Source organism: Camellia sinensis, chromosome 11, assembly GCF_055761805.1.
Source record: "Camellia sinensis isolate YWXY chromosome 11, ASM5576180v1, whole genome shotgun sequence".
Lineage (NCBI taxonomy): Eukaryota > Viridiplantae > Streptophyta > Magnoliopsida > Ericales > Theaceae > Camellia > Camellia sinensis.
Genome location: NC_138971.1, coordinates 9,082,290 through 9,226,468, shown reverse-complemented (window position 1 = coordinate 9,226,468; position 144,179 = coordinate 9,082,290). Strand labels below are relative to the sequence as shown.

At 36.0% G+C, this 144,179-nt stretch overlaps 5 protein-coding genes and 1 pseudogene across 15 annotated transcripts; 5 read left to right on the top strand and 1 right to left on the bottom strand.

The window, feature by feature from the left end:
* The first annotated feature begins 24,570 nt into the window (after positions 1 to 24,570).
* Positions 24,571 to 88,778, top strand: LOC114268310 (lysine-specific demethylase JMJ27). 10 transcript variants are annotated; one of them, XM_082893557.1, is made up of 16 exons: positions 24,571 to 24,910; positions 25,030 to 25,145; positions 32,872 to 32,971; positions 33,076 to 33,217; positions 33,765 to 33,828; positions 33,910 to 34,010; positions 37,200 to 37,408; positions 37,605 to 38,162; positions 58,127 to 58,456; positions 59,280 to 59,592; positions 59,677 to 60,185; positions 79,508 to 79,580; positions 79,668 to 79,753; positions 80,663 to 80,782; positions 85,844 to 86,410; positions 87,580 to 88,778. In XM_082893557.1, the coding sequence occupies exons 1-16, from the start codon at positions 24,749 to 24,751 to the stop codon at positions 88,591 to 88,593; spliced, it is 4,464 nt and encodes a 1,487-aa protein (XP_082749683.1). In that variant the 5' UTR covers positions 24,571 to 24,748; the 3' UTR covers positions 88,594 to 88,778. The 10 variants fall into 10 exon arrangements, with proteins under 10 accessions (XP_082749683.1, XP_028065259.2, XP_082749686.1 ...); XM_028209458.2 differs by adding an exon at positions 27,012 to 27,252 and having other exon boundaries at positions 32,865 to 32,971; positions 59,280 to 60,185; XM_082893556.1 differs by having other exon boundaries at positions 24,572 to 24,910; positions 59,674 to 60,185.
* Positions 75,309 to 76,435, top strand: LOC145803247 (ribosomal RNA small subunit methyltransferase, mitochondrial pseudogene; annotated as a pseudogene). Its single transcript, XR_014345373.1, has one exon. The product of XR_014345373.1 is annotated as a ribosomal RNA small subunit methyltransferase, mitochondrial pseudogene (transcript).
* A 7,897-nt stretch (positions 88,779 to 96,675) lies between the features above and the next one.
* LOC114268330 (uncharacterized) lies at positions 96,676 to 99,287 on the top strand. The gene is made up of 4 exons (XM_028209490.2): positions 96,676 to 96,886; positions 97,528 to 97,590; positions 97,678 to 97,778; positions 98,464 to 99,287. Exons 1-4 carry the CDS (start codon positions 96,781 to 96,783, stop codon positions 99,031 to 99,033), a joined length of 840 nt encoding a protein of 279 aa, XP_028065291.2. The 5' UTR covers positions 96,676 to 96,780; the 3' UTR covers positions 99,034 to 99,287.
* Positions 99,288 to 116,036: 16,749 nt separating this feature from the next.
* LOC145802140 (uncharacterized) lies at positions 116,037 to 122,807 on the top strand. Its single transcript, XM_082894806.1, has 4 exons — positions 116,037 to 116,625; positions 116,708 to 117,702; positions 118,093 to 118,427; positions 122,711 to 122,807. The coding sequence occupies exons 1-4, from the start codon at positions 116,091 to 116,093 to the stop codon at positions 122,805 to 122,807; spliced, it is 1,962 nt and encodes a 653-aa protein (XP_082750932.1). The 5' UTR covers positions 116,037 to 116,090.
* Positions 122,808 to 127,028: 4,221 nt separating this feature from the next.
* On the bottom strand, positions 127,029 to 127,944 carry LOC145803340 (uncharacterized). Its single transcript, XM_082896609.1, has 3 exons — positions 127,785 to 127,944; positions 127,630 to 127,686; positions 127,029 to 127,522 (listed from the first exon to the last, which is right to left on the bottom strand). The coding sequence occupies exons 1-3, from the start codon at positions 127,942 to 127,944 to the stop codon at positions 127,029 to 127,031; spliced, it is 711 nt and encodes a 236-aa protein (XP_082752735.1).
* A 5,020-nt stretch (positions 127,945 to 132,964) lies between these two features.
* On the top strand, positions 132,965 to 138,394 carry LOC145803337 (uncharacterized). Its single transcript, XM_082896608.1, has 2 exons — positions 132,965 to 133,136; positions 137,571 to 138,394. The coding sequence occupies exons 1-2, from the start codon at positions 132,965 to 132,967 to the stop codon at positions 138,392 to 138,394; spliced, it is 996 nt and encodes a 331-aa protein (XP_082752734.1).
* Positions 138,395 to 144,179: the final 5,785 nt, after the last annotated feature.

The window sequence follows — 144,179 nt, the reverse complement described above, 5'->3', positions numbered from 1 at the left end:
ATCAAACACAAAAGACTAGTAATAGTTTCGACCAACAAGATTTAACTGATGATGAACCAAGATGAAGTAAGAGAGCGAGAACATCAAAATCCTTTGGTCCAGATTTTTTGACACACCTGTTAGAAAATGAACCTCAAAGCTTTAAGGCAGCAATGACAGGTCTTGAAGCACCTTTGTGGAAAGAGGCTGTTAATAATGAAATTGAATCCATTATGCAAAATCATACTTGGGAATTGGTGGATCTTCCACCAGGTTCTAAACCTCTTGGATATAAATGGATATTCAAGAGAAAAATGAAAGCAGATGGTTCAATTGACAAGTATAAAGCAAGACTTGTAGTTAAAGGTTACAGACAAAAGGAAGGTCTGGACTATTTTGACACATATTCCCCTGTGACAAGAATAACATCCATTTGCATGCTTATTTCTATAACAGCGTTGTTTAATTTAGAAATACATCAAATGGATGTTAAGACAACTTTCTTAAACGGTGATCTAAATGAAGAGATCTATATGGAGCAACCCGAAGGGTTTGTAGTATCAGGACAAGAAAAGAAAGTTTGTCGACTTGTAAAATCCCTTTATGGATTAAAACAAGCACCTAAGCAATGGCATGAAAAATTTGATCATGCAATGCTTACTAATAGGTTTAAGATAAACGAATGTGACAAATGCGTCTATGTTAAAAACACTGACCAAGGATATGTCATAGTTTGTCTTTATGTGGATGACATGCTTATCATTGGAAGCAGTCAAAACATGATCAAATCAACTAAGCAAATGCTTAACAAAAGATTTGATATGAAAGATATGGGGGTCGCAGATGTTATATTAGGAATGAAAATTACTGAAATATCTGACGGATATGCATTATCTCAATCACATTATATTGAGAAAATTCTTGTTAAATTTATCAAGGATAATATGAATTTAGCTAGAACACCTGTAGACGTCAACCTTTATTTATCGAAAAATAAAGGTGATGCAGTGTCTTAGTTAAAATACTCCCAAATCATTGGAAGCCAAATGTACCTAATGAATTGTACTCGTCCTGATATAGCTTATGCTATCAGTAAATTGAGTAGGTACACTAGTAACCCCGGAGAAGACCATTGGAAAGCGATCATTCGGGTTCTTAGATATCTAAGATTTACCCGTGATCATGGTTTGAACTTTACTCGATATCCAGCAGTACTTGAAGGTTATTGTGATGCTAATTGGATATCAGATACTAAAGATTCAAGATCCACTAGTGGATATGTCTTTACTCTAGGAGGCGCTGCTGTTTCTTGGAAATCCACGAAACAAACTTGCATCGCACGATCCACAATGGAATCCGAGTTTATTGTTTTGGACAAAGCAAGAGAAGAAGCAGAATGGTTTCGTCACTTCTTAGAAGACATTCCAATGTGGACAAAACCTGTGCCAGCTATTTGCATTCATTGTGATAGTCAATCTGCAATAGGAAGGGCACAAAATCATATGTATAACGGTAAGTCACGACATATTCGTCGTCGACATAATACCGTAAGGTAATTGTTGTCAAACGGAATAATCTCAATAGATTATATAAAATCTAAAGAGAATATTGCGGATCCGTTAACAAAATGTTTGACAAAAGAGCTAGTGTATAGTTCATCGAAGAGGATGGGATTAAAGCCTACTACATAAGAGTCGTCATAATGGTAACCCTACTTATATGACTGGAGATCCCAAGAACTAAGTTCAAAGGGACAACTAAATTATGTATGGCTCGCCAGAAATCACCAAGGGATTAAAAAATTCCCTACCTATTCCTATGGTGAGAGTGATATCTGCAACATATGTTGTATGCAGGGGTATAAGGATAAGCTTTGCTTTTAATGATTACTTATATCTTGATTGAGACATAAATCAAGACGAGTATAAGGAGATACTCACAATAAGAATCACCTATATGAGTGTTGAACTGGGGCCGGTTCTATGAGAATGAAGAGGCTAAATTCTCTAGAAACACTTATGAAAACCAGGCGTGTTCAAGGCCAAAATGAACACAACAGTGAGAACCACGATGTGTTAGAAGATATCTTGTGTGAAATCTATTGTCTTGGCTTATACAAACGGCTGAACAATTCAAGGCATCGCGTCCATTGGTTAGCCAGTAAGTCCGATAGGTTATCACTAGGGAAGGTTCAAGGCCGAAAACTACCTATGCTGATGCAAGATATTTTCGACTTATACTCTTTCGATAAATCTGCATATTGTTGCATTTCCGTTGTCATCAAATTCCATTCATGTGGGGGATTGTTGGAAATGGTTATAAATTCTGGGTAAAATCAGAATTTTTTTCTAAGTTCGGTCTATTTTTTAGGTGGGCCTCGTGCGTCGATTTTCACGGGTCAAAGTGGTAACGCGTTCTATGCCGCGTTGTGATTCACGTGGTATATTTGGTTGCTTAAAACCATTACCGAGTGAATGGAAAATTGAAGCCAAAGTGTGTTCCATGGAAATGGAGTTGTGGTGGAAATTCCTTAAAGTTGTAAAATGGCTTGTCCCATATTGATTTGGTGGGAGGTTTTGAATGGGTTTATAAGGCTTGGGTTTGGTACTTGGGGTGTGCCCCAAGGGGTACCCAAGTGTTTTAGAGGGAGAGGTTATGGGCAAAATGGGCTAGATCCATTGGACCCAAAAATCACCACACACGCGTGCGCGCGCCGCCGCCACCGTCCGTCCGGTCGGTCTGGCGGGCTGGGCTGGGCTTGGGCGCGAGTGTGTGGTGTGAGGTTGGGTTGGGCTTGTTCGGCCCAATACTAATCTTTTTGGACCAAAAACATTTGAATTTAATTTTATTTTTTGGTAAAATAAAATCCATAATTCAAAATTAAACTGGTTTGGTTTTACTGTACATCCAAACAGGGTCCTTCCCGAAATAAACCAGTCTAGTATTATTGCACACCCAAACAGGGCCCTTTCCGTTTTGTTATCTGTTTGAAATATAACCCAACAGATTCAAATCTGTTTGAATTCAAAACCAACAGGTTTCATACCTGTTCAATTCAAAACCAATAGCCACCTTTACATCTATAAATAGACTAGCCTCCCATTTGGATTTTACTCCAATTTTCGTACTCCATCCTCTGATATAAATCTCTGTATTTTGCTGCATTTATTTTCTGAAAGAAAGAGTGTAAACACTTAGTGTGTTCGTAAGGCAAACAATTTGTAGTGCTGCTATTGTTTGTAGTAGATCATTTCATCCTGGGAGATAGACGTCCAATTTCTGAAAGCACCGTGGAGAGGACGAATCTGTCTTAAGGACACAGTGTTAAACACTGGACTTAATCAGATTATAATTCGAAGAAATTAAATCAAGTAAGTTATTTAATTTATTTTCAGTGTTTTATTATTTATTTAAAACAGATTTTAATTTTGTTTTTGTAACAAAATAAAATCTATTTTTTATTTATTTATTTTTATTTTTATTTCGAGTTTGATTTTTGTAATCAAACAAATTCTCTCATTTCCTTTATTTCTTTTTATTCTGGTTGTTGTTTAGTACACAACAGAATTTAATTAATTTAAATACAGTGAAGATTGTCCAACAGGTATTTGGCAACTTGGTAAAGTCCTGGGGGGTTAAGACCCTAGATCTCAAGTTCAAAACTTCTTGGGCCAATCTCTTACACGTAGTACAGTTAGTTAAGAGGTTAGCCTCAAGTTGTTGCTGCCACAGTATTTGGTGTGGGCCCAATACTCTCCCGTTGCGCGAGTCTTGACTTAAGCGGAACTTATATTGGTTAAGGGGTTAGCCTCAAGTTGTTTCTGCCACAGCATTTGGTGTGGGCCCAATACTCCCCCGCTGCGCGAGTTCTGACTTAATCGGAACTTATCTTGGAAAGTCGAGGCAAGTTCCCAGGTTATAGTTTCTTTACTTGGAATGAATAACATGACACTTTGGTGATCTCTATAAGAGACGTTTGTAGACGTCCCTGAACGCCCCGGGAGGGAGAGTCCCGTTCTGTTCATTTGGGGTCACTACAGCTCAAGACTCTCAAATTGTCACGGTTCTAAATCTGAACCAAAGAGTCCAAATCCGGCAAATCGTTTTTGAGAAAATAGATTTTGAAAGAAGTGCCAAACATGGACTGCTTTGCCAGATACAGAGTCACCACCTAAATATTTTATTTTTGGGAAATTTAGGAAACCCTGACTCGTTGCCTAAGGCCACGTGTCCGTCATCACCAAAGTTGCCTCGGCTCGGGAACTTGGGTACGATTGGGGAAGGTTACTTCGTGAGTACCCCCGCTCGCCCGATCAAAGATCGGCCTCTACTAACCATGATATCTATTTTTGAAAACATTATGTGTTCTTATTCTGGTTATTAGCCTAGATTACTATGTGATGCGCACAACATACAAGTATAGACTGAGTCGCCTAAATTGGAACGAAACATTTCATGTTTGTTCGTTTGAAAATGGTTTGATGGTGCTACCCGCAAGTAGGCTAAGACGTGGATTTGCCACCCTCGGGTGGGCTTAGAAAAACATGATTTTGCCACTATCTAGTGGGCTTAAAACAAACATTTGATGAATTGTTCCAATCCAAATAACCCAACCTTCACCCACAGGCATTCAGGCAGTTATATCACATAAGCAATTAGCCTCATGGTAAGCATGCTATCATGGCAGTTACTCACACGCATGCAAGGATGTTAAAGCATAAAACTTACCGAGTACTCCAAGCCAAAACAAAAGCTAATTAGAAATCCATGTATGATCCTAATTATGCAGAAATGCCTAATGCAACACATGCAAAATGCAACTATAGCAGGCTCGGCTATTCTAAATATGGCATACGAGATGCAATAGCTAACAAGTATTCAACTTTGAAATTGAAATACAAATGCAGTTAGTATGATGCGCCAAGCCCGGTGCATGCAAAACAGATGAATGATGCAAACATGCTGTCATACTGTATGCTAATTGAAACATGCCCTAATCTAACCATCATAAGTGGGTAAATAAAAGGGAGAAAGACGTGGGGTTGGAAGACATACAACACACACACGCACACTTATTACAGTTGTGCCCTCGTGCAGAGGGTCCGAAAGAATAATAAACAGTCCCAAATGAATAAATAATACAGTCCCAATAAATACAAAAATCCTAATTAATTTACAAATTAATCTAGGAAAGTTATAAACTTGCATGCAAGCCAGGGACTGCCTTGACTCTTCTGAATGATGTATGTTTGGGCTGCCTAGCACGGAAATCCACTGGGATGCCCCAATTAGCCTCTGTTTTGCAATTATTCTTGGAAAGCGCGCCAAGCTCCAGAAGGTTGCTAATTCTTGATTTGCTGCAACAGAGAGCAGGAAAGGGGCATAGCAGTGTATTTTCACAAATGTATGCATGCCTCGATCCTCGTGCCACCAATCACGCATCTCGATGCATGATGGCCGAGGAGTCGATTTGCACAATTTAATATGAAATGAATGCACATGAAAACGCAACAAGACCTAACTCCATCATGGATGATCCAAAGTGTCGGTGACTAGGGAATTGAGACACGTTCTGTCACTCGGAGTACGAAACGCCCCTCGTTTCCCATGCTCGGGCTAACTCCTATCCCAAGCACAATGCAATATGCATGATATGCATGAAATGCAACTAATATACAACCTAGCATGCACAATGCTATGAAATGGCATACACGATGCACGAGGTAACATGGCATACACAATGCACTAATATACAACCTAGCATACACAATGCTATGAAATGGAATGGCATACACAATGCAATATGAACTTACACCAACACAGTGGACCTCAGCCACACTCATATAGGAGGCCATCAGATGAAACAAGACAACTCGAAATACGTGCACGCGTGCACGCAAACCGAGGATTGACCCTCAGGCACCGAAATGCCACTCTAATGAGACATGGCAAAGACATGGAATATGATATGCAAACATGCAAAAATCAGTAGCAAAATTAGGGGAAAAACAGCCTCGAAACATGGCGAAATGACACCCGATGCATGGAATTTCTTCCGAAATGCAAAACTAGGTACATGAAATGGCTTACAGCTATACAAAGCATGCATAATTGGTACATGGAATGAAAAGACAGAAGCAAGGCAGCCCCAAAATAAGAATTTTTACAGTTCAAAGCACGGCCAAACAGCAAACACAAATAGGGCGAAACTAGCATGCAAAAATGGCCCTAAATGTGAGGTAATGAAGCAAGTGGTAGATTCAAAGCCCAAAAAGAAAAAGACTCTTCTAAAACACTGAAGAAGGACCAAAAATATGACTACTTCCAGTTTATGGTAACCCCCAAAACAATATACAAGTATGCTCAAAATGCCATGCAATGTAGGGCCCAAAAGAGGTCAAAACACAAAGTATACAAAACATTCACCAAACAGCCAAAGACCCTTAATGAAACATGACAAGGGGGTCAAAATATGGCCACTTTCAGTTCGGACCAAGGTCCAAAAACAGAGACACAATAGGCTAATAAATCATGCAAAAATGGGGACCAAAGAGGGGTATAATGACAAGTGGCACATGGAGGTCCCAAACAGTAATGAGCCCTTCTTCAATGTTGAATAAGGGCTCAAAATAAGCTCACTTAGAGTTTATAACATGCCCCAAAACAGATTACATATAGGCCAAAAATAACATGCAAGATTAGGGCCTAAAGAAGAGATAAAGAAGGAAGTGCAAGATGGGGACCTCAAATGCCAAAATTCCCTTAATGAAACATGAAATAGAGCTCAAATAAAGGGTACTTTTAGTTTTGGTCGGAGCTCAAAACAACAATAAAAATAGCTAGAAAAATGTTGCAAAATTAAGCTCAAAAAGAGGGAATTGACACTTACCCTTGGAGACCAACCCTTGGTTGCTTCTTGGCTTGAGAAGTGATGCCTCCTAGCTGCTGGAAATCTCCCCAAGCTGCTGGAAATGGAGTGGTGGTGGTGATGCTAGGTAGTGGTGTGAAAATGGGATAGGATTTGGGTGTTTTTTTTTAAGGAAATGAGAGAGATGGAGGGATATAATGCAAGAGGCTCTTAGGGAAATTTTTCCAACCTCCAAACCTGCAGCTGGAGCTGCTGTTATAAAGGCAAAAAGGGGGGGAAAAGAGGGGAAAAAATGGAGGGAAAACCAACCAAGTTTCCCTCCAAAAAGGCAACCCCCTCTTGGATACCAAATCCGGGGAAAATGAATACATATTTGTAATGTACCAACGCTGAGGATCATGGCCGGCCAATTATCCAAGCTGCAAGTGGCCGGCCGGCCACCTCTTATGGCCGGCCGGCCAAGGGTCAAAAAGGTCAATGAGAATTAGTAGCCGACCATATGATATTAGTGGCCTCCTATGTGTGTACAACACAACCATGTGGTCAAACACTGGAAAAAGTGACCCAGGAGAGAGAACAACCCACTTTTAGGAGGGGTTCAAAAGGGTCAAGCAACATTAGTGGCCGGCCATATGATATTGGTGGCCTCCCAGGTGTGTACATCACAAATATGTGGTTTTGGGTGCAAGAAAGTGGCCCTAGGGTGGTCAACATTGGCTTGGAAGTGAGAAAAACAGGCGTCGGAGGGCGCCGGAGGAATATAACTGGTTGCTGAAACAATTGCTGGCCTCCCACCCTTCTACGGCCTTCCTGGTGATGAAACAGAGGTACCTGCCAAAAATGAATGAAAACCGATGCAAAACGAATGTTCGGGGGCCAGAACACGCAATTTCGGGGCCCCGAAAACTGCCTGTTAACCACCGAAAGTGGCATTCGACCACGAAGTGGGTCTCTCAGACCTCAGTGTCCCTCGAAAGGGAGCAAATAAGAAGTATGCCAAAAATCGAAGCAAATGGAGGTGGTTAAGCGGTCCCGAACCGAGGCACACGGCCAACGGCTCCGAAAAACCGGAAACCGGACTCCAAACGGGCAAAATGGCCTACGACCACAAAACGTAGCCTACGGCCACTGAGAGATGATATACAAGACCTCTCCCTCCCTTCGCGAAGAGAAAACAGAGAAAACCGAGCCTGGTTCGCAAACCGAGGCAAAGCACAGAAAAGGGTTCGGAAATCCGGAGGCAGGGCTCACGGCCGCGACTCTGAGACTTCTAAATGAGCACAATATGCAGTATCACCGAGCGCTCAACTAGTGACGTTTGAGTCTCAAGGTCGGTCAAAAATGGGATGTCTACAACGTTGTTCTAGACATGCGGGAGAGTGGAAGGATTTTCTTTTAACAAAAAAAAAAAGAACAAGTTTCAATAAGTTTGCTTATATGGGGATCAAAGTTAAGTTATGGAAATTCGTGACATTTAATTATTAGAGATTGCAAAAGCTTGCGTACTTGGACATGTTTGGTATAATTTACTTTTTAAGTTAAAAGTTAATCTAAAAGCATATGTTGAAAACATTAATATCTTTGTTTTAAAATAATAAGCTTTTCTCAATATTTTTAAATTATTTTTATCCAGAAAAATAATTGATCCATTGAATTTGAGCTCTTTTGAATTGTTCAAATTACATAAATTGGGCGTTCGGTTGAACGACCACCCGAACGACTGGCGTTATCCTTGTTAACCATGGTTGTCACCCTTATCAACTATGGTTGTCACCCTTGTCTACCGGTGTGTTAACTGTCATCCGCTCAAATGACTGGTCGTATAACCGGCATGCACAAATTCAGGCAATTCGGCAGAGCCCAAATTTGGTGGATGTATCAATGCTCTTTTATCTAATAATCTGTAAACAGAAATTACATTAAAAAATTACCACAAACTCTTAAATTAAAATAATTTTTTTAATTTATTTAATTTTAAGTTTTAAAAATAGTTTTTAAATTTAATATTTTATTTTAGTAAAATTTTAATATTTTAAATTTTTGTTAATTTTAAATACATCTAATCCAAATGTATTTTAAAAGTAAAATATTTTTCCTATGACGCCCCAAAATTTGAGGACATCATAATAATGTTTATAACTAAAAATCAAATTTTCTTAATTAAGAACTTCTAATCATTGTTGCCACCAAGTTTGCCATCATCCATTAACTAACAAAACAGAAATTAAAAGTTCTTAAATTACAACTCCAAATTCATTCTTATAGCTTGGTCTTAGTACATTCATGACAGAAAAACACAAATATTAAAACAAAAAAAACAAAAAACTAGAGAAAACGTGATAACTCTGGGAAGGGATTCATGCGATTTGGGTACACTTCAAGCTAACCAATGTTAAACATCGCCTTCCAAGACCTCGGTATTTCTTTCGGTTTCTTTGGTACCTAGCATAAAAAGCCAGGGCAACGGGAATGTCAATGAGCGACGAGCTCAATAAGGTACTACAATCTGAAAATACCCATCCCGATAATAACACTCACAAATAATGAATACTGTGTACTAACAGAGTAACAAGCAGTGTTTAATAAAATAGCATAACAAGAATGCTAGTAGTTGAAATGATAGCAATAGATAATAACAACAATGGCAAGCGGAATCAATAGTTCATCATAAGGAAAACGTCAAACTTTTTTTTTGAATTCTCGTAGGTTTAGTTTATCAAGGAAGTCTAAGTAACTCCCCGCGGAGCACCATTTCTACTTAACCGCTAAGCAATGGCCACAGGCAATTCTGACTCCCCCTTGGTCAAATATTCGAATGTTACTTGTTGTAACTACCAATGATGTCCACGCACCAAGGTTACGTACTCGAGTCGTGACATCACGGTCTGCCCCAAGGGAATGGTCTATGTTGTGACGCCCACACCACCAACTTTATATCGCATATACTAAGAGCCAAAATACCTTTCTATGCCATGTTAGGGTTCACAACTCATTCGCCAAGACTCTAAACCGGGCTCACTCTGTCACTTTTAACTTTTAATGCATCAGTTCAAATTCGTGTTTTTTTTTTTACTTCGTCAATTTCACATGCACAAATTTTAGTTTGAAAACCATAGTGACATAAGGTTTATATAGCACGACACAACCATGTATAGAAACCAAAAAGAATATTACAGTAATGTTTTAGGAGTCATCACAAAATATCTTAGAATTTCCACACTTCTTATTTTCAGTACGGAATTATTGGACTAAAATTAATGAAACCCATACCAAACGAAGTTCAATTACTACAATATTTTAATTGGTTCTAGTTCATTGAGTTAGGAAAATATTTCAAGAAGAATGCTAGGGCTAATAACGATTTTAAGATGGAGAGATAAAATTTGGAAGAAAACTGGTTTCTGGGACAGTGAACTACATCAACTTCCAGCACAGGTAATCTGTATTTGAAAAATAAAAAGGGGCCTCAAACGATGTCAAAAAGAGGTAAGGTGAGAATTTTTTGCTATATATTTGAGTTGATAACACATTTACAGAAGAGCTTGAAGACTGAAAACCAATGGAAGATAGTCAAATAATTTTGCTAAGAAAATTAGACAGAATCTGTCCATTTTAGTAAAACTGTAATTTCTCTCTCTTAAACTTATCCATTTTCTATGAAATCGGCGACAAATGAAAAATAACTCATATATCTAACTATCCCAAGTGGTTTTGCATAAAAACAAATTCTATAAAAAAAAATGACATATATTTGAAATGGTTGTTTGAGAAGAACAATTTATTCCACATATAAAATTCTCTCTAATGACTTTGTAAAAATTTGACAATGCAAGGAACATGTTTGGGAGGTCTCAGTAGCTTCAAACTTTCAAAATAAGCTTTGTAGAATTTATTTTAGTGTCTCTAATCGTCTGAGAAATTTTAACAGTGCTGGAAGACAATTCTCTGAACAAGGATATGATAGCTTAAAACAATTCTAACATGCTTCTACATTCTTGTAATCTGATAATAATACATTCTCAGTGTTAAATGATATATCTAAAGATGAGTATAGTTGAAGTATTCTTACCTCTCTAAAGATGAAGACTTCACTTCCTCTCTTCCTCTCCTCCTTTCCTTTCTCCTCTTTCTTTTTCCCTTACTCAGTCGTGTATATCCGAAGGTGGTTGAAGATAGAGTCCATATGTAGGCATTGTGGAAGAGAAATTAGTGTTTAAACTGTATTTATTTATTTTATCTGTAGCAAAATTTCTTATTGGTTTGAATTGCCATCCTATAGGCATGTTTGTTCATCTTTGATGAAGTGTGTGTGTTGTTGGAGAAGCATGCTCTTACATATACAAGCAGAACAAAGCCCAAGGAAAGACCTTGGGAAGAGGTAACTGGTCATTCTCTCAATTTCCTTTATATATATATATATATATATATATGATTTTGAGTCACTTTAATATTATAATATGTAACTAAAAGACTTGAGATTGAACCAATTAATCTCCATGGGTTAATTTTCTTGTGCACAAATTATTAATGCAAAATTTTATACAAAAATAATATATATTAAGAATTAGATTTGTGCGGTCATAAAAGTGACTGATTTTGCCCTTTTTTGTTATGGAAGTTTCCATATGAAACTGTGGAATTGTGGAGTATGAAAGATCTTTTCTGCATGAATATTTGAGTGTGAGAGATATTCTTCGACGAATTGTAGATTCTGATAGATTGTCAAGATTGATAAATTGTTGATTCTGATAGATTGTTGATTTTGAGAGATTGTTAAGACTAAGAGATATTGTTCGACGAATAGTTGATCTTCTTCGAAGAGTTCAATATTTTTCTGTAAGTACTGGTTTTTGTGATTATATTTTCTATAAGTATTGATTCGAATTGTTTGAATAGTTCGAACAGACATGTCATTATTTGTATAGTTGAGCTATAGTATTTGTCATTGTGATTAAACAGAAAGGTTGAAGTTATATGTTCGAAGTTGTGTTACTTTTTTGATTATTCAGATTTGATTTGTTTTGGCAAAGAGATTTGTGTTGTTGATGTGTGTTTAAAGTCTTAGATCTATTTGTTTTTCGTTTTTTTTTTTAATTTTTTTCTAAGATTTGTGTTATATGTATTTGCAGGATTAAACAGATAAATATCTTTTTAAAAGCATATATTTTGTTGTAGCTGTATTGTTGTATTCTTTGAACAAATAGGTTTTTAATATATATTATGTATATTTGTTTTTGTTTGAAATTTGTGTTATAGATAGGTTGTTATTGGAGATTCTTATTATTTCACACAAATAGTTTTTTTTTTTTTTTTTATAGAGTTGTAGTTGTACTTATATTTAAACAAATAGATGTATTTTTAAGAGCATACATTGTTTATATGTTCAAAAAACTGATTATTGATTTTTACCTATCTATTGAAATAAGACATTAGTTTTATGTTTAGATGTGAAAATGTCTCTTTGCGATGTTTTATCTGTTGAAATCAGTTATATGTGTTGTATTATTTTTGTATGTGGGCAATACAAATGAATTTATTGAGTTTAATGATTCTTTGGTAGGCAATGCACATGTGTTTATCTGTTGAAACAAATAGGTTTTTGTAAGAAGATGTGATTCTTGTTCTATTTGAACTGATAGGTTTCTTATTTATGTTCTCTTTTTGTTTTGTTTTGTTTTGGTGTAAGAGAATTATAATGGACAGTGCAGTAATGTTGTTGTGCAAATATCGTGATGAAACATGTGTGATTAATTTGGTTGGTGATCGGTCTCTAAATCATTTGTTTGTAAATATTTGTGGTAGGTGGAATGATTTAAATTTAGATTCTGTTTATGTTTCATATTTTATTTCAGGCCAAAGTTGTTGTTCACTTAAAAGTGATGTTGATGTGAATAATATGTACCATTTGGTTAGTGAGAGGGGAGTTTCGACCGTGCAAATGTCGAGCTGTTAACATGATAGGCCTAGCTCAGCCCATCGTCTTGTGGTTAGCTGGGCCAGATGATTTGATTAACCTCGCCACAGGGTGATCGAGCTCCATCATCTCAGCCGTAATTTTCTATTGGTGCACTAAGCAGATCTGACCGAGCTGTGGTGGTTCAAGTAAAGTGGGACCATGATATAAAACTAAGGTGAGTCTGGCTGGTCTGGCCGAGCTGTGGTCGGTCAGCTGGGCATTTTGGGGACATGATGGTTAGTGGAGGCCAGTCTTAGAATAGACAGCCATGCACTGGATTGTGGATAGCTCTGCAGGAGCTGCCATGTGACTCAATTGGAGTCTAGAGAAAAGAATCCACTATTCATGTGCGTCAATACCAGTTGGTTGTTTTGTCAATGCTGTTTGGCAGTATTGTCGCATGCACACGTGTAAGATGAAAAGAGGATAGTACATCCACATGCCCAGGAGAGGGTAAGCAAATGAACATGCACAGAAACTATATAAGCCTTGTGGTGCCTCCATGCAACAGTTTTGAAATTTTTTAACAGAGTTATCTTCTCTTTTGTCTTTTTCTCTCTCTAAGTACTAACTTGATCGTCGGAAGGGATTTTCCAGCAACACACCCACCAGAGAGCTCATTGTCACTGTGTTTTCAGGTTCGACGAAGTTGTTCGGAGAAACGTGGAGTTTAGGCGTAAGGAGTATGGAAGCACAAAATATTTGCTCTCCGTACAGTTGGGATATTGGGTTTGTGAATTGTGGAAATTACTGTTGAAGTGTCTAATAATTGTACTAGGTCTTCAGTTGCAATTGTTAATTGTCAAAGGAATGACATTACAGATGAAGAGTGTGATGTTTGGAAAGATATTGTTCTCATAATAACATGTGTATTTGTCATCTGGTTGGGTTGATTGTATTAAATAGACATGACAGATGTTTGAGGGTAGTGCAGATGAATTTAGGTCTCTATTATGTAAATATTGTATTGAGGTGGGTTTTGATTTTAAATATTTGAAGAATGATACAGACAGGGTAACTGCTAGGTGCAAATGGAAAGAGGAAACTGGTTATGAGTGGTTTATTCATGGTGTGAAAGAAAAGGCAAATGGATTTTTTGTTATAAAAAAGTTTTTGCACTCATGTGGGGCAGCTTATCGTACTAACAATAACAATAGAATTTCATCAGACTTGATTGCAGGGGAGATTGTTGATATAGTACATTTGAATCCCTTGGAATGACTTGTAGAAGTTGTTCGTGATTTCAAGGACAATTACGGGTTAACAATAACGTATAATCATGCATGGGTTGCTGTTGACAAAGCCAAGTCTTTAGCATTTGGAGATCACATACTGTCTTTTGATTAGTTGGATTGGTATGGTAATGAGTTGTTGAATAGAAATCCAGGTAGTAAGTTTGTGGTGGATTATTGCAGAGAGACATGACATTTCATTGGCTATTTATGGCATTCAATGTTTGTATTCAAGGTTTTAATTTTGTAGGCCAATTCTTTTTCTTGATGGGACAACCTATTTCCCTATCGCCATCGCGATTCGTCTCTCCACTCCCTCTATCGCAACCCAATCCTTGTCCACTGCATGAAGAGAGAGAGAGAGAGAGAGAGAGAGAGAGAGAGAGAGAGAGAGAGGTGCTGTTTGGTACAACTTATTGTAAGCTTAAAGCTGATAATCAGAAAACAAAAATCAAAAACACTCCTTCCCAAGCTTCTAAATAATCATCTTTTCTCAACTTCTTTAAGCTCTTTTTGCCTAAAAAGCTATAAACATAAGCTGTACCAAACAGTCTGGCACAGAATCTCAAATTAAAATAAGCCATAATCACCCCTTATAATCCATACCAAACACCCTCAGAGAGACAGAGAGAAAAGCTTAGGGTTTTCAGATCTCAAACAAATGTGCGAGTTACAGTAGTAATGGCGAAGAAGAAAAACGCGAGTTGCAGAGACAGAAAGGCAACAAAGATAAAGGCTGGAAGAAGAAGAAGAAGAAGAAGAGAGAGAGAGAGAGAGGAGATTGAGAGTTGCTGGAGAAGGAGGAGTTAGAGCAACGAGACTGGGAAAGGTGCCAGCAATAGTTGGTTGATGGTGTGGTCGGAAGGGGGGTCTGCTGGTGGATTTGATTTTAGGATTTTTGTCCAAAATGGTAATTTCATTAAAGGACGCAATGGTAATTTTAAAAAAATTGGGCAATGGTGTACTGAGAATAATGATGGTGTGTAAATAGAGCTACCTTTCTTTTTATCTTAATTGTCAATTAAACAAATTAAATATAAAATAAAAATATTTTTGACTTGAATAGCCAAGAAGTGATTTTTGCTAAAATCAAATAGAAATAAACATTATTTGTCTGGTAAAAGTGATGGTTGGTGAACTTAATTTTTTTTATAATAAAAATAAGGGTTATACGTGATAATTTATTGTTCATTAGACTTTTTTAGTATTTCCCAAACATGGTGGATCTTTTTTTTTTTTTTAATCTCAATTGTCATTTAAACAAATTAAGATAAAAAATAAAAATATTTTTGGCTCAAATTACTAAAAAGTGACTTTTGCTGAAACAAAATAGAAAGGAATGTTATTTTTCTATGAAAAGTGATAGGTGGTGAAATGAGGGTTATAGGTGATAATTTGTTGTTCATCTTGAATTATTTTCGGATCAAATGAAAATATCATATCAAATTTTTTTCTTACCCCCCTCTTTTTTTATTCAGTTACTTTTATCTTGTAAGAAATTTATTTTTATTCTATTTAAATATTTTATTGAAATTTTTAAATTAAAATAATTTTTGAAAAATCATATTTAAATTATTTTATCCCATTATAAAAAGTAATTTTTTTTGTAATATCAACTTATTCAAATATTTTCAAAAAAAATTCTACTAAAAAACCTTAAGTATATTGCTTTTGCTTTTGGGAGATTTATTAGAAAATCCTTTTTCAAGTGTGTATATCCTAATTAGTCCATAAGATATTCTTGTATTCCAATAAGTCTTGTTATTTGAATATTTAATCTACCAAATCCTAATTCTCATATTTAAAGTATTTTATGGACATTTCTACCTTTACAAATATTTTTTGAACGGTTAGTAATTTGGTGATGTGAACATTCATATTTTACAATGTAAATATTCACATTGACATGTGAAAATTTACATTGACAGTGTGAACATTCACATCGCGGAACATTCACATTGTAAATGTGAATATTATTAAAAGTATTTTGATAATTGTGTCACTCATAGGACTTATTGAAATATAAAAAAATAATGTGGACTAAATAGAATATAAGTAGGTGAAAAGGGATTTATAAACAAGTGCCCCTTTGCTTTTGTTCATTAATGTTAAATTTTTAATTATTATTTTAAAAATAAATTAGCAAATAATTTATATACTTGTATATACAATTTTTTTTTGGTTGCTCATGTTATTTAGTGTCTCTGCTCAACTCCACTCAAATTTAATTTGATTTTTTAAATTTCTGTATAGGTCTTCACTTAATTAATAATTATGTTGCCCAATCTTTAAAATTTTTTAAGTTTGACTAGAGTAGGTGGAATTGAACTCATCTAAATTTGTAACTCTAACATGGGGATTGAAAATTACATGATTGAATTTGTGAGAAATTAAAAATTAACAAATAAATTGTGATAAAATTATAAAACTTAAATTGTAAGTTTTAATTTTTTAATTTTCTTAATTTACATATAAAAAATTAATTATTTATAATTTTAATGAAGAAGGTTGTTTTGCAGGATAAAATTCGCTTGTCTTTTTTTTTTTTTTAAATGTTGGGTAACCCAGAGAGAGAGAGAGAGAGAGAGAAAATCTGGCCAATTTCCCTGACTATGGCATTCTCAAAATTTTAGTCCCAGTCTGGGGTGTGTTTTTTACTTTATTCTCATTATAGGGTGAAACGGTCTTCCTAAAGCCGTTTTCTGTAAAACGGTTTTGCCAATGCATTTTTGGAGAATAAAAAAATAATAAAATTTTCCTTCACAAAAACGGTTTTTGAAAAACCGGTTTTACTTAACGTTTAATTAATTTCGAGTTTATAGAAAATGGTTTTTCTAAAACCGTTTTTTAGTAATTTTATTTTCCAATATTTTTCAACATAAATATAAATTGCCATAAATAATGTAATTCAAAAAACGAGTTTCCTAAAACTACTTTCTAATACGGCTTTAGTAAAGTCATTTTTATTATATTTTTTTTATTTTTATTTTTATTTTTTTTTGGTCTTCATTTTGGGTTGGAAGGTGATATATATTCTCCATAGTTCGAAGGACACCCACACACTCTGCACTTCGACAAACAACGACGAAGGATGAGACGCGAAGAGCACCGCAGAGGAGGCCAGGAAGACGAAGGCCATCGCGAGAGCTGTAGCAAGAAGGAAGAAGAGAAAGACCTCAAAACATCGTCGCACCTCTCCCTTCCATCATCAACATTGAGGTTTGTTTTGGACAAATTAGCGTTTACATTTTTGAGTGGGGAATTTAAAGTTCAAAATTAGTTTTTTAATGAAACTTCAGACATTGACAGTAGATTGTTTAGGCTGTCATATCTGAGATTGTAGTTGTACCCTGGCCCTCATCCTCTGAACCCCAAGCAACGGTTGTCTTGGACTGCAATAGGTGTTATTTTTGTTGTGGTCTAGTAGAGAGATTATCATGTTTCTGTGCTGCATTGGCCCCCCTACCGGACCGCCGAATTTCATTTTATTTCAGCCCCCAATTTCTGATTTTTGTGAAGCACCCATTCCTTTCCAGAACTGAGGTGTCACCGAACCATCCACTTGCCTTTGAGATTGTTTTTTCAGCCCCCAAATTTTGGTTTTTGTGAACCCCCCATTAGTTGACTTCCTGTCGCTGTGGTCCTCATTCTGACTGGACTTCGAGGAATTGAATGGTGACTGTTAATGCTGTCCTGATGGAGAGGCCCAGTGAAGGGAGGTTTTTGACAGAGCTGCCTATTCTATTTGGTTTGCCTTTATTGTGGGCACTTCGTCTGTCTGAAATTTATTAGTCCCCTACCTGGACCAACCACTTGGCTTTGAGCTTGTTTCTCCAGCCCCCAAGTTTAGTTTTTTGTCAACCCCCCATTCCGTAATAAAGTCGTCATCCTCATTGTACTTGCCAGAATTCAATGGTGAGTCTATCTTCTTCAGTTTCAGAGAATGAAATTTTGTACCCAAACCATCACTATTTGAAGAAGCCTAGTTAAGGGAAGCTCTTGACTAAGCTACCTGTTCTGTTTTCTGTGTCGTTGAAGAGGGCACGTCACCTGTTTGAACTGTATTACCCTCCCCAACTGGACCAACCACTTGGCTTTGAGATTGTTTCTCCAGGCCCGAAATTGAACTTTGCTCTGGCCCTCTTCACTCGAACAACCCCAACCTCCTCTACTGGACCCCCAACCATTTGCCTTCGATGTCGTGTCGCCTCCCAAATTCTGTTTTTTGTCAACAGCCCACTCCTTGCTACCATTGGACTCACTGTTTTTATTAGAACTCCATATATTAGCAAGTGACTCATTCTCATGCCCGGTTTGAGATTGTATTTAAACTTTACTCCCCTCAGTATTGGAAGAACCCAAAGCAACATAAGTTTGTAACTGTTACCTATTCTATATATTCTGACTGGACTATATGAGCCCCCCAATTGGACCAATAACTTGGTTTGGACACCGTAGGCCCTGATCCCCAATTATCTGTTCTATCCACATGTCAACTGGGTTACGAGCTTGCAGAACAGGTTCATTTGTCACAGTTGTGAAGGAGTAATATGTGATTGAAGTTGCATAAGTTTTTATAAAGTTTATGTGTTAATGTAATTCTCAACGTCTTTTGATTTGTTTAAGCAATTGTGGCAGTTTGAATGAAGGTCCTTTTTGAGATTTGTAATGGTATATGTTTCACAATTGTAATGGTGTATGTTTCACAATTGTAATGGTGTATGCTTTACAATTGTAATGGTGTATGTTTGACAATTGTAATGGTGTACACAAGTAGATTGAATTGTGAAATTTGTTGTGGTGGGCTTACTTTCATTCCCTATAAGGTGTTTATATTCTTATATTTAATTCTTCTAACCTACTATTGAGGAACTTTAATAAAATGTAAACTACATGACGTAGATATTGGCCGAAGTGTGTTTGTTTTGGTTGAATCTCGTATCACTGGATATTTTTTGCTATATTTTTGCCAACAAGTAGTCAACTGTCACTCCATAGTTTGTAGTGTTGCGTTAAAACCCTGAAAAATAATAATTTATTCTTATTTGAACCTTTTTATTTTTTGGTTGGCAATGAGTAGCACTTGGGTTCTTAAAGGATAGGCTGATTGTTGTCGGTTTGGACTAATGTCATTTTTAGGTTGTTCATGTTGCTAGGGAAGTACACAAGTGAGGGAGCTGCATGAAATTACGAACTCTTCTGAAAAGTGTAAATGACACTGAAATACTGTAAGATTTAGAAATAATACGCACTCAATTATCAATTAGATCGTAAGTAAAGTGCATTATTTCGATTACAACACTTACCCTCTTTATATCAACAATTTGTTAGTCATAAATAACGAAAATGATTACATTGAAATACGTAGCTTGTGTTTGGTTTAGTGGTGGACTTTTGAAATGTGTTTTGAAATTTATTTTGAAAAGAGTATTTGAACTTGTTATCTCCAATAGTGGCTTCAGTTTTGAAAAGAGTTGTGAGTTGTATTTTGAGTTGTCAGTTGTTCAATTTGGAGTTGTAGTTGAAAGTATTGGGATTTACTTTTTTGAAATATGACAACATGTTTCAAATGGAAATTTCAAAATTTTCAGTTTGGTAATATTTTTAAAAAAATAGGAAAAAGATGGTCATAAAAATATATAGTGATTTTGATATTTTGGAAGATAAATTTTTAAAAAAAAATTTGAGAAAAGAGTTTAGAAATTTTTTCGGTTTGTTTGGTTGCATATTTTGGAAATAGTTTTGGAGTGTGAGAGTTTGGAATGATTTCATATTTTGTTGTAGATGAGTACATGCGTGTGAGGGAAAAAGTATTTGTAGTTGAGTATTTATATTTAAAAAATTAGTAAATTTTACAAATATGTGCATTGATTTTTTACAAACAGCAACTTTAATTAATTTTTTACAAACAAATTTTGGAACCCAAGGGAACACATGACAGACGGTGACAGTGTCCTCACAACCACGTGGACATCAACTTATGTATTTTATAAATATCTGTATGGACAGTTTGGTAAATTTACATTCCACCATCATTTGGAGAGATTTGATTAAAAAAAATTTAATTAAAAATTTACAGTAAAGGATAGCTGAAAAAAAAATTAATTAAAAATTCCATTTGAAGAGATTTGCCACATTTGGCCAAATCAATGTCATCATTAATTGACATTTTCTAATTCAAGTGGTAAATATATTATCAAATTACTAAATACTACTTTATTGAATAATACATTAACTGCAAGTCAAAGAATGAAGCAAGTTGTGTGGCACTAATATGTAAACTAGACAAAAAACTAATGTTGAATTGATCGGATTCTCGCTGGACATTTTCTCTTATCATGACCTCTCTGCAAACACAAATTGCAATGGTGCATTCCACTTTGTCTGGTGGTATCCATTTCATTGTGGATGCGGCTATGTTGAGAACGACCCGTTTTAAGCTCACGTTGTCGGTCTGGGATAGCGGGCAAAGTTAGGTAATCAATGTTAGACCAATATTGCTCGTGCGGCATGGGCCTAAACTTCTGCGCGAATATATGCTTGTGGACTTCCAACCTATACTCCGGTGCAACGAAAGAAAAAGGGTCCTCGCCCAAGTCTGCTGTCACAACAAGCATGTGGAAACATGGAAAGTGAAATAATATGTACTTTCCACATGAACAATGCGGTGGTCGAAGACTGATTATTTGATGAGCACCACCTCCTATCCTATGCGATGCTGTCCTGACCTCATATTCCCCTGTTCCCCTACAGATAAAATGCATGTACGTGGATTAATATTGAGGGTATGTTCAAATATAGACTGACATGAATGACCGATGAGTGCGAAATGATAATGTGTTGTGAATTCCGTGCATCCAATGAAATTTACCTATAAATCGGTACCAACATATGGACATTCGCTTTAGCTTGGAACTCGTCAATCCATCGTTGAACGTTAGTCGTGTACAAGTGACCCCGATTACTCGCATTTTCAGCAATGGTCCTACCCTCGCCAAAATATTTGACGAGCCAATAAAAAGTTATCTCAACAGATGCTGTAATCGGGACACTACGTGCACCTTTGAGTACACCATTGAAGCCCTTTATATGGTTTGTCGTCAATATGCCACAACGAAAACCACCATCATGGCACAATGTCCAATGAATAGGGTTCATCCGACTAAACCATCGTTCAGCATTCTTCTCTAGCTTATAGATATCTACCATAATCTTGTTAAACTTCCGCACTTGCTGTGCAGAACCAGCTCTCCACACAAGATCCTTGGCTACTGTATTGCCGAATCTTTCATTGAAATTGCTACATACGTGTCGCAAGCAATACTTATGGTAGCCTCTTGGTTGCACTGCTGGATTGTCCCAAATTCTGGACACGACACTAAGCAAAGTCGTGTATCGATCGGATATCAATGTCACCCCCTCTTGGTCACAGCACACATGTCGCCGACGGAGAGTAATGAACCAACCCCAATTGTCGATTATCTCATTGTCAACAACGGCAAAGGCAAAAGGTATAATCTTGTCTGCAACAGTCACTACAGTGGCTGCAACAATCTTGCCTTCGTATTTCCCGTACAAGTGTGTGCCGTTAATGCATATCACTGGACGACAGCACTTGAAGCCTTCCATTGCTGGTTTAAATGCCTAGAACACATAGTTCATGTACATTTCAATATCGATTGAGGTAGATTGCAATTTCGGGATCATGTCCCACATGACAACTGTGCCTGGATTGAATGCCTGCAATGCAGCCATATATCTAGGCAACCTTCGGTACGACTCATCCCAGTCCCTAAACACCATTGTAATAGCTTTCGTCCTAGCAAGCCACGTTTTCTTATATGATATCGTGAACTGAAACTTCTCTTTCACGACCTCAATTATGGTAGCAAGAGGTAATTCTGGTGATATCTACAAATATATATTACATTTCAATATAGTAAACGCATACTTAAATCCTTAACAAATTATATCATGTTACTTACCGCAATTTGTCCCTTGATGAAATGAGCAATGAGATCGGACTTGAGGTTGCAATTGTCCTTATTCATTCTTAGGTACACACACTGATGCGGCACTTCAAACATTCTGATTTGAAAGAAATCTTTATCTTTCAACTTCGTTGCCCGAACCCTCCAGTTACAATCGTGCTTGCACTCAGACACCAAAATCTTTCTTTTGGATTCTATGACCTTGCATTCTCGATTGCGTTTCAGGTTATACAATTGAACAACGTGCACTAAGCTTTTCTTATCACTAAAGATCATTCATTTCTTCAAATCAGCAGTTTCGGAGTCCCACAATGGCCAACGTTCGACAACATCGCGACTAATGATGGAACCATCATTGTCGAAATGCACATTATTATAGAAATGGATAATTGGCTGTACGTCCTGCATTTCATCATGCCCTTCAACTCCGCCATGGCTGGATTCATTGTCTTCACCTTCCTTTGCGCCATCGAAATCTTCCACGAAATCTTCATCACTTACTCCAGGCTCGTCATAAAATGGCACTGTATCATCGGAGGTTACGTACAATTGGGTTGCTGTCTCCGTTGTACGTTCACCATTAAAAACTATTGGACATTCTTCAGTCCAGTGGGTAGATGGGGTTGTACGAACCAGCGGATTAGACATTATCGGAGCACTTGGACTTGCTCCGGCACTGTAACAACCATGAACATGCTCTGATGCATTGAAATGAGTGTAACTCTGAGAATAATTGAATGAAGGGTAATCTTGAGGGTACATGCGTGCAGCCTGTATAAGTGTATTGTCGGGGGATTGCGATTGTGTCAACATTTGAGTGAATGTCCCTCCCACCGGAATTGGCATGTGTGTGCCACCAACATTGCTCTCCTTCTCCACATAGATTTCCAAATAAAATTCAGGACCATATTTCTATGGGAGATCTAAGACATTAGTTAATGTCTCATTATCATTGATTGACAACAACCTATACTTCCCCCGACATGGGAGTCTACATTTAAACTTTACTCGCGTTCCCCGTACGTGCCGACCTTGGGCACCATCATAGCCTCAAACTCGGCCAATGTTATCCCCCTATGTACATTGTACAACCCTTGCGCTTCTGTGTCATATGACACACCTTCCTCGCGATTTCGCAAAATCTTTCCCCTCCCCAATAGAACATAATGCTAACAACTTCCATACGTAAACTGTGCATATAAACATTGTCAATTTTTGCAAAAGAAAAACGTAAGCACATTTGGGAATTTGATTTTCATGGTTGAACTGTTACTATATGACATTTGATTATAATGCCTGATAGAAAGCCAAAATTATAAAAGTCTTTATAATCGTCAACATACATATTGAACCCTATACATACACATGATAGGTTTCTGACACTATACAGACTCTATATATTCAAACCTATATTTATGCAAACTCTAAATAATAAATGCTCACAAATTCGTTTTACAATTCCCTTATAAAAATGCAAAAATATGTGACACGTCAAAGAAAACTGAACATAATGGCCAGATAAATCAGTTTATAGATGAAACATACAATATGAAGACATCTATTTTCGGACTACTACTCTTAATGAAAATGGAAATAAAATCATTTGCAAAGAAAACCAAATGCTGCCCACATTTCAAATAAAATAAAAAATATTTCCAAATATAAAGCCTATACATTTAAAATACATAACTTGTACATTTTAAATAATGGCCACATTTGAAATAAAAAAATATTGTAAAATTATTTGCAAACAAAAAACCTCAACATCTTTCACAAAAGTTTATATAATCAAAATGGAAAAAATTTCATTTTGACATACAATAAGATAATTACAACCATTTAAAATAAAATACAACAGATGACCAAATAATTTGTCAAATTTTGTGGCCAGAACATTTTGTTCTACATTGAACAACTTAGATTCAGCAATCCCTAATTTATAAATTACAACATTTGTACCTTTTCAAAACCCTAGTTTCAGCAATCCCTAATTTATAAACTGAAACTCCAAAATTTGAAATGAAAACCATCATTTATGCAATACAAACCTTAATATGGATGTTTGCTGAAGGCCTTCCTCCTTTTGGCGGTGGTGTCACATTGCCCGTTCTTCGTTTTTCGTACAGCTCTCGCAGTGACCTTCGTCTTCTTCGCCTCCTCCGCAGTGCTCTTCGCGTGTCTCTCTTCTTGGCTTCCTTCGCGGTGCTATTTGACAATTTTGAATGCAGAGTGTTTGTGTGTTTCGGACTGTCGTTGGACCAACTGAGTTTTATGCTAAAACAAAACGAAAAAAAAAAAAATTAAACTGAAAACGGTTTTACAAAAATCGTATTATAAAACGGTTTTCCAAACACCATTTTATTTTTTAAAATTAATATTAGCAATCAATATTTATGTTGAAAATATAAATGACAAATTTTTTTTTTTACTAAAAACGTTTTTAGTAAAATTATTTTTAATTAACTCAAATTTAATTATACCTTAAGTAAAAATGAGCCGTTTTCATTGAGCTATTTATTTTTAATTTTTTATTGACTAAAAACGGCATTGGTGAAGCCGTGTTCTGGAAAACGGCTTTGATGGCAATAAAAGAAAAAACACGCCTTAGAGTGGGACTGAAGTTTTGAAAATGGCGTAATCAGGGAAATTGGCCAGAAAATCTGGGCTTGTTTGTTAACTGAGAAAGAAGGGCAAGAAAGGGGGTGGACAAAGGTAGAAAGCGATGGGAAATAACAATAAGGGTTTATCAGCAGAGCAGCAGCGTGGTCATGGCGGTGGTAGTAATCGAGAACAAGCTGCCATTATTAACCCCATCAGTCCGAGGCTAGGCGTAGGCCAGCCTCCGGCACCGACTCCGACTCCGGGGTCGAAGCCTGACAAGAATGTGAGCGAAATTCAAACTTGTCATCTGGTTCTGTACTTTAATTTTATTATTACTTTTAATTATCTGTGTATTTCGCTGTTGTTGTGTGTGTGTGTGATTTATGATTTTGGATGAAGCAGGGGAAGAAAATCGAATCATTGATGTGTCATCAGTGCCAAAGGAGTGACAGAGGACGGGTTGTTCGGTGCCAGAGGTGTAGAGCCAAAAGATTTTGTGTTACCTGCTTAACCAGATGGTATTAACTTATTACTTTATTTTATTGTTATTGTTTTTATTCACTCTGACTACATTTTTTTGCAAGGCATTATTATTATTATTATTATTATTATTATTATTATTATTATACAGCTTGTTTGGATGGAGTGATATGAAGGAAAAAGAAAAAGAAAATAAAAAATTAATCAGCTGTTTGGATTATTAAGAGGTTAGAAATGAGGGAAATGGAAATAAATGGAGAGAAACTGGTTGAAGTTAAAACTCACTCTATGAATCTCAAAAGTGTAGATATTGGGGCAGAAAAGAAATGGGCCTACTTCTATTTGCATACCCCACATTGTCTCAGTTCACACAATTACTCAGGTTCACATGCACATTATTTAATTTAATTTATTTTTTGATATAAATTTAATTTTTTGTGTTTTTAATCTCCACAGTATTATCCCCAAACTTTCAACCCTATCCCTAACCAATTAGCCACCACCACCTGCCATCCATTGTCACCAGCGCCACCCTTTCCTAACACCCTCCCTTCCACATCACCTCTCCTCAATCCCCTTCCCTCCTCCACCAATCCCTGCCTGGCCCCTTCCCCACCTCCATCACCTCTTCTCCAGCCTCTCTCCTTTCTTATCGCCTCTTCTCATTTGCCACCCCCTGCCCTGCCCTCCCTTGCCAATGTCACCACCTTCAGCTCTCCTTGCCAATGCCACCACCCCAATCCCACAAATTGCAAACAAAGAGAGAGAAAGAATGGGTGGGAAAGCACTGGGATAGGGTGGCAAAGGCTGATGGTGGCGGGGATGGGTGGATGGTAGTGCAATGGTGATTGGAACTGGTGGTTGACATTGGTAATGCTGGCGGCAACAACAGTTTTCAGCAAGGTGAGGAGGGGGTGGCTGATTAGGCTTTCAAGTAGAAGATGATGGGTGTGTGAGAATAGACAGTGAGGATATTTTGAAAATTTGTTTGAGGGACACAATGGTAATTAAAAAATTGAAGAAATGGTATGAATCGAGAAGATATGTGGTGTGCAAATAGGTCCCAGAAATGGGTGGTTACTAACTTTTTATAATACCAAAATTGTCCATGCCAGATACTAAAGAAATAAAAACATAAAAGATTATTTTGATAAAACAACTTGTGTAGTTTTTTGTTCCTTTTTTCTAATATAAATTTTATATGTAGAGAAATCTATATCCTTTCTCTTCTTTTTTCTTTAGCTTAACCAAATAAGAGGGCGAGAAACACAATCTTTTCTTTTATTTTATTTTCTCTCTTAATGTAACAAATAGTTTATGTTCTTTTCTCTCTTGGATTCTCAAATAGATTAAATCCATCCGAAGCATTGAATTTCATTATTTTGGTGCAATTGTTATGGTTATTACTGGTTCTTGTGAACATTTTGAGTTAGATTGATGTAGGACAATGCTAGATTTTGAAAAACAAACGTTATTTGAGGGCCTAAATAGTTAGTAATTTAAGGTTTTAAGGGTTAAATTGAAGATTAGTAGGTAGGGGAAGGGATTAGGGTTGATTTAGGGATGATTGGATAGGGTTTTAACGTTGACAAGTGCACGTTTAGTTGGCTGTGAATAGTAACTTGAGAATAGTAACTAGGGTATGTGCACAAAGAAGAAGAAGAAGAAGAAGAAAGATCTAGGAATCATTCCTAGATTCCCTTAGGTATTACACCTTGAGTTTGATTACATCACACATTCTATAATGAAGCTTCGAAAACTCGAAAAATTCTCTAAAATATCAATTCTATTAAATTATAAGCAGCACATGATTTTTTGTTTTGTGTTGTCAGATGCGGAGTCTGTGTCACATCTTCTTCTTCATTGCGCTGTGAAATTTTAGCTTTGGGATTTGATTTTTGCAGTGGTTGGTTTGGATTGGGTGCAATAGGGGACTGTGAAGGAGGTGTGATGCAGGCCGAGAGCAGTCTTGGCCTGCATCAAGGTGTGGAGTGGGGGGTCAGGTGGGGAAAAAGGCGTCGGAAAGTTTGGTTTTTGGTGCCTTTGTGTTGTGGATGGCTTGGTTGGAGCGTAATCGGCGATTTTTTCAAGGAATAACAACCCCAGTGCCTTGTTTGAAGAATAAGTTTTTGGTTGCTTTGTCTAGTAAGTTTTTTCATCTTGATGCTTTTTCTAATAAATTTATTCTTTATTTATCGATTATATATATATATATATCTAGAATTAGGGGACTTTCTAAACCAAATAGAACAAAAAAAGAAAACTACTAGAACTACGTTGACTTTTAAAACCAATTTAAGACCAAACAAGAAATAGAAATAACAATCAATTAACTTGACCCTTAAGACAATCCATAGGCGTCCCTGCAGCCCATTTCAGCAAATATGAAAATTACCAAAATACCCCTGATCTAAAAATACTAGAAAACATAATAATCATAAAGTAAGACTTTAACAATACTAGAAACTTTATTATATAAGATTTCCTATCAGTTTTTTTATGAAATCATGCCAATGTTCAAATATCTCCACTTCTTTAAATTTAGTCTTTCTTGAGCTTCTTACATTCTGCATCATAGACTATGAATGTGTTGGTTCTTTTCTTGTGTGTTTCTATTGTATTTTGTTTGTTAAAATATGAAGACATGAATGCACGTAAACACAATACGAATGTAGATGTAATCATTTAACAGAGTTCCATGTTAATTGGTGTGTTTCTGGGAAGAGCTTTTAGATGGTATAAGCAGTAACAATTGTTCTTGGGTCTCTAATAAATGTTTGGTAGTGCAACTTTTAATTTATAAAATGCCGTATGTAGTTACCATGAGCTTTCAGAATCATGACTCTTTGTTCAAGTTAAAGTATTTAATTTGGCAAAAAATGGTCTTCTTGGATATTTGAACCAAATTCAACTGCAATCTTTGTTAGTGACTTGTTTATATCTCATTTTTGTCAATATATTGGTGGTTGATTGTCATTATGTGTTCGTCAGTTGGTGTCATTGTTATTAAATTGCTGAGATTTTGAAGGCTTTAGTTAGGATCTTTACGCATGGTTTTTCAATTTTTGGGAGATGATAAAGCGATGTTTGTATCCCTATACCATGACTAGTTTATATTTCATTTTGTTTTTTGGCTTGTACTATAAATGAGTGGTATATTCATCGAATTGATTTGAAATGTTTTTTTATTTTTTATTTTATCTCTACTTATTGAGAACAATTAGACTTGGGCCATTTTCCAAGCTATGGAAAATTGGATTGCTGTTTTTTATTGGGAAAATAATGTGACAATTGTAAATTGGGTAAAATGCTTAAAATTAGTGGCAACTTTTTGAAATTTACAGCAACAATAGAAGAATCAAAAAATTGACAAAAGTAGGGAATCTTGAGACAAAATGACCGAATTGCTCGTCTCTTTCATTTCCTTCTCCAAACAACCCTAGCCACTTCTTTCGCCCTCCTTCACACCATTTCCTCTGCCCTCTCTCACCACCACTTCCCATCCATCCCGAAACTTGTCCACCCCTCCCCTACCCATTATGGTCAACCCCACTGCTCCGTTATCCATTCCCCCACCCACCTCTGCCACCCCTAGACCATCCCCATCCAACTCAACACCCTAGTTGACCCAAACCCTAGCCACTAGAATTGCCTAAACCTCTCTAGCCCCTTCTTGTCGCCACCCCACACCCCCTCTCCCTCACTGCTAAAAAACCAGTAAGGTGCAAGTGGAATATGTGCAGGGTGCAAGTGACAAGTGTGTACAACCCCACACAATTTGCACCCTGCACATATTAGACTTGCACATTGCTGGTTTTAACTACAACAAAGGAAGGGGGTGCGGGGTGACAACGGGGAGTGGCTGAAGGGTTTTAGGTGGTCCTTATGGCCACGTTTTGGGTTGACTAGGATGTTGGGTTAAATGGGGGTGGTAGAGGTGGGTGAGGGAGTAGCGGGGGTGACAAGAATGGATGGGGAAGGGGTGGGGGTAACTAGAATGAGTGGGGAAGGAGTGGACGATTGTTGGGGGTGGGTGGGGAAGTGGTGAGGGAGGGTAGAGGACGGGGCTAGGTATAGTTTGGAGAAGAAAATGAAAGATACAAATGGCAATTTGGGTAGCGTTTAGTTTAGTTTTAGAATTATGATTTGAGTGTGAAGTTATATTTTGAGTTTGTAAGTTTTGGAATTATGATTTGAAAAGAGAAATTTCTTTGGTTATGAGTTTTGAAAAGAGTTTTGAAATAAGAAAAGTTGTTTGATTATGAGTTTTGAAAAGAGTTTTCAAAACTTAATTCAAAAACTTATAACTCATAACCACATATACAACTTAAAACTCTATTGAAAATTCTATTCAAAGTTCATAACCAAACTCTTTTTAAAATTCAATTCAAAAAAATAATTATTGAAAAAAATAAATTTTTTATTTAAAAAATTAAAAAAATATCGAAAATATTGTTTTATTTAAAATATTAAAAAAATATATTATTTCTTGTTAAAAAAAACACTCAACTAGTGCTTTAAAAAATATCAAAAACAAATATAATTTTTTTTTTTCAAATAACATGTGCTAATTGCAACAAAAAAAAAAAATGTACTATTCCGGTCAACCGGCCGGACATCCGGGAGGACGACCGGGTAGACCAAAAAATTCAAAAACTGTCCGGAAGGATGTCCGGGCGGACCACTAGGTAGACCAAAAATTCAAAAACTCTCTGGTTTACCAAACATGTTTTCAAATGTGTTTTGAAATGTGATTTGGAATCATATTTTGAAAATTCTAATCAAACATGGGGTTGGAATCATGATTTGAGAGGTAAACCAAACAGAGCCTTGATCCATCTGTCTCAAGATTTCTTGATTTTGTAATCTTTTTTATTCTTCCATTGTTGCTGTAATTTTTAAAATGTTTCCATTCATTTGTTATATTTTGCCCCATTTACCACCATCACGTTATTTTCCTTTGTTTATTCCATTCAATACAAAACAGGATTGTAGTTCCTATGACAACAGTGATGCACTGGCGGTCATCCATTATTAAAACATTTTGTATTTTTATCTTTCCATTATAAAATGGGAGTTAGTGCTTTAAGGATTATGACCTGCAAAGGGGAGATTTTTTTCGATTTCGTTTAGGGGCTGTGAAATCATTGTGGCTGCTTTTCTATGTGGCCTATGAAGACAACTTTTGAAATTGACGAAACATTTGATTTTTTGAAATTGAAAGGAATTCTTACTTTTATAACTTCCCGAGAAATATGTCACTATCCACATAAACCCTTGATTTCATGATTAACCATACTGAATTTTGTCTTTTATAATATATGAGACTTTGTTTGCAAGAAACTCTTACTGGGAGTGACGTTTCTGCTCTAAAACTGTGATTCGACAGTTCAGAAATGGTATTTAGTTCAGATGATTGTGCACATCTGTGGGCAAGTATCATGATATTGGTACTAATGGACAAGATTTCTGCTCTTTTTCTGTGAATATGTGCCAGGGTATCACAGTTGGTTGTTAATTGTCTTCAAGTGTTCTTTTTTTATAGTTTTTCTTAATTTTTTTCTTAACTGTCTTGTCCTATTATTGAGTACACTTGAGAAGATAGATTTTATGCTTAATGTGGTTGTTTTGGTTGGAGCGGAATCGGTGTGTTTTTCATGAAGTTGCTCGTTTAGTTTCTTGGTTAGAAGATAGATTTTTGCGAGTTCTGTGTGGTTGGGTGTTGGGGTGTGTGGATCCTGATTTGTTTACGTTTTAGCTTTCCTTGATGATGTGATTGGCTTAGTTGTGTTGTTTTTGGTTTCGTTCTTGTATTCTTTAGCATCTCCTTGATGCTCTTTCTTCAATAAATTTTATTTATCATTTTTTTTTTTTTTGAGTCAAAAGCTTAGTTGCACGAAGTAGAAGAGGAGGCGGGAGCAGGAGCGAGGAAGCGTGAGCTGAGAGAAGTTTCTTAGGTTAGGAGCATCTCGGGGAGCGGTAATATATATATATATATATTTAATACATATTAATTATTTTATTTATTTATTATATTTTTTAAATAATATGTTATTGTTAATTTATTTTTTTATTTTTAGTTGATATATATATATATATATTATAAATAAATAATTATAATAAATAAGGAATAATAAATTATGTTAAAATAAATAAAAAGAAAGATTAGATATTTTATTTTATAATTTTTTTATGGAAAATTTACCCATAAGTCCTAGTTTCTGAAAAGTTGAACCATTTAGTCCTAGAAGTTTTCTTATGCTCCATTTAGTCCCATTTGCACATCAATTTAATGTTTGAAACATTAATCTGATGTTTGAAATCTAATGTTTGAAACATTAATCTGATGTTCGAAATCTAATGTTCGAAACATTAATCTGATGTTTGAAACATTGTAATGGGATCTTTCAGTCTATAAGAAAACTTTTAGGACTAAACAGTGTATAAGTTATTAATATGGGATTTATTGGTGCATCCCCCTTTTTTTATTATATATGATTTAATTAGATTCCTTTTAAATAATTAAATGATTTATTTTATTTATTATATGTTAAAAAGTTAAGAAATAATAATTTACAAAAATTATTATTATATATGATATTTTAAAAAATAATAATTAGATATTTTATTATATATGATAAAAATTGTAATTTATAAATTTTATTATATATATTAAATATGATAAATTATATTTATTATATATGATCCATTAAAACATAGAGACGAAGAGAGTGAGAACAACGAATAGATTGAGAGACAAAGGGAGAGAGAAGCAGAGACGAAGAGAGAGAGAAGCGCAGAGACGAAGAGACGAAGAGAGAGAGAGACGAAGATGATCAAACCCCTCAGAGACAAAGACGATCGTGATCGATAGTGAGAGAAGAGAGTGACGAAGACAATCGACGCTCTAATCCGAGCCCTAAACCAATCCAACTACAAAGCTGCTACCATTGTTCACTGTAAGTTTCTCTCAAAAACCCTTCTTCCTCCTCTCATGTCGACATCGAAGGCTAGGGTCTCTCTCTTTCTCTCTCTCTCTCTCTCTCTCTCCCCCCCTTTACGATCCCGTCTTGGACTGAATCGCGTTTCTCTTTGCACAGAAACGCGATTCCTACACGTTTCTTTCTAAGAAACGCGGAATCGCGATTCTTACTCAGAATCGCCACCTAGTTGGACGATTCCTGCAACTAAGGTCAAAAGTAATATTTTTTAAAGTCTAAAGGAGGAGAATATGTATAAATTTACTTTGTTTTTGTTTTATCATTAGATTACTAATTATTTTATTCAAACTCGTAATGTGTTTTTATGTGTCTAAGGCCTCGTTTGGAAACATTGAAAAATAGCCTAAAAGTCACTAAAAAAGTCAAAAAGCCAACAAATACCAAATAGTCAAAGATTGATTTCCACTCACTCTCCTAATTACACATCTTTTCGTAAAAAATAAAAAAGTCATTCCAAACATATTAGTTTTTTTCATGTCATATTTTAGCCAAAAAATCAAAAAACTACTAAAAAAACCTGTTCCCAAACGAAGCCTAAGGTGTTGAGAAGTGTCTAACAAGTGTTGTGTCGCGTCAGTGTCCAACACATTATCTTCTTAGAAGTATCCATGCTTCTTAGATATACACTAATCTCTATTTCAAAATGTAATTATGGGTTGCAAGCAGCAGCTAGTACTTGTGTAGCTAAAAAAGTCTTCTTATTCTCTGATACTTTTCATGTATAATTGCTGTCTTGATTGTTATTAATTCATCAAGCTTATAGGTATCCGGGTATGATGGAGGAGGCAATTGCTGAGGCTTGCCCTTTTTGTCGTGGAAATTGCAATTGCAAAGCATGCTTGCGTTTAGATCGACGTGATGATGTCAGTTTTTTCAGCTCCAGTCATTTCATGCTCTATTGGTGTCTACGATGTCCTTAGCTTTCTAGTTGTTAATAGTATTATGTGCTCTTCATGACTCATTGTAGAACCTGAATAATTCAGAGTGGAATATCAGTTATGATGATAGGATTCGCCACGGCAAGCATTTACTCCATGCGCTTCTTCCATTTCTGAAACAATTCAATCAAGAGCAATTGATGGAGAAGGAAATAGAGGCCAAGGTTCAAGGTACTTCTTTGGTTTAATGTTGCTTGAACTCTATAATTTGTTTCCAAGCAAAGAGAGAAAGAAATCTTGAGGTCACTACAGTATAGTGATTTGCGTAGAATAACGGAATCATGGTTTGTTGATGTGACATGACAACAGAGAAAATATATTATGGACTTAAGATAATATGCACTTTGCTAACGTATATAACATGGATTTGCCATGCTATTTGATTGAAATTTACTATGAAAGTGCTGCTTTTTCTTCTATTTCACTGTATGTGATTCGATTTTGCTGTAAGTTACATATTACTAATCACAGTTTATACTTTTTTTAAAACCAAATTTCAGGGATTACATTTTTATGGATGTTATGTGAAAATTTTGAGGTTACCAATGCTTCTTCCTCGTGGCTCTAACTTTTGTTCTTTTAACTATTATTCTAATCCAAAACTTCTATAAATCAGGTGATTTGAACAGGATGGGTTTATGATGCGCATAGTGAAGGGCTGTATAAACACACCCTTAATGTTTTAATTATTTGCTAATTGGATGTTGGATTTGGCCAGGGCTATCTTTGGCAGCAATAAAATTACAAAAGGCATATTACAATTATGACGAGCGTGTGTGTTGGTAGGTTTTATGATTTTTTGTCTTCCTTATATTAAATGTTTCTTAATTTTGAAAATGTTAATGATATCACATTTTTTGCAGCACCTACTGTAAAACTTTTATTGTTGACTTCCACAGAAGCTGTCCAAACTGTTCTTATCTCCTTTGCCTTACTTGTTGTCGGGAGATCCGTGATGGTCACTGTTAGAATTTCCCATCTTTACCTTCACCTACTCCACTACACACTCCACTTCACCTACCTCTACTCCACTACACACTCCACTTCACCTAACCCACTATCACCTCCACTACACCTACTACCACATTACCTTCACCTACTCCACTACACACTCCACTTCACCTACCTCTACTCCACTATACACTCCACTTCACCTAACCCACTATCACCTCCACTACACCTACTACCACATTTTCTTCTATATATAGATTGTATAGGAATTGTAATTAATGTATCTTGTAATCTATCAATCAAGACATCAATCAATAATACATAAATTCTTACATGGTATCAGAGCAAGGTTAAGAATTTAATATTTTTTCGCTTCACCGGCGGGCGGCAACCTCGCCTTGGCCGCCCGCCGGACCTCAACCTAGTCCGCTAGAATTGTCTACTACATACCTACCTCCTCATCATATCTTCATAACATCTCATTCTCTCTCGGCATCATAGTAGCCGTGATACTGCTCATACTTCTGGACAGCGGAGAGAACATCGTCTTTCTCGATCTTTCCGCCGACGCCGGTGGCGAGATCCAAGGCTCCGGCTTTCGACATCACTCTCCCCAAATAGTCCATAGCAGCTTCTCCACCGGAAAGATACTCCTAACAGCAGCGGAAAAAAGGTGTTTCCCTCAGCCAAACAAGGCTCAATAGCTATGGTCCTCATCAAAATACGTGTAATTGCTACTCCTGAACTTGGTTTCCCTATCCTTGCTAACAAGCTTCTCAAATGCTTCCGGGCCATGTTCTTCTATGTACTTCTCAGCAGCAGTTAGAATGTCATCTGGCTTACTGAAGATGTCCTTCTTCCTTGGGACATACTAGACGTTAACAGTCTGCTGTGGGTTAAGAAAGAAAGGCCTCAAATAATGCTCATAAACATATGCAGCACCACTGATACTCTTTATGATGGTGGATATTTCAATGCCATTACAACACAGCACCTTGAAATTTATTTTATTTTATTTTCTTATCTCTCTTTCTGACCATTACAACACAGCACCAGCACACTTGTTCCCACCTTTCATCATGGTCTCCACTTTCTTTTTCTTTTTTTATATTTATTTTAATCCATCTTTTTTGAAAACAAAACCAATATCACTTTTTTTAATTCCTTAATTTATTTTAATAACATGAGTGGCCTCTCTTTTCCACCATCTCCCTCTTTTGCTACACAATATTTTTGTACCACCGCCCACTCCATGATTTCCATATTAATATTATTATTATTATTATTATTATTATTATTTTCACAAAAAAAAAAAAAAAAAAATTCATTCCAGTTGATTTTTCTGCCTTACCACACCTACCATTCGAGTTTGCCAAACACACTTATTTTATTCATGTCAGGATCAACCCCGATCATAATTTTACACGGGAAAGAAAAAAAAAAAAAAAAAAAAAAAAAAAAAAAAAAAAAAAACCACCATAACACACCCAACACCCACAGTGGGATTTTTCTTCTCTACTCTGCTGCAGATCTCTTCTTCTTTCCTCCGTCCTGGGCGGCCCTTGACGGTGCTGCCTCCGTGTTTCCTACGCCGCCGAGCACGTTCACTCCTCCATACTCCTCCACTGCAGCATACGGCGGACCTCCAAATCGGAACATCACAGTGGCCTTCCGCTTCAGCTCCTTATTTTCTGCTTTCAGCACACTTATCTCTGCTCGCGCATCCTTATACATGCGTTGGAGCAGAGCCAGCTGGGAATTTAAATGCTGCACCTCATTTGTCCTACTCTGCAGCCGGTTCGACAAATTTGTGACCGCCGTCATGGTTTCCACGCATGACTTCAGAGTATACTGATTAGCCTCAATATCAGTTTGCACCGCCATTTTTTGCTCCACCGACCGCATCGGAAAGTTCAATGGAGCAAAACCAGAGGTGTTTGGTTGAGGTTCACTGGCCACCGCACCAGTTATTTCTCTTGTGGGCTCGTTCAGTTCTGGAAAGAGCGTGAGCAGGTTCTGGGTAGCTGGACGGGAAGAAGAGGCCATGTTTTTGGGTTGCTAAGTGTTTCAGCGAAATAGCAATTTCAGACTGGTAATGTTCGGAAGGGTTGGTGACAGAATGGCAACAAAGTGTTCCACAGTTTCTCTCTCCGCAGAGGCAGAGTTTTTTCAGCGAAGGGTTGGTTTCAGAGGTTTCAGAATGGTATGCCTCAGCCTCAGCCTTCGTCTTGGTTAAATAGCCGAGGCAGCCACGCGTATCGCGCGCCTCTTGCCGCCCGACAAACTGGCACGCCTTTTCATGGCACATCTTTTGACAAAGTGGACACGCCTTTTGATGGCACGCCTTTTGATGGCACGCCTTTTGATGAATTGGGCACGCCTTTTGATGGCACGCCTTTTGACAAAATTGGGCACACCTTTTGAGGGTGCAACTTTTTAAGAGTCCGACAAGACTCTGTAAACTGTCCCGACATTGATTCCGGTTAGTTTTTACAAGTGTCCGACAAGACTCTGTAAACTGTCCCGACATTGATTCCGGTTAGCTCCTTTATGGGTCCGACAAGACTCTGTAAACTGTCCCGACATTGATTCCGGTTAGTTTCTACAAGGGTCCAGCAAGACTCCGTAAACTGTCACAACATTGTCTTCTACAACGGTCCGACATGACCCCATAAACTGTCTTCTACATCGGTCTGACACCACCATACAGTGTCCTCTACAACGTTATGACACCCCATACAGTGTCTTCACCAACGGTCTGACACGACCATACAGTGTCTCCTATCCTTTTTTATTTTTATGTATTTTCTTGTTTTGTTACTCTCTCCAAACTCAAGTTGGTTAGTTTCTCTCCTCCTTGAGTTTGCGGGGGGCTGTTAGAATTTCCCATCTTTACCTTCACCTACTCCACTACACACTCCACTTCACCTACCTCTACTCCACTACACACTCCACTTCACCTAACCCACTATCACCTCCACTACACCTACTACCACATTACCTTCACCTACTCCACTACACACTCCACTTCACCTACCTCTACTCCACTATACACTCCACTTCACCTAACCCACTATCACCTCCACTACACCTACTACCACATTTTCTTCTATATATAGATTGTATAGGAATTGTAATTAATGTATCTTGTAATCTATCAATCAAGACATCAATCAATAATACATAAATTCTTACAGTCACTTGCAGGGAGGTGGTAAGGAAGTAATCTTCCGGTATATTGACAATGGGCGATCTTATCTGCATGGTGGTGATGCATTTCCTGTTTCTTCTAGAAAGGGTGTGATTCAGCACAGTGAAGGAAATAAGCAGCAGCAGGGAAGGAGAAACAAGGGGGGAGAAGAAGCAAAAAAGGGGAAGAAGGGAAAAAAAAGAAAACAGATAGAGAGAGAGGTACACAACAAACTTCATTTTAATTTAATGCCAACATTTCTCTAATAAATCCTTATAGTTATACCAGCCCCTTTTATATGCTTGTTTAATAATCCTAATATAAATCAAATTAAGTAACCAAATCTTGAGAAAACTCTAATAAATAAAATTCTGAAAAAGCTAAGCTTTCAGTCTTTGCCCCATCGATTTCCATCAGGGAGGAGATTTGGATATATCTGTTGGCACAAGCTCCACAGATCATGAAAAGTCAACTTATGAGTGGAAAACAAATAAAAATGGTAGCCTTTGTTGTCCTACAAAGAAAATGGGTGGCTGTGGTCGTCACCTACTAGAGTTGAAGTGCTTGTTTTTTGAAGATTGGGTTTCAGACTTGCTGAAGAAAGCAGAGGATATAGCTAAAATGCACAATCTTTTTGTCATGCCTAGAACTTCCCTGCAACGGTGCTCCTGTTTCAATTCACTGGGTGTCATCAACTTAGGCAGTGGCAAATCATGTAAAGCATCTTGTCAAGAAAATTCCAATGACAACTATCTGTTCTGTCCTTCAGCTAGGGACATTCAAGATGCGGACTTAAAGCATTTCCAGCAGCACTGGGTCAAAGGTGAGCCAGTGATTGTGAGCGATGTGCTTGAACATACATCTGGTTTGAGTTGGGAGCCAATGGTTATGTGGCGTGCATTTAGACAGATGAAACATTCTCAGCATTCTCAGCATTTGGATGTTGTGGCCATTGATTGCTTGGATTGGAGCGAGGTTAGTTCAGGATTTAAATTATTCATTATGGATGAGCATTGAATTATATATATATTTTTTGTGAATGATAACCAATCCGGGTACCTAAAAAACTTATGGCATCCAAGTGATTGTAAAGATGTTTCCCGCCCATCACATTTTCTTCCAAGTTTTTCCAAGAATTTAGATGAAGTTTAGAAAAAGGTATCCTTCGATTTAGGTGGAAGTTATGATAATGCATTATGACAGTTAGGATGTAAAATGAAGAAATTTAGGGTTAGGATTTAGGAAGAAGACGAGATAAGAGAAGAGACAAATTTTATATATCTTGAATAATAATAATATCCTCTACTCTGCATCAGCAAAATATATATACAAACCGTAACATTGCAATATGACCATCGTACCCTCAATTTCTGTAAATATTAACAGAAGAACAAGAGAACAAAAATAACCATTCTAACACTCTCCCTCAAGCTGGAGCATAGAGATCAAACATGCCCAGCTTGATGGATAAATGATGAAACGAAGGCCGAGCCAAAGGTTTGGTAAGAATATCACACAATTGATTTTCAGAACGAACATAAGGAGTCACGAGTTGCTTGCGCAGTAAGAGATCACGAATAAAATGGCAATCAACTTCTATATGTTTGGTTCATTCATGAAATGTCGGACAATGAAGATAGCAGCCTGATTGTCACAAGATGCTCATAGGAGTGGGAATAGAAAAGCCAAAATTCTGGAGAAGAGATTGAACCCAGAGCATTTCAGAAGCAGTATGAGCCATGGCACGGTACTCAGCCTCGATACTAGAACGAGCAACAACAGTTTGTTTTTTGCTACGTCAAGTAACAAGATTACCACCAACAAAGGTACAAAAGGGATGTAATCGGTTCGGTACGGTTAAAGTTTAGGAAAAAAATTATACCGAACCAATAATGTCGGTTTTATTATTTTGAATACCGATACAGACTGCTTCTTCCATCAAATCGCACCGAATTGAATCGATTGAAATGGTATGGTTTAGTGCGGTTTTATCGGTCTAGGATCTTTCAAACTTGAACCACTTTTAAATATAATTACTAATCTATATAAAAATATTAAATTAGTTATTTGTCCACCATTTCAAACATATCAAATCCATCCATTTAATAAATACTTTTCAATTCCTAGATTAACAAAATAAAAAAAAATAAAAAAGTTAAAAAATACTAAGATTTCAGGAATAATGAGTTAAGATTAAATATAATAACTTAATAAGAGTTTACAGACTTAGGTTATAAAGATGATATGGTTAATTAATTAAGGCTAATAATTTATTATACTTATTAATATCATTATATTATTAGATTATATATATTATAAATACAATATATGTTGAAGCGGTCTGTTTTAGTTTAGTTCGGCGCACAAGGTGCTTGAACCGATACCGAGCCAAAAATTGAAAAAATCAAATTTAAAAACTGCACAAATAGATTCTTGTTAAAAAAAGATCAAATATAGTCAGTTTGGTTGGTTTTTTTGATTTTTCTTACATCCGTAGGTACAATAGCCTGAGGTGGAATGTCGGCATTACCAAAGCTAGTGACAATGAGGAAGATGGTCGATAGAGCAAACCCGACCTGGAGCACTTTTCAAGTATTGCAAGATACAACACAGCCGCAAAATGGGGTTGGCAGGGAGTATGCATAAATTGACTGACCACACTCACAGCATACGTAATATTTGGATCCTAACCAACCGACGATAATGACCAATATCAGGAAATAAGTCCCCGGTTTCACTATTAAGCTCGACGCTAGAATCCATGGGAGTATCACTAGGGTGAGTGCCTAAGAGACCAGTCTCAGTGAGAAGATCAAGAACATACTTCCGTTAGGAGAGAAACAAACTTTGAGAAGAGCGAGCAACTTCAATCCCAAGAAAATATCGAAGATGGCCTAAGTCTTTAGTGTGAAATTGTTGGCCCAAATATTGCTTCAAATCAGCAATACTAGTGGAGTCGTTCCCAAAAATGATTGTCATCCACATAGACAACAACAATAATACTCATAGTAGACGAGTGGCGAACAAAAACAGAGTGATCAAATGTGGACTAAGAAGCACGGACATGGAAACGAGATACGACAATTTCTAAAAAATGGGGACACGGAAACGGTGGGGGACATGGCGAATTTTATTTTATTTATTTTTATGTATTATGTAGATTCATATTACATTCATCCTACATCAAAATTAAAAAATACTAACATAGTAACATTAATTCAATAAATATAACCATTACATTTAAATAAATTAATAGATCACCTATTCATGAAAAAGTCATAATAAACGATAATAAGAACTAAGATGAGAAGGGGAAAACATTCAACATCCAACAATATTGTTCACAAAAGTACTAAATAAGAGAGGCAAAACAGATGAGAGAAAAAAAAAGAAAAAAAAGTGAGCCCCATCATGTCACATGCCGTGTCCCTGCCATGTCCCCTACAAAAAAATCATTAAATTAAAGGGACACGCCATCTGGCGTGTCCCGTACGTGTCCCCGGCGTGTCCGCATATCGGACACCGCCACGGCACTGATTTTAGAGTGTCCATGCTTCATAGAATGTGGAACGGTGAAACCCAAAGGCAAGCACAACAACAATGAAGCGAACAAACCAGGCACGAGGGGACTGCTTGAGACCATACAAGGCCTTTCGCAATCGACAAACAAAATGGTCTTGACCGGGAACAACATAGCCAGTGGGCTGATCCATATAGACCTCCTCTTGGAGATCACCATGAAAAAAGGCATTCTTGATATCAAGTTGATATAAAGGCCAAGACTTATTAACTGCAACGGAGAGAAGAATCCGAACAAAGTTTAGACGAGCCACAAGAGACAGAGTCTCTAGGTAATTAACACCATAGGTCTCTGTGTAGCCTTTGGCTACTAGGCGAGCCTTAAGCCGCTCAACAGTCCCATCAGGGAGATACTTGATAGTATAAATTCAACGACAACCCACAATAGATTTGCCAGATGGCGGAGGGGTAAGTTTCCACGTCTGATTCTTATGAAGGGCATGCATTTCCTCGTCCATTACATGCTTCCAACCAGAGATGGATATAGCCTGCTGAAAAAAGCGGGAAATGAAAATACTAGACAAGCTAAAAGCAAAAGAGTGAAGACCAAGAGAGAGGTGATCATAAGGAACAAAATTAGTAATAGGATGTTGAGTGCAAGTACATTTACCTTTGTTGATTGCAATAGCAAGGTCATTAGAGGGCATATCGGCAGATGGAACAGGGGAGACAGGAACCTCAGACGAAGGAGATGAACTAGTCGGGTCATAAGGCACAATGCGACGAGCTTAAGACCACTAATAAACCTGCGAAGGAGGGGTAAAGGCAAGATGATAGGGAGATGATATAGAAGTGGAGGAAGGAACACAAGATGGAAGAGTAGGGGTGAGTGAGGCTGGCTGCCCCTCACGACAAGAGAGAAGATCAGTGGTTAACTGTCGCTCAGAGGAAGAAAAAAAAAGGAGTGGACTAAAAAAAGGTTATATCAGCACTGACAAAGTATCGATGTGACTCAGGATGATAACACCAGTACCCTTTTTGAGTACAAGAATAGCTTAAGAACACACATTTGCAAGCACGAGAAGATAACTTATCCAAACCGGGGTTAAGAACATGGACAAAGGTCACACAACCAAGAACACGAGGCGACAAGAGAAACGAAGACAATTTGGGATATAATAGAGAATAGGGGGACGTGTGCACGACACTAGAAGGCATGCGGTTAATAAGCAAACAAGCGGTAAGAACATCACCCCAAAACTGTTTGGGAACATGTGTGCGAGCAACATCTAACAAATGGCGGTGTTTCCGCTCCGCAATACTATTTTGAGGAGATGTATGAGAACAACTAGTTTGATGAATAATACCACGAGCATCACAAAAGGGATTCACAATAGACTGAACATATTCTAAGGCATTATCAGATCAAAATATCTTAACACATTTTCCAAATTGAGTAAAGATTTTATTATAAAACTTAGCGATGATCAAAGGCAAGTCAGATCTTTGTTTCATTAAAAACCAAGTCATCCGAGAGTAATCATCCACAAAAATAACAAAATGAAAAAAAAAACCATTAACAGTGGAAGTTCTAGAAGGACCCTAGATATCTGTATGGACAACAACAAATGACTCAGACACACGACTAACACTACGACTAGAAAAAGAACTACGGTGATGCTTTCCAATTGACAGGCTTCACACTCAATTTGAGAAACATGACTCAAACAAGGAACAACTAACTTGAGCTTGGACAATGAGGGATGACCCAAGCGAAAATGCCATAGAAGAGGAGATATAGTAGCACTTAACACAGCAGATGGAGCGTTAGGAGAGGTCTCCGTGTCCAAAAAGTATAAGCCATCCTTCTCATGCCCTGAATCAATCATCCTCTTGGTCTGGAGGTCTTGCAAAACACATGAAATGGGAGAAAAGGTTGTCGAACAGTGGAGAGATTGAGTCAATTGGCTAACAGGAAGGAAATTAAATAGAAACTTAGGAACATAAAGACCCAAAGGTAAAGAAACGGATGGAGTGGGGTGAAGAGGACCTTGATCACTGACAGGTCGAGAAGATCCATCAGCAAATATAATAGGATGATCAACAGGTCTAAGAGTATCAAAAAGAGAGGAATTACCAGAGATATAGGAACTAGCACCAGAGTCTAGGAGCCAAGGCTGAGTGGACTTAGCCACACATGCAATATTAACTAAACTAGTCATAGTAGCAGTAAAGGATGAATGTAGACTAGGCCGGAGGGACTGGATAACAACGGTAAGCTCACTAATCTGAATAGTGAGTGTCTCATGAGATTCAACTAGAGGAGCAACAGAACTAGTGGAAAACAAGGATGACAGTGAGGATGGAGCATCCATTACCTGATTTACATGGTCAGGTTTACCATACTTCTGCCAATACCAAGGTTCAATATGCCTTAGGAACCACAATGAGTACACTTGCTATCACCACGTGTGCGAGAACTTGGTCCATTACTACCTCCACCTCAGAAACCACCACGTGAGCCATTACCACGAGAACCACCTCCACGAGAACCTTGTGAACCAGAATAAGAGCGTCGTGGACTAGATGGACCTTAGTTGCACGAAGCGGGGGCGGGGGCGGGGGCGGGAGCGGGGGCGAGAGCAAGGAAGCGTGAGCCGATAGAAGTTTTTTAGGTTGGGAGCATCTCGGGGAGCGGTAATATATATATAGAAGTTTTTTTATAAATATTTTTATTTTAATACACATTAATTATTTTATTTATTTATTATGTTTTTGAAATAATGTGTTATTGTTAATTTTTTTAATTTTATTTTACATATATGTGTTTGTGTTTTTTTATTAATATGTATAATATATACTCATATATATATATATATTATATTTATATGTGTTAATGTTTTTTTTATGTATATATATTTTAAAGATTATATATATTAATATTTTTATTTTTTTATTAATGTTTTTTTATTATATATTTATATGTATGTATATGATATATATTAAATAATAGTGTGTTGATGTTTATTTTTTAAATATATATATATATATATTTATATAAAGATTATATATGTTTCATCTTTTATATATATATATTACTTATATTAGATATATATTGTGACAGAAGGCCAGAGAGAGAGGGAGCGCGAGTGAGACGAAGGTAGAACGCAAAGATGAAGGCAGAGGAGACGATGACGATCAGCAAGGAGATGATCTACGAGAGAGAGAGAGAAAGAGAGAGAGAGGAACTGCGAGAGAGAGAGAGAAAGACGATCTGCCAGAGAGAGAGGAATTGCGACAGAGACGAAAAACACACGGAGAGAGACGACCTTCGAAGTGATGAAAGAGGAAGGAAAACGAAGCAAAGGAGGACATACCCAGAGACGACCTTCAAGTTCTTTTTCACCGTCTTTCTCCTCTCTTTCTTTGTTGACTAACAAGCTAGGTTTTTTGTTCATAGCCACCAACGATCCCATCTTTGACAGGATCGCGTTTCTCTCTCTACAGAAACGCGATTCTTACATGTTTCTTTCTAAGAAATGCGGAATCGCGTTTCTTACGAAGATTCGTCACCTAGTTGCATGATTCCTGCAACTAAGAGATGGACCATGAAAACTCCTGCGAGTAGACCCACGATCACTGTTACTAGATACTAATGCAAAAGATAACAAGGTAGAGGACCCAGAGGTGGGCTGTGCCTATCCAAAGGAAGAACGTAACAGTCGAGAATAGGCATTAGCAGCAGAAAGTAAAGTCTCACTGGCAAGAATCTGATCCTTGAACCCTCGCAATTCAGGATCTAAGCCGGAGAGTAAAGAAGCCATCATAAACTTCTCCTAATGTTGCTTCTATTTGTTCACATCAATAGTGAAGGGTCGATGCTGCAATAACTGATCCCACAAGGCCTTGAGATTACTATAATAATCGGGAAGGGACCGGCCAGATTGGCGCATGCAAGTTTAGAGAAGAGAAAGACAGGGAATGAGTGTGAGACCTCATCCCCTTTTATATTAAAAGTAAAGCGTAATTACAAGAGTGCCATTAGGCATGAATTATGGGCTAGCCCATTACAGCGAAGAAAAACAAACAAGAATAAAATATATAAAATAATGTTTCCTATTCTAATACTCCCCCTCAAACTGGTGCGAAGATATCTCTCATATCTAGCTTGTTGAGAATGTCATGAAATGATTTGTTCCCTATTCCTTTGGTGAGAACATCTGCTAGTTGGTCCCCAAACTTCACAAATGGAGTACATATGGTGCCACTGGTAAGCTTTTCTTTGATGAAGTGTCTATCAATTTCCACATGCTTGGTTCTGTCATGTTGAACCAGATTATGAGCTATGTTGATCTCCGCCTTGTTGTCACAGTATAGCCTCATGGAATTGGTCTGATGAATCTCCAAGCCTCTCAATAACAGCTTAATCCATAACAATTCACATACACCCTGAGCCATAGCCCTGAATACTGCCTCTGTACTGGATCTAGCAACCACGTTTTGTTTTTTACTACGTCAAGTGGCCAGGTTGCCTCCAACAAATGTACAATACCCAGAAGTTGATCGTCTATCAGTGAGTGATCCAACCCAATCTGCATCAATGAATGCCTCCACACTAAGATGACAATGTTTTGAGAAATAAAGACTCTTTCCAAGAGTAGATTTCAGGTATCTCAGAATTCTCATAATTGTCTCTAAGTGGGTAACTCTAAGAGCATGCATAAATTGGCTAACCATACTTGTTACAATGGCAATGTTTGGACGCGAGTGAAATAAGTATATGAGCTTACCCACTAGCCTCTGGTATCTCTCCTTGGCCACTGACTCTCCCCATTGATCCTCACTTGGTTTTAGAGTTATATCACATGATTTATCTCCAAGCATCCCAGTTTCCTTTAACAAGTCAAGTACATACTTTCTCGGACATATGAAGATGCCATCTTTGGACCTAGCTACTTCAATGCCCAGAAAGTACTTCAAATTGCGTAAGTGCTTGATTTCAAACTCCTTGGCTAGGTACTCCTTCAATCGAGGGATCTCTTCAATATCATCCCCTGTTGGAACAATATCATCCACATAAACAATTAGGACTGTAGTCTTACCACGTGAGGAGTGTTTCACAAATAACGTATGATCAGCTTGACTTTCCTTGAACCCATATCTCAGCATAACTTGAGCAAACCTTTCAAACCAAGCCCTAGGAGATTGCTTTAGTCCATAAAGTGACTTGCGGAACCTGCACACTTTACCCTTGGACTTAGCATCTTCGAACCCAGGGGGAATGTCCATATAGACTTCTTCTTCTATGTCTCTATGAAGGAAGGCATTCTTCACATCAAACCGATGAAGTGGCCAATCCAAATTTGCTGCAAGGGAGAGCAGTATTCTCACAGAGTTCATCTTAGCAATTGATGCAAATGTCTCCTGGTAGTCTACCCCATAAGTCTGAGTAAGTCTTTAGCAACCAGTCTTGCTTTATACCGTTCTATTGAACCATCTGGTTTGTGTTTTACCGTGTACACCTACTTACAACCAACTGGATCTTTGCTTTTTGGTTAACTCCACTAACTCCCAAGTGCCATCCTTGCTAAGGGCTCTCATTTCTTCCATCATGGCATGTTTCCATTCAGGAATAGAGAGAGCATCCTTGAAATTGTTAGGTAAACTCATAGAAGAAATTTTAGATAGAAAGGCTTTATATGAGGGAAACAGATTAGAGTACGAGAAATAATTAGAAATAGGATGTTAAGTACATGACCTAACTCCCTTTCTATTAGCAATAAGAACATCAAGATTTGAAAACTCAGGAATAGGAACATTATTAAGATCAGAATTACCTGGACCCTCAAGAGAGGAGGATGACTGTGGACACTCATCTGGAGAAGAAGTTGGCAGTAGAGGATCAGAAGTAATCTCTTGTATCTAGGTGACTTTTTGTCTATCCTTGTCCCTGACATAAATTTTGTCTTCTGCCTTTTCCACAATAATTGCTAGGTCAACATCCTCTATCTATTCAACCATTGGTGGTAGTGGAACAGGAATCTCTTCACACACTAAAGGGATGATTGTGACACTGGGAAGCCAGAAAGTAAGACTGTGATTCAAAAAAGGTGACATTCATAGAAACAAACAATTTGCGAGATGGAGGATGATAACACTTATAGTCCTTTTGGGTGGCAGAGTAACCTAGGAAAATACATTTAAGGGACCTAGGATCCAACTTACCATGAGTGGATGAATGATTATGAACAAAATAAACATATCCAAAGGTCTTGAGAGGAATAGAGAACCCAAAAGATGTGGACCCGGACAACTTGAAGAAGGGTTTGTTTTTGAAGGATTTGGGTGCGAAGAGGATTGATCAAATAAGTTGCAGTGAGAACCACTTCCCCCCAGTATGATCAAGGGACACATTTCAAAGGATAGACAACGGGCCACATCAAGGAGATGGTGATTTTTCCGTACTGTAACACCATTTTGTTGAGAGGTATTAGAACATGAAGTTTGGTGAATAATACCATGAGTGGCAAAATAACTGGCTAGACCAGAGTCAATATATTCCCCCCCAATTATCAGAACGCAAAATTGTTACAATTGCCCCAAATTGAGTACAAACTATTCTATGAAAGTTTTGAAACATAGAATACACCTTACTCTTGTCTTCCATAAGATATACCCAAGTGGCCCTAGATCAGTCATTTATGAAAGTAACAAACCATCGTTGACCTTTTAAAGACAAACCATGAGTGGCCCCATACATTAGAATGAATCAAAGAAAATGAAACTAAACTTTTATTAGTAGAAGGGGCAAAAAAAGTTCTGTGTTGTTTTCCAAGTTGACATGACTCGCACTGAAAATCAGACATTATTTTTCTCAAAAACAAAAGGAAAAAGATGCTTAAGTAATAAAAAAGAGGGATGTCCTAAGCGACGGTGCCACAACCAAAGGTCTTCCTTGGTGGATGGTAACTGAATAGTTGAATGAACCAGCTTGTCTGTTTGATCTAGGATGTAGTGACCATTCTCCTCTCTACCACTACCAATCCTCTTCCTCGTGATAAGGTGTTGAAAAAGACAATGATCAAGAAAAAAACATCACGCTAGAATTCAAATCACGAGTAATATGACTCAACGATAAAAGATTAACACTAAAATTGGAAACATGAAGCACAAAGGATAAAGGAAGGGAAGAGGTGGCATGGATTAAACCTTTCTCTGACACAAATGAAATAGTACCATCAGCAATATGCACTTTTTCCTGACCTGAGGAGGGTGTATACTCTGAGAACAAATCAGAGGAACCAGACACATGGTCTGAAGCACCAGAATCAATAATCCACGGCACAGTCTTATGAGAGAGTAATGCACTTGTAGAGGAAGCCAAGTTACTTGAATTGGCAAAGGAAGAAGAGGATGCACCTAAGACAGTAGTAGTGGCTCGACGGTCTAGCAGATAGCGAAGGACAATCTCAAACCTTGAGGCAGATAACCTAGAAACATCAGCAGCCAGTAAGACAACAAGAGTTGAAGGTGGTGGCTCAACCGCGTCAGAAAGATGTGCGAGCATTGGCCCCTCGACCTCTAGATTGGCTCGACCTACCCCCTCGTATACCAGGATGATCTCCCTGGCCACCAGAAGGGGTCCCATGCAGCTTCCAACAAGCCTCTCGTATGTCTCGAGGTCTACGACAGTAGTCACAAAAAAGATTATCCTTCTTAGATAAAGGACGAGAACCACGAGGCACATGCTCTCCATCTCGGGGGGATGCAGAAACCAAGGTAGAGTGGTCAGTGGTGGTAGAAGGAAGCATCGCGAAGCGGTGACTTTCTTCATTCTGCACATAAGCAAAAGCTTCCTGGAGAGAAGGAAGCACGTCCATACCAAGTATTCTACTCCGAACTAGATCATACTCCACATTCAGGCCTTCCAAGAACTTGAAGACCCGTTCCTGCTCCATAAACTTCTGGTAACCAGCATAGTCCGCGGGACAGACAGGTTTGTAATCCTGAAGGTGATAAAGTCTCTTCCACCCATTGCTAAGGAAGGTAAAATACTGGAGAACAATCATCTCATTCTTTGTCAACCTTTCAATGGAGCGACGTAACTCGAAAGCTTGTGAGAAGTTCCCTTTATGGGAGTAAGTAGAAGCTACAGCCTCCTAGATATCCTGTGCAGTGTCCATAGACAAGTAGCCCTCTCCAATCTCTGGGACCATAGAATGTATCAACCAATCCATGATGTGGGAGTTGGTAATTTCCTACTAATCATAACTTGGGTCCGTGGTGCTGGGTGCCTGTATCCTGCTATCAACATAGCCCATATTTCCTCTGCTCTTCAAAAAAAATAGTCAGACTTTGCGATTACCCTTGATAGTTTTGAACAATGAATAGAGAAGTGGTGATTTTAAGGCTATGATTGAAATTATCAGTCATAGTAGGAGGTATAATGGAACTCTTGCTCTTAGATGGCTGAGAAGTAGTGGACTCACTGGTGCAATCTGCCATGGATACTTTACTAATGAACCTTTCAAAAAACTAGTGCCAATCACGAATCCAATAAATGGTGGAGGAATAGTAAGCACAATGACCACAAGAAAAAAATATTAGAAGATTAAGAACTCATTTTTTTTTTTTTTTTTGAAGACTTAATACATCAACAAGCCTGTGGTGACCCTAAAACAGTTAGTCGAACCACACCAAGCCAATAAGAAGGCTGGCCAGCTAGAGATCGCCCCTCAGCAAAACCTGGAGAAGGCTGCTGAGGAGAAGAGCAGGAAGAAGTGAGACGTAGGAGAGGAACCTAGCAGCCAACAAAGCCTATAAGGCTATTGGGCAAGACCCAGGCTGAGAATGGCCAATCCGATGGCTGGGTGATAGCCTACAAGTGCCGACTGGTCTATTGGATGAACAAAGGGACTGCCGGCAGTGCTCCTAGGTGAAAAGGGACTGCCGGTAGTGGTGCTGGATAGGTGGGTGATGCCGACAGAAGAGAAAAAGAGGAAAGGAGAGGTGGGGTCGGGTTTTGGTTCGATACCATGTTAGTTTAGAGAAGAGAAAGAGATAGAGAATGAGTGAGACCTCATCCCCTTTTATATTAAAACTAAAGCGTAATTATAGGAGTGCCATTAGGCATGAATTATGGGCCAGCCATTACAGCAAAGAAAAACAAGTAAGAATAAAATATATAAAATATTGTTTCCTATTCTAATAGTGCATAGCAAAAATATGCTCATATTGTTCATAGACACGAGAGACATTACTCTAATTTGAAAAATATTTAGTAAGGGAGTCCCAAATTTCCTTAGAGGCATCACAAAATTTTATGGCAGTAGCAACATGTGGTCCAAACTATGTCAAATCCAACCCATAACACAGGAATCCTCACTACACCAATCATCATGAGCTTTGTCATCAGTGGCAGGAGGGAATTCGCTAATGAAGCGAGATTTCTTCTTGCCATGTAAGAAAATTTTGATAGCATGGGCCCAAGCCAAATAATTGGCACCATTCAATTTCTTGTAGATTTAGGCATGTCATCATGCTTACTCACAGCCATAGCCTTAGTCTCAATCTCAACCATGACAATCAATCACACAAAATACTCAACACAAGAGCACGAAGGTAGCAAAATCCCTGCAAGTAGGAATCACCCACAACAATCAATATAGATACTGGAACTAGCTCAATCAACAAGAATCCATGACAAAAGAGACATGAGTGGGGAGAACATATGTCTACCAAACAAATTCGAACCCAAATTCAACCAAAACAACAACCCACCAACTCAAATCAATACTTTAAGAGCAAACAGCCCTTGCTAGATGATTTCTGGCCCCTATACAGTAAATTTCAATAGGTATAAACAGGAAACTATGGCTGCCAAATAATTCTGAACCAGAGAGGCCAAAAAACGAACCAAACATCAACCCAACAGAAGTAAATCAACAAAATAATAGCAAATATCACTGGGAGAGTGATTTTCGGCTCCTATAGGTATGATTTCAGCAAGAACTAGCAAAAACAAGTCTCAAATCCAGATTTGATGAGTGGCACGAAAAACATTTGAAAATAGAAAACTCACATTAAGGATGACAAAAAAAATCCACAAAGTTCATCATAAATCTGAGGATGAAATTTCGAATCTTGGGGGTGAAGGACCCGTCTGTACAGTGCTTACGTCATGCTGAAATCATCGTATGACTGATGACATTAGCACGTCCTAGTCACCTCCAATCGAACTCCAGAGTTTGTAGAACACTTTCTAATGAAGAATAGATTGCGCTCCGATACCAAGTTAGAATGTAAAATAAAGAAATTTAGGGTTAGGATTTAGGAAGAAGAAGAAGAACAGAGAGAAATTTTATATATCTTGAATAATAATAATATTCTCAACTCTACATCAACAAAATATATGTACAAACCCTAGCATTGCAATATGACCTCGTATCCTCAACTTACGTAAATATTAACAGAAGAACAAGAGAACAAAAATAACTATTCTAACAATGATTTGAGGGAAAAATGACAAGTGAGCTGCTCCTCTCCCATGCAAAAAAAAAATCTTAAAATGTTAAGAAATATTTACCTATATGAAAAGCTACAAGTGCAAATATTTTAGCCCGAGTTTAAATGCATTTAGTTTTATGCCTTAGGGTCTCAAGTGCTGCTTGATATGGATATCTATATGGTTTGAAATTAAGTAGCCCAGTCATGGACATGCGACACAATATGAAAACATTCACACGATGATTTTAAAAAAAATGAAAGACCTGATATACGTAGGACATGTTAAATATATATTTTTATAAATTTATTATATGTCAAATAACACTAATTAACATTTAAAAAGTCATATATTCCATAACTTAAACATCAAGTTATCATTTGTGTAATAATTGCATTTTAAAGAATACAAAACAACTTTAGGACACATTAAAATTTAGAGCATTAAAATGCACATCAAACATTCAGCTTATAAACGTTTCAAAACATATTTGCATTCACAAATTGTAGTATGAAGAATACAGAACATTGTTGTCACTGTGAAGAGATTCATTTCATAGGCCGTGTTCGGAGAGTTCAAGAAGTGTCGCTGAAGTGTCTGAGAAGTGTGGTAAAGTGTCCGATATTATGAATTGAAAATTATAATTATGAGACGTCGAAGAAGTGTTAGATATGCTTTTTGGAGTGTCTCCATAGAAGTGTACATTCTTCTTAGGTTTGAAACGTAGAAACTTTATTCTTACCTTGCAGCAGAAAATTCCTGCTAGGATATAACCTATCCGGAAGATCCTTGTTCTCTTTCTTTTGTAGGAAAGCGTTACAATTTCACCATGTGGTGGAGTTGATGTGAAGCAATAGTCCCTTTGGGAACCGATGCTGTAAGCTGGGGTGGGATGTGAGTGATAGACGTTCTTGGAAGACAACATGGAACATGAGAAGCTACCCTGAAAAAAGAATTCATATTAATTTCCCATACACCAGCTAAATTATGAGAGAAAATTGTTAGCATATTATATTAAGTGATATTATATTAGCCGAAAGGTAGCCGAAAGATACACTAGGGTCTGTCTGTAATCATTTTATGCACTCAGGGATAGCACTCAGGGGGATCATCTTGTAATTGCATTTCTTGTAAACCCTAATCTTAATCTATAAATAGGGGGTGATATTCTATCATTCTCCAAGCTGGTTACCCAAGCTTCATGGTATCAGAGCTACACCTCTAGGGTTAGGGTTCAAAACATACCTAGTTGGATCATCTACTGGGTTGATCTCCTTCAGCCGTCCTCTGCTTCATCTTCGTCCCTCCGCTCGTCTGCTTCGTCTTCATCTTCGTCTGCTCGTCTGCTCGTCTGCTTCGTCTCTGCTTCGTCTGCTCGTCTGCTTCGTCTGCTTCGTCTGCTCGTCGTCCTCATCTCCCTCGCCTTCCGCCATCGCCCTCGTCGTCCTCATCTCCCTCGCCTTCGTCACTCTGGTATCTCACACCCTTGATATATATAAATATATGTATATATATGCTGATATATATTAATATAACCTGATCATATATATTTATATATATAAATACATGTTTATATAAATAAATCAATATATATATATATAACCCAAAAAAAAAAAAAAAAAAACACAAAAAACACAAAAAAACACAAAAAAACACAAAAAAAAAAAAAAAAAACACAAAAAAAAAAAAACACAAAAAAAAAAAAAAAAAAAAAACAAAACAAACAAAAAAAAAAAAAAAAAAAGAAAAAAAAAAAGAAGAAGAATGGTTTCTTAATTTTTTTTTTGTTTTGTTATGTCTTTATAGTAGTCATTGTGCCTGTTATCTCACTACCACCTTCCGGGTTTGTGATTATCACTAGTTTTGTTGCGGGTTCGGTAGTATTGTATTCATGACAGATTCCACCAGTGTGTCTCCTTCTTCTCAAACACCAAAGAGTGAGAGTCCCATTCTACCTACTACCATGACTGAGAACCCCAACCCGAGTCTGAAAATCACCACCTCTCTATTTAATGGTCAAAACTACCTAGCATGGTCTCAAAGTTTGACTTTGTTTTTGAAAAGCAGAGGAAAGATGGGGTATATTGATGGCAGGATACAGGCACCTAGTACCACTGACTCAGGATATGACCAATGGGAGATTACCAACTCTTTGATTATGAGTTGGCTTATCCATTCGATGGTTCCAGAACTTGGTGAGGGCTACTTGTCTATGGAAACCGCCCAGGACATTTGGGAGGCTGTGGCTGTTACCTATTCCCGCAAAGGAAATTTTTCACAGGCATTTGAGTTGCGCCGCTCTATTGAGAGCTCACTTCAGGGGGAGCAAACTGTTCTTCAATACTTCACTTTCCTTACCAACGGCTGGAAACGCCTTGACCACCTGGAAGACTATAAGCCCGTTTGCCCTACTGATTCTATTGGGTACAAAAAGTTCATCGCCCGGGAACGGGTCTTTAAATTTTTGGCCGGCTTAAATGTGGAATATGATCCAGTTAGGGGTCGAGTTTTGAGTATGGATACTCTTCCTTCACTTCAGGAGGCATTTGCCTATGTACAAAATGAGGAGAGTCGCCGGTCTGCCATGATGTCCCCTGTCTCTACTGACCGTTCCGCATTACTGTCTACTCCTCGAGATGGCCTCAGCCTGCCTCTTTCGTCTGCTAATAAGGAGTCTGTATTCTGTGATTATTGCAAGAAGCCGCGGGATACTCGTGAGACGTGTTGGAAGCTTCATGGGACTCCATCCGGGGGTCGAGGTGATCGGTCTGGTTCTCGAGGAGGTCGGTCAGGCCAATCTAGAGGACGTGGTTCATATTCCCGGGCTCATCAGTCAAGTACCGTTGATACCCTTGAGTCTAAATCTACTTCTGTTACCCCAACTTCTGATACTGAACTAGAGGATGCTTTGCGCCAATTGTTGGACCGCCGATCTTCTACTACTCTCAGTACCGCTTCCTCGTCCTTTGCCCGCTCAGGTAACTTAGCATCTTCTCCTTGTGCTTTCCTGTGTCATACATCATTGCCTTGGATTATTGATTCTGGTGCCTCAGATCATATGTCTGGCTCCTCTGATCTTTTCTCTGTCTATAAGCCCTCTTCAGGTCAGGACAAAGTTATGAGTCCTGTGCCTCCTATGGAAGAACCAGTTGTTCTTGCACCACCCGCTACTACTGTGCTTCCTATGGAGGAACCAGTTGTTCTTGCACCACCCTCTTCTACTGGGACTCTAGAACCCACTGTCACCAAGAATACGGATGGGCATGTTTATGTCCGGGACATAGACAGAAAACAAGTTAACTGGATACACGGGACCGTTTCTGCTACCCCACTGCCATCTCCTGCTTCTGATGAGAGTCGAGGTAACTTTGAATCTCTCGAGTCCATTGATCTTGATATTCCTATTGCCAAGAGGAAGGGTGTGAGATCTTGTACTCAACATCCTATCTCACAGTTTGTATCATACTCTCATTTGTCATCCTCATACAGAGCGTTTGTGTCCAATATTTCCTCTGTTAGCATTCCTAACCATTTTCAGGATGCTCTTGCTACCTCTGAATGGAAACTAGCCATGATTGAGGAAATGAAAGCACTTAGGAAGAATGGCACTTGGGAATTGACTGAGTTACCTCCGGGCAAACGACCAGTGGGATGTAAATGGGTATATACTGTGAAACACAAAGCAGATGGGTCTATTGAGCGTTACAAGGCAAGACTTGTGGCAAAAGGGTTTACTCAGACATATGGCATTGATTATCAGGAGACCTTCGCACCCGTGGCTAAAATGAATTCAGTCAGAATACTTCTCTCTCTAGCAGCTAATCTGGATTGGCCGCTTTATCAGTTTGATGTCAAGAATGCTTTTCTTCATGGTGACCTCGAAGAAGAAGTATATATGGACATCCCTCCGGGTTTTGAGGATCATCAAACAGAAGGCAAAGTATGCAAACTTCGAAAGTCATTATATGGTCTCAAACAGTCTCCAAGGGCTTGGTTTGAGAGATTTACTCAGGCTATGTTTAAATATGGCTTCAAACAAAGTCAGGCAGATCACACATTGTTTGTGAAACATTCCTCACACGGTAAGACTACAGCACTTATTGTTTATGTAGATGACATAGTTCTTACAGGCAATGATAGTGGGGAAATACCTCTGTTGAAGAAATATTTAGCTAAAGAGTTTGAAATCAAAGACTTGGGCAGCTTGAAGTATTTTCTGGGAATTGAAGTTGCTCGCTCTAAGGATGGGATATTTATCTCACAGAGAAAATATGTGCTTGACCTGTTGAAGGAAACTGGGATGCTTGGCTGCAAGGCATGTGCCACCCCCCTGGAACCCAATCAGAAATTAGGGGATGATGAAGGAGGAGAAGTTGTGGATAGGGGGAGCTATCAACGACTAGTGGGTAAGCTCATTTACCTATCTCACTCCCGTCCTGATATTGCTGTTGCTGTCAGTATAGTTAGTCAGTTTATGCATGCTCCTCATCAGATTCACCTTGAGGCTGTCATGAGAATCTTGAGGTATTTGAAGTCTGCTCCTGGTAAGGGTCTGTATTTTTCAAAGTATGATCATCTTCGTGTAGAAGCCTATACAGATGCTGACTGGGCTGGATCAGTATCTGATAGGAGATCAACTTCAGGGTATTGCACATTTGTTGGCGGCAACCTAGTTACTTGGAGGAGTAAGAAACAGAATGTGGTTGCCAGGTCCAGCGCAGAAGCTGAGTTTAGAGCTATGGCACAAGGTGTGTGTGAACTTTTATGGATCAAATTATTGTTGCGTGATCTAGGTATTGATCAAACGGACTCCATGCGGTTATACTGTGATAATAAGGCCGCCATCAACATCGCTCACAATCCAGTTCAACATGACAGGACAAAACATGTTGAGATTGATCGCCACTTCATTAAGGAGAAACTCACTAGTGGTATCATTTGTACTCCCTTTGTCCAGTCTGGTGAACAACTTGCTGACATTCTCACCAAGGGGATTGGCACTAAACCATTTCATGACATATTAGTCAAGCTGGGCATGAGAGATATCTTCGCACCAGCTTGAGGGGGAGTGTTAGCATATTATATTAAGTGATATTATATTAGCCGAAAGGTAGCCGAAAGATACACTAGGGTCTGTCTGTAATCATTTTATGCACTCAGGGATAGCACTCAGGGGGATCATCTTGTAATTGCATTTCTTGTAAACCCTAATCTTAATCTATAAATAGGGGGTGATATTCTATCATTCTCCAAGCTGGTTACCCAAGCTTCAAAAATTACATCAAATGGAGAAGAAAGGTTATTTTTGGTTTTCTCTGCAGAAAATTTGAATATGATTTTCTATTTTAGATGGTTTTCTTGTTATGTAGTTGAAAATGGTTGTTTTTTTTTTTTTTTTCCTGATCAATGATGCTTGATTTTTACATTTTTTTGGGATAAGTAATGCTCAATATTTTACTTTAGAAGCAGCAAAATAGGTTGAAAGCAGAAAGCTCTTTTTTTCATTTCAATTGTTTGTTCTGGAAAGAGCAAAGTGACAACTCTTGATAAATGATCATTTCTTCATGGCCTATAATGCCCTATTTTTGTTGCAAAGACTACGGCAACAGATCTTTGCACTTTTGAAACAGCAGCAGCATGAACTCCCCCTATTCCCCAACAGTTGTTGACCAAGTTAACAATTACTACTCTTTTAGCCTGTCACTCTCTCCAGTTGATTTTTCATGTCTTCACTCTTCATTCCTGTATTTGCTCGTCTGTTTTTGCCTTTAATTCCTTGTTACTTCTTGTCAATTTCTCACCTCTCCTCTCTTAAAGCCTTTTGAAGTTAACCCCAAGGGGTTGGCCGAGTGGTAAAGACTTGAGGATAAGATCCAAGGTCTCGAGTTCGAGTCACTCCAAGGGGCCATTGGGGTTTGCTCGGTCATTAACTTCGGGCCCTCAGGATTAGTCGACAAAAAAAAAAAAAAGAAGCCTTTTGAAAGCTTACATTGCATGCTGCAGCGAAAAAAATTGCATCAAGGGATTGTAGTAGAATCTGATTTGTATAAGGTTGACTCCAATTGGAATGGTTATTGGGAAGAAACATTAACTGAAATTTGCCCGCATTAATCCTTCATTTGTTCGTAGGTTAGTCTACTTGTTTTTAACCCCTCTTAGATATTATGGTTTTACATGTTCTTTCATTGACCCAAATAAAGGATCTTCAATAGTATCATGCTATGTATAGTGCTGTTATTTTCATGCAATTTCTAACATTCATTCCACCTTTCTCTCTGCCTTTGTTTTTCTTTTGGCAACGAGTGTAAACAGGGCTTCGCCCCGACTAGGCCCTGGGTACATGTAAGCCCCATTTGGTAACACTTATAACTTATATGTCTACTTATTTGACCTATTTGATTAAAGTAAGTTGACTAATGGTGTTTGGTTGCAATTTTAGATTATAGCTCCCAAATAAGTGAGTTTCTTGAGCTACAATTTGTAGCCTTTTCAGCTTATTTAAAACCCTTAAATAATTATGGACAAAAGAGTCCTATCTCTTTTGCCTTAATTATGACTTTTGAGGGCATTTTGGATTTTTCACGACAAAAAAACTACATGACAACTTATTTAACCAACCATGTTCAACTTTTTTGTTTTTATTTTTACAGATTACGAAAAGCTGCAAAAAATCAAATTTATAACTTATTTTAATTCTTTTAAGTTAATAATCTAAAAAGTTATAATCATAAAAACTTACTTATTACTTATAAGTGATACCAAACGAGGCCGTAATCCCCTCAGCCCACACATACTGCCACTGTGCACAGGCCCTGGGTGTGGTCCCAAGGGAGTCCAGCACTTCATATGATTCGACTCTCTCTTTTCTTATCTATTGTTGAATGATTTTGATAGGTGATTCTAATGTGATGAACAGGTAAAGATTAACATTTGCCAGTTCTTCAAGGGGTACTTGGAGGGTCGATTTGACAGTTGGTCGTGGCCTCAGTTACTGAAATTGAAAGATTGGCCTCCATCTAATTCCTTTAAGGAACGCTTACCTCGTCATGGTGCTGAGTTTATCAATTGTTTGCCCTTCAAGGAATATACACATCCTCACATTGGTTTTCTCAATCTTGCTGTCAAATTGCCAAAAAATATTTTGCAGCCAAACTTGGGACCGAAAACAGATATTGCTTATGGGGTTGCTCAGGAGCTGGGGCGTGGGGACTCCGTGACCAAGCTTCACTGTAATATGTTTGATGTGGTACTATTTGTTTCTTTAGGTTTCTGGTACTGTAATTTTGCACTTCTGGAAAACTTCTATTTAGCTGGGTGGACTTTTTGGTTGTCTTGCTTCCCTTTATGTTATTTGCAGATGTTGTGGTTGGTTGTCGTTTTTTTTTTTTTTTTGATAAATATGTTGTGGTTGGTTGTTAAGCATAGGTTAAAGGGTAATCCAGGTAGATAAGAGCCGAATGAGTTCATTCATCACTAGTACTGTTATGTGTAAAGTTATGCTGAGGCAGGCTTATGCTTTTTGTAAAAAAACTTATTACAGGACATCAATCCCATTTATCAAAATCTTTATGATATATATACACACACGATATGCATGTGTGTGTATATCTGTATGCTTATATTTACGTATGTAGGTTTCTATGTCTTTGTAACAATATACCCGATCCCTAAATGAGGGCTTTAATAACATTATTGTAGCAATCTTCTACACAATTGTGTTTTATATGATGGAGATTTGAAGCCATTGTAATGCTATATAACATTACTACGACTGTCATTCTGTTATTAGTTTTACATTAATTATGTATAATAACCTTGTTTTTGATCTTGTAGACTTAATAAACTAATGCCAATATGTTCAGAAAATTTACTAGTGATATTGTCACAACTGCTATGTCAGTATATGGCCGAAATGGAAGCTTGCATCACTGACCTTATGTTTTGAGGCAGGCATAGTTGACCCTTAAATTCTCCATTGTGTCAAACTTGGCATTTGTAGTATTTCCATTTCCCATAATTTTTCCCCTCTGGGGAAAAGGGCTCTTAAATCTAATGATTGGCTGTTTCAGGTGAATATATTGACTCAGGTTAATGCAGTAAATCTTGCACCGGATCAGCTTTCCATAATAGAGAAGTTGAAACAAAAGCACTTTAACCAAGACCAGCGAGAAATTTTTGAGAAGCAGCAGCTTTCCCAATTAATGGAGAAGTCTGGGCCAGGTGATTCTGGTATTCAGTCAAGTACTGATGCTGTTGCTGAAGTATCAAGCTGCTCTGAAGTTTCTATTTTGGGTGGTGGTGGGTCTCATAACATGCCTTTAGATGATAGACAATATGATGATGGTGGTTTTGTAAATGCTAAAGGAGTAACTGAACAAGCAGGTGAAGTTGATCTATACCACGATTTAAATGGTGTTGTGTATAAGAAGCTAGATAAAGAATGTCATTCTGCTTTTTTATCAGAAGAAGATAGCAACATTGAGGATGAAGCATATGTAAGGACAAGAAAAGGTCCTCAAATTAGAAAGCGGAAGAGAGGGAAACTACTTGCAGCTATGCGAAGCAAGTCCAAGAAACTGAGAACTGAGATTGAGAAAAAAAACAGCAAGGGGACGAGCCAAAGGTGTCTCACTAGAGAAGGAAAAGATGATGTATCCAATACCCAAGGATCTACTGACAAGGCACAAGGTATTCCAATCAAGGAGGTAGGAAAAGATAATTCTGAGAAAGTAAACAAAGGCCATCAAAATAGAGCTCAAGCTTCTAAAAGGAGTGAAGTGAAAAAACTGGACGAAAACAAAAGTGGGAAGAGTGCCGAATATTCAAATGCACGAACATTTTTGGAAGGGTTGGAACATGCAGATGGAGGCGCTGTCTGGGATATTTTTAGGAGACAAGATGTTCCTAAGTTGCAAGAATATCTTAAAAAGCACTTCCGTGAGTTCAGGCATATCCACTGTTCTCCATTGCAGCAGGTAAAACTTATCCAATGACAAGTTGGGGTATGCAGCTTTTAAGCATATTATATAATGCATGTGATGTGATGTTCCATTTTGAGCATTATTAGTTTTCTTTCTACATGTATTGACCTGATTTAGTTAATTATTTACTGTTTTCTGTAGGATTGTATAACACTACAACATATAAAAGTTTTAGAGATCAAGTTTTTTTTTTTTTTTTTAATCTCTAAAAGTATAAATTTTGTTGCTAAAAACATTTAGGGACTAATTTCAGTTGTCATGAGGACAGTTGTTAAAAGGTTGTCCCAAAAAGTCAAAAAATGAGCTTTTAGGGACAAATTTTTTAAAGTGTCTCTAATAAATGCACTTTTAGGAACAAAATAACTTGGTCAAAAAAAGGTTTGTTTTTTGAGACACAACTTGTGGTACCAAAAGGGTAGTAATTCATCACTATATGTCCAATTTTGTCACTAAAAATAAAATAATAACACTTTTGGTGACAAATATTTTGTCCTTAAAAAGTGATTTTGTCCCTAAATTTTTGTCTCTAAAACCTTAATTTCTGTGTTTGAAGCAAAACTATTATGCTTGTTTTCACAATGCAGAACTGTTTAAGTTTATAAATATTGCATATATATATGTATGTAACTTTTAAAAAAACATGCATGTACAACACGTGATATTTACTCTTAATATTCTCTTCATGGGAAAAAAGGAAAATGTAAATGGCTAAGAAGTACAAACACATGACATGACATGACATTGACACATAAATTTTTTAAAATGCAAGACACAACACACAAAATATAAAATTTCATTTATTTATTATATGTCATATTTTTTAATATTATATAATATTTTATGTCAAATATTATTCTCATCAAATTTATCAACCTTGGCTATGCTATTCTAGTGAGGGAAAAAAAAAAAAAGAACAAAGGACATCGCGTGTCCCAACGTGTCCAATTCCTCTAGCATGTTTGACACTTGTTCGGAATGTGTCTGACGCATGTCTGTGTCCGGTACATGACCTTGGGAGGTGTTTGTGCTTCATAGGTAAAAGGATTTGATCTTAACCAAATTGAACCTTTGGATCCCAATCAATTGGAGTTCGTTACATGAACTTTTTCCGCTTTTCCACGCTGTCAAGAGCTAATTGCTCAGTTAAATTTTAAAACTTCATAACCCTTTTACTACAACATGTTGGAATGGGAAATAAGTGATTGTATTTTATGATTCTTATTTATTTCTTTGATTGGTGTAATGGGTTGGCCCATATATTATGCCTTATGGCACTCCTGTAATTACTCAATATTATTAACATAAAAGGGAATGAAGTCTAACTCATTCCCTAATTCCTTCTCTTCTCTAAACCTACATGGTATCAAAGCCAAAACCTTAGCCCCATCTCTCTGTTGCCTTTCCTCTCCCGTCAAAACAGTCCAGACCATCAAAACAGTCTAGACCGACCACTGTAGCTGTCACAATCCAAAACCGCTCCTAAGAGTTTAGGAACGTAACTGGCCAGTAATCTGTGGTTACCAAAGGCCTGCTTAACAGTAATAATAATTAAACAATAAAAAGGGCCGGTAGAAGCCTGTACATATTAAAACATAATGTCCAAAGAGCTATGAAAGCGTAAATGATCAAACAACTTCCATATGAACATATATACCAATGCACACATAAGTCCAAGTCCATATCCAACATACACATAAAAGCTTAAGTCATAAACATCCAAGACATGTTAGGGAATTAAATCCTACGCCCGAAACAAAGTATAAAACATTTACTTTGACATTAAACAACTTTCCAAAAAGGGTGGAATTAGATCACCCAAAAAGCCTTGACAACAACGGATCGAAGCCTCGTAGCGAGGCACAACGGTTGGCTTGACAAAACGAAATCGGGGCCAACGCTGCCAGCTCCGTTCGGGTGCCTGATTACCTATATACATATATATACACAGTGAGCTAAAGCCAAGTGAATAACAAATGTGTAAAGGGGTTAAGAATTTTAGTATTTAAAACAGTCAATTGCATTAGTAGATCATTTGTGTGATCAATATCTCATATTTCATATCATATCTATCATATAGGAATCATAGCAGTCATACGTGGTACATCCAGTAGCAGAACAGTACAGTAGGTCTTAAAAGACCGAACAGTCAATTGATGACCATCAAAACAGTAAACAGTAGTTCCAACATTGGAACTGACAGAGATCTCTATAACAGTAGTAGTAACAGTAACAGTAGTAGTAGCAGCAACAGTAGCAGTAGCAGTAACAGTAACAGTCAGTTGCTATGGATGCCACGAGTACAATTCTTAAAATAGGACAAACATTCATTTAATAAACAGTATCATTTCAGAAAGCAATACAGTTAATCATTCAGAAAATAATTCTAATTGAGCATAGCTTTACAACATTGTTATTCACAGTGGGCTCCGTGGAACACGTGCTAAAATGCACTAAAGACGCAACTTCTGACTTAAACAAACAAATTCAAGCACAATAACTCAATTACATCCACGTCGGATTCAATCATTCTATTTCTATTCACCTCGTTGTTTATTCGGTCAATTTCTATTGATTGCTCACTTGTTCGGTTCTAATCGGTTCTAATTTTCATTCAATCACTCATGAGATGCAATGCATATGAAAAACACTTTTAAAACGATGCAAACGGAGGCCCGGAAGGTGGAAAAGATGAGCGAAAAACATGCTGGGGCTGCCCAAAAGGGCCGCACGTGCGGAGGGCTTGGCCGCACGTGTGGGACCATTGCCGCACGTGCCCCCCGCACCTGCATTTATTTCAGTATGCACCACCAATCTGCCCTGTTTTCAGCACGTGCGGGGCCCCAAGCCGCACATGCGGTGTTGGGTCTGTTTGGGTCCGAAAATCTGCCATGTTTTGGGTCTTCAATGTCACCACGTTTTGGTGTCAATTTCACATGTTTCAACCCATAGATTTGTATCAACAACCTTGAATTTGGACCCTCAATAGTAAAGGGAGATCAAACTAGAGATTAACACTTGAAATCAACTCCCAAAGTTTTAATTTGCAAAGATTACATTTCGATTGAATTACAAAACAAACTCATGAAGAAATCATTTGAGTTCATGAGGCTCATGCATGAAGTTATGTCTAACTACTAGCAACAACAAGGATATGAAGAATTTACGTCTAACTACTCATTTATGCCATGCAAGGTGAATTTAAGATTTAATTCACTTATTCCTTTCATTTAAAGTCATGCATGCAACAACCTTCTTATTACAAGAACTAATCTTTCTCTTAACCTATATTTTTCTTGGTTAATCTTGAATTCCATAGTCATGAGCATGATTCTTCAAATGCATGGATTAGAGTGGAGAAATCTTACCTAGAGTGGGTGAATTGTGAAGAAGAAGGTGTAGGTGTATGTTTCCTTAAGCCTCTCCTTTACTTCCCTCTTTCTGCTCTTCTTCTCTATGTTGAACTCTAAGTTGAACTCTCACCTTCAAAGCCTTTCCTTCTCTCTCTCTCTCTCTCTCTCTCTCTCTCTACGTGTCTGAATAGTGTAAACCCAACAAGACCCACTGTTTGCCTTACACCAGCTACATAGATGCATAGATGAGTAGGACACATGCACACCTTATTGTATTCAATTTCTTTCTCTCTCTTTTTTTTTTTTTTTTTTTTTTTTTTTTTATTAATTTTTCAATTCATGCAACTAAGGCTAAGAAATTAATTAAAATTAACTTCACGTAAATTAAATTAATCTCATCATTTTATGGCATAAAGCAAACTGAATTTAATTGTCCTAATGTGGATTAGGCTCTATTCCTATTCAATTACTTAATTTCAACCTGATAAAATTTAACGAGTCAGATAGGTTTAATTCATATGACACATAATAACAATACCAATACAATGTCAATCAATACAAGCATGTATCATATGGCACAAGATCCACAATTACCACATAACCATATAAATAATGGTAAGCATATAATTAAGATAATTAATTTGCTTAATTAGGGAGATGGTTGTCATAGTAGGCCACACCCAACCTACTTACAGTCAAACCCTAGTCCCCACACCCTTGCCCAGCTCTCTCGACAGCCTCTTAGGCATCGTCGCCCGTCCTTATCACTTTCTAGGGAGTTGTTGGCAGTCCCTGTGGCTTCCTAGGGGGTTGTTGGTAGTCCCTTTGGCTTCTTAGGCCTCTGTCGGAACTCCCTAGGGGGTCGTCGGTCGTTCCTCTGGCCATCTGGGCCTCGTCGACCAGCCATCTATCTGCCTCTGCCTCTGTTGCCATTTTCGACTTCAACTCTTGCCTCTGGGTCCTTCGTCTGCCTTTGTCTCCCTTTGTTTTTAATGGTTGGCTGTTAAACACTTGTTAATTCTCTTTTACACACAAAAATAAATAAATAAATAAATATGATACATTAATTTAAAAAAAAAAAATCATGATTCTTAATTCTTTATGAGTTTCTAGTTCCTATTGTGCTTGTTTCTTCATTCTCATCTTTCGGGCTTGTGATTGACATTGTGGTTGAGGAATAGTTCGTAGCGTCCCCATGGCAGATTTGACTAGTGAATCTACTACCTCTTAGCCCTCTCAGGGCAAGTGTTCTGTCATCTCTTCTACTATGACTGATACCCTCCACACTGGCCTTAGAATCACCACCTCTCTATTCAATGGTCAGAATTACCTAGCGTGGTCGCAAAGTCTGACTATTTTCTTGAAGAGCAGGGGGAAGATGGGATATGTTGATGGGTTGGTTCAGGTATCTAGTATCATCGACCCTCATTATGACCAGTGGGAGATCATCAATTCTCTGATTATGGGCTGGTTGATCCATTCTATGGTTCTGGAGATTGGAGAGGGTTACTTGTCTATAGACACTGCCCAGGATATTTGGGAGGCCGTAGCAACTACTTACTCCAGGAAAGGGAACTTTTCATAGGCTTTTGAGTTGCGTCGCCCCATTGAACGGTCGGTACAAGGTGAGCAGACGATCCTCCAGTATTTTACCTTACTTAGCAATGGGTGGAAGCGGCTTGATCACCTTTAGGATTACAAGCCTGTCTGTCCCACTGATTCTACTGGTTATCGGAAGTTTGTGGCGCAAGAACAAGTCTTTAAGTTCTTGGATATGATCCGGTTCGGAGTAGGGTACTTGGCATGGATGTGCTTCCTTCTTTCCAGGAAGCCTTTGCTTTTGTGCAGAATGAGAAGAGTCGCCGTTCTGCGATGCTTCCTTCTGTTACTACTGATCGCTCGGCCTTGGTTTCTGCACCCTCTCACGATGGTGACCATGTAACTCGTGGGTCTCGTTCTTCCTCTGAGTAGGATAATCTGTATTGTGATTATTGTTGTCGACCTCGTCACACACGAGAAACTTGTTGGAAGTTGCATGGCACTCTCTCTGGTGGCCGAGGCGATTGTCCTGGTACTCGCGGAGGTCGGTCTGGTCCTAGAGGCCGTGGGGTCAATGCACAAGTCCACTTTTCAGACACTGTTGAGCCATCATCTTCTTCTCCAGTTGTCTCTTCCGCTGCTAATGTTTCGGGGTTATCTGCCTCGGATTTTGAGATTGCTCTTCGCCATTTGCTAGATCGTCGCGCCTTCACTTCTGCTATAGGTGCACTTTCTTCTTCCTTTGCCAATTCAGGTAACTTAGCTTCCTCTCTATATGCATTGCTATCTCATACGACTGTATCATGGATTATTGATTCCGGTGCTTCCGACCGTATGTCTTGCTCCTCTAATTTATAATCTGAGTATAACCCCTCCTCAAGTCAGGAAAAAGTGCGTATTGTTAATGGTACCATTTTGTCTGTGTCAGGGAAATGTTTAATTCATGCCACCTCTTCCCTTCCTTTGTCTTCTATCCTTCATGTGCCCAATTTCAGTGTTAATATTTTATCTTTGCGTCGTATTACCCGTGACCTAAATTGTAACGTGACCTTTTTTTCCTGATCATTGTCTTTTTTAGGACCTTATCACAAGGAAGAGGATTGGCAGTGGTAGAGAGGAACATGGGCTCTACATTCTAGATCAGACAGACAAGCTGGCTCATTTCTTTATTCAGTTACCATTTACCAAGGACGACATTTGGGTGTGGCACTGTCGTTAAGGACATCCCTCTTTTTTATTACTTAAGAATTTATTTTCCTCTGTTTTTGAGAAAAATAATGTGTCAGATTTTCAATGTGAGTTTTGTCAATTTGGAAAATAACACAGAGCCTCTTTTGCTCCTTCTATTAATAAAAGTTTAGTTCCTTTTTCTTTGATTCATTCTGATGTATGGGGCCCATCTCATTTTGTGTCTTTAACTAGTCAAAAATGGTTTGTTACCTTCATAGATGATTGTTCTAGGGTCACTTGGGTCTATTTGATGAAAGATAAAAATGAGGTTTTTTCTATGTTTTAAAACTTCCATAAAATGGTTTGTACTCAGTTTGGGGCGGTTGTCAAAATTCTACGTTCTGATAATAGGGAGGAGTATATTGACTCTGGTCTTGCCACTTACTTTGCCACACATGGCATTATTCACGAGACTTTTTGCACTAATACCCCTCAACAAAATGGTGTTGCAGAACGCAAAAATTGTCATCTCCTTGATGTTGCTCGTTGTCTATCCTTTGAGATGCGGGTTCCTCGATCCTATTGGGGGGAAACGGTTCTCACTGCCGCTTATTTGATTAATCGTCTTCCTACCCAAGGTCTTCAAAAACAAACACTTCTTCAAGTTTTGTTTGGGTCTATCCCTTCCGGGTTCTCCATTCCTCCTAAGACTTTTGGCTGTGTTTGCTTTGTCCATAATCATTCACCCACTCGTAGTAAATTGGATCCTAGATCTCTTAAGTGTGTTTTTCTGGGTTATTTTGCCACCAAAAAGGGTTATAAGTGTTATCATCCTCCCACTCGCAAATGGTTTGTCTCCATGGATGTCACTTTCTTTGAGTCTCAGCCTTACTTTCCGACCCTCTCGGTCTCACAGTCATCCCTTTAGGGGGAGCCTTAGTGTGAAGAGATTCATGTTCCACTTCCGCCAGTGCTTGAACGGATAGTGGATGATGAGCTAGCAGTTGTTGAGGAAAAGGAAGCAGGCAAAGTTTATATCAGGGACAAGGACAGACAGCAAGTCACCTAGATACTAAGTCCAATGGTAAAGTATGCAGGCTCCGAAAGTCACTTTATGGGCTAAAGCAGTCTCCTAGGGCTTAGTTTGAAAGATTTGCTCAAGCTATGCTGAAATATGGGTTCAAGCAAAGTCAAGCTGATCACACCTTGTTTGTGAAACACTCCTCAGATGGTAAGACCACAGCTCTTATTGTCTATGTTGATGATATTGTTTAGACGGGAGATGATGTTGAAGAGATTCCTTGTTTGAAAGAATACTTAGCCAAGGAGTTTGAAATCAAAGACTCAGGCTATTTGAAGTATTTTTTGGGCATTGAAGTAGCTCGATCCAAGGATGGCATCTTCATATGCCAAAGGAAGTATGTACTTGACTTGCTAAAGGAAACTAGAATGCTTGGAGGTAGACCATGTGATACACCTCTAGAACCAGGCCAGAAACTGAGTGAGGATCAAGAGGGAGATCCGGTGGACCGGGAGAGATACCAGAGACTAGTAGGCAAGCTCATATACTGATCCCATTCACGTCCAAACATTGCCATTGTTATGAGCATGGTAAGTTAGTTTATGCATGCTTCTAGAGCTTCCCACTTGGAGGCAGTTATAAGAATCCTGAGATATCTGAAGTCTTCTCCTAGAAAGGGTCTCTATTTCTCGAAACATGGCCATCTCAGTGTGGAGGCATTTATTGATGCAGATTGGGCTGGATCAGTCACTGACAGACGATCAACTTCCGGATATTGCACATTTGTTGGTGGCAACCTAATAACATGGCGAAGTAAGAAACAGAATGTGGTTGCTAGATCTAGTGCTGAAGCAGAATTCAGGGCTATGGCTCAGGGTATATGTGAGTTACTCTGGATTAAACTATTGTTGGGTGACTTGGGAATCCATCAGACTGACTCCATGCGACTATACTGTGACAACAAGGCCGCAATCAACATAGCTCATAATCCAGTTCAACATGATAGAACTAAGTATGTGGAGATTGATAGGCACTTCATCAAGGAAAAACTCACTAGTGGCATTATATGCGTTCCCTTTGTGAAGACTGGAGGCCAACTAGCCAATGTTCTTACCAAGGGGCTAGGGAGCAAACCATTTCATGGCATTCTCAACAAACTGGGCATGAGAGATATCTTCGCACCAGTTTGAGGGGGAGTTTTGAAATAGGAAATAAGTGATTGTATTTTATTATTCTTATTTATTCCTTTGATTGGTGTAATGGGCTGGCCCATATATTATGCTTTATGGCACTCCCGTAATTACTCAATATATTAATATAAAAGGGAATGAAGTCTAACTCATTCCCTAATTCCTTCTCTTCTCTAAACCTACACAACATCCCATGTTAGTTTAGGTCTTCTCCTCCCCCTAGTTTTTTCATTAATGATGATCATAGTGCTCTTCCTTGTCGTTGCATTTACTGATCTTCGTTGTACATGACCAAACCATTTTATGTTTGTTCTCGCAACTTAACTTCAATTTATGCTACTCCTTCCATTTCACGTGTATTTATTTCTAATTCAATCTTTTCTAGTCTTCCACACAGCCATCTTAGTATCCTCATCTCAACTACACTTATTATGAATATATTGTTTTTTTGTTGCCCAATATTCCCTGTCACATCTATCATTGATGGCAGGTTTCTCATCTTAGCATCTCTAACAGGTCTCTTAACTTTCTTGTAAGCCCATTTATATCTATTAACATTTTTCTATTTTTGTTCTTTTATCATTTTTTAGAACATTTTATTTTTTATTTTTTTATTTTTTTTTGGCTTTTACCTCATCACTCAACTACCAAGCTTTTTTAGATATAGGACCTTTTCCCTTCGACTTTTTAAGAACATTTTTATATTCTTTTAATTCATGTTCCATTGTATTTCACATATTTCTAGTTTCATCTTCCAAATTCCACATTGCTACTTTAAATATATCCAATTTTTGACCTCCTAGATTCCACAATATAGTTCATCGGTGTCTATATCGTTTCTGGGTCTTAGATTCCACAATATAGTTCGTGGGTTTCTATATCGTTTCTAGTTCAATGTTACCCTTTAATGAATATATCTAGCATTATTAACTCTCTCTAAGCGTAACTTTTGCAATCTTTACATATTAAGCGGCATGCTTTTCTTACAAGCAAGTAAAGTAATCTATTTGACTTGTGTTTGATCCAGTTTTAGAAGTTAGTAAGTGTTCTTCTCTTCTCACTTTTTAAAGAAAGCCTTGGTTATTATAAGATCAAACGCTCTTGTGAAATCTAAAGTGCTCTCTATAGTCTCATTTTGGTCACCAAAATTATATGTACCATGCACCGTTTCGTACCCTTGCTTAATTTTTTCCCCAATACGACTGTCGATATCTCCACCTATAATTATTGTCCTACAGGTATTCTTGCATTAATTTATTCATTTGATTCCAAAATTGTTCTTTAATATGTTCATCGAATCTTACTTGGGGGGTGTAGGCACTAATCACATTAATTATATTTTCTCCAAACAAATTTAATTATTCTGACTCTTTTCTCATAATTATTATTGTACTATCTTTAAGGTGTTAAACTGCTATTATCCAACACCATTTTATGTATTTCTTTTTCAAAATAGTGAATTTTTTTACGTAGTATTTACTTTTCAATATTTTAGTAGCTTTTGCTTGTAAGAGTCGGCAAGAGGCTTATCTTTTAGATCGACTGGAAGATGTTTTATCTTGAAGCAGAGGGTGGTGAGTGAGATCTTTACATTCTTACAGAGAGGAGTGTGGGTTATCACAGGGCCATCCATTTCTCTGGGGTGGAGCTTCAGTGGGCATGCAAACTGTTAGAAGAAGCTTCAAATAGGGCAGATTCAGAACCTTTGTTCGGATTAACTCTGGGTCAACTGTGGTTTGGGAAGGGAGGTGTTTATCTGACAAACGGGGAAGGTTTTTGCAAGTAACAGTGAAAGGGGTAAGGGATTGGAGAAAAGTTTGTTTCCCTAAAGATTAGAGTTTTGTGGGGTGGAGATATTTGGCAAGAGTGTTTTTGGATGAATCCTTTGCCCAACACATTTGAGACCTACATGCTAATATTTGGTGAAAAATCTCTCTAGTAATGAATTTTCCTTTTATTTATAAAAAAAAAAAAAAAAAAACTCTCTAGTAATGAAAATTATAGACTTGGTGAAACTCACCATAGAAATCAATAATTTAACGAGGGTAACTATGTTATGGTTACTTGTTTGTCCTGAGCGTTATCATAAGCATTCCTTCTAGAAATTGCATGCATGTGTTCTTACAAGGGGAATTACCGCATCATCTATACCAGTGCCTTCCCCTATTTTGCAACATGGGCTGAGGATGTGCTTGAAGATGAGATTGACGGTTCTTTCTACTGTGGCTTCTAGAGGTACCTCATCAAGTGGAATGATCGCCCAAATTCTTATGCTACTTGGATTACAAATAAGGAGTTTTGTTGTCTTGCCCCAAATATCTCAAGAGTAGTAACATAGTTGCTACTCTCTGGAATTGAGTTCTTCTCACCCAGGAAGAAATGATGGGATCACATGAAACCCACCATTCATCGCACTTATGTAAAGCGGGGGCGGAAGAATAAGAATTTATCTATTTTATTAATTTAGGTTTTATTTTAGGATTTATTAATTTTAGAACTTAATTATGCTATTTTGTTTATTTTCGGATTTATTGTCTATTTTAATATTTAGATCTTTGTGGTTGGCTTAGGTGGTGTTTGATAACCAAATTATGTACTTAAAACTAAATGTATTAAATGAAAATCAATTAACCCCGTTTGATATATCACTTGAAAATTTAAGTGACTCTTAAAATATAAGCTAGAAGTTCAGAAAATTTTAAGTGATATGAAACTTACTTAATGCTAACTGAATTTATAAATATTTATTCATAAGGGTTGACGTACAACATTATAAGCTCACCAATGTTGTCATCACCATCACCACCACAACCTCACCATTGTCGTTGTTGCCATAGGCACCACCATCATTTCACTACCACCAGTTGTTACTATCATTACCACCACCTCTCCACTAGCACTACAACAACTACTACAATCCTACACCTCTACAATAATTGCCACTATTGTCATATCCATCATTATCATTAACACTGCTGCCACCTCTTTTTACCTCCACTTCATTACCCCTCCACCATCACCACAACCACTATCCCTTTGACTCCATCACCATTGCCATTGGCACCATAACCACCGCCACCTCCACTACCACCACCACTTCCTCTCCGTCACAAATTCACAATACAAAAATTGAAAGAAACAATTTGAAAGTAATAAATTTCAAATTTGATCATGCACATATCAAACAACTTGTTTTAGTTCCACACTTTAATATTTAGCAACAACTTTTCAACTTAAAAAATTTGACATTCATTTTTCAGTTTTATCAAACGTCACATTATTAATACTAAGCTTATTGTTATTAGGAGGTACTTTTGATATTGAGCATAATATTGAATTTGGAATATTGCTTTTGTTTGTTTTCTCTGTCCTCGCTTGTTCCAATTTCATATGGGTAAGAATAGTAGTATGGTGAAGGTAAAATGCATATATTTTGTGCCACGTGTAAGAATTCTGAAGTATTTTTGTATATTCAATTGTTAATGTTTACAAAGTATTCATCAGTTTATATAGCCCTAATCTATGGCTTGATAAGGAATGACTGATAAAGGACATACATACGCCTAATTAACGCCTAATTCCTAATATGCATAACCATGCCATATATATAATCATGCCATATATACAATATATTCTCACAGTCCATCTCAAACTCAAGGTGTTTCAGCAGAAAACACTGAGAGTTTGCTAAGAAGAAATTGAAACCAAGCGATAGTGTGAGTCTTGGTGAAGAAGTCCGCAAGTTACAAAGCCGAGGAGACGAACGAAAACGAGAGAGAGCCAGACTGCAGATGCTGTCGGACAAAGTGATAATCAATTTCAATGTGTTTCGTCCATTCATGGAGGGCAATATTGTGGGCAATCTGAATAGCACTGCGGTTGTCACAATAGAGAGAGGTCGGAGAAGACTGAGGGACACCCAAATCAGAGAGAAGACAACAAAGCCAAACAAGCTCAGCAGTAGCATGAGCCATAGCACGGTACTCAACTTTGACAGTAGAGTGAGCAACAACAGTTTGTTTCTTGTTTTTCCAAGAGATCAAGTCGCCAAGAAACGTATGGAAACCAGAGGTGGACTTGCGATCATTAACATTACCAGCCCAATCAGAATCAGCATAGGCCACCAAGTCTAAAGAGGAAGTAGAGGATAACAGTAAACCTTGAAAGTACTCTGGAGATAGCGAAGAATGCAAACCAAAGCAGCCCAATGGGTAGAGCGAGGAGTAGAAACAAACTGACTAACCACATACACAGCATAAACAAGATCAGGACGAGTAACAGTCAAATAAACTAAACAATCCACAAGCTCGCGATAGACAGTAGGATCATCCAAAGGGACACCATCAATAGAGTTGAGCTTGACATTAAGCTCAATAGGTGTATCAGTAAGACCGGTATGGTGAATAACCTCATTGGCATATTATGCCTGAGACAGGAAATAGCCCTTTTGAGAAGAGGCAACCTCAATACCAAGAAAATACCGCAGTGGACCCAGATCTTTCATTTCGAAGGTGCAGAAGAAATGTTGCTTGACCTCAGAGAGAGCAGAAGAGTCAAAGCCAGTAATGATCATATCATCCACATAGAGTATGAGAGCAACAAAACCAACTGAGGTATGTCTAAAAAACAAAGCAGAGTCAGAAGTAGAAGGATGAAACCTAAGCTTGGTAACAGCAGTCTGAAAGCGATCATACCAAGCACGAGGAGATTGCTTCAAACCATACAGAGCACGCCGAAGATGACAAACTTGCCCAAAGGAGTGAAGAAGGCCAGGGGGAGGACGCATGTAGACTTCATCAATGAGATGACCGTTAAGAAAAGCATTCTTAACGTCCATCTGATAAAGAGGCCAATGTTGAACAGCAACAACAGAAATCAAGGTATGGACAGTAGTCATCTTGGCAACAAGGGCAAATGTCTACTCATAATCAATACTATACTCTTGCAAGAAACCCTTTGCAACCAAGCGAGCTTTGTATCGCTTGAGAGAACCATCAAAATGAGTCTTGACTTTATAGACTCATTTGCAACCAACCAGATTCTTGCCAGCAGGTAAAGGACCCAACTCCCAAGTGTTAGTCTTCTGCTAGGCAAACAACTCATCATGCATAGCTTGAACCCAATTAGGATCCTGACAGGCCTCCTTGTAAGACTGAGGTTCTGAAAAAGAATGAATAACAGACAAAAAAGTATGATAGGAAACAGAAAAACATGTATTAGACCAACTCAACCTGTTTGGAGGATGACGTTGACGAGTAGGATATCGGTGTGCAGCAGGATCAGAGTTGTCAGAAGCAGAAGGATCAGCAGCAGGGGCAGAGACAACTGGTGGAGGAGGAGCCTTACAACGAGAATAAACTAACAACGGAGAAGGTGAAAAAGCCGAAAGAGGAGAAGTAGCCAGAGGCGAAGTAGGAGGAGAAGATGAAACAAGCTTAGGAGGAATAGTGGAGATGTACTCATCAGATGGGGCCTCAGAAGGAGATGGATCAAGATGAACCAAATTCTCTTGGGAAACTGGGGCAGTAAGAGGAGGAAGTTAAAAGTAAGGTAGACGTTCGAGAAAGGCAACATGGCGGGAGACATAAAGGCGACGGGAAACATTGTCATAACAGCGATAACCTTTCTGAGTGAGACTATAATCCAAAAAGACACATAAGACAGACCGCGCACTAAGTTTATTCTTATCTTTATGGGGTAAAAGGACAAAACAAGCAGATCCAAACACAGGATGGAGTAATTAGGAAGTTCAGAAAATAGAGTCTCATAAGGAGACCGACCAGAAAGAAGGGGGTAGGCATACGGTTGAGAAAAAAAGCAGCAGTAAGAATGGCTTCACCCCAAGACGGAGCCGGAACAAATGCAAAGAGAAGGAGAGACCTACCTGTCTCAAGGAGATGACGGTATTTATGCTCAGCTTGACCATTTTGGGCAGGTGTATCAGTACAAGAAGTTTGGTGAATGGTACCCAATTTGGCCAAGTATTCATAGAATTCAGTTTTAAAGTATTCCCCACCCAAGTCAGACCGCAACAATTTAATAGTAAACCCAAACTGTGTAGTGATCATAGACTGGAAAGTACAGTATATTTGGTAGAAGTCAGACTTATGAGTCATAAGATAAACCCAAGTGTAACGGGTGCAGTCATCAATAAATGACACATGGTATGCAGAACCCCCTTTGGTGAGAACAGGAGAAGGGCTCCAAACATCAGTATGAACTAAAGAAAATGGTGTATCAGATGTAGAAGTACTTTTATGAAAAGGTAAGGCTGTCATTTTGGTAAGTTTACACCCCCGACATTCAGTAAGTTCACTAGGAGAAATTTTACCTAATATACCAGATTGAGCCAAAGACCGTAAGCGATCAGCAGACAACTGTCCTAATCTAGAATGCCACAAGTAGAAAGGACTAGACAGAAAATCTAATTGAAAAGAGGAAAAGGCAGTCGAAGAGGTTGCCATAGGTAGATGTGTTAAAATCCACCTACTTCACCCACTTAAACCTACTCCACTAAACCTAACCCACTACACCACTACCACCTCACCTACTCCACTAAACCTAACCCACTACACCACTATCACCTCCACTTCACCTACTCCACTAAACCTAACCCACTCTACCACTACCACCTACCACACTTCTCCTACTCTCCACCTACTCCCAAACACACTCCTATATAATAGGAATCTTTGTAATTGTAATGACATACTACATCAATACATCAATCAATAATACATACATTTTAACATGGTATCAGAGCAAGGTTGAGAATTTAGTGATTCCGCTTCACCGGCGGACGGCAGCCTCGCCTTGGCCGTCCGCCGGACAAACCCACAATTTCTAATTCTCTCTCTCCTTCCTCAACAAACTGATTCGTCACCCAACCCGTGAAGCAACGGTCCAGATTCATCCAAAACCCATCTCAGTCTACGTTTCAAGACTCATCCTCGGCCTGCGATTTCTTCATTCAAAGCCTAGTCGTCGGAGTCGCTACAACTTCAGAGACGACGATGACAATATCCGAAAGAGAAAAGAAAATCAAGAAGGTCGCATACATCTGTTGAAAAGCAGGGGTCAACACATTCTCACCAACCCACGAGTTCTCGACTCCTTCGTACGAAAATCTGATATAAAATCGACCGATACGGTGCTTGAAATCGGACCCGGCACAGGAAATCTCACTCTCAAGCTCCTCGAAGCTGCCCAGAAGGTCGTAGCGGTCGAAATTGACAAGCGAATGGTGGAGATTCTCCACAGTCGCGTTGCAGAGAATGGGTTTGGGGACCGACTTACTGTTATATGCGGTGATGCGTTGAAAACAGAATTTCCAAGGTTTGATCTTGTTGTGGCCAACATTCCTTATGGAATATCTTCGCCTCTGGTGGCTAAGTTGGTGTTTGGGTCGCACCCATTTCGGAGCGCAACGCTTCTCCTTCAGAAAGAATTTGCAAGAAGGCTATTGGCTAATCCTGGAGACTCCGAGTTCAACCGTTTAGCTGTAAATGTGAAGCTTGTCGCTGATGTGAAATTTATTATGGATGTAAGCAAGAGAGACTTTGTACCCATTCCAAAAGTTGATTCGTCTGTCGTTAAAATCTGGCCTAAAGCTGAAATTCCTGATGTGAATCTTCACGAGTGGTGGGCTTTCACAAGAACATGCTTTTTTCTCTCTCCCACTTTTCTTTTTCCACCACCCACACCACACCATCCCTTTCTTTTCTTTTCTTTATTCTCCACTCACAAAACATTATCATCACCTTTTGCACCTCACCCGTTGCTCCACTTTCTTTCTTTTCTTTTATTTTCTTTATTTATTTATTTATTTTATTATTAAAAAAAAAATAATAATAAAAAAAAAAAACACGGAGGAAGAAGACGAACTGCAAACTCATTTTATTCATATCGGGCCTCACCCCGATCACCATTTTACACACACAAAAAAAAAAAAAAAAAAAAAAAATACAAACAAAACAACCACACCCACAGTGGGATTTTTCTTTTCCTTCTCTATTCTACTACAGGTCTCTTCTTCTTACTTTTATCTTGGGCGTCCCGTGCCAGTCCGGTCTCCGTGTTTCCTTGTCCACCGAGCACGTTCATGCCCCCATACTCCTCCACTGCAGCATATGGAGGACCTCCAAATCGGAACATCACGGTGGCCTTCCGCTTCATCTCCTTGTTTTCTGCCCTTAGCACGCTTATCTCTGCTCGCGCATCCTTATACATGCGTTGGAGCAGAGCCAGCTGGGAGTTTAACTGCTGCACCTCATTTGCCCTACTCTGCAGCCGGTTCGACAAGTTTGTCACCGCAGTCATGGTTTCCACACATGACTTCAATGTATACTGATTGGCTTCCACATCCGACTGCACTGCCATTCTTTGCTCCACCGATCGCATCGGAAAGTTCAACGGAGCAAACTCCGGGGCACTTGGTTGAGGTTCCAGTGCCACCACTCCAGTAATCTCTCTTGTTGACTCGTTGAGGTCGGGAAAGAGGGTGAGCAGACCGCGGGAAGACGAAGCCATTTTCTGGGCAACAAAGTGTTACAGACTATTTTCTGGGCAACAGAGTATTACAGACTATCTCTCCCCGCAAACGGAACTATCTTTCTCAGCAACACGAAGGATTTTTCAGAGGTTTCTCTCAGTTTTTCTCTGCCTCAGCCTCTGCCTTCGTCTTGGTTAAATAGCCGAGGCAGCCACGCGCATCGCGCGCCTCTTGACGCCCGACAAACTGGCACGCCTTTTCATGGCACATCTTTTGATAAAGCGGGCGCGCCAGCCAAGGCACTCACGTGCCTCGCCATCATGTCCGGCACATCTTTTTATGGATTGGGCACGACTTTTGATGGCACGCCTTTTTTGAAAAATTAGGTACACCTTTTGAGGGTGCGACTTTTTAAGGGTCCGACAAGACTCTGTAAACTGTCCCGACATTGATTCCGGTTAGCTCCTTCATGGGTCCGACAAGACTCTGTAAACTGTCCCGACATTGATTCCGGTTAGCTCCTTCATGGGTCCGACAAGACTCTGTAAACTGTCCCTACATTGATTCTGGTTAGCTCCTTTATGGGTCCGACAAGACTCTGTAAACTGTCCCGACATTGATTCCGGTTAGTTTCTACAAGGGTCCAGCAAGACTCCGTAAACTGTCTTCTACAACGGTCCGACATGACCCCATAAACTGTCTTCTACATCGGTCCGACACGAGCCAGTGTCTTCTACATCGGTCTTCTACAACGGTCTGACACGACCATACAGTGTCTCCTATCCTCTTTTATTTTTTATGTATTTTCTTGTTTTGTTACTCTCTCCAAACTCAAGTTGGTTAGTTCCTATCCCCCTTGAGTTTGCGGGGGGCTGTTAAAATCCACCTACTTCACCCACTTAAACCTACTCCACTAAACCTAACCCACTACACCACTACCACCTCACCTACTCCACTAAACCTAACCCACTACACCACTATCACCTCCACTTCACCTACTCCACTAAACCTAACCCACTCTACCACTACCACCTACCACACTTCTCCTACTCTCCACCTACTCCCAAACACACTCCTATATAATAGGAATCTTTGTAATTGTAATGACATACTACATCAATACATCAATCAATAATACATACATTTTAACAAGATGCAAGCTCTCCGCCACATAGAAGTCTCCAACTCTACGGCCGGTCCCAATCTGCTGCTTAGACATTCGATCCTGCACAGAACATATAGAAGAAGAAAAGATAACATCAAAACCCGAGACATCAAGCTAACTAATAGATAATAAATTGACAGATAACTGAGGAACATAAAGGACAGATGGAATAGAGACAGTAGACATAACAGACAGTAGGACAGACCCAACAGATATAACAGACATACTAGACCCATTAGCAGCATTAACAGTAATAGGTAAGGGAGAGGGAATACAATTTTGAAGTAAGGAGAGATGGGGAGTCATATGATGAGAAGCACTAAAGTCAAAAATCTAGACAGACAAAGAGATACCTGAAGAAGACTCAAGCAACCTGAATGAAGAGAGGAAACAACTAAAGTAGACGGGGAGGGTTGGGAGGTAGACAGCATATACTGAAGTTGACTAATCTGAGCCCTCAAGGAAGCCAAGTCAGGATCAGGAATCGGAGCAGATGCAGTGGTACTGACAGAGGGATGAAAAGTACTCAGAGGAGGAGCTCGGGATTGGGTTTGAGACTGCTAAGAAGACGTGGCAGGCAGACGTTCCTTCTTGGGACAGTGATACTTCCAATGGCCCTTCTGATGACAAAAAGCACACTCATCTGAAGCCAGATACATCATAATAACTTGAAGCCGATGTCGAACGAAAACCAACGAGAGGAGTTGCGAACCAGATGGGTCGCGATTCCAGCCTTGAATAGTCGCGATTCCGGTGCCAATAGATCTGGTACAATCGAGACTCCGGTGACTAAACCAGGGAGAGAACTTGAACGAAGGCCAAGAGCCAAGAGAACTTTGATCGAAAGCGTTGAACTTCGTGAACACGACCACAGAAAGAGAGAACTTCGCGAATACCAATCGCGATTCTGGTGCTCTACGACCTGCGACTCAGAGGGATAAAACCAGAGGGCTGATTTCCAAGAGACGATTGCGATGAAGAAGAGCACCTATGATTACGACTCAGTGAGATTCTAATGAAAAAGACGACACAGAGTCAATTTCTACGGTTTCGGCTCAGAGACGGCTCTGATACCATGTAAGAATTCTGAAGTATTTCTGTATATTCAATTGTTAATGTTTACAAAGTATTCATCAGTTTGTATAGCTCTAATCTATGGCTGAACAAGGAATGACTAAAAAAGGAAATACATACGCTTAATTAACGCCTAATTCCTAATATACATAACCATGCCATATATACAATCATGCCATATATACAATTTATTCTCACACCACGTGCATGCTCATATGCCATGTTGTAGTGAAGGAATTTCACCTAGGTATACTTACGCTCTCATTTTTTAGACCTCCTTAATTTTCCATACATATATGTATATTTTCTGTTACAGGTTGTTCACCCTATTCATGACCAGACTTTTTATTTGACTCTTGAGCACAAAAGAAAGCTGAAGGAGGAATACGGTTAGTTTATTTGTATATTCTGTAAGGCAGTTTGATTTGATGTTGTGACTTTGTGACAATAATTGTCAAATGGATGCTTTTGTACAGGAATTGAACCATGGACTTTTGTGCAAAAACTTGGAGATGCAGTTTTTATTCCTGCCGGTTGTCCTTATCAAGTTAGAAACTTGAAGGTATTGTAAGATTTTAGCTGGTTTAGGATTTTGTAATTTTGAAGTTACTACTTTATGTAGGGCCATCAGTAAAGTCTGAACAATTACCACTTTTCTATAAGTTATTGTTACACACACTGCTTTCAAGCCAACAACATGCGGTTGCACAAATACAAAAAGATAGAAGCAGACGTGCATATCCTGGTCTTTCCACTTGAATTGTCCCAGTTTCTATGCACATGCTCTCTTCAGTGTATTTATTCTACATGGCATTTTTCATTTTGGCTTAAAAAATACAGGAATGAGAGTCACCATTTGGAGAACTCTTTACTAAAAGTTTTTTGAGACTACATCGTAGTGTTTCGATTTCTGTCTTATAGGTTTCTATGCTAATAATGTATTCATATTGCATTCATAATGAAATGGTAATAGATTTTATTGGGAGTGGGGTCTAGAGGTTGGTGGCAAATTATTATACTTTGGATTTGTCATGGAGAGAGAATGAACCCACTTATCACATTATTTATTTTGTGTTGAAACCTTTCTTTTGTAACTTCACCATTGCACATTAGCTTATAAACTTATTTGATACAAAAGTTTGATTTTGGTGGCATATGGCCCCTGATTGATGGTTGCAAGATCCATCAAAAAATGATTCCTGCTTAGCAAATTGCAATTTCAGAAGTCCCTATAAATAGACGATCTTGTAGAGTTCAGAATTGCTGTCTCAAGTTCCATTGTTGAGATGTTTTTCGACTTTTCAAGTTGAAGACTTTACTGCTATAAATATAAATCAATCCTTCACTACTGAAAAGATTGAATTTTTTTTCCCTCAAGGTTTTGTGCTATAAATATGATAGAAAAAATTGTTTCATAAAAAAGGTTAGTTCAGATGCCGTTTTCTGATATCCTTTTTGGTTATATTTGCAGTCATGCATAAAGGTTGACCTTGACTTTGTCTCACCTGAAAATTTAAGCGAGTGTATTCGTTTATCCGAGGAGGTCCGTTTGCTCCCTGAAAATCATAGAGCCAAAGAAGACAAGTTGGAGGTAGACCATATGACTATTTCTCTATAATGTCATCCGGATTATTTCTCTATAATGTCATCTGGACTATATGTTGGCTTTTTCAACTAGGTATTGGAATGCCACAGATTTTGCATATATTTGACTTTGCTAATCAGTTAAGACTCTACTTTTAAACTGGACCAAGTTATTCCTCTCTATCAAATTTTATCCATTACTTTTCTAGTATTACATATTTGCTTGCATTTAGATAAAAGGGTCTTACCTAAACATTCAAATGGATTATTGTTTTAATTAATTTCCCATTCCGGTACCATTTTTCTTAATTTCTCGAAAAATGTTTTCTAATTATTAAGTTTGTCATAATTATGCCTCTTAAAATTGTGTTTGTAGATATTTGTGATGTATTGACCACAAAAGAATATTTGTATGTGATTCTAAAATCAGCTAATATCATAAATGTATCACAAGCATCACATATGTTAAACATTATATTGGTGTAGGGATCCTACTCCAACCATCAAAATTCACTCTATCAGCATTGACATATATCACAAGATCCTAAGAAGCATGGACACACGACACGATAAGGACACATAGACACACGGAAATTTTCAAAATATGTAGGACATGACACGTGCAACATTGACACAGCGTTAGTGTAAGAATGAACTAGATATCGTTCTAGTAGACGAAACAGGGACTTGATATCGTTCTAGCAGACGAGAATTCTTGAATCCACAAGAACACCCTTGAATCCACAAGGAAAATAGAAGAAAAACTTTTTAAAATATTATTGATTGAATGCCTCCATTACATATGCTTGTAGGCTTATTTATAATAAACTAAACGTAATACTTGTAGGAAAAGTAATTCTAAAATAAACTAGGAAATTTAAATCAATACAAATTAGAAAACCTAAAAAAATAGTAAATTAAAATTCTAAACTATTTAAAATCCTTGTCAAAATCTAATTCCAAAATAATAAAATTAAGAAATATAAAAATTATATAATTTTGTTCTACATCATACTCCTCTTCTTTAAAAGAACTCGTCCTTGAGTTTCAACTACAAATCTGCCATCTTCCATGCCAAATAAAGAGATATTTTGAATACTTTAGTTGCTTTCCCCTTCTTGAAAAGAACTCGTCCTTGGGTTTCAACTACAGATTTGCCATCTTCCATGCCAAATAAAGAGATATTTTGAATATTTCAGTTGCTTGCCCCTCTTCGAAAAGTTGTATGTAGAAAAATTTTCTTTCTGAAAGTTCTTCTCTGTATGCTTCAACTTGTTGATAAGATTAATTAGACAAGCATTGAAAATCAAATTGAATTGCTCTACACCAAGAAAATCAATAAAGTGTATTTTATGTTGATGTCGGATACTCTCTAGACTTTGCTCTACCTTAGATTCAGTTGGACATTCAATTATCATCCCTAGAACATCAATTGTATCCTCAATTAACTTTTCTGGTGCACATGTCAACTTTATTACCTCATCTTTTATTTCTTTTCTTTTTTATTGAGTTCAACTAGTTCTCCTTCTTTTGCAATCTCATAATCATCATAATAATCAAGAGATGATAGTTTTGTCATTAGAAACTCTTGGCTAACTTCAACGTTTTTCTCTTACTTCACCTTTTCATCTTCTTCTTCAAACTTCTTGATCAAAGTAATTTCAGTGACCTCTCTTTCATCCATTTCAACGTTCTCACCGTTGTTGAAATCAGCTCGATTTTCTACTTCAATTGAATGTCTGTTTGGGTCTTCAAAATTTTCAAACATTGAGATACTTAAAATCTTTTCTTCTTCAATGCGTGGTTTAGCGTGACAAATTTGTTGACCTACAAGACTTGATTGACCCAAACTTGGCAGAACCATAGTCATGTTCCTCGAATAATCTGTATCCACAATTGCATAATAATTATTGAATTGCGAAGAATATTGTGAATCAAAATTACCTTGGAACAATTGTTTCAATTCAAGCTTTCTTTGATATTGATGATACAAAATTTGCCCACGATTTGATTGAAGGAATCTAGAACTCATCAACTTCTTTATCTTGTGCCACGTCCTAATGGGTTGTTTGTTTTGTTGCCTTTGATCATACTACAATTGTTTCCACCATGTAGAAACATAACCTTGTAACTTACGTGCGGCATATTTGGCTTGCTTTTCTTCAAAGATTTCCACACACTCAAGGAATTTGTCAACTTTGCGAAACCAATAAATAAAATCCTCTGCATGACAAGAAGCATCAAAATAGGGGATTTCTGGTTGTACTTGATAATTTGAAAAGCCATGATTGATGCAATTATTGCTATTGAACACATCACTGAATCTTTGTCGTCGCCTTACTGACTGATATTCACCATAATCTTCGAATAACTCATCTTCAAATTCATCCTCACTATCGTATTGATAATAAGAAGATTGTCTCAATACGTTGTGGTTAATACGCTGGCCTTGTGCAATTCCCATAGCGCGGTTCCTATTAACGTTGTGACTAACAAGTTAGCCTTGGGCAAGTCCCTTGACTCGAATCCTATTAGATCTTTCTTTACGCTCATCGTTAATAGAGCTTGTGCTTTTTCCTTCTATGAATGACATCGAGCCAACCGAAATCTTGCTCTGATACCAATTGACGCAGCGGTAGTGTAAAAATGAACCAGATATCGTTCTAGTAGACGAAACAAGAACTAGATATCATTTTAGTAGACGAAACAAGGACTAGATATCGTTCTAGTAAACGAGAATTCTTGAATCCACAAGGAAAATAGAAGAAAAACTCTTTAAAATATTATTGATTGAATGCCTCCATTACATATGCTTGTAGGCTTATTTATAATAAACTAAACTTAACACTTGTAGGAAAAGTAATTCTAAAATAAATTAGGAAACTTAAATCAATACAAATTAGGAAACCTTAAAAAATAGGAAATTAAAATTCTAAACTATTTAAAATCCTAGTCAAAATCTAATTCTAAATTAATAAAATTAAGAAATATAAAAATTATATAATTTTGTTCTACATCAAAAATATATAATTTTTTATATTTATTATATGTCATATATGAATAATAGTCAAAGATTATAATTTTGAAGTCTAAAGGAAGAGAATATGTATAAATTTACATTGTTTTTGTTTTATCATTGGATTTCAAGTTATTTTATTCAAACTTGTAATGTTTTATGCGTATGAGTGTTGGGAATTGTCCGATGAGTGTCATGTCGTGTCCGTGTGGGACACAACATGTTACTTACTTAGAAGTGTCGGTGCTTCTTAGACAAGATCTATTGCAACATATCAAATATTTTAAGGGTGCATTTGGATTTATGGAGTTCAAATGAATAGATTTGGCATCACTCATTGAAAGAGTATAGCCTTTAATTCTAGATTTGAAGAATGGATTTGAGAGTTTTAGATTGATGGATTTGACATAACTTGCTGAATATGATTAACTTTCCTACAATTTTATAAAGTTTTACCTCAAATCCCTTCACTGCGAATCCACTCATCCAAATGGAGCCTAATACAAACCTTTATTAGCAGTTGTTGCTACTTTTTAGCCCTCTTACCAGATAAGGTCCCTACCGCTGTCAACTTTTTTGGGACTTCCATTATGCATCAAGACGGAAAACGTAGCTACATTAGTTTGTACCACAAGGAGTAGTGAATCTTACTATAGAGGAATTAGAAAGATATAAATAACCCAGATGGTGCAATGTGAAGAGCTCCTCATTGGGGCATTAACTCCGTGTGGTAAGTTCAAGCGACATAGATTATCATGGCGTATTAATGAGTTGTGTTGTAGTCTTTGGCATATTTGTTGATCATTTAATTTGTCATATTTGGTTTAATATTTATGCTTATCATCTTCAACGTTATCCGTTATCACCATAGTTGTCAAATCGAGATTCGAATCGTGAAATCGTAAAGATTCGGTTACTTTTTCTAAATTACGTAAAAACATATTTCTACAGACTTGGATGTTAAATATATCTTATAAATATGAAATATTTGAACTCAAATCAATGAAAATTAGTAAGAAGTTGACACAAGTTCCCATGTAAGATCACTATATTATCTTTTCTATTTTTTTTATTATTTATAACCGTTCTTAATAAAGAAAGTAAATAAAGACAAATGCTCAATTTCCAAGTAACAATAACTTGACAACGATGTTGATATCATAAGCATACATACCTTTACAAGTAACAATGACCTAATAATAAAATTAATTAAATTCTTTATTTTGAAACCTAAAACATTTTAAAAGGTATATATGCTTATTTGAAAACATTAGGTTTAAGTTTAACTGACCTCACCCATGTAATATTGAACTATATTTATTTCAATAAAATAGCAATAGATAATTCATATTGGAATAACTTTAATCATTTACCGAACATATATTATGATTTTATTTCTTTTTTTAATGAGAAGAAAATGTTAAAAACATGTCGAGTCTGACTAAATCTGATTGAATCGTATTAAAAACTCTCATATCACCAAAATAATAACAAATCATGTACACATATTGGTTATTTTTGTACTCAACACTATTAAAAGTTGCATTATGTCATCTTGACAAAAAAGAGGGAGAAAAAAATAATCGAAATATGTCAGACACAATAGTTTCAAGAATTAAATGAATCGTGAATTGTGAATTGATTGTGAATCATGCGATTCACCATAGATTCACTTTCAAAATAGATTTATCCATAGATTCATATCGATTTTGTAAAAATTGTGAATTAAATTGCAATTGTAAGATTCTGATAACAGAGATTATCACTTGGGGTGATGCCATGCCATCACTAATTTGCTCGCATGCATCTTGTGGACCATTTTCTAATACTTGCTTCTACTACACTCCTTATTGAATAAATATGTGATTGCAATTTTCCCAGATTGTATGTGCTTGAATAGAAAATTGTTATTTATCCAAAAGTCCTTGCTCACTGGAGTTGTGATGATTCAAATGAAGTATTAAATCAGAGTTTAGGCTGTGAAATATGTTCCCAAGTGCTATAGTGTGTTAACTCTGATACGTGGCGTTGAGTTGTGTTTCACTTGAACAGGTAAAGAAAATGGCTATTCATGCTATAGACCAGGTTGTAAGAGACTTGAAGGATTTGGCCATAGCATCAAAAGGAGGTGCTTTTGAGATGAGCAATAGTGAGCAGCTCAGTGGTTACCACGAGCCTTCTCAAACTGATGTTGCTACAGTTGAGGAGGGGCTGGTCGAGCATAATGTGATCGAGGGGGAGCCAAGAGCTGAGCCATCTGTTGAGCTGCTTCAATCAGAACACGATGTGCCCAAGGTTGTACAAGTCATGGTAGATCTGCCAGGAGGCATCCAGGCCATCGAAGAACCGAAGGAGGGGCCACAGGTTGTGTTCAAGGCAATAGAGGTCAAGTTGGAGCCATCCAAAGGCGTTCAAGCTGTAGGAGGGCATACAGAGCTTCATCTTGGAGGGTCATCAACTGAGGCTGCTCCAATCGAGGGCGAGTCTGAAGTGGCTCAAGCTGCCTCGGTCAGTGGTTCAAGTGCATCTTTGACCGTTGTTGGGATTGAGGAGGGAATTAATATGTCCAGAAGTGAAGATAGGGTGGTCACACTGAAGGATGATCAGTCAGGCTTAGAGGTGTGACTCAATTACAGTTCTTTAACTAAGCTGTTTTAATGCCTGTTTGATAGCATATTATTTGAATTTTTAAACATTATATTGGTGCAGGGAACATACTTTAGGGGTCAAAAAAACACTCTTATCAACATTGTTATATATCACAAGATCTGTTGCAACATATCAAATATCTTAAAGGCTGCATTTGGATTTAAGTAATTTCAAACGAATAGATTTGGCATCACTCATTGAAGGAGTATAACCTTTAATTCAATTCAGTAATGTTCAGCTAGATTTCAAGAATGGATTTGAGAGTTTTAGATTGATGCATTTGAAACAACTTGGTGAATATATTATTTAAAATCTTCTCATGAATGATTCTACTTGTACAAAGATTTTAAACTACGTATATCACGTCTATCTTCATTCAACCGTTCACCTTCAAATTATCAAAATCTACCTCCAATGATTTAACTTTCCTACAATTTTATAAAGTTTTTTAACATAAACCTTTTATAGCTTGGCAACTGTTGTTACTTTTTAGCCCTCTTAGATGATAACTTATCTACTCTTGTCAACTTATTTGGGACTTCAACTATGCATCAAGATAGCAAACATGGCTACATCAGGTTGTACCACTAAGAGTAGTGAATCTTACTGAAGAGAAATTACAAAGATATAAATAACATGGATGGAGCAATGTGAAGAACTTGCCATTGGGGCAGTAACTCCATGTGGTAATGGTGCTCTTGTGTTTGAGCCACATAGAATATCATGGAGTACTAATGAGTTATGCCGTGGTCTTTGGCATATTTGTTGATCATTTAATTTCTTGTACTTTAATATTTATGATCATCGTCTTCAATGCTATCTGCTATCACCTGTGGTGATGCCAAGCCATCACTAATTTGCTTGCATGCATCTTGTGGACCATTTTCTAATACTTGTTTTTACTGTGCTTCGTATTGAATAAATTTGTGATTGCAATTTTCCCAGATTGTTTGTGCTTGAATACAAATTTGTTATTTATCCAAAAATCCTTGCTCACCGGAGTTGGGATGATTCAAATGACGTATTTATATCGGAGTTTGGGATTTTAACATTTGTGTGCTGTGAAATATGTTCCCTTCACTAACCGCTGAAGTATGCTAATACTGATACTGATCGCTGGTTGTGCTTCACTTGAACAGGTAAAGAAAATAGCTCTTCATGCTATAGACCAGGCTGTAAGAGACTTGGAGGAGTTGGCCTCAAAAGGAGGTGCTTTGGAGATGAGCACTAGTGAGCAGCGGAGTGGTCACTTTGAGCCTTCTCAAACTGACGTTGCTCCAGTTGAGAATGGGCTGGCCAAGCTTAATGTGATTGAGGGTGAGCCTAGAGGTGAGCCATCAGTTGATCTGCCTCGATTGGAACACGTTGTGCCTGAGGTAGTAGAAGTCAATGTAGATCTTTCTGGAGGCTTACAGGCTATTGAAGAACAGATGGTTGAGCCTCAAGTTGTGTTTGAGGCAATAAAGGTCAAGTTGGAGCCATCCGAAGGCATTCAAGCTGCTCCAATCAAGGGTGAGCGATCTGAGGTTCCTTGGTCCGATGTGGCTCGAGCAGCCTTGGTCGGTGGTTTAAGCACATCTTTGACTGTTGTTGGGATTGAGGAGGGAATTACTATGTCCAGGGGTGAAGATGGGGTGGTCACATTGAAGGATCAGTCAGGCTTAGAGGTGAAATTGAATTCTGAATCTCTGTTTGCCGGGGTAAGGGAGGAGTATCGAGCCAAACTTCTTCGCATTTTTGAGCTGAGGCCCGATACCTTCATGCACCTTGGCAAGCTGAGCTCATTGTTTGCGACGATGGTAATGGAGACTTTTGGAGGCTTGCTAGAGATGTTCGAGCAAACGGAGCTAAATAAAGCAAGCCAAGCAGACTTCAACGAACTTTTGTGCGCACTTGGATACTTGAGGGGTGGTTTGCTTAGAGTCGAGTGGATTGAAGATAGAGTCAGTAAGATGGCTGTTCGAGCAAAGTTTCATTCGGTCCTCTCAGAGGTGAAGCTGATTGACCAGAAGATTGATGAGTGCAAGGTCCAAATCATCGAGTATGAGGAGATGAAGAGGAAGCTCCTTCTGGAGGCTCATGAGTTTGAGCAATGTGCAGAGGGAGTTTTTGACATCAATGGAAATGTTGCTCAAGGGTTGCTTGACTTGTAATAGTCAACAATTATTTAATGGAATGAAACTTTGCTCTACTTCCCCAGCTGTTTTCTATGTTAAGAAACTTGCTCCAAAAGTGATGTGGGGTTTAAATTCAATTTTTGTATAATGAAATTCACACTTGAAATGAATTTTCACCACATAATATTTTTTCTAAGTATTTTTGTGAGTAAGTTTTCTAAGTTCCTGGTATTGTTAGTTTTATATTAAGATGTTATTTTGAATGATTTAAATTAGTGTATTTTTTTATTTTTTACGAAAAGATGTGTAAAAAGTAAAGATGTGATGTGACTCAAACAAGATATATAATATAGAATTACAACCAAAAACTATTAATTAATTTATGGGTAATGTTATGGTACACATTTAAATAAATGAGTTGATTAAAGAGAAAATTAGTGATAAATTCAATTTATAAAGGGTCTAAGACATTAGGTTCAGTGAATATTTTTTGTTGGTAATTACACATTTTGTGAAATAATTTGGTGAGAAGTTTTAGAAAACATTTTGTTTTCAATTTTACCTTTTTTTATCTGTTTAACTTTTTGTTGACTATCTGTTTAAATTTGTCTATTTGTTCAAATTTTTTGTCTATTTGCTCAAATTTTGTCTATTTGTTCAAATTTATATCTATTTGTTCAATTTTTTTGACTATTTGTTCAATTTTTTTCCCAATCTGTTGATTGGATATCAATAGATATTTGATCAAATTGCATTTGTTTCAACGGTAATTATGATTTTAAAAATAAATCACAGACACAAATGCAAGTTGATCAAGTGACTACCGATATTCGATTAACTTGACTTTTTTCAGAAATGATATGCTCGACAAATTTTACATAGTGAACAGTTTGGATCATCGAAATGAGTCTAAAGTTGGGCCCACTGCAGCCTAATAACAGCATCCAATTCGGTGAAGAGCTCGGCCCATCTAAAAATTGGTCAAATTATACAATGCTCTAAGGACAATACTCTATTGTAATTAGGGGGATTACATACTAGTGGAATAGACAATTTTTTTTTACACAAACATAGACTTGCACACCTCACAATTTTTTACTTGCACTCTATTACAAAATTACTTGCACCCCACATGTTTTGGTAATTTATATGTTTTGATAATTTTTTTGGCTTTTTTTTTTTTTTTTGGTTCCACTACAATTTCCTTTGTATTTACAGACTGACACTAACACTTTGGTTGTGTTTGGTTTAGTTTTAGAAGTATAATTTGAGTGTGGAATTGTGATTTGAGTGTAGAATTCTGAATTTGGTTTTGAAAAAAAAAAAATTTATTTAGTTATGAGTTTTGAAAGGAGTTTTTGAATTTTGAAAAGAGTTTCGAGTTTTAAAAGAAGTTTTGAGTTGTATTTTGAGTTTTGAGTTTTTGAATTTTGAATTGTATTTTAAATTTTCTGTATCTATTTTTTTTAAATATTAAAAAATATTTAAGAAAATTTTAATTTTTTATTTTAAATATATAATTTTTATTTAATTTTTTTTATTTTGAAATATTTTATTTTATTTTGTAAATATTTTAATTTTTTTAATTTTAAGAGCGAATTAAATCTACCCAGTTGTCTGCTCGAACATCCTCCCGGACGTTCGGCCGGTCGACTGGAATAGCGCAATTTTTATTTTATTTTCTATTTTTTTATGTTTTTTGCAATTGGAATCTGTTATTTGAAAAAAAAAATTATATTTATTTTAGATTTTTTTTAATACAAAAATTATTATTTTTAGATTTTTTATAAAAATAATTTAACAATTCTATCACTAACCATCTTCAACACTATATCATCGAAACAAACACACTTTCACCTAATCTCCTCAATAACAATCCATATATTAACAATCTTTTCACTAACCATCTCCTCACTAATAATTTCATTCAACTTAATCCGCCAAACAAACGTGGCCATAATTCAAAACTCAATTCAAAAATTATTTTTAAAATTCATAACCAAACATATAACTTGAAACTCTACACTACTTTCAAAACTTTACACTTAAATCGTAATCACACATACAACAAAAAAATTAACATACATATATACATGGCTAAAAAATAAGGTATGACCATATAGCATATATATATGGTTAGTTTGGTCTTTTTACACAAACTTGTCGTGGCCAAGGTATTTTAGCATATGAACTTACAAACAAACAAACAAAAAAATTCAAATGGCCTCGGTGCCTTTGATTAAATACTACCAAACGAGATCATAGATTGTAATAAATAAACAAATAAAACATTGGAACAATTATTGCAATTTATTTAAATTGTTTATAATCTATTTTTATTTTGGAAACTTATACCAAATTATTTAATACCATTTCTTTTTATAATTTATTAGACATAAATAATTTAAATAAATTTAAAAAAATAATCATATGAAAAATAAGAGAAAAGTGCTTTTGATTTTAATTTATAATAATAAGTTGCACTAAACATCCATATCTAAAATTGTCACAGCTCAATCCAATTTTGGACTAGACGATATTGTTGGGCCATGATAGACCGGATTCCAAACTTATCTCGATCAACTGTTAAATGTGTAGAACTCGTTAAATACATCATTTTTGTAAAAAAATTATATTGATCGGATATCGATAGTTATTTGATCAAATTACATTTGTTTCAATGGCAATTATAATTTTAAAAATAAATCACAGACACAAATGCAAGTTGATCAAATGATTATCAATATCTGATTATTTTGATTTTTTTAAAGATTATATACTTGACTAATTTTACATATCAAACAATTTAAATTATCAAAATGAGTCTAAAATTGGGCCACAATGATTTAAATCATGGAAATGAGTCTAAAATTCAACCCATTGCAGCTCAATAACACCATTCAATTCGAAAAAAGCTCAGCCCATCTACAAATTAATCAATTATACAATGCTCGAGGGACAATCCTCTGTTGTATTTAGGGGGTTACATATCAATGTAATAGACAAATTTTTTTATTCAAACATTAACTTGCATCTCTGCCCAACATTTTACTTGCACTCCATTACAAAATCACTTACATCTCAAAATTACTTACACCTCCCATGTTCTGATAATTTTTTTCTCTATTCCACTATAATTCCCCTTTGTATTTACAGATTCACACTAACGCTTTGGGTGTGTTTAATTTGTATTTTGATACATATTTTTGAAAAAAAAAATTTCTAAAAACATATTTGATTAGAAAATTTTTCAAAAAAAATCTAAAATTACTTTTCTCTATTACACATCAATCATTCATTTTTCCTCTCACCTCTCTTCTTCTCAATTACTTTTTCTCTCCTATCTTCTTAGGCCTCGTTTGGCAAGAGACTTTTTTAGTCAAAAAGTCCAAAAGTCACTAAAAAAACTAAAAAGCTAAAAAAGTCAAAAAATTATCTCAAACATACTAATTTTTTTTAGCTCATATTTTAGCCAAATAACCAAAAAGTTACTAAATTAACTTATTCCCAAACGAGGCCTTAATTACAATAAAAAAATCAAATTATTTTAAATTCCAAAACTATTTTCAAAATATACTACTAAATAAACTAAAAAAAAATCTAAACTCTCACCCAAAAAGCTTTTTGAAAATTTGTCTCAAAAACAAACCAATCGCACCCTTCGTTTCTTAAAACTAACAAAAAAAAAAGAAGTAACAGATGTCATGATTTAGATCAACAACTAGTCGATTAGAGCATCATCTAAACGTGCTGTACAAGTATTGAATAATTTCTCCTAAAAACTGTTGGGATCATCAAAATGAAGAGTTAGTTCGAGAAGAAAGGAAGTCAGCTGATGTAGAGTACTAGAACTTACAAGAGCAAATAAAGAGGGGCCATTTTCCTAAATAAGTTAAAATATTAAATCAATTTTCAAATTAAGCTTAATTTTGAAAGAATTTTTAAAATAGGCTAAATCGTGGTTCACAATCACGATTTCAATATGTATGTGCCTGTCTCGCATGAAATTTGGAAAGTCTTAAAATCGTGGTTACAAAACTCGATTTTGATTAAGAAATCGCGGTTACAAAAGGCGCTTTTAATTAAATTTTTTTTCTTCTAAAATCACTATTCTGAACCACGCTTTTATCGAAATTTTTTTTTTCTGAAATCGCTATTCTGAACTATGATTTTTACCAATTTTTTTTTTTCTTCTGAAAGCGTGATTGTGAACCACACTTTCAGCACACAAATGCAATAGCTGATAAAAAATAAAGTAAAGTGAACCATGTGCTATTAGGCCAACTGATACACAAGTACTATTGGACCAACGTAAAGTGAACACTCATCAACATAAATTTCTAAAAATAAAAATAAATTTCTAAAAATTTACGCTACCTTAGTGTTTAGGGATAAAATTTATTTTTTTATTTTACTAAAATAAAAATAAATAAATTTTAAGAATTAAACTCTAAACCTTAAAATAAAAAAAATAAAATTTATCCCTAAATACTAAGATAGCGTTTGGTAATGTTTACATTTTTTGTTTATATTTATGAAAATTTTATAAACTGATTTTTATTTATTTTTAGAAAAATATAAATTACAAACGCGTTTGTTTTGAACAAAATGTTTAAAAAATTTTAAAAACATAAAATAAAAAATATGTTAGTTCGAGCCTAAAATATTTATATTTATTTTTATTATTTATAATAATGAGATCACACATATTATAATTGAAAAAAAAAAATTAACTGAAAAAAAATTAATTTAAAAAAAATAAAAAAAATAATTAAAAAATAATTGAAAAAAAAAATAATTTAAAAAAAATTAATTGAAAAAATAAAAATAAAAATAAATTATTTTTTTAATTAAACATATTATTTCAATTATTTTTTAATTATTTTTTTTTTATTTTTTTTAAATTAATTTTTTTTCAATTATAATATGTGTGATCCCATTATCATAAATAATAAAAATAAATATAAATATTTTAAGCTCGAACAAACATATTTTTTATTTTATGTTTTTAAATTTTTTTAAATATTTTGTTCAAATCAAACGCGTTTGTAATTTATGCTTTTCTAAAAATAAATAAAAATCAGTTTATAAATTTTTTATAAATATAAACAAAAAACGTAAACATTATCAAACGCTACCTTAGTATTTAGAGATAAATTTTATTTTTTTATTTTAGGATTTAGGGTTTAATTCGTAAAATTTATTTATTTTTATTTTAGTAAAATAAAAAAATAAATTTTATCCCTAAACAACAAGATAGCGTAAATTTTTAAAAATTTATTTCTATTTTTAGAAATTTATGATGATGAGTGTTCACTTTACGTTGGTCCAATAGCACGTGGTTCACTTTACTTTATTTTTTATCAGCTATTGTGTTTGTGTATTGAAAGCGTGGTTCACAATCACGCTTTCAGAAGAAAAAAAAAATGGTAAAAATCGTGGTTCAAAATAGCGATTTTAGGAAAGAAATTTTTTTCGATAAAAACGTGATTCAAAACAGCGATTTCAGAAGAAAATTTTTTTAATTAAAAGCATCTTTTGTAACCGCGATTTCTTAATCAAAATCGTAGGCACATACATGTTAAAATTCGTGATTGTGAACCACGATTTAGCCTCTCCTTTCAAAACTAGACTTTAGTTTGGGAATTGATTTAATATTTTGACTTATTTATGGAAATGACCCAATAAAGAGGCATCCATCTCCATGCAACAAACTTACACAAGCCACCGGAGATCTCATCAGATAAACCACAAAAAAACCCAAAACCCCCCCCCCCCCCCCCCTCCCCAACACACACACACACACACACACACACACACAGCTGTAAATAGGTCTGAAGAGATTGATACTATTCCTCAGTAGCAGCAGCAGCAGCAGCACCAAGATATGCAGACCAAGCATCAACAAGGCCAGCCCTGAGTTCGTTGGGACCTAAGGCGAATTTCAGAAATGGGGCCCTTTTATATTGAAAAAAAATTCATAAATAAAACGATAAGTTACAATTTTTTTATTTGTTTGTAACCATAAAAAAATTTACTTACACATATAATCATTAAAATTATAAATAAAACAATTTAATAAAACACAATTAGAACAAAAAAATTAGGAAAAAAATTATTCAATTAAAATTGATAAAGACCTAGGTAAAAAAAATTGAGCAAAATTATTTATTCCACTAAAATCTAATAGATAAAGAAGGTAAAAATAAAAAATAAAAAAAATATGGCCCATATATTGTATGTATTATTTTTCTTGAGCCCAAACACTTTTTTTTTAATATATATTTTCATTTTAATAAATATGGACCAAATTACACTTATAAATAAATATGGAGTAAATCATACATGGACCCAAAAAAATATTTTAGAGCCCTTTAAATTGATCTAAAAAAAAAAACATTGAGCCTATAATATTTTACCAAATTTAGGGGTCCTATTTTTGGGCCAAATTTAGGGGCCCTATGTTATATATGTTATATGTTTTACCAAATTTAGGAGCCCTATTGTTTTTTATTTATTTATTTATATATTTTCATTTTAATACATATGGGCCAAACACATTTATAAATAAATGTGGGCTAAATTATACATGGGCCCAATAAAACATTTGGGGCCCTTTAAATTGATCTTAAAAAAAAAAAAAAAATTGAACCTATAACAATTTTTTAAATTTGAGGAAAATAGGACAAAAATATGGGGCCTAAGGCACAAGCTTACCTGCCTTAGGGCAGGGCCGGCCCTGAGCATCAATAACATCATCATCCCCCATACCAAGTTGATCTCCCGTCTTGTCCTCACGTAGACGAGTACCATCGTAAGTAAATCGAAATTCTTCGTAGAAAAGCCCCAAACGATTGCAGTAGTCGAGCAGCATTGTACGCAAGGCCATGTAACGACTGATCCTGTAGATCTTATCTTCAGCTTCTGGCCTTTGTATCCTCAGATACAATGGCTTTTCTCCTTCCTCGAGTAAAATATACAATCTTCTCTTCAGTTGATGATCTTCCCATTTGATTCTCCTCTTCTTCTTCTTCTTTCTTCTCAGCTTTACAGTACACATGCGTATACACTGAGGACAAGACTTCCTGAGGCCTATCTATTCTATTCATTGGGCTGGACGCTCAGTGCTGTGCTTTCCATAATTAGGGAAATTCTACTACAGTATACATTTCGTTAAAAATAAATAATATCAATTTTTTTTTTTTTTTTGAAGTTAAGATTAAATTCTTTTTTAGTTATAATATTATTTTATTTATGACTCATAAGTTCTTTAATTATGACATTATTTTAATTATAATTAGTGAATTCTTTATTTTATCTCTTATTGTATTTAGTTATTATTTTTTTTTAGTTATAACTCAAATAATTAAAATTATGTTTTTTTTTTTTAGTTATGAGGTGTATATAATACGCACTATCTTAATATAATAACTTCTTAATTACCAGTTCGGAACCAAAATAGACAGTATTGTTGGGTTCTGGATTCATCTTAATAATTCAAATTGTTTAATACGTAAAACTTGTTGAGTATATCAATAATCACTTAATAGATTGCATTTGTTTTAACGACAATTATGATTTTAAAAATAAATCGCAAGACACAAATGTGATATGATCAAGTGATTATTGATATTCTATCAACGTGATTTTTTTGTAGGAATAATGTATTTGACAAATTCTATACATAAAACAATTTAGATCATCGATATAGGATCGGAGTCAGGCCCGCCAATACCCTATAGCATCGGCTAATCCATTTTGGAACTGAAGAGAAGTTATTTCCTTTTTAAAATTTTATTTTTGGTAAATTACCCTATTATGTTGTTTAAGAGAAGTGTCACTTCAATTTTCATACTCCTTCCGTCTCAAAATATTCACCTTGCTTGGTTGGGTTTTTTTGAATTTTTTTTTGAAAAAGTCACTTGAAAACTGTTTTTTGAAAAAAAATCATTGTGTTTGGTTGTGATTTTTTGAATATAATTTTTTGAAAATTTTATACAACTTATTTGGTTATTCTGAAAAATGAATTATGTTTTCAAAAAAATAAACGAGCCCTCTGATTCTTCATGTGATGTTATGTTTTCAAAAAAAATAAATGAGCCATCTGATTCTCTAGGAATAGGTAGGCTGTAGTTGAATCTACTTCTGCCTCCTCTTTATAGCCTCTGTCTTGTGCTTTATTACCTTTACCAAACATTTTACCACATCTTCACTTCCGTTGATATGCGTAGGTCGGCAACACCAAAGCAACGACGACGGCTAGCGACGAAGACATTGTTTAGGTGTGGTCGCTTTGAGCTCAGGGTGACGAAGATCCAACGAGAAAGAGGTTAGTCACACTATTTTTGGTTCATCATGGGTTCATTTTGATCTCCATTTCCCCCTTCCATTTTAAAGTGTTCTTCTTCATAAATTTGTAGGAAATGAAATTTTTTTCAACAAATCTATTTTCTATGGTAGCAGTTAGACAAAAATGGTACTTGAATCTCGGAATTGAAGTTTTATATATAAACCTAAAACTGGTGTGGTTTGATTTATACACCAAATCCCTAGTTGAATCTGAAAAAAAAAATTCAGATTATGAATGTTTAGTTCGCTGCTTTGCTTTTGGAAAATGATTTAATCATTTGAAACCGATAGAAATTTCTCTACCTTCGGGTAACTGGTTTTGATTTCAGAATGTATTTTCCACATTTCGGACATAGTAAGCACATATTTTATGCTTTCCATTTCGGAAATTAGCTTTATCATATTTTGTTCAGTTCGTCATAGTTTCCCCTTTCCCAACTATGGTTCCAAAATCGGTATTGAATGGTCATCTCTTATATAAAAATGAAGCAGATTTTTACCATTTTTCACTGTTCTGGTTTGGTGTACATAAACTCAGATTTGAAGTCCTTCTCTTTTTGTTGGTTTTTGTTGTTTTTACTTATTTCTGTACTTGTATTGTTGTCATCGTTGTTGATGTAGTGACACCATCAGTTTCTTGTGGTCGATTCGATCTCCGCTGTACCAAGATTCGTGAGGAAAGGAGTAAGGTCTTTCAGCCCTTGTAATTGTATTAAATGTATTTTTCTTGAACAAGGATATCAAACCATATTGTTAAAGTGCACTGTGCAGTTCATTTAGGTACACCCCCATTTACTGAAGACGCTTTGAAGAGGAAGCAAAAGGCAGCACACACACCAGACTCATCTTCTTTTGCTGAAAACGACATGGAGGTAAATATTACTTTGCTACATTTCGTAAATGTGTTACATGCAATGTTTACTCAAACAAGAATGCATTAAAACATCAGACCTCTATTCCTTGCAATGTTTACTGAAACAAGAATGCATTAAAACCAACTGTCAGTCAAATGGAATTTGTAACTTGCTATTTTCACCATGGTATGTAAGACCTCATCACTTAACATTTACCCATGACACATGAAAAATTATCACATGTGTCATATGTGTATTTCATAGATGGACAATGGGGGGTTCTTTGAGGATGCGCAAGAACTGAAGTTGTGGCCAAATAGGATTGAGTTGGCCTTCATCCAACTGATGGTCGAGGAGGTGAAGCAAGACCCCTCATTAACCAAAAAAAACTCTTTTACCACAAGGCATTGGACTCGAATTGACGACGAGCTGTACAGTCAGTTTAGAGTTAGGTACACAGTTAACTGATTAAAACAAAAGTACCACCGCATCAGGCAAGCGTACAATACATTTGTGAAATTGAAAAACCATACGGGGTTCGGTTGGGATGAGCAGAGGAAAACGGTCATGGCCTCGGATGATGTTTGGGATCACTTTGTCAAGGTAACAACCACCACCGTAGGATTGACTACAACCTTCATACTGCAGTACATTAACTCGAACAATTCTTATTTACCATATCTTTGGTTTTTTATTTTTGTAGGCACATCCCAGAGCAAAAGTGTTCAGGAAAAAGGGTCTAGACCACATAGACTTGTTAGACGTCCTCTTTGCCAACTCCCAAGCCACTGGCGCACTTGCCCGTGCTTCAACCCAAGGACCCCCAACCTCTGATAAAGAAAGGGATATCCAAAGTGCATTCTTTGGTGTTGGAATCAACTCAAATACCGATTCCATCCCTATTGATGACGACATGGACAGAGATGATGACCCGAAGGTAGGTGGGAGTTGTAACCCGAAGGTAGGTGGGAGTAGTGGCAACGATGGTGGGCGAAAGGGTGCACACTTTGATTTCGCACTTGATACATGGACTGTCATAAACCTTGCCAAAAGAGAATTTTTTGCTCGCCAAAACAAAATGGCTGAAGCAAGCCAGGCTGAGAAAAAACAAAACTCCATTGCAGCATGTATCCAATGTTTGGCAATAATGGACGAAATCACTCCCGACCAATACGTGAAGGCGTGTGAGAGTTTCCGCGATAAAGCAACGAGGAAAATGTTCATGTTGATGCTACCCAACATGCAGCTGCATTGGGTTCGTAAACTTGCTTAGGGATGATGGACTTTGTACTGATGCAATTTCGTTTTGGTCAGCATCCAAGTTGTTGTATGTGAGCGTATGTAGCTAAAACACTAAAAATCGCGCCTACTTTTTTTTTTTTTTTTTTTAATCTGTGTATTTCATTTGTCAACTATGGTTATGTAAGGAAGTTATGTTCAGCTTTGAAAGGAAGTTATGGACTTGTATAAATTGTCATGCATAATGCGGTGGTATTCTATGTTATGTTGACTTTTGTTCTTTACAAACACCTTTTTGATTGATGTTCTCATTATATCCTTCATGTACCAGTGCATTTTTTCGTAGGTGGCTGAAAAAGTTGAAGATCCCTTAAACCTTTATTCTGTTGAAAATGTTCAGCTTTTTAATGCCATGTGGTAGTTCCTTAGTTTGCTTGGACTACTATGTGGACTTTAATTATGTGAACTCTGATTTCACCTCTGGTCTTTTAAAGTACACAAACAGAACTTTTATAAGTAGAAAAATGCTTGAAGATCCCATTTTTTTAAAACTCTCACAATTGTTTTTAGGTCTCCATTATTGATGTAAGTGTGGGATTCATTCATGTATATGTGGGTGCAGGATAATTTGTTGCTAATAACTGTTTAAATTGAAGCATTCTTGCTTATGTAAAGGTTAATAAATACAGTTATTATAATCTACATCATATATCTAATATTTTTTGATAATATATACTTCGTGCACATTTTTTATATTATAATCTCCATGTCTTCATTAGTTGTGATTTATTTAAAAGGATATTATTCTGGATCTCATTTTCCTGCATTTATCAGAGCCTCTGATATGGCGATGCCAAAATTAAAAGCTTTATGGCTTGAGTTAAGATTGGCAGTCAAACATGCAGCATATTTGTGCTTTTAACATGAAGGAAAAAAGCAAAAATAGGGTGTCCTTATATTTGAAAATTAGTGAAGTTGAATTTATATATGAAGTTGAAGATTAAGAAAATTAGTTGATTTAGGAGTTTAATTTATATATGAAGTTGAATTTGTTTTGGATTTTGTTTCTTTAATATTTTGTCAGCCTTATTTCATTTTACTTTCCTGAGTTGCTTATAATTATGCTGCTACATAAACTTGGCTTCATATTAAAACTGTTTTTTAGTCCTTCCTTTCATAGGTTGGATCAATGTTATGCAACTTCAATGACAGAACATTCAAAAATTCCATTCCAAACTATTTCGAATTGATCATGGTCTACTAATCCGTTCTGAATTGATTCAGATTCTGTTATTGATCTTTTTTTTTGAATCTACGCATCTGCTGCACAAGTTACTGTTTAGACAATGCACTAAACTGCATGCAGGAGTTTCGTTTTATTACATGTTGGCTTGTAACCTTGATGATAGGCCTGAAACGAGTTAAATTTATAGCAAAGAGGGCTTACGACTTATATGAAAATATTTTATCTGTATATACCCATAAATGGGTACATGCCACATAATGTAACCATAGGTCCAATCATGTATACATATATGTATGTATGTATATATATATATTTAAAAAAATGAGAGAATGTTTTGATGTGATTTTTTTGTGTTTTTTTATTTGTTTCAATGATTAATTTGGAGGGAAATTTGAAATGGTAATCATGTATTTTTTTGGAAACCAAAAAACCATTTTTTTTCAAAAAACAATTTTCAAGTGACTTTTTCAAAACCACCCAACCAAGCAAGGTGAATGGTTGTTTGGTTTCCAAAAAAATACATCAATACCATTTCAAATTTCCCTCCAAATTAATCACTGAAACAAATAAAAAAACACAAAAAAATCACATCAAAACATTCTCTCATTTTTTTAAATATATATATATACATACATACATACATATATGTATACATGATTGGACCTATGGTTACATTATGTGGCATGTACCCATTTATGGGTATATACAGATAAAATATTTTCGTATAAGTCTTAAGCCCTTTTTGCCATAAATTTAACTCGTTTCAGGCCTATCATCAAGGTTACAAGCCAACATGTAATAAAACGAAACTCCTGCATGCAGTTTAGTGCATTGTCTAAACAGTAACTTGTGCAACAGATGCATAGATTCAAAAAATAAGATCAATAACAGAATTTGAATCAATTCAGAACGGATCAGTAGACCATGATCAATTCGAAATAGTTTGGAATGGAATTTTTTGAATGTTCTGTCATTGAAGTTGCATAACATTGATCCAACCTATGAAAGGAAGGACTAAAGAACAATTTTAATATGAAGCCAAGTTTATGGAGCAGCATAATTATAAGCAACTCAGGAAAGTAAAATGAAATAAGGCTGACAAAATATTAAAGAAACAAAATCCGAAACAAATTCAACTTCATATATAAATTAAACTCCTAAATCAACTAATTTTCTTAATCTTCAACTTCATATATAAATTCAACTTCACTAATTTTCATATATAAGGACACCCTATTTTTGCTTTTTTCCTTCATGTTAAAAGCACAAATATGCTGCATGTTTGACTGCCAATCTTAACTCAAGCCATAAAGCTTTTAATTTTGGCATCGCCATATCAGAGGCTCTGATAAATGCAGGAAAATGAGATCCAGAATAATATCCTTTTAAATAAATCACAACTAATGAAGACATGGAGATTATAATATAAAAAATGTGCACGAAGTATATATTATCAAAAAATATTATATATGTGATGTAGATTATAATAACTGTATTTATTAACCTTTACATAAGCAAGAAAGCTTCAATTTAAACAATTATTAGCAACAAATTATCCTGCACCCACATATACATGAATGAATCCTACACATACATCAATAATGGAGACCTAAAAACAATTGTGAGAGTTTTAAAAAAATGGGATCTTCAAGCATTTTTCTACTTATAAAAGTTCTGTTTGTGTACTTTAAAAGACCAGAGGTGAAATCAGAGTTCACATAATTAGAATCCACAAAGTAGTCCAAGCAAACTAAAGAACTACCACATAATTAAACATTGATTTGTTTTATATGTCCAAGCAAACTAAGGAACTACCACATGGCATTAAAAAGCTGAACATTTTCAACAGAATAAAGGTTTAAGGGATCTTCAACTTTTTCAGCCACCTAGGAAAAAAATGCACTGGTACATGAAGGATATAATGAGAACATCAATCAGAAAGGTGTTTGTAAAGAACAAAAGTCAACATAACATAGAATACCACCGCATTATGCATGACAATTTATACAAGTCCATAACTTCCTTTCAAAGCTGAACATAACTTCCTTACATAACCATAGTTGACAAATGAAATACACAGATTAAAAATAAAAATAAAAAGTAGGCGCGATTTTTAGTGTTTTAGCTACATACGCTCACATACAACAACTTGGATGCTGACCAAAACGAAATTGCATCAGTACAAAGTCCATCATCCCTAAGCAAGCTTACGAACCCAATGCAGTTGCATGTTGGGTAGCATCAACATGAACATTTTCCTCGTTGCTTTATCGCGGAAACTCTCACACGCCTTCACGTATTGGTCAGGAGTGATTTCGTCCGTTGTTGCCAAACATTGGATACATGCTGCAATGGAGTTTTGTTTTTTCTCAGCCTGGCTTGCTTCAGCCATTTTGTTTTGGCGAGCAAAAAATTCTTTTTTGGCGAGGTTTGTGGCAGTCCATGTATCAAGTGCGAAATCAAAGTGTGCACCCTTTCGCCCACCATCGTTGCCACTATTCCCACCTACCTTCGGGTCATCATCTCCGTCCATGTCGTTATCAATAGGGATGGAATCGGTATTTGAGTTGATTCCAACACCAAAGAATGCACTTTGGATATCCCTTTCTTCATCAGAGGTTGGGGGTCCTTGGGTTGAAGCACGGGCAAGTGCGCCAGTGGCTTGGGAGTTGGCAAAGAGGACGTCTAACAAGTCTATGTGGTCTAGATCCTTTTTCCTGAACACTTTTGCTCTGGGATGTGCCTACAAAAGTAAAAAACCAAAGATATGGTAAATAAGAATTGTTCGAGTTAATGTACTGCAGTATGAAGGTTGTAGTCAATCCTACGGTGGTGGTTGTTACCTTGACAAAGTGATCCCAGACATCATTCAGGGCCATGACCGTTTTCCTCTGCTCATCCCAACCGAACCCCGTATGGTTTTTCAATTTCACAAATGTATTGTACGCTTGCCTGATGCGGTGGTACTTTTGTTTTAATCGGTTAACTGTGTACCTAACTCTGAACTGACTGTACAGCTCGTCGTCAATTCGAGTCCAATGCCTTGTGGTAAAAGAGTTTTTTTTGGTTAATGAGGGGTCTTGCTTCACCTCCTCGACCATCAGTTGGATGAAGGCCAACTCAATCCTATTTGGCCACAACTTCAGTTCTTGCACATCCTCAACGAACCCCCCATTGTCCATCTATGAAATACACATATGACACATGCGATAATTTTTCATGTGTCATGGGTAAATGTTAAGTGATGAGGTCTTACATACCATGGTGAAAATAGCAAGTTACAAATTCCATTTGACTGACAGTTGGTTTTAATGCATTCTTGTTTCAGTAAACATTGCAAGGAATAGAGGTCTGATGTTTTAATGCATTCTTGTTTGAGTAAACATTGCATGTAGCACATTTACGAAATGTAGCAAAGTAATATTTACCTCCACATCGTTTTCAGCAAAAGAAGATGAGTCTGGTGTGTGTGCTGCCTTTTGCTTCCTCTTCAAAGCGTCTTCAGTAAATGGGGGTGTACCTAAATGAACTGCACAGTGCACTTTAACAATATGGTTTGATATCCTTGTTCAAGAAAAATACATTTAATACAATTACAAGGGCTGAAAGACCTTACTCCTTTCCTCACGAATCTTGGTACAGCGGAGATTGAATCGACCGCCAGAAACTGATGGTGTCACTACATCAACAACGATGACAACAATACAAGTACAGAAATAAATAAAAACAACAAAAACCAACAAAAAGAGAAGGACTTCAAATCTGAATTTATGTACACCAAACCAGAACAGTGAAAACCGGTAAAAACTGCTTCATTTTCATATAAGAGATGACCATTCAAAACCGATTTTGGAACCACAGTTGGGAAAGGGGAAACTATGACGAACTGAACAAAATATGATAAAGCTAATTTCCGAAATGGAAAGCATAAAATCTGTGCTTACTATGTCCGAAATGTGGAAAATACATTCTGAAATCAAAACCAGTTACCCAAAGGTAGAGAAATTTCTATCAGTTTCAAATGATTAAATCATTTTCCAAAAGCAAAGCGGCGAACTAAACATTCATAATCTGAATTTTTTTTTTCAGATTCAACTAGGGATTTGGTGTATAAATCAAACCACACCAGTTTTAGGTTTATATATAAAACTTCAGTTCCGAGATTCAAGTACCATTTTCGTCCAACTGCTACCGTAGAGAATAGATTTGTTGAAAAAAATTTCATTTCCTACAAATTTATGAAGAAGAACACTTGAAAATGGAAGGGGGAAATGGAGATCAAAATGAACCCATGATGAACCAAAAATAGTGCGACTAACCTCTTTCTCGTCGGATCTTCGTCACCCTGAGCTCAAAGCGACCACACCTGAACAATGTCTTCGTCGCTAGCCATCGTTGTTGCTTTGGTGTTGCGGACCTTCATATATCAACGGAAGTGAAGATGTGGTAAAATGTTTGGTAAAGGTAATAAAGAGCAAGGCAGAGGCTATGAAGAGGAGGCAGAAGTAGATTACCTATTCCTAGAGAACCAGATGGCTCACTTATTTTTTGAAAAATGCCTAAGACCCCCAGTGGGGGTCACTGGGGGGTCGCGTGTGTCAGCGCGTGATTGGCCCAAAAAAGAAAATTTGTTTTTTTTTTTTTTTTTCAGCGAATGGCAGCGTGCCATGTCACTAGGGGCCGACCTCCACTGGGGGTCTGAAGCAGTGCTGTTATTTTTTTTGAAAACATAACATCACGTGAAGAATCAGAGGGCTCGTTTATTTTTTTGAAAACATAATTTATTTTTCAGAATAACCAAATAAGCTGTATAAAATTTTCAAAAAATTATATTCAAAAAACCACAACCAAACACAGTGAATAAGTTTTTATTTTATTTTTTATTGTCTCAAAAAATTAATTCCTTTTCAAAAAATTAAAGAACAAAATAATATGAATTTACTTTTTTGCCTTTCTTTTAAATTTATTAATAACACAAAAAGTACAATTATAATAATTAATATTACTTAAAAAATATACTATCAAATGGTAGTTTTGAAAATTAATTTTTTAAAATATAATAATTGTATTATCAAAAAATGTTAGATTCTCCAAAAGGGACAATTATTTTTGGGACGGAAGGTGTAGGTTTAATTTAAACAATCCTTATATTTTCAACTTTATTGCAATGCAAATTTCCATCACTCACCATTAAAATTTAGAACGAAAAAATATTATGTGTAAACTAAGGGGAAGTAAAATTCAAAATAAATTTTGAGAATATGGTTAAAATTTGATTTTTTTTATTTTTTATTTTTTAAAAAACATGTAAAAAAAATATAAGAGATGATATGACTTGAAATGAGTTAAAAATTGGGAAGTGGCTTATAAGGACCATTGGTGTAATAATGTTAACAACGCATAGTAGAAAGATCAAATTGCAATAAAATTAAAAGTTTAATCACTAAATTATTTAAATTAAAATTGTAAAGATCAAAGTGAAATTTTAGTCAAATTAGAGGGATCAATGGTGCAATTTATCATTTTATTTTATCATTAGCCACCATTTGGAAATTTTACTATTTTAATTGATTTTTTTACCTTTTAGCTATTTTAACTTATTTGGCAACACAGTTAAAAATCAATTTTTTTTATTTTTTATTTTTTAAAATCACATCACCTCTCTATTTTTTTACATTTTAAAAAAAAAATTAAAAAAAGTGAAAAAGTTAACTTTTAGCCTATTTTCTAAGAAAAATTTTTTTTTTTAAAATGATTTATAGATTTTCTTTATAATTGAATAAATGATTGTGAGATATAAAGTTATTGATATATTAGATGTAACATTTTATTTTATTAATTATTTTATTTTTATTGATTATTTTAACTAAAACAAATCATCCCAAACACCTCATTAGTGTAGTGCACAAAAATTGTATCAAATAGGGTTTGTTTAGAAAGTGGATTGGCTTTTTGATTTTTTTAACTATTTTAACCTGGAGTTAAAAAGTCTATTTTATTTTTTTGTGACTAAAATAACTCTAAACCCAACCCAATTCTTCTTCCCAAACGAAACCATAGATAATTTGATTTTTTATACAATATGCTGACCTTATAATAATAGTTAAAAAAGCCAACAATTACTGTAATGAGAGATAATTGGTCATTTTGACAAGTTAGTTAAAAGTTAGGAGAAAGCACAAATAAATCTCAAATTTGAAAATGTTGACCTATTTAGTCCTGAAAGTTTTTTGTTAGACTAATAGATCCTATTTCTCTAAAAGTTTACTATAGACCTTTTTATGGCAAACATTATTCATCAAATATCAAACATTAGCAACGTCAGAATTATTTATCAAACATCAAATATTACAACGTCAAGATTATTCGTATAATTTCAGTTAAAACATTAACAACGTTAGAATTATTCATCCAACATTGAACATTATCAATCGTCAGGATTATTCATCAAACATCAACCATTAAATATTAAGATTATTCATCAAATATCAAACATTATTCATCAAACATCAAACACAACCATTAAGGCCAAGTTTGGGAAGTCGCAAAAAAATTAAAAAGCCAAAAAGTTACTCAAAAAGTTAAAAAGTTATCACTATTCACCAAAAGTCAACAATTGCGGCTGCACAACTCCTAATATTAATTTTTCCCTACACATTAATTTATTTAATTTTTTAATACACATTTTCCCATAAAAAGTCAAAAAGTTAACCCAAACATTCATATTTTCAACCTCAACTTTTTAGTCTAAAAAGACAAAAAGTACATTTATTTAGGACACCCCAAATAACCCCTAAATATTAAGATTATTCATCAAACATCCAACATTATTCTCTCGAGATCCATCATCAAATTCATTAGAACATCATCCACAACCCTTCCCTTCTAATTCATGTGCCAGAATGTAACCCGCTACTTTGAACATCATCCACAAATTACGAATTCCACAAAACACAGTTGCAGTGATCATTAAAAAAAAATTGATTTTTCCAATGTTTTGGAAGTTCAGGGAACAACGAGTATTATGATTCTGGGAACACAACCTTCAGATTATCAAACTACAAGCTGAACATCGATCACAAAACTGTACCGTTAATCTCCATCATTTAGATGCACATCAAACCAAACAACCATTCTACTTCATGTGCCAAAAATGTAATCCACTATGTTGAACATTATCCAGTATTACGTTTTCCACAAAACACATATCCAAATCTGTCAAAATTTAACTACTCCCCCCAAAATGAAACAAACACCAACTAAAACATCAACACACACAGCACCGTCGCAATGTTAAAAAAACAAAACACACAACTAAAACATCATATATATATACATACATACACACAGACCTATATACACTCGATTACACGCTTCTCGATCTTCGAAAATCCGCAAATTCCACAAAATCTCCAAAAACAATGTCGCAATCCCTCAATTTCTTCATCCCCAAACTCCACCATTACGAAGCAATCTTATTCAAAACCCTACACACAAGCATTCAATCTCAAAATTCCCTTCAAATCCGCACGTAAATCGATCACAACCTCGTGTTCCGATCTCGATTCATCTCCTCTGTCGCCAATCCTCGTCTCCGACAACGGCAAGGGAGGAGGAGTAACAGAGGCGGTTACGGAGTAGGACCTAATGGTGCGATGGATGGATCGCCGCCTAGGGTTTCACGATCTGAGAGAGAGAGGGGCAATGGTTCTGGTGGTGGATCTTGAAGTAGGTGAGGAGGAGGCAGTGAACGGAGGAGTGGCGTCGCTAGAGGAGAGGCGGTGGACAGAGGAGAGGGACTCCTGAGAAGATGAAGAGGAAAAGGAGGGGAGAGAGAGAGAGTTTGGTGATGATGTTCAGTGTAGATGATGATGTTCGAATATATGATGTTTGATGTTTTGATGATAATGTTGTGGCGTAGAAAAAGGACTAAATGATTTATTAAAAAACATTTATGATTAGATAGAGTAATATTTTTCAATATGAGACTTACGAGTAACTTCTCTTAAAAGTTAACTTTTAGATTTTTTAGTTTTTTTTTTAATTATATCACTTTTAATTTCTTTTACATATTTTTTTCAACAAAAACTAAAAATTCAAATTTTAAAGAACTTTCCAAAACAACCCAATATACACATTACTAATATCTATTTCATCTCATGTTCATAAAAGTTGAATATGATTATCAAATGAACTTAATTAATTATCATTTAATCAATTTAATTTTAAGTGTTGAATTATAATATCAAATGCTCCCAAATAAACAGCTTATTCATAGTGTTATCAAATAAACTTTTAATTAGGCCCAATTTGGGATGTTGATTTTATTTTTTTTTACTACAATAACAAAAAAATCAAAATATTCAATTACATTACTTTTTTTTTTTATAAAAAAAATAAATAAAAACAATTAAAATAAGGAAAAATTACACTAATAGTGGAACATATTTACACACAAGTAAAAAATATTATAAATATTAATAATTATAATTATAAATTTTTTTAATTATTTTATTAATAAAATTTATTGCCACCACTAAGGATGGCTATGGGGCGGGTTTGGAGTGAATTTGTCATACCTCGCTCCTACCACTGCTTTCAAATCCCACAGTCGCCCCTGTCCCTGCCCTAACCCCGCCACGGTAGAATTTTTTAATCCCATCTCCACCTCGCAGATATCTGACCACATTTTAAATAGTCAAAAAATTTGAGAATTATTTAAATATTTAGCACAATAAATAATTTATTTATTTCCATATATATAAACAATGATACTTTTATAATTATTATTTATTTGTATTTAAACTAAATCACAGACTTTTAATATTCTTTTTTTATATCTAATTATATTATATATTTATAATTTATTAATTATATCGGATCGAGTTTGGATCAAGAGAAGCGATACTCGTCCTTACTCCATCCCTATTGTGTGTGACTAAGGGCTTGTTTGGTAAGTAGGTTTGGACTAAAATAGTCACATAAGATAAAATAATCAAAAAAATCTATACCAAACAAAATTTTTTAACCCTATATTAAAATAATAAAAAAAAAATCAAAAATTAATCCGTATCTCAAACAAACTTTAAAATACAATCTACTCTTGTCCTCCATAAATGTTAAATCGGATAAAATTTAACCCATTCGGACGAATATCAACAAAATGAACAGATTGGATTAAAATGCAACTGCTGATGGATTATGCCTCCGTTGGGAAAGTAGATTGATTTTTTAACTTTTTTATTTATTTTAATTTGGGTTAAAAAATTTAATTTGGGAAAGATTTTTTAATTTTTTAACTTTTTTTTATAAAAGAATAATATAATAATTATAAATTAAATGTGATATTTTATTTATTATAACTAAAATAACTTATTTTATTTTTTATAACTATTTTAACCACAAATCAACTTGCCAATACGTATTTCTCTTTAAAATAATCAGTTGCCAAACATTCTAGGGATGGCAAATGCTCTAGGACATTTTCGACGGCCAATTGTGTCCGCATTAGCTTTATTTGATTTGATTTTTGAGTCCGGATTCTCAGCCGCCCTTCTCGGCTACCGTTCCAGCAGCCCCCCAAAACGACGTCGTTTTGGGGGTTTTTTTTGATTTTTTTTTTTCCTTTCTTCTTCCTCGTTCGAACAGAACCAGAGGGGAGGGGAAGAAGAGAGAGCGGAAGGGAGAAGAAGAGGGAGCCGCCGGTGGGCCGGACTGGAGGGGGCCATAATCACCGGGGGAGGAGGAGGAGGAGGAGGCGGAGGCGGGCCGGAGGCGGAGGCGGAGGCGGAGGCGACGGCGGTGCAGCTGCTGCGACGAGCTGAATCGGGCGACGATCGGACGGCTGGCGAGCTCGACGACCTGCGACGGCGAGCTCGACGACCTGCGACGGCGAATCCGGACCCCAAAATCCGACAAGCTCCCCTCCCCTCTGGTTCTGCGAAGAAGGGAAAAAAAAAAAAAAAAACGAAAAAACCCCCAAAACGACGTCGTTTTGGGGGGCTGCTGGGAACGGCCGCCGAGAAGGGCGGCCGAGGATCCGGATTCTTGATTTTTGCGCTGCTAACATGACACTCTGTGCAATGAGGAGCCTCGGATGGGAAGCCCGGTTTGACAATTTAGAGGGTGTTTGGGATTTGTTTTAGTATTAATTTTTGAATAAAACAATATTTAAAGTTTACTTAAATACATCATTTTAAAAAAAATTTACTTAAATACGAATTATTTTTTATAATTTTAAAAATTATAAATATTTTATTTTCATAATTATTTAATAAAATCAATTAAAAAATAAAATTTATAATTATTATTCTATACAATAATAAGGATTGTTTTGAGAAGATGGTAAAAAATGACTTTTTAACTTTTTTTTTTAAAAAAAAATATGTAAAAAATATAATAAATAATATGATCCGAAATTAATTAAAAGTTTGAAGATTACTTTTAACTATTCTTCTAAAATAGTCCTAAAATTACTTAAATTAGTAATTAAAATAAATTTTTGATATCATTAAAAAAAATAGTTGATTTAATCATTTATTAATAAAAGAAGCTACTTGATTTATAAAAAATAAAACAAAATAAAAAAATCATTTGTTATGAAATTAAAAATTTAAAAGGACGGAATGTACTTTTCTAAATTATAATTTACCCTTAAATTTATTACACTTTATATTATTAAATTATCGTCAAATTGTTTACTTAACTGCTGAATTATTGATTGAATTCATTAAATCCCTAAAATATTTAATTCAAGCATATTTACTGCCTGAAAATATTACAAAAATAAAATATATGTCCATTATTATTAAAATTTAGTAAAAGATCTTAATAAAGAAATAAATAGTTGTTATTGAAATTATAATTGCTGTTTATTTTTTATTTTTTAAATATTGTTCGAATTAGAGATGATCACGGGTCGAGTTTGGGACGGATTTATAGTAATCTGCTCCCGCTCTGTCGTATTAGGGGCTGGCCAAATCGGGGGTGGTGGGAGTGGGGTAGGGGCAGGGACAGAAGCAGGATAGAAGACGGATTAATTTTATAAGTTCAAGAATAAAAATATTAATAAAAATTATAAATAATATTTTACGAGTAACAATTTATACTTAATGAGAATTATAAGATATACTATAAAAAATAAATGAATAAAATTTAATATTAAGTATAATATTTTAGTATTTTTATTTTACTATAATAAAAAAATTAAATTATATAGTACATACATATAAATATATTTAATAAAAGCAATCAGGGTGGGGTTAGGGTAAAATGGGACGTGAAAAGTAAAACTCGTCCCATCTCATTTCTTAATCGGAGCAGGAAAAATTTGTGTGGTGCGGGTGCAGAATTGGATGAGAAAAAATGACGATCCCTAATTCAAATATATGTCTATCAACATCTAATTATCTTAATTTTCTGTATGAATATTACTTGATAAATCTTAAAAAGCTAATAGTTCGGATCACCGAAATTGTCCCAAAATGCACTCACCAAACTCAAATGTTTTCTCAAGTTGGATAGCCAACTTCAGATAATCTAATCTTTATTTATAGAGTTAGGTTTCTCTCATATTCATATCTCAACATGTGAGAATTTAAGGGACTTATGGAGACCACCATGGGTTCTGTTTTTATAATCGGAACCGTTCATTTTGTAAGATTTTCAATCTATATTATTCACGAAAAAAATTATTCGTTCCAATAATCATAACTTTTTCATTTTATTGAACTAATTTTCAAAAAACTAAATGGTCTATTTTCAAAAATATATTTATCATCTATTTTTGGGAAAAAAATGGCATAAAACAAAAATATTAAGATTACCATATCAAAATAATTTGGATAAATTACACTTTGTACCCATGCACTTTGCAACAAATCTCGCTTTGGCTCCTACATGTGAAATTTCTAATCAAATCTTACTTTGATCTTTGCACATGAAATTGTAATAATCAACCCGCTGTACTTTTGGTCAAATCTTACTTTGATTCCTATATAAGTGCCAATGTCCCATTTCTGTTACTCAATTGTTTAAATCTTTAATAGAATTTAATCATGTGATAAGATTGTGACTATAACATGAAGGTAAAAAAGAACAAGCATATATATTTTCTACCAATACACATTTTATTCCAAAATTCATATTAAAATATAACTATATTAGGCTAAAACAAAATGCAGATTGTGAATAATTAAGAAGATGAATTAGGATTTTGTATAAATTAGAATCATGAAACTCTATTTTTCAAGGTAACACAATCTTCTATCTATTTATCTTTATTTATCTTTGATTTCTTTATTGTTTGTTTTATTTATTTCAAAAGTTCTACTTTCTTGCCTTTTCATTATAATTTTTACCATACGAATATGTTGTATTATATAACTCTCATGTGTTTTTCACGTAGGACAAAGTGTATTGGTGAGAAACATTGATGATTTCCCTTTATTAGTCTAATTTCGTAGTCACGTTTTTCTCATATTACTGGATTTTGTTAAAGATTTAGCAATGAAATAACAGAAGACGAACATTGATACTTGCATAGGGATCAAAATGGGATTTGAGTAAAAATGCAAAGGGTTGACTGTCACAATTTCATGTGTAGGGACCAAAGTGGGATTTAACCAAAAATGCAGGGGTTGACCATTATAATTTCATGTATAAGGGTTAAAGTGAGATTTGATGCAAAGTACAAGAGTGCAAAGTGTAATTTATCCAAATAATTTTTATATACATTTTAAATCTTACAAATAAACTGTTCAAATTTTCAAAACGAGATCCATAGTCAACTTCATAGACCCTTTTAAATTTTCTTATATTGAGATATGAACATAAAAATAATAATAATAAAAAAATAATGCTATATGCACAATGTATACTAATTAGCGTACAAACGGATGATATAACATAATTTTAGAGAATTTGAGTTTTTGTAATTTGTATAATAAGTAGAGTCATAGTTTTAAATTAACAATGTCATAATATATTTTGATACACTAATTGACATTCCAATTGATGTGTAACACTACCATAAAAAATAAAAAAATAAATTAAAAAAACAAAAAAAAACTCAACCCCATTTATAAACGGATTTGGGGTGCCTGTTGTGCCCCTAGCACAACTACTGTGCAGTCCTATGGACTCATTTCAGGGGTTCGTTTTTATAGTTCGAACAATTCATATTTTAGAGTATATCGAGTAGAATATACCTGTAAGCAGCACTCTCTCACAAGAAGAATATAATATAAAATTGAAGGAAACTTTTGACAGGAAGAGCAACCAATTTTCTGGTGTGGAAGAATGAAGGAGAGTGTCTCCTTTTATACACATGGAGGCAGAGAGGAAAAGGCTTTTGCAACAAATGCAAAAGATTTAATTTTGCAAAACTTCCAATTGATGGCAAGACTTAATTTTACAAAACTCTCAATTGATGGCAATTCAATCCATCATCATTATAGAGGAGTTACACTCATTTTATGTACATGTGTAATGTGTATAATTCTGTAACCACCTTTTCCAACACTTCTTTCATGAGGTTAACTTAATGAGTTAATCTCTCATTCAAATCATAATAGTTTTTTCTTTTTTGGTGTAAAAATTTCATTATAAAGAATTTAAACCGACTTTACTCTATATCAATTGAGGATTGGCATTCACTTTAATATTGCATTAAAGTCATAAAAAAAACTATTATTTTTCCAACAACTAATTGTAGTTTTGAATAAATAAATAAATAAATAAACAAAAAGTATAAACAGTTAACAATTTTATAAGTATTCTTGAAAAAGGCATGCAAAAGGAAATCAAAATCTTCTTCTTTTTTTTTTCTTCCTCACTTCTGTTTACACTTTCAACCTAATTGCCAAAAAAAAAAAAAAAAAAACAAAATTTCTCACTTTTTCTTAAATTATTAAAATGAACATAAATGTCAATGGATGAAAAAGTTAACGATATTCGATTAATTTGATTTTTTACAAATATTTTTTACTTAATATACTTTAAAATATAAATAATTTAAATTATCAAAATAAATTTTAAAATGAGTCCACAAGATAACACAACAGTTCCTACTGCGCTAGGGGCATAGCAAGCACACCGCAAATCTTTTATATAGTGTTTTAAAAAGTTGATAAAAAATTATTTTTTTTACTTTTTTAATTTTTTAATAATTTTTTATGTAAAAAATCTAACTTTTATGACCTTTTTATGTAAAAAAAATAAAAAGTCAAAAACTAATTTTTTTTAGCAGAAGTTTCCGAATTGCCCCATTATACACGTATAATTTGTGCAAGCAAGTGCGTCCCTTCCTCTTATCGCCAGTGATTGTTCCGGGAACCGGAAAAGACTTCCCAACCTTTGTCTTCGCTCCACGAGTTTCTTTCCTTGGGGATCGAACTTAATTTATGGAGATTCATGATAATCTTTTCCCTTTTAAAATATTAGTTCTTTATTTTATTATTTATTATTTTAAAATATTAATTTTTTTAAAAAAATTAAGTATAAAAATGATAAATTTTTTTAGTTTATTCTTTTTTTTTTAAACTCATTAATATAGTACTATTATAAAAATGTGAAGAGTTTTACATAAATCTACTATCTCTTTATTTTTGAAATTAAACATTCAAAAATGATATATCTGCTTCTAAGAATTTTATATAAATATAAACAAAACGTCTCCCTTTTTATAATAATAAAAAAAAATCTTTCTATTTTTTACATTGATGATGATTGAAGAATAAAAAATAATTACTCTTTCTTATTTCCTGTGTTTGCTTTTTGTGTGGGTGATTTTCCGACCACACTGCCCGCTTAGTAGCCAGTTGGAGAGCACTGGCAGAATAGATGGCACCTGACTGACCTGCAACAGAAATATAAGAATCCCGCGGTGGTTTCGACCATCCGGGGGCACTCCGACGATCAAGTCAGTATATCTTTCAATGATAAATCAAGTATTCAACTCACAAGCTTGAGTATAAAAACATACCTTAGACCCATGGGGGTGCCTCTCTTTTATAGCCAATCCAATCCTAGTCCCAAAAGGAGCCTGGCCCTAATGGACTTAGGATTACTGCTAATCTGGAACTCCCAGTGGATTTAGGATAAACTCTCTAAGAGTCTTATCTTTACTCAAACTGAAGTCTTCTCCCAATCTAGGACTCTTGTCCATATCCAAGTTGAGTTCCCTCTTCATTCTAGGACTCTTGTCCCTTATCCGCTTATCTCGGATTCCGATATCTTCGGAGGAAACCTCGGCCTAGCCGAGATGACCTCGGCACAACGACCAAGACACGTGGCACCTCGGCTGACACGTCGGCGTCACCTTGCCACGTGTTGGTACTCAGAAAATATATCCCCACAACTGCCCCCTAGGTTCTATTACCTCGGCATTCTGAGGTGATGGAACCTACACTGTTCGTTCATCTGTGCCCCTCTGTCCGAGATCAAACTCGCCGACCTCAAAGTTCCCTGGACTTTACTGTCCACTTCTGTTCAAGTATCAAGCTTCATGCTTTCCAAGCCGCTCGAGATCATACCTCCTAGCCGAGGTTCTTGTTCCATTACTTCGTAAACTCCAAGAGCTTTACAACTGCTCCACTCACATTCTTTTCGCCGCTGTTCTTGATTTTTTCCTGTACCTCTATTGTTTCTGAAAATTATACCTCTGTTCTTGAATCTGAAACCTCGTTTTTGTTTTCTCTTTTTTGTATCTGCCCCAGATCTGTGCCCTCGATCTTTATCTTAATAGTTCGTAGATTTGGGATTTGTCTGTAGAACCCTTAATCTTTAGGGAAACCTGAAAAACGCCCGTCTTCTGAAACATATTCCTCTTAATTTAGGCCGACACAATGGGTATGTGGAGGCACAGGGTAAATACCCCAACAAGTCTTGAATACTTTAGGCAAGAATTCTCTATCCCAGCCGACGTTCATCTTAAGCTGGCTGGGGATAATGACACTATCGTGCCTACAGACCATACAATGCCTTTTCCAGTAGTTGCTTTTATCGAATGTGGACTTCGGCTTCCACTCGATCCCCTTTTTCGTCAAGTTCTCTATTTCTATAAGCTAAACCCCATGCAACTTACTATCAATTCCTATAGGATAATTAATGGTATTATAGCCTTAGCTAGGCAAGAAAACCTCAGAATCACCCTCGCCGACCTTCAATATTGTTATACCATGTGCCCTCTTGATCTGAAGGATAGGGGTTTTGTATATTACCTTAAGCCGAGATCCACTCAGTACAAGATTATAGCCGACCTTCCAGACTCCAACAAGGGGGCTGGAGATGACTATCTTATTGCCTCTGGAAATTGGGAATTTGGCCCAGATGAAGATGTCCACCTTTACCCTCTTCCTCGAACACTTACAGAGGGCAAGAGTAAGAGCCCTGAGTCAACACTTAGTTGTTTTCATTCAACACTTAAATACTTTTGTTGTTTCTGACGTCTGATTCTTTGCAGATCTTCATCAACCACCGAAAAATTTTCGTCAATCCTTCTTCCCAGGACCAGATCTGAGAACACTTCTTGGTCTTCCAATCCTTAAACGAAAAGCCCCAGTATTATTAAACTTTGTCCCCACACACAGATCCATTTTACCCGACGTCCCTCGAAAAAGGAAGAAGAGTCTCTCTCCACCAACAGCCACAACCTTAACTGCTTCTACATCTCGGACAGATCAAGAGTCCACATCTGACCCAGCCGATCTTCCATCAACTTCGGCCCCCTTCTTAATACCAATTCCTGAACGTAAACGCCGACGAAGGCTAGTAAAGACTGCCGAGATGGTTCGTCCGAGGCCTGTCGTCCAAGACCTTCTCGCCGATATTCCAACTGATGCCGAAGCCGTACCGGCGCAATCAACGCTCCCTCCCAAACAAAAGAGAGTAAAAAAGGCTCAGCCTAAGGCCAAGGCTACAGACGCCGAGGCTGAGGATGCTCTGCCGATTTTGAAGCTAGCTGAAAGCAAAAAATCAACCTCTACTTCAACCAAAAGGTCTGCTGAGGGCCAACCCTCAGGATCTACACAAACAAAGAGGCCAAGGTCATCGTCTGCGACGACCTCGGCTTCAAAGAAGCCCGACGTCCCATGGGCCCCTGATCTTTCTCTGGAGGACAGGCCTATCATGGCTAGTGAAAGTGCTGATGATATCAACGTTGCTGTCGCCCTTAGCACCGCTCTTCTTCTACCGAATGACTTGGAGCGAAATGCCAAGTTCAGTGAGTATGAAAATTACGCTCTGATGCTCCAACACTCTGCTCAAGTAAGTATTTCTATTTGTATTTATGTTTCTTCCTTCTTTTTCTTTCTGAGAAAATTTTCTGATACTTCTGTTTGCATTCAGGCTATCCAACATGCCCACTCATTTTCAATGCAATCCTTTGAGAATCGTCAAAGATTGGTTGATATGAAGAGGGAAGCGACCTCAATGAAGAGAGAATTAAGGGCTCTTGAAGTAAAAATGAAGAAACTAGAGGATCAAGCCGAGGCTGCGACGAAGAACCAAACCTTAGCTCTTGAGAAGGCCGAAGCTGCTGAGGCCGTTAAAAAAGTAGCTGAAGCCGAGAAAAGGGAGGCCGAGGCTCAGAAGGTCCAAGCGCAAAAAGAACTTCAACAGGCTCTGGCCACCAAGGAGGCCGAAGTCAAGGAGGCCGATGAAAAGGCCTATGCTCAAGGCATGGCCGACGTTGCAGAAGAATACAAACTTCAAGTCAGGCAGGCATGCAACAGGGGATTTTCCCTTGGTTGGATGTCTCTGATAAAGAAGCTTGATCTCCCTGCTGACTCGCCATTGCGCCAAGTTGATGCTAATCTTCTACCATTTCTTCCTTCAAGTCAAGCTGAGGATGAATCAGAGACCGAGGTAGAAGCTGAGGGTGAAGACGAAGAGAAAGATGAAGGTGAAGCCTTGGTGAGAAAACCCAAGGGCGCTACTGAGGCCAAGTCCTTTCCAGCTGAGCAAATTTTAGACTTAACTCAAGATGAAGTGGGTGATGAGGCTGAGGAAGTGCCCAGGGAACCTGTTCAGGGGTGTCCATCATCTGACCTTCTTCTGACTGACAGAAGTCTTGACACAACTTTAGCAGAGATAGATGCCGAGATACGAGCGGAGAAGGTGGCCGAGGATATTCCAGCTGAATCATCCGAGGTTCCAGTTTCTGCTGCTGCTGATGTTCAAGAGTCTTGATTTTCCCTTCTTTCTTTTCTGGATTTTGGACTTTGTTTTTTCTTTTAATTTCTGAACAATGTACATTCCTTCTTATGGCCGATGTGCCTTTTTCAGTATGTAATTGCAACTGTTCTTGCAATGGATATTTTTGATCTTGTGATGTTCTGTTGCTTGCTTCTGCATAGTTCTATACTTAGAAATTTTTGCATGCTTTCTTTGTGCAATCTTCTCGGGGCTACATACCCTGGGTATAACTGCAAGGCTTTTACTTCGGCAAGATACTGACCTGCAAACCTTGTATAAATTCTGTCAAGAACTAAACATATACTACTCAACGTATACTTTTGCCATCTTTTAAGTTTTCAATAAGTATTTAAACAATGATTTCGTTCTAACCTACTTGTAAATTGCTACAAATTTCAACAAGTGTTTAAGTAATATACTTAACCTTTGCATCGACCCGTTAATTTTCTGTATACCTCAGCGGGTGATCATACGTCGGCTTAACATAACCTTGTAAATGGCTACAACTTTCAACAAGTGTTAAGCATCTTCTCTAGGGTTCAGACAACCCACATATTGCTATGAGAACTTACGCAATAACCTCGGCCTATCTTCGACTTGTAAATTGCTACAAATTTCAACAAGTGAAGGTAGGGAATCAGCTTGATTCCAACTTGTAAATTGCTACAAATTTCAACAAGTGGATCAAGGAATAACATCGGCTTAACTTCAACTTGTAAATTGCTACAAATTTCAACAAGTGAAGATAAGGAATCAGCTTGATTCCAACTTGTAAATTGCTACAAATTTCAACAAGTGGATCAAGGAATTATATCGGCTTAACTTCAACTTGTAAATTGCTACAAATTTCAACAAGTGAAGATAAGGAATCAGCTTGATTCCAACTTGTAAATTGCTACAAATTTCAACAAGTGGATCAAGGAATAATATCGGCTTAACTTCAACTTGTAAATTGCTACAAATTTCAACAAGTGAAGATAAGGAATCAGCTTAACTTCAACTTGTAAATTGCTACAAATTTCAACAAGTGAAGATAAGGAATAATCTCGGCTTAACTTCGACTTGTAAATTGCTACAAATTTCAACAAGTGAAGATAAGGAATTAGCTTAACTCCAACTTATAAATTGCTACAAATTTCAACAAGTGAAGATAAGGAATCAGCTTAACTCCAACTTGTAAATTGCTACAAATTTCAACAAGTGAAGATAAGGAATCGGCTTAACTTCGACTTGTAAATTGCTACAAATTTCAACAAGTGAAGATAAGGAATAATCTCGGTTTAACTTCAACTTGTAAATTGCTACAAATTTCAACAAGTGTTAAACATATTCTTCTTCTCTCTGCCTCTTGCTTGCTGGATCCATTGTTACCCCGGCCTCGCTTTGGCAAGTCGTTTCTTTTCTCATGTTTTTTATAAGCCTCTGCATCCTTTTGTCCGTAGGGTCACCAGAATCCCTTTGATATGGTTCTGTAGCCAAGGGATCTGCCCCGTGCATAGCTTCCACATACTCTTTTGTGGTCTTTACAACAGGTCTTCATCTTGGCTAACTTCAGTCCGATCTTGTGTGTTTCTTTTTTATCTTCTGGGATCTGAGATTTGCTCACTGAGCTCTTCTCTTCTCGGCTTTAAGTACCGAGCTCTTGTCTTCTGGAATCTTGGATCTGCTCATTCAGGTTGAGCTCTTTTTTTCTCGGGCCTACTCATCTAGGCCGAGATCATGTCTTCTGGAATCTTGGATCTGCTCATTCAGGTTGAGCTCTTTGAATGTTATTTTCTTGGGAGCGCTTATGCCCCCTGTCTTTGTATCCCTTCTGGAAGGGTCTTCATTCCGATTATGTCGACATATTCTCCATCCTTGCTAAACTAGTCGTTTCCGACACGTTGATCTTGTACAGCGGTGGCCATCTATTCTCCTTTCGTTCCCACAGACGGCGCCAAATTGTGTGGGTGATTTTCCGACCACACTGCCCGCTTAGTAGCCAGTTGGAGAGCACTGGCAGAATAGATGGCACCTGACTGACCTGCAACAGAAATATAAGAATCCCGCGGTGGTTTCGACCATCCGGGGGCACTCCGACGATCAAGTCAGTATATCTTTCAATGATAAATCAAGTATTCAACTCACAAGCTTGAGTATAAAAACATACCTTAGACCCATGGGGGTGCCTCTCTTTTATAGCCAATCCAATCCTAGTCCCAAAAGGAGCCTGGCCCTAATGGACTTAGGATTACTGCTAATCTGGAACTCCCAGTGGATTTAGGATAAACTCTCTAAGAGTCTTATCTTTACTCAAACTGAAGTCTTCTCCCAATCTAGGACTCTTGTCCATATCCAAGTTGAGTTCCCTCTTCATTCTAGGACTCTTGTCCCTTATCCGCTTATCTCGGATTCCGATATCTTCGGAGGAAACCTCGGCCTAGCCGAGATGACCTCGGCACAACGACCAAGACACGTGGCACCTCGGCTGACACGTCGGCGTCACCTTGCCACGTGTTGGTACTCAGAAAATATATCCCCACACTTTTATATTGATATACATAATATTTATAATTATCCATCATTGATCAAATTATTGTAAATAATTTTGGTTGAATCTTAAATTTGTATACTTTTGTTCGAATCTAAACAAAGGACAACAAATTCATTTTTTAAGTAGAGATTTGTGTTACATCTTAAATATTCGCAGGTTATATTTATACATTTTATTTTTGTTTAAATTAATTTTATGAATTGTAATATTTTGCATGGTACTTTAATAACTAAGGTATGATGTTAAAATTCTAAACAATAACTACTTTAGTTGGTTTTATTTTTTAAGTCTGCTTTTTAATTTTTGATTTTTTATATTTAAATTATACTTTTGTATGAAAATATAATATCTAATAATCTAAATAGAATTAAAAAGTAATTTTCAAACATTTATTGATTTTTTATTATTATAATTTTTTGTTATTATTATTATTATTATTATTATTATTATTATTATTATTATTTAATAATAATAATTTTTTCTCCAAAAAGAATATAGAACAAATTGTTTTCCATGTGTAATTGGATTAAGTGAATCTAAATCTAAAAATAAAATTAAAAAATAAAAAAGTATTAAATTAAGTGAATCTAAAAAGAAAATAGAAGGGTTATTAAAAAAAGAGTGTCAAAGACAAAAAAAATGAAAACAAAAAAATTCAAAACAAAAGCTTAAAAAAACAAACTACACTAAACATTATAAACTTCTCTTTTTTTGCACCCTTCTTCACTAATCTCTAATTTTACACAAATTATTCACAAATTTCTTTTAATTTTTATGTGAATTTAATAATCTAATTTACAAATAGTGTTGTGGAGGATAAAAATTTAAGCCCAAGGCCCAAGCAAGTTAACACGCGGCCTAAAGCATTTTTACCCAGCCAAAGCAAAGTCCAAGCCCAAGTCCTTAGAAAGCACAGTTGCAAAGAAAATAAGGTCACGTGATAGGAGATTTAAACGCGATTGCTTCCAGAAAAGAAATCCTTAAACATGAAAGAAAACCCTTGGATAAGATAGAAATCAACGGTAGAGATCAAAACCAACAGAAGAAAGAATACAAAATCAACCAACTCTGACAACCCGAGTATCCGATAAGATAAATCCAAAGATCAAGAATGAGTACCCAAACCCAAACTAAATCTGGACCATCTATAATACAGTAACTCCGACAATGGTAGAGCAAGATCACTTGTCCACTTGCTCGACCAGTGCCTGCACGCACAAAATACCATTAGATCGGTACAACCATCCAACAATCATGATACCAGGTATCCACAATATAAAAGGAAGAAGGAAAATCGTTTAAGAGGACACACAAAAGAAAAGATGTTTTCCCTCAAAAAACGATGGGTATGTTTGGTTTGGATTTGTAGAGTGATTTTGGGAAAAAATTTCTAAAAAATTTGTTTGGTTTGTAAATTTTTCAAAACAATTTCCAAAATCACTTTTTCTCTCTTATCTATCAATTAATCACTTTTTCTCTCACACACATCTACTCAATTATAACAAAATATCAAATCATTCCAAACTCCAAAACTACTTTCAAAATACACAACCAAACAAACCAAAAAAATTTCTAAACTCTCTACCTAAAACAATTTTTAAAAACTACTCTCCCAAAACCAAACCAAACATACCCGATATGTTCACACAAGATTTTAATTTGATCGTTGGAGGGTCCTTCCAACCAACCATGGTTGGGAAAGATCACCGACATTTTTGGTATTTGTTTTTTCTACAGAGTGAAGGAAGAAGCAGCTCATCTTGCTTTCCCTGTGGAGAATAAAATTCACCCTTCCACAATTGGCGCCGTCTGTGGGAAACTCGAGAAAAGATGAGTGTCCATCCTGCTCTTAACGAAATACCAATTCATGAGTGTCCATCCTTATAAAGTGTGTTGTCCACCTTCTTTCCTCCATGATCTCTATGTAGCTTCAAGCCAAACTCAGTTAGAGTACTTCCAGGATTACAATCCTTTAGCTAAAACCTGTCCAAAATTTCTCGCACATACTTCATTTGAGAAATAAAAATTCCAGTGGCAGATTGCACCACTTCAATGCCAAGAAAATAATGCATCATACCAAGATCAGACATTTCAAACTCAACTATCATAGACTTTTTAAACTTTTCAAACATGACATTGTTATTGCCAATAAATATAAGATCATCTACATATAAGCAGACAATGAGTATTTTCCTTCCATCACCAACTTTAACAAAAAGTGTGTGCTTATATAGACATTTTAAAAAATCATTTTTTTTTTCAAAAAATAAGCCTCAATGTGACTATACCAAGCTGGTGGGGCTTGTTTTAATCCATAGAAAGCTTTCTTTGATCTACACACATTATGCTCATCTCCAATCTTAAAATAACCAGGAGGTTGATCAACAAATACTTGTTCCTCTAAGTTTCCATGCAAGAATGCCGACTTGACATCCAATTGGAAGATAGACCATGAATTCTATGCTGCCAGCATAATTACCATTCTAATTGTATCATGCCTTGCAACCGGGGAAAAAACTTCTTTATAGTTGACTCCAAACTCTTCCTTGTATCCTTTAGCCACCAATTGCGCGTTATACTCGTCAATTTCACCATTTTCATTCAGTTTTGTTTTGTAAACCCACTTCACGCCAATGGTTTTGTGCCCTTTTGGAAGATTAGATAGCTCCTAAGTATCATTTCTTTCTAAGGTTACAATTTCATCATTTATTGCCTTCCGCCATTTTGATTCTTGGACAGCACATTCGAAAGTTAGAGGGTCACAATTTGAAAATAAAGCAAAATGAGTGATCGGATCATCATCGGAGAGTTCATCTCCACTTACATAGTCAATTATCCAAGCTAGTCTTTTCCTTGGACGTTGATTCTCAAGTGGCTGCTCATTTGTTGGTGAAATCGTTGAAGAACTGGGCAAGTGTTCATCAAAGGACTACTGTTGCATTTCAGTCCTATTCCCTGCATCATCAAAAACAACTGGAATTTGTTGTAGTTCTTTGCCCTTTCTAGTCCAATCCCACATTTTTTCTTCATAAAAAACCACATCTTGGCCAGTAATTACCTTCTCAGTAATTGGATTGAACAACTTGTAGGCTTTGGAGTGTTCACTAACTCTAAGGAAGACATATTTTTCTCCATTGTCATCAAACTTTTTCCTTTTCTTATCTGGGACATGTGCATAAGTTATGCATCCAAAAGTTTTGAAGTGATCTATACTGGTGTATGCACACTTCAAGCCTCTTCAAGTGTCGTGTTTTGAACAGAAAAAGTAGGACTACTGTTCAACACATGAATACACTACTTTACTGCCTTGGGCCAGAATCTTTTTGGAATATTTACTCATACCAGCAAGCTTCTCACCATGTTAAGGATGGTTCTATTTTTTCTCTCTGATACACCATTCTGTTGTGGTGTATAAGTAGCTGTGAGTTCTCTTCGAATACTATGATCTTTACAGTAACCTTCAAATTCTTTTGAGCAGTATTTTCCACCACGATCAATATGGAGAGTGTAACAACCACTTCCTTAATTAATTGCTAATTCTGTGGTTTACTTTGATTATGTGTTTATGTTGATTATGTGCCATGTGTAATTTGAATTGTGTTACGGTGAACAAATGTGTATGGAATGGAATTTGTATCTATCTAAATCAGTAAACCATAAGGTTCAAATTAAATAGCTGATTAGGAAATTAGAGCCTAATTCACATTAGTATGATTTAGCTTAGTTTCCAGTACATTAGATTTGTGATGATTTAATTAAGAATATCATGTGATGTAAATTAAGTTGAGATGAAATAGTAGTCTAAATCAAATTTAGGTATAATATGAAACTAGAGACATAAGTAAGAGAAGAGGTATATGTTGAGTCAAACACTTGAGAGAGAAAGAGAGAGAGAGAGAGAGAGAGAGAGAAAGAGAGAGTGTGTGTGTGTGTGTGCGTGTGTATGTGTGTGTGTGTTCTAGAGAACTCAAGAAGAGGAAGAAGAAGAACAAAGGATCCTCATAAATCATCCATCTAAGGTAGGATTTCTCTCTTAATTTCTTAGATTTGAGTCATCTACATTCCTATCCTCTTGAATTTAAGCTTAATTAAGAAAGAAATCATGTATAATTGTGAGTTTGATGATGCAAATTCATGTTAGTGAGAATTAGCTCTAAATATCAACATGCATGGCATACTTTTAGGAAATTCTTGTTAATACCCAAAACTTCTTGCATGATTCTTTAACTTTGGGGGAAACCCCATGGATTTTGAATTTTGAACTCGTATATGCATATTTTGAGGGTTTTGCACTTAAGTTCAAGATCTTGTTCTTTAATAAGGACTTTAAGTTTTTAGTTCAAAGTTGTGAATAGTATTTGATGTTGAGAATCCAAGTTTAAGTTGTTTTCGAGAAGTTTTTGGTGAGGAAATGCATAAATTTGAACCCTAATTTGAAGAGGCTGGAGTTCCAAGTTCGAGCAGATTTTTGGATTGAAATGAACCTAGATCACACGTGCGGCCTAAGGCCCTGCATGTGCAACCAAGCCTTCCCTGTCTTAGTTATGCTACTGCTTTAATTGCACGTGCGAGGCACACGTACGGTGAAGGTTTCGCACGTACGGCCAGTGCTTCCGCACATGTGGTTTTCAGGGCAGACTCAATTTTGAGTTCTTTCCATTTTTCAGACCCCTGGGCCTCTATTTGCATGGTTTTCACATGTTTTTCACATTCATACGCATATCATGAGCATGGATTAAATTAGAGAACAAATCAAACTAACCGAATGAACAAGTAGTGAATGAACCGAATAGGGTTAAGGACTGACTGAATGAATTGCATGTATATTAAGATGTTGTGCTTGAATATGTTTGTGTAGGTCAGACGCCACATTCTAGTCGCGTGCTTCATGAAGCCAACTGTGAGTAACAACTTTGTAAAGATATATTTGATTATATGTATTTTCTTATTATACAGTATACCCTGTTTTCTGAAATGTTATTTTCCTTATTAGAATAAATGATTGACCTATTTTATGAACTATATTCGTGGCATCCATAGCATTTGTTACTGCTACAGAGATCTCTGTCAGTTCCAACACTTGGAACTTCTGTTTACTATATTGATGGCCATCAATTCTAATTGTTCAGTATTTATGACCTACTGTGCTGTATTGCTATTGGATGTACCACATATGACTTCTATAATTTCAATATGATTTCAATTTGAATGACAAATTATGAGATACTGATGGTGAAAGTGACCCACTGTTGAATTGACCATTTTAAATATTGTAAGGACATAATCCATAACCCCTTCACACTGTTGTTATTCACTGGGCTCTGCCTCATTGTTTTATATATGCATGTAAGTGATCAAGCACAGGATCGGACTTAGAGGTGTCGACCTGAACCCTATTTTGTCAAGCCAACCCCTATGCCTTATTGTGAGGTTCCAAATGGTTAAGCTTTAAGGCATTTTGGGTGGTTCGGTATTCACCATTTTCATAATTGTGATCAAGTGTATGAATCTTTTTGTTTAATACTGATTTTTGGTTGTTGGGATTAACTCCCTGAGTTTTGTTTATGTTTGCATACTAGCTTGACATGGACGTGGGTGTGTATATCTATAAAGGTTTGTTGTGTTCATTTAAGTCTTCACAGCTCATTGGACATTATATTTTAATATTTATTGGCTTCTGCCAGTTCCTATTACTATATTATTGTTAAGCAGGCCTTTGGTAATCTCGAATTACTGGCCGGTCGCTTCTCTAATCCCTTGAGGTAGGGGTTGGGTCATAGCAGAGAGTTTTGATGGTTTTCCCTGTTTCATTTTCGACTCGTATCTTAAAGCTTTTAAATGTACTAAAAGCATCTGATTTCTCTTGCAAAAAATAAACCTTTCAAGTATAATCATCATTGAAGATAATAAAAAATATTATACCCCCATTAGAAGATGGATTTATCGGCCCACAAATATCTGAATGAACCAACTCCAGGACAATTTTGTCTCTCCGTGACTTTCTTTGATGGAATGGAGAACGATGTTGTTTGCCAACAACACATTCTTCACAAACTTAAGAAGGAGTGGCAATTTGAGGGAGTCCAGTAACCATATCTTTCTGTTGAAGAGTCTTTAATCCGCCAAAATTCAAGTGGCCATAGCGAAAATGCCAAAGCCATGAGGGGATTTTTACTTCAGCCATTAAACAAGGTTGAGTTATTGTTATCTTTAAAGGAAACAATCTGTTTGAACTCATCTGAACAATAGTAATTGTTCCTCTTGAAGGATCATAAATCTCACAAGCACCTTTTTTAATAGTTATCACATAACCTTTTTCTTGCAACTGACCAAAACTTAACAAATTACTTTTCAAGTCAAGTACATAAAAAACATTGGAAATTGTTTCTACAAAACCATTCTTGTGTTCTAATATTAACATCACAGTAGAATAATCACCAAAACTGACAATAGAATGAAATCCTTCATTTAAATAAGAGAAGAAAGACTTATTTCTATACATGTGGTTGCTGCAGCCTGTATCCACATACCAAACATCTGACTCGGGTTCTGCATTGACATGAGAAACGATTAACAGAGTTTTTGCTTCTTTGTTTTCAACAAAATTTGATTTCTCAAACTTCTCTTTGTCGTTGGACAGTTTGGCATAGCATTACCATCTCTATTGCCTTTACCTTCCCTTCTTCTACCTCTACCTCTACCTCTACTCCTTCCTTTGTAATTTGAGAACTGAGTAAGGTAGAAGCTTTTAAAGCTTGCTTATCCATAGTTGAACTTCAGTTCATCTTTTGTTCGTGGACTAATAAAGAACTCTGGAGTTCATCAAGAGAGAACTCATCTATATATTTCAATTCTTCAATTGAACAAACCACGTAGTCATATTTTGGAGTCAATGAACGTAGATTCTTCTCAACAATAGACAAATCTTCCATCTTTTCACCATGAAATCGCATCTTATTTGTTATCTCCATAGTCTTTGCACAATAATTGGTAATTGACTCACCATCTTTTATCTGTAGAGTCTTAAAATCCCTTCTCAAGGCTTGAAGCTATGCACACTCTTGAGGAGCCTTGATATTTTTGCTTCATTGAATCCCAAATATACTTGGAAGTTTCTTTGCTAAGAATTGTTTCCAGGATAGGTCGATCAATGGCGTAAAATAAGTAATTCTTTGCCTTCAAATCTTTTAACCTCAGTCATTCTGACTCTATTTTTTGTGCATCTGTGAGTGGCACGCTAGCTGCAAGTGCTGCTACACCAAATTCAATGACTTGCCAATACTCTTTAGACCTTAAAAAGTTCTCCATCAACATGCTCCAATGGTCATAGTGACCATCAAAGCGAAGGATTGTTGTCTGCACAAAATTAGTCTCTGTAACCATTGTTTCCTTTAAAAAATCAGAGGAGATAAAGCAGCTGCTGCTGTTCCGAACTGTTCTAGGGACTGCTTTGATGACTCTCATAGTTTTGGAAACTCTCTCTTGCTTTCTCACAAACTAAACCTTGCTCTAATACCACTGTTACAAGCAGTGAAGATGAAGAAAATGTGAGACTTAAGGACTTGATTTTATTCATCAAATAAGACTGGCTTTATATAGGCTCATACATAACAGAAAATACCACAAAAGTAGGCACTACTTAGTACTAATAGCATGAAAGTAGGCATTGCATATCACCACTCAAATGTGCAAAACAAACTCCTATAGACTAGGTAAATAAAAACAACCTGTGGAATAGAACTCCACTATTAACCAAATCCTAAAAACTAGGACAACTAATTCCTACAGACTAGGACAACTTTGACTTACTCAGTACAAAGAAAATAAACGTCCGCTCTAAATTATTCAACAGTGATTTGGTGGTTCCGGTGGCTGAAGTTAGGTTAGTGATGGTTGGCGATTCTGTCTCTAAAGTTTGAGAGGCATTAAAGAGATAAAACTCATCTTTGCTAACCATCGCTCTCTCTGTGTCTCTGTTTTTGTGCAAATCTTTGTTCCATTGTTGTTTCTCAGTTTCAATCTGATGAGTTGAAGTAAGAGAAGTGCAGAAAGTTGTTTGAAACCCACTTCATTTCTCTTATATTTTTCATCAGATACGTTCAATCGATAAGAGCAGTGTTGATTCGAAGATGAGAGTTCTATGAGTCTCTGGTAGATTCAAGTAGTACTTTTTGTTTTTATACAAACTCAGAATCTTTATTCTTTCCATGTTTAGAACATCGGCATTTATGTCATCGTTTTGGTTCTCGATCTCGGAGAGAATTAACAGGTAAAAAATGATAGTTAAGAAGATGAAAGAGGAGAGTCGTGGTTCAATAGATAAGAGAAAAAGTAGATATGGGAAGGAAATTTCAACAGATCATGGATATGCTCTGTAAATTTCAACATATAAGAAAAATAAGTTTAGTAAAATTTAAGAAATAGATTTTTGAACAAATAATTTAAAAAAATTCAACAGATAGAGAAAAAATTCATCAGATAAAAAAATTTAAATAGATAAGTTCAAAAATAATTAAACAGTTAGAAAAAAATTCACCAGATTGGTTGAAAGGGTAAAATTGAAAACAAAATATCTTCCAAAATAATAAAATATACTTCTCACCAACAAAAAATATTCACTGGACTTAACGTTTTATGCAATTATTATATTGGATTTATTGATAATTTTCTCAATATATTTTAAAATATATATTTTTCGTTTATTTTTTTAGGACAAAAATAATAAAATAAAAGAATTATGATTTTTAAATCAATTTAATTTTTAGAAATTGAATTTAAGAAAAATTGAGTGGTCTGTAAAACTCACTATGAGTATCAATTCTCTGTCTTCCCAATTAGTTTGCTTTTGTTTGGGGACTAAACATTTTAGTCAAAAAGTAAAATAAGTTACTATAAATTTTCACATCACTCTCTCTACTTTTTTATATATTTTTTCATAAAAAGTCAAAAAATTACTAAAATAATTTGTTCCTAAAGTGTACACACTAACAACTCCATTGTGAAGAAAAAGTGAAATTGGCTGAACTTTTAGCATCATTATTATTTTTTTTTTTTTGGAACTAATTTTAACATCATCATTGATGCACTAACTAATGCATTGTTGGTACTCTTACGTAGAGAACTGATAAGAAATAATAAGAAAGACGCGGGTTTTTTTTTTCATGTTTAATTTATAAGTTGAATGATAAATGATAAGAAATTATGAGAAATAGTTGGAAAGAAAACTTTTTTATTAAATCTATTTAAATTTTCATTAAAAATGGTGAGGTTTGTTGAAAAATGAGTGATTCTACTTATACCATTACTTTACCTCTTTACACCCTCCATATAAGAATATATATATATATATATGGGTAATTCTACTTACACCACTATTTAACCTCTTTACACCCTCCATCTCATTACACCACTAAAAAAAATATAATTCTCATCACACCCCCAATATATTACCAAAACTAACCCTAAATTAACTATTTCATCTCTTTATACCACTAATTTTGGTAACACGGTGCTAAACAATTTACATTATTCCGGTGTTATGTTGCCTAAAAAAATAGATTTCTCCAACATTTTGTTACTATACATTTACAGAGACATTTTCTTCCAAACAATGATTTCTTAATTTGTGGTGGGCCTATTCGGTAATACAACGCTAATTAGTTTGAATTACTCCAGTGCCATGTTATTGGACAATATTTTTTTTTTCCAGCATTATGTTGCCGTCCAATTAGATGATAACAAAAAATTAATTTGGGCCACTTGTGAAGTGCATGTTCAGTGATACATTGTTATACAAATGGGATTACTTTAGTGTCATGTTGCCAAACTACAATAAAGTTGTCTAGGCTCACATCGCTATACATTGAAAGATTTACTTTTTCCTTGAAGCATCCATAAAAAAATTCATAAATCAAACACGCATCCATAAAATCATACATAAAAAGCATCCATAAAATTATTCATAAAAACATCGAGTGTACGAATATCCATAAAGTATCCATAAAATCTGTCATTGTTTGCATCCATCAATCAAACATGTTATCACAATTCATCTTGGTAATTTGTAGGTAATTTTTCCCCCCTTAATAGAAATAGACATCCACACTTTTTAAAACCTGTCAACCTCAATCGTTCCCCTTTGATCTTCTAGTTGTCTCTATAGTAACCATTTTTTTACAAGCAAGTGTAAGTCTTGGTTTTCTTCCATTGCCTCCCGTATCTAATATCTTTATAACAATGACAAATCCAGTCTTCTTCCCAACGTCAGAAGGCCATTTAATTAATGCTTCACGACTACTAAAAATCTAAAGATAATAACTATATTTATACGTCAACTTATTAATAAAACTCAATACATATTAAAAATAAGAAAAAATCGTATTCATAAAAAAAAAAAACTTAACAAATCTTGTTTGTAATGAATTCATGACTAGAGTCTACTAATATTGCAGTACTTGCGTTGTTGCAATGAGTATAATCTTTCCAGGCAAAAAAAAAAGATATATATATATATATATATATATATATGTATATAAATGAAACTAAAAATGCATAGTAATGAGAAGCCGACCAAATTTAAAAAATTCCGATTTGAGGTTATCAGAAATTTATCTTTTATTCGGTAGTTGGTTACCAGACTTATATTTTTTGTTCGACAATGTGATGCCGGACTATTTTATTTTGTTTGATTTTGAACCACCGAACGAAAGTCAAGCACCAGTCCACGAAAAATGAAACAAAACCTACCAAATAAATAAAAAAAAACTCACCATTTCACTTTTTTGATGGTTCTTTGCCACCGTTTCTTCATCTATTGCTTTCTTTAATGATCAAAATACTATAATTCTCACTTTTTGAAAAGAGATGTGTAAAAGAAAAGAAAAATTAAGAAAGGAAAAAGAGTAGGGATTGAAGACCAATGGGTGTAAGGAGATAACAAAATGTATTTAATTTTAGTGTTTTGTCCTTACAAGTAATTTCACACATGGATAAAATTGGGGGGGGGGGGAAACTCATATGGAGGGTGTAAAGAGATAAAGTAGTGGTGTAAGTAGAATCACCCTATATATATATATATATATATTTCAATTTTACCCATGTATGAAATTACATTTAAGGACAAACACTAAAATTAAATATATTTTATTATCTCCTTACACCCCTTAGTCTTCAATCCCTACTCCTCTTCTTTCTTTCTCAATTTTTGTTCTTTTACATATCTTTTTTCAAAAAGTGAGAATTATAGTGTTTTGATCATAGAAGGAAGCAATAGATGAAGAAACGATGGTGAAGAATCATAAAAGAAAATGAAATGGTGAGTTTTTTTATTTGTTTGGTAGATTTTTGTTTCATTTTTCTGGACTGTTCTTCGATTTTTGTTCAGTATTTCGAAATCGAACAAAATAAAATAGTCTAGTATCATATTGTAGAACAAAAAAAATATGTCTGGTAACCAATTGCTAAATAAAATATACATTTTCAGTAACCCAAGTCTAAATTTTTTTAATTTTTTTAGCTATTCATTACCGTGTATTTTCAGTTTCATCTTTTTATATTTTTTATTTTTTTGCTTGGAAAGATTATGCTTCTATTCATTGCAACAATGCAAGTACTGCATTATTAGTGGACTCCAGTCATGAATTCATTACAAACAAGGTCTGTTAAGTTTTTTTTATAAATAAGATTTTTTCTTATTTTTAATTTGCATTGAGTTTTATTAATAATTTGACATATAAATGTATTTATTATCTTCAGATTTTTAGTAGTCATTGAGCACTAATTAAATGGGCTTCTAACGTTAGGAAGAAAACTGGATTTGTCATTGTTATAAAGACATCAAATGCGGGAGGTAATGGCAGAAAACCAAGACTTACGCTTGAATTGCGTTTGAATGTAGTGCACTACGTGCAACTATTTGGTTCACAGGAAAAAGTTGATGACCTTGCCTTTATTTTATCCTACTTCGAATTTGGCCATAGATTTAATCATTAGATGACTATGCCCGACATAGGCGATTTGATAGCATCATACTACCGAGTCGTTCTTTATCATTTATCCATGCAACAGTGCTTGACGCTTCTACCACTTATATTAGTACCGATTGCAACACCTTATCGAAGAGATATCTGCATAGGATTTGTAAATGGAAACCATTTTCGTGCAGGTATAGACTACCGAATCTACTCAGATCATTATCATGTTTTATTTTGTAATTCTACTTATTGATGTCTTTGCTATAGGTTTATCTATAACCTAGTCATCTAGTACCTCTGATAGCAAATAATTAGATTCATTTTCATCATCCGTGTGCTAGTGGATGGGAGAAAGCATATACTAACTACATTTTTCAATTTTGTACCCTTGTCAGCACTGATGTAGTAACTACTGAAACTATCGATATAAATGAATTGTAATAACATGTTTGATTGATGGATGCAAACAATGACAGATTTTATGGATGCTTTTATGGATGTTTGTACGCTTGATTTTTTTATGTATGATTTTATGGATGCATGTTTGATTTATGAATTTTTTTTTTTTATTGATGCTTGAAAGAAAAAGCAAATCTTTCAACGTACAATGACAGATGGCTAGACAAATCTATTATAGTTTGGCAATATGACACTAGAGTAATCTAATTTGTATAGCAATGTATCACCGAACAAGCACTTCACAAGTGGCCTAAATTAATTTCTTGTTATCATCCAATCGAACAGCAACATATTGCTGGGAAAAAAAAGTTTGTCTAGTAACATGGCACTAGATTAATTCAAATTCATTAGCATTGTATTACCGAACAGGCTCGACACAAATTTAAAAATCATTGTTTGGAAGAAAGTGGCTTTGTAAATGTACTAGCGGTTGGGCACACACGATGTGTGTGCAAATTAAATAAATAGGAATAAAAGAAAATAATAATGAAATTAATATTATAATGTGTACTTAGTTTAAGTGGTATGAGTCCTCATACTTAAACCCATGGTCATGGGTTCAAGCCTTGCCCATCTCTTTTTTTAACTTTTTTAAAAAAAATAAAAAACACTGCCACATGGCATGAGAAGAGTAAAGCAAGCTTCAAGACACCATATTATGTGTTGACTTTATAATAGTATAGATAGATAGATAGATAGATAGATAGATAGCAACAAAATGCTGGAGAAATCTATTTTTTCTATCAACACAATACCGGAGGAATGTAAATTGTTTAACACTGTGTGACCAAATAGGCACTTCGTTGTGGGTTCCACTCATTGTCTTTCCTGCGTCTTTCTTTTTTCTCTTGCTGCATCTTTCTCTGTTCCCTTATTTTTCCTCCAAAAACTATTGGTGTAAAGAGATGAAAGGGTTTTGAAGAGTTTTACTTTAGGGTTAGTTTTGGTAATATAAAAGGTGAGAATCACATTTTTTTTAATGGTGTAATGAGATGAAAGGTGTAAAGAGGTAAAGTAATGGTGCAAGCAGAATCACTCGAGATGTTTTTGATTTTTTTTCAATTTTACCTACGTGTGAAATTACTTTTAAGGACAAAGATTAAAATCAAATATATTTTCTTATCTCCTAACACTCATTACTCTTCAATTCCTACTGCTTTCTTCTCTTCTTAATTTTTTTCTTAGCTACATATCTGTGACACCCCAAGTATTTAATTAACACTACGCTACTACCAAAAAAAAAATAATAATAATAAAATATATCTTATTGCATAATTATACGTGCTATAATATAATTTAATTGGGACTGATATATCTAAAATATGATTAATCTATTACTTGGGGGCCAATGAACACAACAATTAAATTGAAGGAAAATTAGAGGCTATGAGGAATTTAAAGAAACGCACGCAATTTGCTGGACGAGTGAAACCTACGCCATCTGTGCTGTCTAGGACTAGGGGGAGGTGATTAATTAATTTAGGGACATTAATGTAGGATGAGTCATCACCCAGGCCTGTGTATATAAAGGAAAAAGGGGCTTTAATTTAAATTTCATGTATGTTAATTATTTTCTGAATTCCATTTGCTTAAATTGAAACCCATGAATGTGTTTGTTTAAATTTTAGAAATTATTTGACAATGATTATAGAAATGTTTATTTTTGATAAGTACCACCACGGGAGTCCTATGCTTTGGAGGACTTAAATAACCATTAGCCTCTGATTGGTCATTTTGTGGCCTTTTATTTGTCATGGATCCATTGACCTCTGTTCTGATTGTCACTCCAGTGATCTCTGTTCTGTTCTATTATGTACCGTGGTTATGGTTACTTACCTACATAATTTCTGGATTTTAGTTTCTACTACCTAAATAACTTGTTTATTCAAATTACGTTATGTTAAATGTTTTAGTTTAAATAACTATCCATGATTATTTTGTACCCCTACACTCTTGGTATAAGGAAGGATTATGACCTCGTGTAGTGGACCAGCATAGAACTTGTTGCTGACATGTTTTTCATTTTTTTTTCTTTTCTTACTTTTTCTTTGTTTTATTATTTGTCACCGAATAATAAAATAATAAAAGCCGATGGATGAATTTCTTTTTTATTTAAATAGTAGGGTAGTTAATGAAGTTAATTATCTATATAATTATTTTCTCACTTTTATTTCACTTCCGCTTGCACCACTTAATTTGGTAAAATGAGAATTAGTTAATAAGTTGCGATTCCAACCAGGGGTTGGGTCGTGACAAAGGTGGTATCAGAGCTAGGTTTTAATTTACAAATATAGATATATATATATATATATATATTTTTACTTGCCATGTTAGCCTTCCTATGTATAATCTTACCCGTGTACCACGACTAATTTTGGTGATGTAGGGATGTCCGAGTTTATTCTTAGTGAGGCATTCTGGAATGAGCTCAAGGCTATGAGTTTGGAGGGAATTTTAGGAGTGCACCATGCCCCCACCTCGACAGAAGGATAGGGAGACTCTGAAGATATAGTCAGGTGACTACATCCGACCTTAACCAACTAATGGAATGACCAATATATGTACAGGCTGATCCTGATGATGTAGCATCTTTATCATGGAGGCAAAGTCGTGCCTATACGCGAGGATGGTATCTCGAACCTACCCACGTGGTCGGTCTTGCCCCAGGATTTGATTGCCCTCACTACATAATTGGCCCTTTGCCCACGCATTTTGTTGAGAGGAGGGGAAATGTTTTCCCCGATGACTACATATTCACCCACATCGCCAACCCTTTAGACATTATTAATGTCTGGAATGTTGATGTTACCAATGACTTAACATATATCGAGGCACCTGGGTGGATTGTCGATCGAGCATTCTGGGGATACTTGTAGTCCGTCCCTCTTTACACAATACGGGGCAGCATGGGTCTGTTCCGGGGTAGTGTAACTAGGATACGAATTTGAGCTTTCATACAGCAATACCTTCCATGGCTGTTTGACTAAATATTAGAGAAAAAGACGATGCTTTTGTTTTTTGTTTTTTTGTTTTGTTTTTGAGAACTAACCACGATTAGTTCTAATCCCTATTTTTGTACTCAAGGATTAGACACTGACATAACTTTTAACTTTTGGATAAGAATGCGGTACTAACACTATATTTGTATCAAGGAAAGCTGGTGTTCTATATATTTATGTACATGATGCTTTATACATATGATGTCGTGTTTATTAAATTATTTATACTAAATTTACCTTGTAATAATGGCCAATGATAGTAATGGAACCGGGTCATCTATCAGTGGAACTAAGTAAATGGAAAGAATCATGGAAAGAGCAGTTACCAGCTTTTTGCAGGCCCTACAAACCAACATAAACAATGGAATGTCAGAATGACGAGAAGAGCCGGTTACAATAAAACAGTTCCAAGATTTGAAGCCCACCATATTCACTGGCGTTTCAAACCCTTTGATAGCAGAAGCTTGGGTTAGGGCCTTGGAAAATATTTTTTGAGCGTTGCCTTGCACAGAAAGTCAGAAGGTAACTTTTTCTACTTTCACTTTCACTTTCAAAGATGATGCGTAGGAATCGTAGCTTCTCACCCAGGAAAAAGAAGAGATCGTGACTTAGGTACGATTCTTGGAAGTATTTTACAAAAAATACTTTCTAGATTCGTTGCGGGAACAAAAGGCGTCGAAATTCATATATCTAAAGCAAGGAACCATGACAGTGGCTGAATAGGAGAGCAAGTTCACACAACTAGCTCGATTTGTGACATATATCATTCTCACCGAAATCTGGAAAGCTCGGAAGTTCAAAGCCAGTTTAGAGGATGATATTAGGAACAAGATTGAGATTCTGAAAATGCTGACTTATAAGGAAGTGTTAGACCGAGTGTACATTGTGGAAAAAGGATTAAAGCCTCGCGCTTACCAAGCCAAAAGAAGCGATTTTGGAAAAGAGACAGCAGAAGATCTGGAGTTGCACCTCCCAAGAGGGTAAATACAGGCATAATCAGTTTAGGCAATCAAGGTCCTACTAACCCCAGAGGTGACAGCATTCCAATTTTCCCTACTTGTGGAAGAGCTCATTGGGGACGATGCTATTGAGATACGGAAGCATGCTTTAAATTCGGACAAATTGGCCACTTGCTGCAAGATTGTCCAAAGCTTACCAATCCAACAGCCGGCCCCTCTGAACCAGCCCTAGAACCCACAAGACCTGGAGGAGTGAAGAAGGACCAAAAAGGCCAAGAAAGAGCTTTTGCCCTAGTGCTTAGAAACCCAGAGATTTCTGAGAACATTGTGTCAGGCACACTTTCTGTTTGTGGTGATTTTGCTCATGTCCTCACTAACTCTGGTTCAACTCATTCTTTTGTTGCACCGCACATTGCTTCCAAGTTAGCATCAACCCCCGAACCCTTAGGATATATACTGTCTGTGTCCTTTCCTTCTAGTCATTCTGCCCTTGGTACCGAGGTGTACAAATCTTGCACTATATCCTTAAAAAGTGAAACCTTATATGTAGATTTGATTCCCCTCCATATTGGCAACTTTAATGTGATTTTAGGAATGGATTGGCTGGTTGCCAATCACGCCTCTATTGATTGTAAAACCAAAAAGGTCTCCCTTCGGTTACCAAACCAACCCGAGCCTATCTTTGTTGGAACTGGAGTTTCCACTCCTTTATGTGTCATATCCTCTGTGACAGCCCAACGACTTCTAGAAGTGGGTTGTTATAGTTATGTCTGTTATGTGATCGATACTCAACAAGAGGCCCCCACACTTGATGCAATCCCCTTGGTTCGAGAATTCCCGGATGTCTTTTCTGAAGACTTACCTGGTACCCTGGTTGACCCAGAAATCGAATTCACCATTGAAACTCAACCTGGTACCCAACCAATATCAAAAGCCACTTACTGCATGTCAATAACGGAATTGAAAGAACTGAAGACCCAACTCCAAGAACTACTGGACAAAGACTTTATTCGACCAAGTATCTCACCCTGAGAAGCTCCAGAACTATTCGTAAAGAAGAAGGATGGTACCATGAGATTGTGTATCAATTATCGAGAATTGAACAAGGTCACCATTAAGAATCGATACACCTTGCCATGAATCGATGACTTATTCAATCAACTTCAAGGCGCCCAATTATTCTCGAAAATCGATTTGTATTCTGCTATCATCAACTAAAAGTTAAAACATAAAACATTGAACAAACTACCTTCAGAACACGTTATGGGCACTACAAGTTCCTCATCATGCCATTTGGCATCAAAAATTCTCCAGTAGCCTTTATGGACCTCATGAATCTAGTGTTCGAACCCTATCTTGACGAGTTTGTCATTGTTTTCATTGACGATATTCTCATATACTCCAAATCACCTAAATATCATGAACACCACTTGCGAAAAGTTCTACAGACACTACGTGATCACCAATTTTATGCCAAGTTGAAGAAATGCAAATTCTGGATCACCAGTGTACAATTCCTTGGTCACGTCATTAACAAGAATGGCATCTCAATTGACACCTAAAAATTTACAACAAATGTGGATTGGCCACGACCTCCTAACTTGTCTAAAATTCTAAGTTTCTGAGGTCTAGCCAGCTATTACTGATGCTTCGTGCAAGATTTCTCGAAGACAGCATCACCCTTGACCCAGCTAACTTAGAAAAACACACATTTTGAATGGACTGACAAGTAAGAATGTTGCTTTCAAGAGTTGAAAAACAGACTTGTGACAACTCCTATACTAAGACTCTCTACGAGAACGAATGAGTTCGTAATTTATAGCGATGCCTCATATAATGGTTTGGGTTGTGTTCTTATCAAAATGGAAAAGTCATTACGTATGCCTCGCGTCAACTAAAGACTCACGAGAAGAACTACCCGACCCACGATTTGAAATTAGCCACAATAATATTTTCCCTCAAGATTTGGCATCATTATCTCTATGGAGTAACCAACGAGATTTACACTGATAACAAGAGTCTTAAATATCTGTTTACACAGAAAGAACTGAATATGAGGCAACGATGGTGACTAGAATTTATGAAGGACTACAGTATAGAGATCCATCACCATCCAGGCAAAGCTAATGTAGTAGTAGACGCGTTGAGTCAAAAGACTACCAAAAGTTTGGCATGTACCCTTATCCCTCGCAAGATCAATGGACTACTCGTAACAAAATCGTGGAACCCACGTTGATTGAAGAAATTAGAGCACACCAATGTAAAGATACGCTTTTAAAGAAAAAAATACGAGGAGCAAGGAGATACGCCCGATTCTAACTTCACTATAAGCAATGGGATGCTAAAATTTCAAGAACGAATTTTCTTACCCAACATTCCAAAACTCAAGAATAAGATATTGGTAAAAGTTCATAGATCGAGGTTTGCGGCTCACCCTGGTAATACAAAGATGTACCACAACCTGAAGGAACACTACTAGTGGACAGGAATGAAAAGAGACATAGTAAGCCACATCTCCAAATGCCTGCATTGTCAATGAGTTAAAGCAGAACATCAGAGACCTGCAGGAATGCTGCAACCACTCCATATACCTGAGTGAAAATGGGAACACATTACTATGGATTTTGTGGTCGGGCTGCCACAGTCAGTCTCGAAGAACGATGCAATATGGGTTATAGTAAACTGATTGACGAAGTCGACGCATTTTTTATAGTCAAAATCACGTACTCCCTTAATAAGTTTGTCACTTTACACATCAAAAAAACCATTCAATTACATTGTACCCCAATCTCAATCGCGTCTGACCAAGACCCATGATTCGTGTCTCACTTCTAGAACAAATTGCAAGAAGCTTTGGGAACAACACTAAAGTTTAGCATTGCTTATCACCTGCAAACTGGTGGACAATCCAAAAGAACAATCTAGACTTTGGAGGATATTTTACGTGTTTGTGTGCCAGACCTCAAGGGTACTTGGGATGAGCACCTACCTTTAGTGGAATTGGCTTATAACAACAGTTACCAAGGCAGTATTGGAATGGCACCACACGAAGCACTATATAGAAGAAGGTGTCAATCACCCTTATATTGGGCAGAAGTTGGAGACAAAAAGTTATTGGGCCCTGAAATTGTGCAAATAACGAGTGATAAAATCCAACTTATCCAACAACGAATTCGCACTGCCAAGAGTTGCTAGAAAAGTTATGTAGATACACAAAGACGGGAACTGGAATTCCAAATAGGAGATCATGTTTTCCTAAAGATCTCACCAACAAGAGGGGTTATCCGATTTGGAAAGCGAGGAAAGTTAAACCTATGTTACATCAAGCCATTCAAGATACTAGAAAGGATTGGTCCTGTGGCATATCACCTAACACTGCCACCTAAACTGTCCAATGTCCACAATGTGTTTCACATTTCGATGCGTCGGCTGTATCTTCGAGATCCAGAGCATGTTGTTAATTATGGAACCTGGAAGTTCAAGAGGATCTCTCTTATGAAGAACAACCAGTGCAGATTCTCGATCATCGTGATTAGGTTCTCCGAAACAAGAATATATCTTTTGTAAAAGTCTTGTGGAGAAATCATTGAGTCGAAGAAGCTACATGGGAAATGAAAAGTCAAATGCGGACCAAATACTCACACCTCTTCGAAAACTAAGGTACGTCTAGTTTGAGGACAAACTTCTATTTAGGAAGGGAGCATGTGACACTCCAAATATTTAATTAACACCATGTTACTACCAATAAATAAATAAATAATAATAAATATATCTGATTGCATAATTATACGTGCTAAAATGTAATTTAATTGGGAACTGATATATCAAAAATATGATTAATATATTACTTGGGGGCCAAATGAACACAACAATTAAATTGGAGGAAAATTAAGGGCTATAAGGAATCCAAAGAAACGCGTGCAATTTGCTGGACGAGTGAAACCTACTTTATCTGTGTTGTCTAGGACTAGGGGGAGGTGATTCATTCAGGGACATTAATGCAGGATAAGAAAAAAAGAGAAGGGAAAGGAAAATGGGGCTTCAGAAAAGAAAATAAATAATAAGGAATCAATATTAAGGTGAGTTATATTATACCTTGAGTTACCATAACATATGTTACGTATGTTTTAAATTACTATAATTTATTTTATACAAGTTATGCTTTATAACTAACATTTAAATTTCAAGTATGTTAATTATTTTTTGAACTCCATTTGCTTAAATTGACACCCATGGATATGTTTGTTTAAATTTTAGAAATTATTTGATAATAATTATAGAAATATTTATTTTTGGTAAGTACCACTACGGGAGTCCCATACTTTGGAGGACTTAAATAACCATTAGTCTTTGATTGGTCACTTTGTGGCCTTTTGTTTGTCATGGATCTATTGACTTCTGCTCTGATTGTTACTTTAGTGACCTCTGTTCTGTTCTGTTTTGTTCTGTACCATGGTTATGGTTATTTACCTACATAATTTCTAGGTTTCAGTTTCTGCCACTTAAATAACTTGTTTATTCAAATTACGTTATGTTAAATATTTGAGTTTAAATAACTATCCATGATTATTTTGTACCCCTATACTATTGGTATAATATCTCTCACTTTGCTATGTGCTTATAGCTGTTACCCCTTTCAAGTGATGAAATATAAGGAATGATTATGACCTCGTGTAGTGGACTAGCACAGAACTTGTTGCCGACATGTTTTTTATTTTTTTTTCTTTTCTTACTTTTTCTTTGTTTTATTGTCTGTCACTGAATAATAAAATAATAAAAGCCGATGGATGAATTTTATTTTTATTTAAATAGTAGGGTAGTTAATGAAATTAATTATCTATTTAATTATTTTCTCACTTTTATTTCACTTCCGGTTGTGCCACTTAATTTGGTAAAATGAGAATTAGTTAATAAGTTGCGATTCCAGCCCTAAGCATCCGGGGGTTGGGTCATGACAATATCTCTTTTCAAAAACTGAGAATCATAGTGTTTTGATCATAGAAGAAAGTAATGGATGAAGAAATGGTAGTGAAGAACCATAAAAAAAAAAAAAATTTGAAATTGTGAGTTTTTTTTATTAATTTGGTAGGTTTTCGTTTCGTTTTTTGAGAGAGCTTTTCAACTTTTATTCGGTGTGTCAAAATTGAACAAAATAAAATAATCCGGAATCACATTGTCGAACAAAAAATATATGTCTAGTAACCTACTGCCAAAGAAAAGATACATTTCAGGTAACCCAAGGTCGAATGTTTTTAATTCCTTTGGTTACTAATTACGTACCGTACATTTCTAGTTTCATTTTTTATATAAATTTTTTGTTCTTTTGCTTTGAAGGATTATACTTCTATTTATTGCAGCAATATAAGTACAATTATTCGGCTGCTAAACATCTTGAAAGGAACTCATTTGCTAGTTGATTATTTGAGGAGGAGACATCCTTATTAGTTAACATGTCAAAAAGCATGGTACGACCAAAAGAGATATTGATTACATTGAAACGAAGGGATGCATTTAATGCGACAACAATGAAGACAATCTACAATACACATAAAGCAACATACGGCTGGACAAATTATTTTAGTTCGGCAACATGACACTAGAGTAATCTAATTTGTATAGCAATGTATCACTAAACAAACACTTCACAAATGTGCTCCAACTAATTTCTTATTAAAGTAAAGTAAAATCATCCAATCGAATTGTAACAAATGGCTGGAAAAAATTAGTTTGTCTAGAAACACGACACTGCAATAATTTAAATTCTTTAACATTGTATTACCAAAAGCTATTGGTGTAAAGATACAAAACTAAAAGGGTTTTAAAGAGTTTTTAGTTTATGGTTAGTTTGGGTAGTATAATGAGTATAATGAGAATCATATTTTTTTTAGTAGTGTAATAAGATAGAGGGTTTAAAGAGATAAATTAATGGTATAAGTAAAATCACTCTTGAAAAATAGATTGATTAGTTGAAAAATATTTATAATACCAAAATTGTCCTTTAAAATACAAAGGAAGAAGAAAATAATATCATTCACATCTCTCTCACATATTTTGCTTTTTTACTCATCTAAATATGATAATAAAAAAAAACAATAATTTATTTTATTTTCTCATTAAGACGAGAGATCATGCTCAAAAAAATTTTTTCTTATTCTTTTCGTGCCATACAATCCAAACTGAGTGTTAGGAGAAAAGTATTCATTGTCAATGAATACGAATTGAGTGCTTTACATGAATAAAATTAATATAAGGGCAAAATAGTCACAACAAATAATAAGTAGATTTTGCAATGAAGCTTCTATTTACATCACAAATTTTCGCTATACCATTAAAAAAATTAAAATATCATTTATTCATTTTTATCTCTCATCACACAAACTATATCCTTATCCATAAGCTTATATTTCATTGCACAGCCACATTTTCCTTTCTCATTTCCCCTTTATTTTTCTTCTAACTAGACTATAAGTTTATTCTTTTTCTCTCATCAAATTCTTTCTGTCTCTCAAATCTAAGGTTTGTACGAATGGGTGCTATGGTTTTGTAGATGTTAGGAGATGGTGGCATACAAAAATGTTTTGGAGCTCTAAAACATGAGCTCTAGGGGTGGGCCCCACACCATTGATGTGATGTTTTGGACTTTTTTTTTTTTTTTTGAATTTTCGTGTCACTAGAGCTGGGTTTAGAGCCTCCGCTCTAGAACTCTCTATCATCACCTAGTGGCATAAACTATTGAAGAGGGAAGGGAGTAGGGAGACAAAGTAGAGTAGGTTTTTTTAGGAAAGGGGAACGGAAGGGTAAGGACGTCGAGCGAAAA

Excerpts from the sequence above, each read along its gene's own strand:
- LOC114268310 (XM_028209454.2), top strand. The coding sequence starts at position 24,749 with ATGGGAAATAACAATAAGGGTTTATCAGCAGAGCAGCAGCGTGGTCAT. Across the intron at positions 60,186-79,507 it reads ACTGTTCTCCATTGCAGCAG|GTTGTTCACCCTATTCATGA; the intron begins GTAAAACTTATC and ends TTTCTGTTACAG. Across the intron at positions 79,754-80,662 it reads ATCAAGTTAGAAACTTGAAG|TCATGCATAAAGGTTGACCT; the intron begins GTATTGTAAGAT and ends TTATATTTGCAG.
- LOC114268330 (XM_028209490.2), top strand. The coding sequence starts at position 96,781 with ATGCGTAGGTCGGCAACACCAAAGCAACGACGACGGCTAGCGACGAAG. Across the intron at positions 96,887-97,527 it reads GAAGATCCAACGAGAAAGAG|TGACACCATCAGTTTCTTGT; the intron begins GTTAGTCACACT and ends TTGTTGATGTAG. Across the intron at positions 97,591-97,677 it reads CAAGATTCGTGAGGAAAGGA|TTCATTTAGGTACACCCCCA; the intron begins GTAAGGTCTTTC and ends TGCACTGTGCAG.
- LOC145802140 (XM_082894806.1), top strand. The coding sequence starts at position 116,091 with ATGGGTATGTGGAGGCACAGGGTAAATACCCCAACAAGTCTTGAATAC. Across the intron at positions 116,626-116,707 it reads AACACTTACAGAGGGCAAGA|ATCTTCATCAACCACCGAAA; the intron begins GTAAGAGCCCTG and ends GATTCTTTGCAG. Across the intron at positions 118,428-122,710 it reads GCTGCTGCTGATGTTCAAGA|AGTGAAGGAAGAAGCAGCTC; the intron begins GTCTTGATTTTC and ends TTTTTTCTACAG.
- LOC145803340 (XM_082896609.1), bottom strand. The coding sequence starts at position 127,944 with ATGGAGATAACAAATAAGATGCGATTTCATGGTGAAAAGATGGAAGAT. Across the intron at positions 127,687-127,784 it reads CTCTCTTGATGAACTCCAGA|GAAGGAGTAGAGGTAGAGGT; the intron begins GTTCTTTATTAG and ends CAAATTACAAAG. Across the intron at positions 127,523-127,629 it reads AGGTAAAGGCAATAGAGATG|AACCCGAGTCAGATGTTTGG; the intron begins GTAATGCTATGC and ends ATGTCAATGCAG.
- LOC145803337 (XM_082896608.1), top strand. The coding sequence starts at position 132,965 with ATGACTATGCCCGACATAGGCGATTTGATAGCATCATACTACCGAGTC. Across the intron at positions 133,137-137,570 it reads TGGAAACCATTTTCGTGCAG|CCGGCCCCTCTGAACCAGCC; the intron begins GTATAGACTACC and ends CCAATCCAACAG.